At 36.1% G+C, this 104,071-nt stretch overlaps 3 protein-coding genes across 16 annotated transcripts; all 3 read left to right on the top strand.

Annotated features, from left to right (window-relative positions):
- Positions 1-28,124: 28,124 nt before the first annotated feature.
- LOC125238327 (octopamine receptor Oamb) lies at positions 28,125-39,063 on the top strand. The gene is made up of 8 exons (XM_048145631.1): positions 28,125-28,247; positions 32,626-32,833; positions 33,524-33,677; positions 34,281-34,433; positions 35,484-35,610; positions 36,026-36,243; positions 36,677-36,826; positions 37,231-39,063. Exons 1-8 carry the CDS (start codon positions 28,152-28,154, stop codon positions 37,232-37,234), a joined length of 1,110 nt encoding a protein of 369 aa, XP_048001588.1. The 5' UTR covers positions 28,125-28,151; the 3' UTR covers positions 37,235-39,063.
- A 3,700-nt stretch (positions 39,064-42,763) lies between these two features.
- LOC125238300 (serine protease HTRA2, mitochondrial-like) lies at positions 42,764-71,778 on the top strand. The gene is made up of 15 exons (XM_048145590.1): positions 42,764-42,890; positions 47,822-48,005; positions 51,298-51,460; positions 54,216-54,302; positions 54,571-54,747; positions 55,561-55,772; positions 56,280-56,464; positions 58,252-58,256; positions 59,177-59,475; positions 60,791-60,922; positions 63,162-63,258; positions 63,367-63,534; positions 66,184-66,284; positions 67,800-67,864; positions 70,474-71,778. The coding sequence occupies exons 1-15, from the start codon at positions 42,856-42,858 to the stop codon at positions 70,637-70,639; spliced, it is 2,076 nt and encodes a 691-aa protein (XP_048001547.1). The 5' UTR covers positions 42,764-42,855; the 3' UTR covers positions 70,640-71,778.
- Positions 71,779-72,701: 923 nt separating this feature from the next.
- On the top strand, positions 72,702-103,848 carry LOC125238403 (titin-like). Of its 14 annotated transcripts, none has more exons than XM_048145715.1 (40): positions 72,702-72,839; positions 73,563-73,629; positions 73,896-73,958; positions 74,402-74,455; positions 75,716-75,772; positions 76,698-76,748; positions 76,911-76,931; positions 77,181-77,201; positions 77,749-77,802; positions 79,545-79,565; positions 79,791-79,844; positions 80,438-80,458; positions 81,494-81,547; positions 82,132-82,152; positions 82,377-82,430; positions 87,950-87,970; positions 88,193-88,246; positions 88,794-88,814; positions 89,183-89,203; positions 90,898-90,918; positions 91,129-91,149; positions 91,401-91,421; positions 91,596-91,649; positions 92,109-92,129; positions 92,336-92,356; positions 92,562-92,582; positions 92,807-92,860; positions 93,453-93,497; positions 93,896-93,916; positions 94,665-94,709; positions 95,805-95,867; positions 98,915-98,971; positions 99,247-99,291; positions 99,806-99,820; positions 100,450-100,497; positions 101,056-101,154; positions 101,576-101,617; positions 102,767-102,778; positions 103,517-103,551; positions 103,761-103,848. In XM_048145715.1, the coding sequence occupies exons 1-40, from the start codon at positions 72,810-72,812 to the stop codon at positions 103,767-103,769; spliced, it is 1,530 nt and encodes a 509-aa protein (XP_048001672.1). In that variant the 5' UTR covers positions 72,702-72,809; the 3' UTR covers positions 103,770-103,848. The 14 variants fall into 14 exon arrangements, with proteins under 14 accessions (XP_048001672.1, XP_048001673.1, XP_048001674.1 ...); XM_048145716.1 differs by having other exon boundaries at positions 92,336-92,350; XM_048145717.1 differs by lacking the exon at positions 92,336-92,356.
- Positions 103,849-104,071: the final 223 nt, after the last annotated feature.

The raw sequence follows: 104,071 nt of genomic DNA on the forward strand, positions 1-104,071 counted from the left end.
CATCATTGCGTCCTTCTGGGAAGGGATGCGCCATTTCTACGTACTATCACTCTCATCAGTGTATCGTAACACTTGCTGTAATTTGTTTAGGCACTGGTTTTCTGTGTACCGAGACGGGAATGAAATAGTAGTAAGTAGTTACTATTTAAAATTGTTTAATTTTAAGTTTGTTTTAACATTAAGTATTCCTTTTGGCTAAACATTTTAAATTTTATTGATATGGGTGTACAACTACGTGTTGCCTGAAATAAAACTTTTGTTTTTCTGTAATAAGCAAATGACCTATTATATTAAGAATAAGAGTTTCAAATGATTCACGAGTTAGTTTCATTAGACTTATATTGACCGGGATACCGTGATTACCTTATTGATTTAATGATCTTGATTGGGAGTCTCGATATTTCAGACACAGTTGCATGCATCATGATCACGGGAAATCAAAAAGGTAATCACGGACTATATCCGAGTCCAATAAGCATGTAGTAAGAAATCTGTAGGTATCGTCTACTAGTTATTATTTCTCCTGGTGCTAGTAGTTATGCGCCGATATTTCGACGCAGTTTTCTGTGATCGTGATGCATGCAACTGCGTCAAAATATCAGGTGCACGACAAAAATCAAAAGGTAGGTAATCACGGTCCATATGCCCGTCAATATAAGTCTAATAATTATATAGACCGTTTTTGTAAGTACAACGAGCTCTAGCGCCTTTAAAAATTTCAAAAAAGCATAACAGTCCGACACAGATATAACATATAAATAATAATAATCTGTGCTGGTTTATCTCTAGTTTTTAAAAACCGAGTAGAAACCAGTCAGAGACCGTTTGTATGGAGAGAATTGTCCCCTATTTTTTCTTAATGTACAAAAGACCAAGTTATTTTGGACGAAAGTGCAGCTTTGGCAGGTTTTGTTGAACAGTTCAGTAACTTAATACGAAGTCTAGAATTGGCCAGACAATGTTAAGGCATTAATCTGATTAAAGCCATATAGGTCAAAGTTTTAGGCAGTGTAGATTCGAATTAAATGCGTGACTATGAGCCTATGAGTGAAAAACGAGGCCACCACACTCCGAAGAAAATTCAAATTTTGAGAGAAAAAAACCCCCGACCGCGACATAGTGGAACGATTTTTATGAAACATGGCTAAGAACACTCCCGACTAATTCAAGCTTTCAAACCACGAAAAAACTTAAATCGGTTCATCCGTTCGGGAGCTGACAGTTGACAGCCCTCTAACCCTGAGTTAAGTAGTTAGTGCAAGTGGTCCTTATAGACATTAGCTACCTTTTAAGTTTGGTCTTAGTTTCTTATATAAATATATTCATTTAAATTTAAATTATTTTACGTTAATGGTTAACTCGCGCTGAAAATGTTACAAAATATCACTAAACTCTTAAAAAGAGGGGAAAGTGTTAAGACACTTAAATAGAGCCCCCTAAATGCTCTACATTAGAGCCGAGCGCTGATAGAACGCTACATTGATTCAGGAGATTCTCTACGCGCGCACATTTGCTTGAGCCGCCGAGATTTTATTGGAATCTTAGAGGGCTTAAGTTATAACTTGATAGCGGATATTCACAACAAAGATTCTGCGGGCCTAAATGAAGTGACTATGCAAAACGTAATTGGCTTTGTCGCGTCAACAATACGAAAGAGTGATAGGAAGAGCTACGATAATAATATAAGCGTAAGCCAGTGTGACCTTATTTATTTATTGGGGGGTATTGTGGACCTTTCTGCGATGACGGCCCGTTGTGGTCAAATATCCTTACTTATTTATTTAATATCTGGGCGACCGGGCGGTTCTATTTTAATATATCCGTCATAGATAAAAAAACGCATAAATGCAAAAAAAAAAAAAACTTAATAATTTCTGGCCGGATTCGAAACCCTGACACCTACGATCTATCTGCGTACATTAGACCGACCTCGTACGACTGAGCCTAAGCGGAATCGATGCGCGCAGCGAAATTACAGACCATATTTTAAGACGGCGTTTTAGCAAACGCAGAAATAAAAACTCATGAAAAACTCGAAAAAATTCGCGTTTTTCCGGGATCTAATGGCTACGCTAGATCGACTTTTTCACTCTCGAAAACCCCAGCATAACGCAATTTCAGCTTAAATCTGTTAAGAGCGGTTTACGACAGATCACGTCAGTATATATACAATAAATAAATAAATAAATATATGAAAAATTTATCGTTTAATAGTATAAGATTTATTTATTTAAACTTATTGCACAAATTATCAATAAAAAGTACAAATGGCGGACTAACGCCTTAAGGCATTCTTTACCAGTCAACCATTGGGTAAAACAGAAATAGTTTGGTGCAGCAAGATTATAAAGCCAGTATGAGATTTTAACGATTGTTACAATACATAGTCGATACCTGATACTTATGCCCGTTGAATCCAGGATGAAGTTCTGGTTCATTGATGTACGGAACAAGCAATGACGAAGACTGTGAGGCATTTAGTGTTGTATGGTGAATCGACTTTTGCTAAATTGTCAGGAGGTTAAGAATTTTCTCCCACCATCCCTCGGTGTAGTAGGTAAGTTCAATGCGTGTTCTGTCAGCGTTTGTACATTCTGGCTACTGCACGCTGGTAACTTACAACATACATACATACATACATGGCAATCACGCCTGTATCCCATAAAGGGTGGTAGGCAGAGCACATGAAACTACACACGTTTCAGCGCTGCTTCACTAGCAAATAAGGGGTTGAAAGAAAACTGCAAACTGTGACAATGTGCAGTGACAGGTTGCCAGCCTCTCGCCTACCGCCTACAAATTTGAACCCACATCCCACAGTCACTTGTCTACGACACCCATCAGTCAAAGAAAAGGCGTGGTGAGGAAATTCTTTAACCCGTCACCACACGGGCAATTTTCCTTAGATTCGCTTAAATGTTGTAACTTGCACTACACACCCTGTATATCCTGTAAAGAACCGTGTAGCGGGCCTGACACAACAGAATACGGGTCCTAAATTGATACGGGGACTTTATCTCCTTGTTATGCCTTTTACGCTTTTCGCTTAGGGTCGGGTAATGTCTATGATTTTATGGGAATTACGGGAAAAAAAAGTGGGAAATAGTACATTACCGTGATACAAGTGCGAAAAGTTATTTTTATTTATTTTAAAGTTTTTTTAGTTATCTTTTATTTGTATCAGTTCGTTTTTTTTTCGAGTAGCTTTTGTACTTTATATAATTTCTTGAAATTAATTTCCATAGTGTTATTTTTTTTTATGAATTAATTTTGCTTTAGTTAAATTGTATCTTGTCTTTTAATGCATGTTAATTATAAGATGTAATGTTTTGAAAAGAAGTGGCCCGCCGAGTTTCTTGCCGGTCCCATAGTGGATACCCCCTCCAACTGAGGGGGGACTGAAATCTTCTCGAGGCTGAGAGCGTAGGGTTAGAGCCGGCGTAGATTTTATTTTGACGTTCATAAGCGCATTGTAATATGCCTACTTGGAAAATAAATAATTCATTAAAAAAAAAGAAAGTTCGACACTAAGTAGTGGCGATACATTAAAACACGACCGAAGCGGAGTGTTTTAAATCGACACGAGTTACAGAACTTCCTTTTCGAACGTGTATCACTACGGTTTTCAGTACAGATGGCCCTCCGAAGTTTCCCGAAAAACCTTCCTCTTTCCTTATGTGAAAAATAGTGAAATCGCAACCGAGCGCTTAATCATACCGTGTGGGATATCAAACGAAAAGAGCCTTGCGAGGTAGTTTACAAAGACATAATATATTGTTAGGGACTTTTTCTACTTGGTCTAACAAGATATGAGAAAATGTCTAGAAGTGGTAAATAATTGTGACGGTGAAGGACGTTTTCAAAAAATTGTCAAAAATATATAATAGAAATTTATAATCACTAAGGTATAAAGGCGATTTTAGTAAACGTTGCAAATAAATTTTGAATGAAAATTACTCCGATGTGATGTAGATTTTCAAAGAAATTGTCACTTAATTTTAGGTCATTTCTGAAAAAATTGAATTCGTCTTAGCCTCGTTTACTCTTTTTCAAAACCTTATAATAAAAATATAGTCTGAGAAGATTGTGAGTACAGGATATACGTATTATAAATTTACCAGTTTCAGTATTCCAAATTGTCAAATTTTACAAATAAGATCGACTAATCCAGCGCTCTACATGGCGTTTTCCTAAATGTGCATCAGAGAATAATTCATAATTAATTTAGTGAATTAGTTTTCAAAAAAATCCAGTCTGATAAGAATCAAGATAATAAGATACTCTAAATTAGAAACTTGACTTAAATATATCTATTAGATAACGGAAAGTGTAGTATTTCACCAAACTAAAACTATCAATTTTAGCATTATTTTGACGTTTTCTTGAAAACACCCTTAACTTTTCTACTATTGGTGCAATTTCCAGGCTTCATCTAATATACTGATCTTTTATCTTATCCATTAGTTTGTTACTCATAATTCAATTTTTTTATTTATTCAAATGAATTCTAATAACTTACACCATAATTTGTATAAGAATCATATTTAAGCATGTGTAGCACTAGCTTGAACAAGCTTTATGGTGTCATAAAGATTTGAGACCCAACGACCTATTCATGTCCCCATTTTTCGCGACTCAATGCCTACTCAGCTTAGGCACTAACAAAAGCCTCATAAATAATATATCATCTTATGACTAGATTATAGATTTTCATGCGCTTAGGGTTTATAAACCCTAATCGCCAACCCCTAACCCTAAGCCATATATGGCTTTTGTGTGATATTTTACTTTTATGAACATTCTGCAAGATTTTCATTGAGCTTTTAATATTATAAGCAGCTTTTTGCTATTCTAAAATTGAGGAATACTCCATACAAACTTCCACCAAACATTTTTGTAAAGTGGGAGGTTAGAAAGAGACAAAAAATAGTCTATCTTAGTCACTCTCCATCCCTTCAACTATCTCCACTTAAAAACGGTCAATTTGTCGCTCCGTTTTGCCGTGCAGCCTATGTCAGGCCGACCTTTTCGCACTATTTGTGAGTGGGATAGGGACGCACGGACGCGACAAGGTTTATCACACTATAGTGTGCTACGCCCGCTGGTCTTCTATAGTAGGGCTATCCGATGCCACGGCACATACAAAAACATTCCTATTCAGGAATTTCCCATTCAATTCCTATTCGTACATGTTCGTACAAACATTCACGTTTGGATACCTAAAAATAGACTCCAATAGTTTGCTAAATGCACTCGGCGAGGTTGCGAGTGGATGGTGACCAACGGAGTCTATCACAGAATTACATTTGGTATACACCCTGTTTTTATCGAATTCCGTTAACTTTAAGGGAAGGTTCTTTAGATCAAATACAATTAATTTATCTAAGAAACTAACATCTTAACTCTTACGGTTATCGTGTTATTAAAAAATAATGATAATTACTGAACATGTGTGTGACAGCCTTTACCAATTCCTAATGTTATTTATTTTGACATGTGCCGTCAATCAACTTGACACTAACTTGAATATTATTCTTATGGGCCTCTCACACTAATAAATTCATTTATTATGTATGAAAATGATGAAAATGTTTTTTGAGAATTTAACTAAAAGTGATATACAGGGTGGTTCCTGGTAATGGACCTAGCTACATGTTTTAAGGTACAAAGGAACTTTTAAAACTTAAATGATATTTTAGGTAAATTCTATCATTTAAGTTTTAAAGTTCCTTTGAGTACCTTAAAATGTCTTTATATGTGTTTAGTAGACTCCATACTCAACTACGCTCTTGATTGCTATGGTCTAACCTTTAAAAGTAATATTGATAAATTAGAGTTGCTTCAAATTAGATTCCTGAAACTATTAGTTAGTAAAAAGACAAGACACAAGCATAAAAATGACTATAGACAGCTATTTAAAATATGTAAAGTATTACCTTTGGGATACAAAATTAAATACACAATAGCAGTAAACAACCATAGCAATCTAGATTAACATTAGTAAATAATAGGTTCAGTACAAGAGCGATGTCCATTACAAGTACCTAGAGTGTCTAACTATTACGGGATAGAACTCTAAAAAAACGCGTACCCTATCTATTAAATTCCTTACCGGCGAACATTGTTCTTGAACGGAAAAAAACAGTGTTCAAGAATAAACTCAAAAAACATCTCTTGGATATCCTATAGGAATGGCGATGGCCATTACTTCCTACCGGATTGTCCAATAGATAATTTTGATTAATATAGCGATATTTTTGTTTTGTTGTATTAGCGAGCTCTGACTCCACAGTCAAACTATATAAATAGTTTTGTGGAGCAATATATTTAAAATAATGTTTTTGTATCCACATGTATATTAATTGAATAAATAAAAATAAATGGCAGCGTTTGTCCGTCTTACACGGCAAGACAAAAGGGTGTTTTTTTGGTTGGAGGTAGTTTAAGGGATGGAGAGTGACACAGGCTACGTTTTATCACTTTCCAACCCCCACATACCTAATACTATTAGGGGTGGAAGTTTGTAAGGAACATTCCGCAATTTTCGAATTAGACGCGAGCGAATTCGCGTGCAAAGGCTATTATTAATATGAATGTATCTAAGTATCTAGTTCTAATACTGATTGTCTATTTGCTCAACCCATTCGTATACCTAGTAACCATGGCTTCAACCTCGACATTTCAAACTAAATTAAATCTTAGAAACTTCGTCAATTTGTAGCCAAATCCTGTTACAAATATTACAATACTCGCAGTTGCTACAAAGTAAATAACGTTGGTAAGATAATAAAATCAGTTTCGAGAGTTGAAGCCGGTTCTGAATCGAGATTTGATTAAGTTATTTATAATTTGGATACGACTTTGATTTAGAGTGACAATCAGCGTCAAATTTTATTATTTCGTTCTTCTTTAAATTTCTTTATTATTCTCACATAAAAATTGTATTAACATGCTATAAATTATATTAAGTATAACTCATAGTCATGTTGTGTACATATAATTTTGGACTGTAATCTAGTTCTTAAGCATTTCTAACCTGTATCTCTTTTGTTATTTCGATTGCTGTCTGTTTTATGTACCTTATAAAAAAATAAAAAATAAAAATCCATAGTTGATGTGATGACAATGATGTTTATATTATACATAAGAGTGTGTGTCTGTTTGTTTGTCTGTCTTTCACGGTAAAACGGAGCGATGAATTGATGTGGTTTTTAAGTGGAGATAGTTGAAGGGCTGGAGAGTGGCGTAGCGTAGGCTACTTTTTTAACCGACGCAAAAACTACGGGGTGTTATAAGTTTGACGTGTCTGTCTGTCTGTCCGTCTGTCTGTCTGTTTGTCTGTCTGTGTGTGTCTGTCTGTGGCACCGTAGCTCCCGAACGGGTGAACCGATTTCGATTTAGTTTTTTTTGTTTGAAAGCTGAGTTAGTCGGGAGTGTTCTTAGCCATGTTTCATGAAAATCGGTCCACTATGTCGCGGTCGGGGGTTTTTTCAAAATTTTAATTTTGTGGTTAGGTTATTAATATTATACAGAGTGTGTGTGTCTCTGTTTGTTTGTCCGTCTTTCACGGTAAAACGGAGCGATGTGGTTTTTAAGTGGAGATAGTTGAAGGGTTGGAGAGTGGCGTAGCGTAGGCTACTTTTTTAACCGACGCAAAAACTACGGGGTGTTATAAGTTTGACGTGTCTGTCTGTCTGTCCGTTTGTCTGTTTGTCTGTCTGTGTGTGTCTGTCTGTGGCATCGTAGCTCCCGAACGGATGAACCGATTTAGATTTAGGTTTTTTGTCTGCAAGCTGAGTTAGTCGGGAGTGTTCTTGGCCATGTTTCATGAAAATCGGTCTACTATGTCGCAGTCGGGGTTTTTTCAAAATTTAGTTTTGTGGTTAGGTTATGTCTCTTTATAACCCCCCACTTTTCTAAAATGGCCGAGCGTGCATACACCCTACGCAGCGTCGACTCAGGACACTTGTATGAGCTTCAGTTGTTTGATATGCACGCCGCACGCCCGCCCCGCTGTACGCTCATATACAGCGTGTGTATTCCATACGGGCGAATATTTGAATAACGATTAGTATTGGACCTAAGGAGCCTAACTACATGGTTTTTTTATTGAATAGATGAGATATTTTTTCATACATAATAATTCAGCACGCAATGTATTATGTCCACATCAATTAGCGTACCTACCTAAACGTCATTACGACATGACGTTTATGTCATGTCAAGGTTATATAGACGGCGTACATTGCTGCTTGGTCAGATTTAAAAAATAATTACTCTTAATTAATAACACTTTTTAATAAAATGATTATACTATATGATTTGTATGATTAGATACTATAACTGGATACATTATTCGCCCGTATGGAATCCACACGCTGTATTATGGCGTCCGCTCAGAACTTACACGCTCTATTATTAACAGAGATCGGACGGATTTGCGACATTCTTAGTGCAGGACTTACGTCATTTTAATGACTTTTAGTATGAGATGACGAAAAATCCCATCTCTGATTATTAAATAAGGCATTCATAAGGGTATTTACACAATCCATTAATCACGTAAATGACTAGACATGCTGACAGATAACTGGTGTTGTGGTGTTATTAGCTAGAACTAGATCATTGACGTCATTACGACGCTTGTAGCGTAGGCTGAGAGCTGACATTTATGTCATTGACATTTTATGACATTTATTTAGAAAATTAATAGGTCAAGTGGAGTTGCATAGAATATTTTTCACCACACACGCACACTAAATGTGATTTTGCACGCAAGGAGCGTCAGTTATAGAAAAATCTTTTTCTCAAGGGAGTTATGAAATTTCTAGAACCGTATTTAACTTTATTTATCTTTTTATATATTTTTATATTGCGCGATGAAAAACATTGTGTGAACTGGGAGTATGAATATTACAAACTCGGGTCTTTAAATCGCTCAGGCAAGCCGTCGCGATTTAACTTACTCTCATTAGTAATATCCAAGCCTCCCCTTGTTGCACAATGTACTATTATTTATAATTACGATACTCTATACCCGGCACGGGTACAAGATCAAAAAAAACTACATGCAACAGGTACGTCAATATGTTATAACTGTCAATGTCAATTATAGGGGCTATTATACCTAATTAGTAACTTTAATTCTGATTTATATTACATTAGTGAATATTTTAATTATATGATTTGGCTCTTGGAGACCCTATACATCTCTAAGGAGAATTAGATTAAGTATACATTTTAGTTGTGACATTTAGAGTCATTTGCACCTAGAAAGTAATTTTAGGCTTTTTTTGTATTTGTACTTTTTATATTAAGTGTAGTTATTATTCTTAGTTGTAATTCGACATTTAGAGACCTTATACATCTCTAATTAATTGTAGTAGAGCTATACTTTAGTTAGAACTTAGAAATAGTACCTTTAGTATCAATTGTAATTTCAATTCAATTTTAAATCTTTTCTAAATATGTACATATACATGTGACGTGTAAAAGTGCCCCTGTGACTATTTGCTGAATAAATTAATTATTTTGGTGTTTGATTTTGATTTTGATGTCACTGTCAAAGTACTTTTTTGGGTTTCGCCAACCTTTTACTTAAATAGAGGTAGGCAGGTAAGAAATCCAAAAATACAAAAACATATTTTATGATTCAATTGTAAAAATATGTACACTACTGATGCCCTATTAAGTTTTTCTTAAATGTTATTCTGTCAAATTTGTTACGACGTCCGCCATGAATTAAGAATGTTGATAAATTTAAATGAATAATCAATATTGACAGACAAATATCTGCAGGCGGTGACTTTTTAACCCCCGACGCAAAAACGAAGGGGTATTATAATTGACGTGTCTGTCTGTGTGTTTGTCTGTCTGTCTGTTTATTTGTCTGTCTGTCTGTGTGTGTGTCTGACTGTGGCATCGTAGCTCCCGAACGGATGAACCGATTTAGATTTAGTTTTTTTTTATTGAAAGCTGAGTTAGTCGAGAGTGTTCTTAGCTATGTTTCATATAAATCGGTCTACTAAAATTTTAATTTTTTATATTATACCAAAATACACATGAAGTCAAGGCGGCTCTTCTCTGCTAGAGAGTCATATATCGTACTCCAAAGATAGACAACGTAAGTATCTAATCCATCATCGTCTATCGCACTAGAATTTTGTACATTTAAACTTTGGCATTCCCTTATGTATCTGATTTTGTTTCCTGTTTAAAGTCACATTCAAATGGGTTAGAGTCGATTTTACAATAACATTAAATGAAGATAATACCGTTTTATGAATACTCATAACAGAACTAACCTGTATTATTGCCTGTATGCAACTCAAACATGATTTAATATGAGATTCGGTTGTTATTTATTGAGTTTTAAGTGGAATTATCTGGTTTATTTCATGTAATATTGCAATAAACTATCGTACAATACTATATTTATTGGTACCTACTCAATCTCTCAATCTTTCTGTCTTGTTGTTATTTTGTGTTCTTTGTCTTGTCTGTGTTCACGAATAAATGTTTTCTCTATTCTATTCTATTCTATTCTATTCTATTCTATTCTATTCTATTCTATTCTATTCTATTCTATTCTATTCTATTCTATTCTATTCTATTCTATTCTATTCTATTCTATTCTATTCTATCTAGAATATGTTATCAAAGAAAATCGAGTATGTAGTTATTATAAAAAAGTGTGGTCAAAGTGTCTGTCATTCTTCGTCTCAATTCCACATTTTTTATTATATGTATGTTTTAAACATCAGTTTTGATAATATAATTTATACTCACATCCTTTACTTGATGTGTGTTACAATAATATTACATTACCGAATATTAACCAAACAGTTTTAGAAGCCAACGCCATCTGAACAATAAACAATTGATCAGTAGGTATCTAAAACCAACCAAAAACCTTGTTTAATATTTTTAAATGATACTTACCTAAAGTTATTCGCATAAGAATGTAAGCAAGTTTCCACGTATTTTCTCTCCGTGGTAGCAAGATTAAATAAACTTTGCCCAACAGTTTATCATGAATAACAAACCTTAATTTGAAATTCAGAAACAATATTTACCCTATTTTACCCATAAATCCTAATAAACAGCTTCGCAAAATGTAAATCATAGGACAATAGAGTGAGATCTATTCGAAACATAAATACATATAGCTACAGTAACGCCGTGGCTTGCGTGGGCGACGGTCGCGCGATGGCCGCGCGACGGCGGTGCGACGCATACGAAATCAAACCTTATCGATATGGAAGTATGAGACGCGACGGCGCTGGTCGCGCGACGGTCGCGCGACCGTCGCCCACGCAAGACACGGCTTTAAGGTGATATTCCCCCTTTCTTCCCTTGGGTGTTGTAGAAGTTGACTGTGGGATATGGGTTAAATTGTGCCGTAGGCGAGAGGCTTGCAACCTGTCACTGCAATGTCACAATTTCGTTTTCTTTCAAACTCATAATTGCCAAGAGTGGTGCTGATACTTGATAGGTTTCATGTGCTATGCCTACCCTTTTATGGGATGCAGGCGTGATTTTATGTAAGGTGATATTCGGATGTCAATATGGACGGATGGAGTCATAAATAAATATTGTGGGGACTTACTCAGATCAACCTAGCCCAAAATCACAGTACATATAATAAAGAGTACTATCGTATCGTTGAAAACTAAGCAGAACTTTACTGTACTATTGGTATATTGATTTAAACTAACACGATCTTCACTCATATTATTAAATTAAAACGGGACTTAATGAGTCTGAGTATGTATGTAGGTAGAGAGTGTTGTATGTAGGCAGAGTGGCAACCCTAGCGTAAAAGTGACTGATGACAATCAAGTACGGGTATTTCGAAAAACTCGTACAGCTAGAAGATGTTGATACAACTCCCAGCCAGTCTACCCGTGACCACGGACGTAATGTCATGTCCGAAACGTCGGGTTAAATATAAACGTAAGTTGTACCTGTGGTTGTACTATTGGTGCTGGGCGGCGATACATACATAGAAAACATCCCGAAAACATCCATGACTCAGAAGCAAATATCTGTGTGCCGTAACCGAGATTTCAAAAGACCGCGGCTTAGGAGGCAGGGTCACAACCGATACGCCAGACCGGTCGTCATATTACATCTTTTTTACTAATTAAAATAAAATGTATTTCAAATATTTACTGAATCCACGACGGTTGTAGGTACGTGAATATTAAATTTATGTCGCTACTGCTGCAACATGTTTCGGGCCAATTTTGGAGGCCCCTCTTCAGCCACATAGGATCAGCAGCAGAGATATAATAACGTGAGTACAACCGCAGATTCAGTAAATATTTGGATATGTCTTACGAAAGTTTAACGTTTATAAAATTTATTTTTCCCCTCACTAGCTCGGAAACACGTGTTTTGTCCTTTAATACCAGCGGGTAAAAACGCATTTTATCCACTAGTGGGTAAAGTAATTTGACCTTGAATTAAGTCAAATTAACTGCTTTAAAATTGATAAAAGTAGGTGAATCTAGTAATAAAGATGATTTACCACCTGTGGAACTACTGGAAGCAGTGATAAACGCATTTTTTGCGTTGTAGTTTCCTCGCTATAGTGAGGGGAAAAGTTTTGTGTTACACTCGGGTGCAAATGTATTTTTCCCCTCACTAGCTCGGAAACACGTGTTTTGTCCTTTAATACCAGTGGGTAAAAACGCATTTTATCCACTAGTGGGTAAAGTAATTTGACCTTGAATTAAGTCAAATTAACTGCTTTAAAATTGATAAAAGTAGGTGAATCTAGTAATAAAGATGAATTACCACCTGTGGAACTACTGGAAGCAGTGATAAACGCATTTTTTGCGTTGTAGTTTCCTCGCTATAGTGAGGGGAAAAGTTTTGTGTTACACTCGGGTGCAAATGTATTTTACTTCGTGTGTTAAAAAACGAGCAAGTTCAGGATTCTATTCTCGAACCACTCGCTTCGCTCGTGGTTCAACTATAGAATCCTTTCACTTGCTCGTTTTTCAATTCCACACTCGGCGTTAAAATACAACTTTGCCCCCTTGTATAACAAATAACTATACATAATTCATTCAGTCATTGGCGATATCACAAAACTGTCTTAACAAAGTCGAATTTCATTGCAAATGCCGATACATATTCATAGTTAAACGAGGTTATTTATTAGGGTGGGTTTAAGGTAAAAAGCACCTAATTTACATTATTTCAGGCTAGCCAGCTTTTAAACTGAATCCCATTTGCATAGTCAATTGGCAACCATTTTATAATAAGATTTATATTTTGCCGAAGTTATAGAAATTGTAGTTGGGTATTTAGAAATTAATATTTTTTTCTTAAAACAAACAGCACTTTTTATAGTTATTTAATTTTGTTATTTTCTGTATTATGGTATGCAATTACGAGTATTTATCTATACTATAGACTAATACTCGTTAAAGATGTATATAGTACAATTAGTAGGCTCTATACACCCTGTTTTTATTGAATTCCGTTAACTTTAAGGGAAGGTTCTTTAGATCAAATACAATAAATTTCTCTATGAAACTAGCGTCTTAACTCTTACGGTTACTGAGTCATTAAAAAAATTAAAATAATTACTGAACACGTGTGTGACAGCCTTTACCACTTCCTAATGTTATTTGTTTTGACATAAGCCGTCACTTGACACTAACTTGAATATTATTCTTAAGGGTCTCTCACACTAATTAATTCATTTATTATGTGGTCGTCGATATTAGCTCATGGTTTGATTGTCAGTTGCCATACGTTTTTCCACATGGAAGATCCATGATACTGGAGCTTCTGCATGCGGGTAGGTTGTTTCAAGAACACTTTAGCCACAGAAGTAGATTTATATAGAAGAAACAAGTTCATCTATTTGTATGGGGGCCGAGCGTGTCAGATTTTGCACTGAAGTTGTCACTTACCTGTGATTTTAAATATGTCTCAGGCCATTGAGTGTTCATAATTTTTGTGTAGTTGCAATTAAATGAAAATGAAAATGAAAATAAACGTATTGAGGCAAAAACATTATAACAAGGGTTAAAACAGTGGTTCCCAAACTATGCCGAGCCTGTATCTTAGGAGCCATAGAGAGGTCATGAGTAGCATTTAAATTTTAAGTTGCACTGTAGTTTCTCCAAAGAAGTTATAGAGGTAGGTAATACTAAGAACGAACATAATTTTTAGTCTTTTAAAAGGCATGCAATAATTAGAAATACTAGTAAATAATAAGTAACGCGGCATTTTTAATGTTTTTGTTGACTTTAACTTACAAAAATTGACGACCGAAAGCTGCAATCTGCGATTAAAAACGGACAACTCGGTTGATTTTACTGAGTTCATTTGACACGCTAAGTAGTAGTATCTATGGTATTTATGGCATCTGTGACTTTATCAAACACTAGACTCAAACTACTATTACAAATTAGAGCATAAAAATCCAATTTTATCCACCTGACAACAGACCCTCAGAGTGGGCAAATAGGTAAAAGCATTATGGAGACCTTTTTGCACACGTCAGTAGGTTCAGGGCTGAACTGACCTAGTATAGCTTAGACCAGAAGGATCACTGATAATAAGGGTTCCGTTTTTCCTTTCTGTGGTATGGAATCCTCAAAAACCGTAGACGAATATACATAGATTGATAAATTCTCTACTCAACCATAAAAGGTAAAAGATGAAATAAGAGACTAAAGTATTGAAAAAAACATATAATTACGAGTATATGAGTATTAATTATTAATTCTTTATAATATATCTACTTAAGAGCGATAATCATTGGCCTATGTGAAGAAATCTGTGTCTGCTAGTGCATCGTATATTTTACTTTACGACATTCAAATTGAGAAAATGTTGTTACTATATATATATATATGCCTGTGTGGTGACGGGTTAAGAATTTGTGGGTGTCGTAGAAGGCGACTATGGGATATGGGTCAAATTGTGGCGTAGGCGAGAGGCTGGCAACCTGTCACTGCAATGTCACAGTTTCGTTTTCTTTCAACCCCTTATTTGCCAAGAGTAGCACTGAAGCTTTCGTAGTTTCACGTGCTCTGCCTACCCCTTTATGGGATTTATATATATTTCCCTTTATATATATATATATATATATATATATATATATATATATATACATATATATATATATATATATATATATATATAGGTGCCCTCTTGGTAGTTAAAAGGTTGGCCATTAATTAACCATACCATATACCATATATACAGAGTGGGGCCTGTAACAAAGGCGAAGAATTGAAGTCTAGGCTATTCTCCTTATACAGATCAACATTTGTTCGGCGACTTTTAAAAATAACTTGTATTTTGATTTTTATCACCCTTGAAAGTTTTTTCTAAGAGGTAATGTATTGCGAATTCTGATAAGTCTAAAGTGTGACAGACAACGTCAATGACAACAATAATGGCGTACATTGAAGCTAATATTTATTTTGTATGAAAAATTAAAAATTTAAAGACTTCATAATTTTTAAAAGTCACTGAACAAATGTTGATCTGTATAAGGAGAATAGCCTACAGTACAATTCTTCGCCTTTGTTACAGGCCCCACTCTGTATATATGGTGACTTTTACGGGTACGTATCACAATGTCTAAAGTTAAAAAACCTAACGTTAAATGACCTACGTTCAAAATACCTAAAATCAAAATACATAATGGTGTTTCGACCGAAATTCAAAATACCTAAAGTTTAAAAAGGTGCATATTATAATGTCTAAAATAACAAAACTAACGTTAAATGACCTACGTTCAAAATACCTAAAATTAAAAAAACTAACGTTAAATGACCTACGTTCAAAATACCTAAAATCGAAATACCTAATGATTAAAATCCGAAAAGCAAAAATGTCTAATAAATGGGGCTTAAATAACCGGTTTACCCTTGAATCGTCGACAGACAATTAATCGAATATTATTTCAAAGACAACGTTTCAAATAATTTCATTTCATCGACAGTTCATATCGTAGAATGATCGATACAAGTCAAATTAAACCGTGGACTTTTACTTCGTAGGTAACTTATTCCGAGTATACTTTATATCGTGGCATTTTGTTTTGTGTTTTTTAATTTTCTTTTGTTTTACATTAAACAAAAACCCATGATATTATTTAAATTTTGTGTACCTATTTCAATTGTTAATTTTTCTAAAATTTTACAATTTGTAAATTATTTGTTTTTATGTTTTGGTCACAACTAACTTAACCTTCTTCTAACCTAACCTTTAAAGGTCGTGCGTTGATGTGTATGGTCGCAGCTCTAACCTAACCTAAACCTACTCTGTAAGCCGTTCTTTTCTGTGTGATCACAATTATAACCTAACCTAAACCTACTCTGTAAACTGTTTGTTTTTGTGTGTGGTCGCAGTACTAACCTAACCTAAACCTAATCTGTAAACTGTTTGTTTTTACGCGTGGTCACAGTTCTAACCTAACCTAAACCTAATTTAAAGGCCGTTCGTTGTTGTGTAAGGGCGGAGTTCTAACCTAACCTAAACCTACTCTAATATAGGATTTAAACCAATCGGGCAATTAAAGGTATGCTAAATAGAGGGAACTCTATTCGGCATACCTTTAATTGTCCGAAACGATTTTCGCATAACAGACTTCGCATAATTATTTTCAACGAATGTTAATTTGGCAGAAAACTTATTTGACATAATCTAAAATAATACTAATACTACTTTGTCCGAAAATAAGTTCGCATAATGCTTTTTACACCGATTGTTTTTTTATGAATAACATTGATTTGCATAATTGTATTTGGCATATTTCTTAAAATCAGAATAACCACCTATATACTAAATGCAGTAAGGAGAGTCGGTTAGGTTAGGTTAGAACTGCGACCTCAAAGAAATACAATATTTTGTTAAGAATGCACGAATGTCGGTTAGGTTAGGTTAGAACTGCAACATCAATATAGTAGTATGTATTAGCTATGATAAAAATTCTACGTGATAAATTTCGACTAAACAATGTTATGCATAAAAACCATTCGACGAAAAACCTTTATGCACAACATATAATATATTCGAACAAACAAAAATATGCCTAAATAAATTATGCGTAACTATACTATGCTTAAAATTAATACTTCAATATACCCTCTTTTACGCTCGCGTAACCTAACTACTTCGGTATTTTGATTATTTAAGTAATCATTTTTGGTATTTTGACCATAGGGTATTTCAAATGTTGGCTTATACAATTTAAGTGACATAGTTTTCGGTATTTCAAACTTTAGGTATTTAGTCCAATAGGTATTTTAAATTTCGGTAATTCGTTCGTAGGTGTAACTTGCTTAGGTATTTAAATCATTAGGTATTTTGATTTTAGGTATTTTGAACGTAGGTCATTTAACGTTAGGTTTTTTAATTTTAAACATTGTGATACGTACCCGACTTTTACTAAACCTTAAAGTCGATTTTCTGGACCAGTATAAGGTGCCCTCTTGGTGGTTAAAAGGTTGTCCATTAATTACCGGGCACCCTGTATATATATCTGTACTATTTCAGCATATTGTAGAAAGCTTATTATATGGATGTAGGTAAATAATAATATACGTTTATTATATAACCACAAAAATAAAATGTTGAAAAAACCCCCGACCGTGACACAGTGAACCGATTTTCATGAAACATGGCTAAGAACACTCCCGACTAACTCAGCTTTCAAACAAAAAAAAAACTAAATCGAAATTGGTTCATCCGTTCGGGAGCTACGATGCCACAGACAGGCACACACACAGACAGACAAACAGACAGACAGACACTTCAAACTTTTTTGCGTAGGGGTTATTAAACATTGAAAATCAATTCTCTTCTTCTTCTTCAATTTCTCATTTGATCTTGATTTTTCTAGTAGCTAACAATTATAAATAAATATCTAAACTAGTCTTTATGAATCATTTGAATTCTTTCTATCGTAAAATGACCTGTAATTTTCCCATAAACTTCACATAATATTAACGTCAAATATTCTTAGATCTATTAAATAATTCACCTTCAAAGCGAACGAAATAATATACCCATGAAATAATAATTAACATCAACATTAATTATGTGGATGGACGAGAGGACACCTTAATACTTCATCAAAGTCATATCTAATTAACAATATCAAAGACATATAACTATAGACAGGTAAAGTCTACGAAAAAAACCATACAGAAAAAGGTATGGTGGCCTAGATGGCATTACACCTTTGGGGTACGCTCAGCTAGATGGCGTTGATATTAATATTTGACATTTTAACACATATCAAGTTAAGAATATGGGCCAAATTGTCAAAACTGAGGTTCAAAAGTTTTAAGGCTGTGTCGAGAGATGGCAGTGATTACACATTTTACTTCGACGGTAACTCTCTATAATACTCGATCCTCTTTGATGATACCTACGTAAATAAAATGTGACAGAGTTTGACGAAGGTACGCTTGATATCGTTGATTTCATTTGTGAATTAAATCACAAAAAAGTAACCTAACAAAAATAAGAAGCGCTGGCTGGGGCCCATTTCTCAAAACTGAAAGTTACAAGTTACAAGCGGAATTCTCTTTCCAAGTTGTCATATTAGACATTTACTATGTACCACTTGTAAATTGTAACTTATAGCTTCGAGATATAGGCCTCTGGATGTCGTGAGAGCAGACTGGGGACATGCAAGGGAATATATTTCACACCTAAGGATGCCGAAGACCGGGCGAAGTGGAGAAGACTGAGCAGGAAAGCGGACCCTGGCGCTAGCTCGCGTTATCAATTTTCTTTTGTCTTGCACGGAGCGAGCCGAAACCTATAAATTTATACTACTATAGCATGTCATGTGTAAATTAGCTGATCAACCAAGGCAAAACCCTGGGGTAGCTGGTATTATTTTACAATAACTATGCTATGCACTATAAACTGAAATAGATACCATACACTAAAGAAGAAGCGATCAAGCCCACTGGTGGCGAAGCCGGGAATCGAACCCGGGTCTCCAGCTAACGCGACGTGATAAACCGCTACACCACCCCGACCGCCGAGGTACCCGTCGAAATTTCTCTAGTGTAGGTTATCTCTGAAGGCTAGGCGCCTTTGACCAACTCTAATTTGTGCTTGCACGAATCCTTTTGCAGGATTACGCGATATAGCGAGAGAGATGGTGCTGCCATACATGAATTACATGATGCATGTTTTTTCCCCTTTTAGAGCAAGAGATATTTCGGCGAAGCATTCATTAACTCAAATGGATTGGCATTTCGGCTACATCCTCAGCTTTACGAATGATTCCAGCTTTGTGACTCAATACGATTGTGTAGGACATGTACTAATAGTACAAAAGATACGAATCCCTGCACTGTACTAGACCGAACTACTCCTAAATGATTCTGCTCTCTAGTATATTTAGTACACTCACACACGCGCAACAGAATGGGAGCGAAAGGAGCGAAAGGTCGAGGAGTGACAATGACAGCAAAGCGATCCGTGTGATCCGACCGCAACCGAACTAAAACCGACTGACTCGGACCGAGAGCGCGCGAAAACGGCCGATCAGCTCTCGGCTAGTACGAGCGAGCGTTACTGTACGCCATATGCACAATTTGTCTTTCGCTCTCGGTGTACTACTGTACTAAATGTCCTAAAAGAACGAACTAGTACACGTCAGTTGGGAGCGATTTTTTCACTGAACGAGCAGGCACAACTCTACTCAATACCCGTTAATGACTAGCTTTGGCTTTAGCCAACGTGCCACAATAGGGACAGAGCTTTAAAGCTGTATGGAATCGATACAGCCTTTAAAGATGATTACTGCCTGTTTCCAATCGTTACACAGATATAGCATAGATTAAATATAAGAAGATCATACCATCCCCATTACACCACACATAGATGGCGCCACAAAAAATGTGTTGTAGCTTTCGATTATACTTGTAGGTGGCGTTAAGTGTCACTTTTGACATAGATTTATGGCTCGAAATTGACACTTAACGCCAATCTATAAATATACTAGAAATAATCGATGGCAACAAGGCATTTTTTTGTGGCGCCATCTATGTGTAGTGAGAGGTGATGATTGTGTGGAGACATGCACTGAAAAAATGGAGTAACTGATGACGCACTAGGTATTATAGTGGTCTCACCACGACTCGAACGAAACTGAAACTACTTTTTGTTATGTTAATAACAAAATATATTTTCTAATTTAAGTTTCAATTTTAACTTTATCAAATAAGAACTACCTACACCCTACCAGCCTTTTTTATGGGATAGGAGGCAAACGAGCAGACAGGTCGCCTGGTGGTAAGCGATCACCGCCGCCCATGGACACCCGAAACACCTACCAGAGGTGTTGGAGGTGCGTTGCCGGCCTTTAAGATGGGTGTACGCTCTTTTCTTGAAGATTTGAAGGTCGTATCGGTCCGGAAATACCACAGGCGACAATTCATTCCACAGTTTAGCTGTGCGGGGCAGGAAGTTTAGGTTTTAAACTTAAATTTAACTAACAACAACACTAATCCCAATCCATCCATTCCAACCATTCCATTAAAGCCACACTTACCAATCCATTTAAGTTTGACTGGTAGAAAATGTCAAGTTCGCATATGTCAGTTAACACTAAGCTATAAAGTAGCTGCACAGTTGACCGCAAAGTCGTTACAAAAAGGCACGTGTGAAGCGCCCTAAAATAATGGCGTGACCACTTCGTAGTAATCACGAACAAGCGTCAGGTAAGAAAGCGTCGATACAATCAATTCTAGATGTGTCAGTGTCACTAATACTGAGTGCGTTTTCACATTATCCGATCCGATATCGGATGTCGGACCGATATCCCATACATTACAGGCGCCATCTTGGATTTTTTCCACTGAAATCCTTCCGACATCCGATATCGGATCGGATAATGTGAAAACGGACTTATAGCTAGAAGTGGGAAAGGTTTAACCAAGGATTATTTATATAGGATTTGCATACTTCATACTAAGAATCGTACCTCGATTTTTAGCGCCACCTATTAAATACTATCATAACTACACTGATGATACCTACATTTTTTTTTTTTTTAAATATGTATTGACGTCTTCTTCTTATCGTGTAAAGGGATCATAAGTTATAAATTAAATAATATTTTGCCAACGTCTTGCCACCTCCAACCCTCGGGGGTAGCATTTATAAGGTCTTCTGCAGTGCACTTAGCTGGGCACAGGGAACATTGCGACGACCGGTCTGGCGCAGTCGGTAGTGACCCTGCCTGCTACGCCGCGGTCCCGGGTTCGAATCCCGGTAAGGGCATTTATTTGTGTGATGAGCACAGATATTTGTTCCTGAGTCATGGATGTTTTCTATGTATATAAGTATTTATATATATAATATATATATAGCGTTGTCTGAGTACCCACAACACAAGCCTTCTTGAGCTTACCGTGGGGCTCAGTCAATCTGTGTAAGAATGTCCTATAATATTTATAATATTTATAATTATAATTTATTTATAATTGCATCATTATGTTGCGTTGTTTGTATATCACCACATTCACATAGTGCGTCACTTTGTCCCGGGTTGATTCCCCATTTTCCCCATTTGTATTGACGTGATATCATGATTTTAAGATAAAGAAATACGTCATTTGTTTTTATAAAAAATAAAATATTTGGGGAAGATATGATTTTGGCCACTTTCAGGCTGCGAACAAGCGCACTCTAGTTTTAAGCCTGAAAAGCCCATATATTATAACATGTAAAATGGTGCAATAAAGAATATTTACTTACTTACTTATTTACTTATTACAGGGGTACGCTTTTTTGTTTTCAAACTCCGCATCTACCCCCACCATCCATCAAAACTGCGTATATTTTTAACAACCCCGAGCAATTATCGACACGCAGGGTTCTATTTTTACGGAACCCTAAAATAATTAGTAGATTACAGCGAGACGAGGGTTCCGTAATGAAATTAGTTTTACGGAATGTGAGACAAGCAAGGTGGTAAGTGGGTTCGGTTTAGTGTGAGATAGAACTTTTGTATAGTAAGTTTGGTTAGTGCTTATTGTGGCGTTTCTTACGATATGTGAAATGTGATGTTATTCGTTGATGTGATGTGTATACACTTTTTGGCACTTTTTTGTGTACGGATTTAATAGTATTAAATAATAATTAGAATGAATTATACTATCATATCTCAAAGTTATATTGTCTCAAATATCTCAAAAGTTAAAAATGAATGCCCTGGATGAGACTTGAACTCACGGCTTCTGGATCGATACTCTAGCGCTCTGCCAACTGAGCTATCAAGATCTCATCAATACACAACGAAACATTACACCATACGGATTCTTAACACGTTTAAAGTTTGCAATATGTCGAACCAGAGTTTTATAAAGCTTTTTACTATACTTTGCACATCCGATAGGTATGTAAATCAGGCATTCCAGTTTATTTGAAGTACAGACGTGGAATAATCCTTGCCTATTCGAAAATTTAAAATCTCAACCTGCCTAGTCTAGCCTGCCTGTTTAGCCTGTGTGGTGACGGGTTAAGAATTTCACCACCCCCTTTCTTCCCGTGGGTGTCGTAGAAGGCGACTATGGGATATGGGTTACACTGTGGCGTAGGCAAGAGGCTGACAACCTGTCACTGCAATGTCACAGTTTCGTTTTCTTTCAACCCCTTATTTGCCAAGAGTGGCACTGAAGCTTTAGTAGTTTCATGTGTTTTGCCTACCCTTTATGGGATACAGGCGTGATTGTATGTATGTATGTATGTAAAATCTCAACCTGATTTTATATTACAATATGGTAGTGTTTGTTACTGGCTCAGATGTCCATAAATGTCAAAGACGGCGTTGACTGGAGAAGAGAAAATTCATTCAAAGAGTGACGTTGTTGAAACTTCATCAGTTTCTTTATAATCTGCCTACCTCTTTTAGGAATTCGCATGAATTCCGAATACGTCACTTGTTCTGTGTGTGTGTGTGTGTTTCTGTCTGTGGCATCGTAGCTCCCGAACTAACGAACCTATTTAGATTTTTTTTATATACATAATTTATTTCAGAAACAAAACGTGATACCTATTTCGTTACATGAGCAAAAGAAACAAAACAATGACTTATATTATATAACTTTTTTTTCACTTTCCCATTCTAATTTTATCTTTGTCAGAGTGTTTGATGGAAATCTGTCCACTATGTTGGTTTTTTTTTAATTCTTAATTTTGTAGTTAGGTTAGTTAACCGACTTTTTTACCGAAAAAGAAGGAGGTTATATATTCGGGTTCGCATTTGTCCATTTTTTATGTATGTTCACCGATTACTCCGAGACCCGTAGTCCGATTTCAATAATGCGCACTGCCAAGGAGTGTGGAATTCCTTGCCGGCGGCTGTATTTCCGAGCTCATATAACCCGGCGACCTTCAAATCAAGAGTGAACGGGCATCTTCTGGGTGAGCTCCTCCATCGTAGGCCACGTCTTTGCCTTTGGCTAGTCTGTGGTCAAGAGTAAGGCCATCCTCCTTGCGTTATCCCGGCATTTGCCACGACTCATGAGAGCCTGGGGTCCACTTTAAGTAAGAGTAAGCCCATTCATAATAAAATAAAATAAAAAAAACTTAATTCTTCTTCATACACATATTATAGGTACCTATCCGTACCTCTATCCTGTTGGGCGTAATAAATAATATTATGCTATAAGAGTCTTGTCATATGTATACCATACCAATATCATGTCAAGTTGTAATTTCCATCTTCGAATACGCCATCTATCGGTAAACCGATTGAGTTTAGGCTCGCCGCGCATAGTAATTTGTACGTAAACGACTTTGTCATTACGGCGCACAGACTGTGCCTAACGATAGCTCGCCGTCTCTTTCTGCTGTTGCTGTCTCTTTTTAGTCGAATAGACGAGGCGTCTTCGAGAAATAGGGGAATATAATTTGAAAATTACATTTTTAACCCCCGACGCAAAAACGACGGGGTGTTATAAGTTTGACGTATCTGTCTGCCTACATGTCTGTCTATCTGTCTGTGTGTGTGTCTGTCTGTGGCATCGTTGATCCCGAACGGATGAACCGATTTAGATTTAGTCGGAGTGATCTTACTTCATGTTTGATGGAAATCAGTCCACTAGAATGTGTTTTTTTTAATTTAAATTGTATGATATTTTTCACTTTTTTACTACCCATCATCATTCATGTTTAAGATTTATTTAAATGCTTTCAAATAAATAATATAAAAGCGTTGTTTCATCCGCTATACTTAATGCTGACTGTACCCTGACCTGACACGGCACAGATTATCCAAGGAGGCGTGTGGCAATATTAATTTAACTAAATTTAATCTCGCCAACATACTGTCACCCTTTACGGGGTCGTACTATTGTAAGTCGATGATATAAATCACTAAGAATTTTTAAATATCAGTTAAAGTAACGACGTAAATTTTGAGACTTTTTCGGCCGACCGACTAACCGGTCCGGCCTACAAACCTTCAATAAAATAGCCTACACAAATTGTAAATACCGGCAATGCACCTCCAATTTAACCCTTCTGGTATTTCGGGTGTCCATGGGCAGCAGTAATAATAGATGTCTTATTGTTGCTCCAAAGATGTATGCTATACTTATTCAAATATAGAATAAGCAAAGCTATGACTAGCAAGATTGCCCCAAAGATGTATGCCATATCAAAACAAAGTATATGACATTATAATAATAACTATGTCATTTATTTAAAGTTTAGTATAGTAGTGTGACGAAAAATATCTACAAAAATAATTAAATTTGTTTTAAGAACTTTTGATAATATCATTAGTTTCCGTAGTAGCGGCAACATTTGCATATCTTTCCGGGATAAACGCCCCGGTTCCCACTGTACTGTTCGCATCAACCCTTTCCCCGCTGCGGCCTACTGTACTGATAGTTAAATTGTCTGCTCTAGTAAATATGTAGGTTACAAAGGCATTTGAGGTTTTAATATAGATTTGTTTGCCTATTAACGAAGAGTTGAAAGATAGGTTATTATATATAGGATAGGCTATTTTTAATCGGTAGAACTTGATCCTCTTTTTAGTCAACATAGAATATTTATAATTTTAGAACAAAACGGGACTTAATCGCGTAAACACTTACATTTATATTTGACATTTATTTTGCGGGTAGTTCGAAAAACTCGTGCGGCTAGAAGATGTTGATGCAATCCCTCGCCAGTCTACCCGTGACCACAAACATACTGTAATGTTCGAACGTCGGGTCAAATATAAATGTAAGTGTTTACGCGATTAAGTCCCGTTTTGTTCTAAAATTATGAGTGCAAATCGTGTTAGTTTAAATCAATATAATTATAGAAGACTAGCTTTTCCCGCTGCTTCGCTCGCCTTAGAAAGAGACGAAAAGTAGCCTTTGTTGTTTGTTTGTTTGTGTTTGTTTATCCTACCGACTGCGCCATGTTAAAGTACTCGGGGAGCGGCAATCAAACACAAGTTCCAGATCAAGACTGACTTCATTTATTCTCAGCTTACCCACATGCATCAATATAACATTAGGCAGAATACCCGACACCATCCCTTCAACTATCTCTACTTAAAAAATCACGTCAATTCGTCGCTCCGTTTTGCCGTGAAAGACGGACGAACAAACAGACACACACACTTTCCCATTTATAATATTAGTATGGATTTATACCGCTAACTAGATTTAAATATTCAATTATTTCTACTATAAATTTCATTCTCGGTAAGAATGTAGGTAAGAGCGACGTGTGGCTTTCCATTCGGAGGTAGCAGGTTCGAACCCAGGCTCGTACAAGTTTTTCGGAACATGTGCGAAATATCGTTTTATATTTTTGCCAGTCGCTTTTAGGTTGCGGAAAACATCGTGAAGAAATCTGATTAGTTTGTCAAAGTGGATCCCAGGTTCCCGTGAGCCGAAATAACGCAAGGAGGATGATTATTTCCAAAAAATACCAACAATAAATGTACCTAATAAATGGCTTCTATGAAATCTACCAATGTGCTTTAAATTGCCTTGTTTATTCATTGGCACCCACGCCGCTTTTAAAGGTTCAATGCTGTGGGATGATGCTTGGAAGTTGAAACTCCTTTGCTAATGAGTAGAAAAATCGATTAAATGGAGGACATGTGGGTGTATTTACGTCATGCGATACTTTACTTGTTATCATCATCATTCTTTTGACCTTTTGATTTCAGTAAAATCCACTGAGTTGTCCGTCTCTAATCAAAGCTTGCAGCTTTTGGACGTCAGTTTTTGTAAGTTGAAGTTAACTAAAATATTAAAAATGCCTTGTTACGTGATATTTAATTGCTACAACACAAAATTATGAACATTCAAGGGCCTGAGATATATTTGAAATCACAGGCAAGTAACAACTTCAGTACAAAATCTGACACGCTCGGCGCCTACACAAATAGGTGACCTTCATTTGACACGCTAAGATATACGTTTGCTTGATCTATGGTATTCTCTATCACCCGTCATTTCATCATTAACTTGTTTTAGTTCCATATCATGTCTCACACAGTCCATCACCTCTTCTTCGGTTTTCCTCTCCCGTTACTTCCACCACCTTCCACGTTCATTCGTAATAACTTTCTTGTCACATGTCTTTCATCAGTCACACTTTATTTGTTATATAACTTGTTTTAAATTTGCTTTCTTTGTTTACCTATAAATCGAAACGACTTATAGAAAGATGTGATCTTTTCACCGAAACCGAATTTTCATGTTGTACCCCAAAATTATTTTTGTTTTAAAATTAAAAATTATGTCCGTTTTGTTACAATCATAGAAGGCTGTATTAAAAACGATAGTAAACTGACCATTTTTTTGGAAAAAAGCGAAAAGACATTATTCTGTCAAGAAAAAGGAAAAATCTTTTTATTACAAATAATAATAAAATATTCCAATTAAAAACAGAACATTTGTTCCCAATTGCAAATAAAAATGCCCTCTGGCATGTCATTAACAAATTCACGAAAACATCTAGACTAATATCGAATTAGTCCTATTGAGAAAATTTGTTATTTAATAACTAAGTCAATTCTATGCAAAAAAATCTTTACTAAACGGTTGACCATGACTCACCTCAATAGCTATTTGCAGTGTAGGTAGTTAACTTGATGTATGAGTCGGCTAACCTTGCTATTTAAAATGGTGCAAAACGGTTGTTCGACGTATTTTCTTTTTTATTGTAGTTTTCATTGCCAATCAGTTTGTAAAGATACTAGCTACATACTGCAAAATGTATTCTCAGTGTATCTGCAGTTTGCTATTGAAATAGATTTCATTGTTCTATTAACATTTTTTTCGAAAAACCAACAGTTTGGTTTCTATAAAGTCTGTAGAACAACAAACAGGAAAAGGTATCGTATCGATTTTTCATACAAACCTTCGACGTTTCTCCAAAACGGTTCAACATTTATACTATTATAAATGTTGAACCGTTTTGGAGAAACGTCGAAGGTTTGTATGAAAAATCGAATAATCGTATCGATTTTTCATACAAACCTTCGACGTTTCTCCAAAACGGTTCAACATTTATACTATTATAAATGTTGAACCGTTTTGGAGAAACGTCGAAGGTTTGTATGAAAAATCGATACGATACCTTTTCCTGTTTGTTGTTCTACAGACTTTATAGAAACCAAACTGTTGCTATCAATATGTGTAACTAGCATATTTTAAGGCTGCAAAAACAGCATCACTTACTTTGCAAATTGTCTATTAACTAAAAGTAACTAGTCGCCATACAGATTTCAGATCCATATGTGGTGTACCGCAAGGATCCATATTGGGGCCTTTTTTATTTCATTTATACAATACACATTTTTCTGTCTTTCCAGATATGGATATTCGGCGGCGTCTGGTGCTCCGTCTGGCTAGCAGTCGACGTCTGGATGTGCACAGCCTCTATCCTCAACCTCTGCGCCATCTCTCTCGACCGCTACGTCGCGGTCACGAGACCGGTCAGCTACCCGAGCATCATGAGCAGGAAGAGAGCTAAGGCCCTGATAGCTGGGCTGTGGGTGCTATCGTTCGTCATTTGTTTCCCGCCTCTAGTCGGTTGGAAGGATAAAAAGGTCAGTCTATTTGGCAATCTCTCTCGATCGCTACGTGGCGGTCACAAGACCGGTCAGCTACCCGAGCATCATGAGCAGGAAGAGAGCTAAGGCCCTGATAGCTGGGCTGTGGGTGCTATCGTTCGTCATTTGTTTCCCGCCTCTAGTCGGTTGGAAGGATAAAAAGGTCAGTCTATTTGACAATCTCTCTCGATCGCTACGTGGCGGTCACAAGACCGGTCAGTTACCAGAGCATTATGAGTCAAAAGAGAGCTAAAGCGCTCATTGCTGGGTTATGGATGCTGTCGTTCCGTCATTTGTTTCCCGCCTTTGGTCGGTTGGAAGGATAAAAAGGTCAGTTTATTTGACAATCTGTTTTGACCACTATGTGGCGGTCACAGACCGGTCATCTACCGGAGCATCATGAGTCGAAAGAGAACTAAAGCGCTAACGAAAGCGAGAGATCTAAAATGGCACACATGTTCGGTGGATAGGAGTAGTTATATGACACGCAAGTTAAAACATGGAGATTGCCCCTTGTTGAGAGAATCAATTAGTTTAATTAATGTTACACGCGTAACGGATTTCACATTTAATTACAGAGCAAAGATAGATACATATGTATACATAAATCATCGCCATATTTGCCCTGAGGGCGTATAACTAACGATATAATACTATGTATTTGTTTTCTGATATCAATCGCTTCACGTACTTTCCTGCTATAAAAAAAAAAAAAAATAAATAAAACGTTTATTCAGAACGTAAAGCTTAACCCTATTACATATCTTCTGCCAAACCACTTTGTGGTTTGTTGGCAGACGAGGCTCCCATACACTTATCAAGCTAAAATATATGTATAATATTTATATATATATATATATATATATATATATATATATATATATATATATATATATATATATAAGTTTTTGCTATGCATACACACACACATGTACATATACGTATACGATGCATGTATGCGTAGCCAAAACCTAGCTTACCTTAACCCTTTACTTCATGCGCTTTATGAGCGATTACCTCTTAATCTAGCAATTATGCGTTTCAGCGTTTACATTACACTTACAGCGTTTACTTTACAGTTCAAACTAATATTTTCTTATCTATTATGACATGAAGTAGGGAGTTAATTCTCTTATTTAAGCGTACAGCATAAAGATACAATTTGCAGTGATTACATTTTATACAGGTCGTATTTTATCTTTTAGTTTATTTAACAGGAAGATACTTAGTTTCTTTTTAAACGTTTGTTTGTGTATAGTAAAGCCATTCAGCCATTTTGTAGACAGTTCAATTCAATGTAGTGGTTTGGTCTCCGCTTTATTTTAATCATCATCCTCCTTGCGTTATCCGTGCGACTTTCGATCCGGAGGTCGTGGGTTCGAACCCCGGCTCGTACCAATGAGTTTTTCGAAACTTATGTGCGAAATGTCATTTGATATTTGCGAGTCGCTTTTCGGCGAAGGAAAACATAGTGAGGAAACCGGACTAATTCCAGTAAGGCCTATATACCCTTCGGGTTGGAAGGTCAGATGGCAGTCGCTTTCGTAAAACTATTGCCTACGCCAAATCTTGGGATTAGTTGTCAAAGCTGACCAAGGCAAGGAGGATGATGAAGTATTGTAAATCTTTGTACGATACATGTGCGAATAAGTAATTTGCAACTCGTGTCGACTTAACACTCTCTACCTTCGTGTTTTAATTTATCGCCACTCGTTTAACATTTTTTATTAAAATATCGCACATGTATCGAAAGGCTACCTTACTGTACTTACCTTTCCTTTACTTATCTTACTGTAGGCTCACACCTCTAAATATACATTCGAGAGAATCCTTCCTTACCCATATTCACAAAATTATGGCTTAAGTACGGACTTATGTGTCAATTACGACGCCAGATGTTTCATCCGGAGTGTTGCTCTGTAAATAATTATTTATCTTGGCAATGTGTTGACATGCTTGCTAATGCAAGTATTCATAATTATTAGTGTGTGTCATGAAGATATTCACTTATTAAAGTAACATATTTTTAAATTAGATTAAAAATTGAAAAATTCACACCTCCGGCTGGACTCGAACCTGCGATCTCTGGCCTATTAGGCCTATTAGGCCAGAGGTCGCAGATTCGAGTCCTGCCGGAGGTGTGAATTTTTCTTAATTTAAAAATATGTAATATCGCTCCCAGACATTTCTGCATGATAAAAAACAAATTTATTCAAGTAAATTTTGTCAAGCTGTTCTGTATTTTCAGCGTAGAGATTTGTTTAAACTGTTTTTATTTTTTAATTATCAATATCCGCGGCTATTATAATAAAACACACACAGGTTGTCAGTAGAATGATGTGCATTTGTTTTTACTTATAAAAACGTTCTGGCAGAGTACATTTTTCCAGGTGGTTTATTTGTAATAAACTATCGTAATCTTTCTATACCAATTAAAATCGGAAAAACTTATATCGGAAAGCTCAATATTATTCTATCCTCATTAATCAATTTAATTTTTTACCAATAAGAGAAAACATTTTTTTTTAATCATCACATTTACATAGGTACTGAAAAATGACCAACAGTAACGTTTGAATGTTATATTTATGAGGACGAAAAACAATGAAACTGATATTCATAAAATATATAATTATGTAAGCCAACTCCAATTACATACACAATACCGCCCACATCAAATCGAAACAAACGACGTCACTGTCCGTTAAAATTAGCTAACTGACGTCTGCCATACATAATTAAAGATCCCATTGATGTATCACTCAAACCTTCAAACGGTAACAAACAAGAAAATCAATATGTCTTAATTCAAATAAGTTCCCAAATCTAAACCAGAACTACTTTAAAATGAAAATGAACCAAACGAAAATATACTCCAAGACGATACCATAAAGTCTCGCATAGAAGCATTTGAAATCGTTGTACTCGTAAGTGTAAATAGGTAAGCCGATAAGACAGGTGCCAGACGGAATGTCAAGTTAATAAGTAATAAGGTAAACATCAGCGTTTTAACTGAAAGAGGGCCTTATTCTGTATACGATGAGGACCGTTTGAGTTTATTATAATGCGTTTTGGTCTTGATAACTCTCCGGAGCTCGGAGCTAGTTAACTTTAAGGAACTATTTGTGTTTAATCGAAGTATTAAGTGTGAAACACAGATAGACTAGAAGCGGTATGGTGGTTACCTCTGTTCATATTTCTTTTACATAATTATTTTTAAAATCGGGACTTAATCGCGTATGACTACATATTAAACTGACCTCCAACGACAACGTCCGAGACCACGGGGACAACGCCGTCTCTGAAACATTGGAGGTCAGTTTAATATGTAGTCATACGCAATTAAGTCCCGATTTTAAAAATAATTACTTAAGTGTAATAATCGTGAAAGTTTAAATAAGAGATATTTCTTTTATTTTGTGTTTCTTCTGTGTAACAAAGAGTATTGTGTGTTTGCGTTTTTGTCACTTTTCGCCAGTTTTCGCGACATGCATCACTTTCGTACTTATGTTTCTTAAAACGTGACAGGTATGATAAATTTAATAGTCGTCCATCTTATTCATTTACCTATATTTAATCCATTATCAAATACATAAAGGTCATCCATTTTTAGTCTTACTTATTAAGTACGTGATACTCTAGGATCCTAAGTGAAAGAAAGTCCTAATCCCAAGCCGGAAATCAGAAAATAAAATACAATCGAAAAATATCAGTGGCCTACAGTATTTTTATGCATAGCCAAAATAAATTTCAAGTAGATACCTGTTTGGGTAGTCTATTTAAACACGTCTGCGATGTAAAAGTGCTAATTGACCCTCATACGGGTGACCCTTTTAGGCAGACAGATATTAAGGTACTTGATCCTGACAGTTATTTGTTCCTGAATTTGGTTGCTCTAAATATACTTTTGATATGGGTCGCCTCGGGAAAGTTGGGTTGTTAGAAGTAGATGAATAAGCTCAGTTTGAATTGGAAACTTTCGTTGAAGAGCTTTTGTTGGTAAAAGAATAAAGATATTTTTTGTGAAGTTCACAAAAATATTTATAAGAATTAATTTTGTATCAAGTAGAAATGTATCCGAATCTGTCTGTCTCATTTTTATTATTTTTTTACTTTATTCCGATAGTTTGTATTAATTAAGCCAAAAAGTTCTTCTTCTTTAACCAAGAAATCATAATTTGGCTGCTTACATCTTAGCAAAATACCATGTGACATTCTAAAAAAATGGCGAAAGCACTATAATGCTTCATGTCAGAAGATCTTTGAAATTTTGACACGAATTTGACAAAAACATTGATAGTTACAGCCCGAAATGTACAAAAAAGGCTGACCACTGGCGCACGGCTGGGCACTGATGATTTTACCCTACGTCACAGAATATAATTATAATAGTGCGAGTACCTACATACTGTAAAATAATAAATGTGCTGATGTCACGAAATGTTCTGAACTCAGCATATTACTAGTGACTTTCAGCGCTGCTTTTCTGATGTGTATGTATCAAGAAAGTGTTAAATAAAAGGTACCTTTTCCTTCCACAGCCAGAAGAAGCAGAGCTCGACGGCTGGGCACCGAACCAGCACTGCCCGTGGACGTGCGAGCTCACCAACGACGCCGGTTACGTCGTGTACTCCGCGCTCGGCTCCTTCTACATCCCCATGTTCGTGATGCTGTTCTTCTACTGGAGGATCTACAAGGCCGCTGTCAGGACCACTAAGGCCATCAACCAGGGCTTTAGGACTACCAAAGGTATTTGCGTGTTTGAAAATAACATTTCTATCCTTGAGTTCTTTAGAATCGTGACGTCCGAAATGATGCCGGTATCCACTGCAGTTCCTAAACATCATTGTCATTGTCATAGTCATTAATATCATCAGCGTCATCATTATCACAAACAACACCATTCACTCGTTTAGATCAATCTACGATGAAATTATGACGTTCATATTACTCTTGCAGAAGCAGGACAATCAAAATTATTACGCTAAGCTAAAAAAATAAATTATTAAGCTAAAAAAAATAAAAATAAAAGCTAAAAATTATTATTAAGCTAAGCTAATCTTCGAATCCAGGTAAGGGCATTTATTTGTGTGATGAACACAGATATTTGTTCCTGAATGGATGTTTTCTATGTATATATAAGTATGTATTTATCTATATAAGTAAGTATATCGTCGACTAGCACCCATAGTACAAGCTTTGCTTTGTTTGGGGCTAGATTGATCTGTGTAAAGTTGATCTGTCTTTTATGTATGATAGGTTTCGACAAAAAAATTGAAGAAAAAAGCTAACTACAGAAGAAAAGATTCCACAAGAAGAATAAATAACCAGTTTAAGAATCTCTTTCATGAGCTTCTGACGGTTTGTTCGAAGAGTACGAACATAAGTATTTAAAGTCTTTTAACCGTAGAGATATTGAACAACACCTTTTAATTCCAGGTAAAGGCTTGGGCAGCAGATTCGACGACAACAGACTAACGCTGCGCATCCACCGAGGAAGAGGGTCCACGAGACCTCACGGCTCTCCTCTGTCTACTGCTTCTAACCATTCTACCAGTACCTCGCTTAGTGCAAGTCCTGAGAGACTTAGAAGGTACGTGAGATTCCTTTTACCCATCCATTTTCTATGTTTTCGACAGTCATTTCCACTCAGAGATCTGCCGAAATTACTGGTAGTGAAACAGCTTCTTATTACTTAATGTAATATTTATGTTAAGATCTTCTTAAAGAATAATGTTAGTGTGCTCTTCTGATATACGATGGTGTCGATGGTTTAGAAGGTAAACTTTGTTCAGCTTACTCAAGTAATTGATCATGTGACAAAATATTATGTCCTCTAAATTCTTATTTTTATGCGATCACTAGGATCACTAAGTTTCTTTGTTGTAATGCATGTTTGTTATACAGTAAATAGTAGAGGGATCATTTTAGAAAGGAATGTAGGAAAAAGGGATAAAAGACAAGTCAGCTATCTCTTATTTCATATTCGAAAATGTTCTTGGCACTGAAGTTTGTAAGTAGTCATAGGTTTACTAGTAGAAATTGCAATAGTTTTACCACTCGAATCTTGCCTGCTTCTATCTTGATATTACTTTATAATTTTGGCTATCAGTAGGAAAACCTTTAGTGAATAGGTATACTTAGCCGTTGTCTTTGCAACCCAAACTTCCTTTGACTTTTTTATTGTTATTTCCAGACATTCCAGTGCCCGACGAGCGCATGAAAAAGTCAAAATCTCTGTCTCGTACCCGTCGTCAGAACAGATCTGTCAGACGCACGAGAACTCCCGGTCTCCCAGTAGATCCCCCAGCCCCTCGCTGTACGCTGTTCACTACGAGCGCGACGGCAGGTTCGCGATGATCAACATCATCATCAACTTCATCATCATCGACTTCAACTTCATCATCATCGGCCTCAACTTTATTATCATCGACTTGAACTTTATTATCATCGACTTCAAAACCATCTTCATCGGCTTCAGCATCATCTGCATTGACTTCTCTATCTACATCTTCATCAGTGTAATCATCTTCATTATGCTACTTTTTCTTTTTGTGATTTTATCGTAGCCAATTTTATACTTTTCTGATGTTAAATCATTTGTTTTCTAACTATTTTGCATAATCACTTATTTTATTTATCTTTTTTTAGCCTTTTTTCAACACAATCTTCATTGAGTTTGTCAACTACACCAGATTCATCGTCATAGTAGTACCTAATATTTATTCCTAAGCATTTAGTAAAAATCACTTTATTGTGCCCGACCTGTAAGTTCACATTTTTGACTCATTTGTTTTGAAGTATGTTGCGATGTGGCTAAGACGTATCGTTTGCCAAATCTAGCGATTATTTAATTGGTTGAATCGATTAGGCCCTATGCACAAGGAGGCGCTTAAACTAAAATGTCATTTGAATCGAAATGACAGACTCTGCCACAGCAGCACTAGTTTAAAAATAAAAATGAATTATAAATGACTTAATAAGTAAATCCTGCGTGATAAATTAATATCGTAAAATATTCACTAACGAAGATCTGCAAAAGTATAACATGTGTTAGATTATGTTTAAAGTAAGCGAAATATTGTTTTTAAGTACTTGATTTTTGTAAACATTATTAAAGGATTTTATTTGAAATTTCATTAGGTCGCGCCAGTTTACATTTTGTGGACGCTGTCATGTATCAAAAATGTGACTTGAACTTACAGAGCCAGGACAATAGTATTATTGACCTTTGTTTAGAACAGCACCTTTTATGCCGTATTAAATTGCGTTTTCCTAAGCACACGTATAGTATCCATTACACTTTCATATGTTTACATTTTGTAACAGCTGTCTTACACCTAAAATATATGTTGATGTAAAAAAAAAACTAAGCACATTCTTATTGAAATTTTGGCAGAGAATTGACTGAAAGCAGACTGAGAGTGAGACCGCCGCATCATTTGGCTCCGGGGCCGCTCTACGATGAGTTTGACGACAAACCCAGGGCCACGAGAAGAATGGGAAAGAGGAATATAAAAGCTCAAGTAAGTTTCTACATAAAATGCTACCGTCCCCTTCTTCCACTTCGTCATATGGCAAACTAAAAGACCTGACTGTTTTAAGCGACTACCGCTAATGGCCGTTCAAACTCCAGTTGCAATTTTAGTGGCGACTCGATAACAGTCGTTCAATTTATGGATATTTATCCTTTACACTACCATCACCATCGTAGGTATGCTCTTTTATCCTACCACTAGTTACTCGTATACTTTAAGAAATGTAACAATTTAGGTTCTCCGATAATGTTGTATTTTATATTTTATTAAATAAATTGATACCTACTCGTAAGATTCATAGACTTGTAATATAGTTCTCAAACATAACTAAAACTTCTGTAGTATCAAACTCATAGATCCATATTGTATTCTCTTCATCCAAACGCTATTCATCTGTTTCCAGGTGAAACGCTTCAAAATGGAGACCAAAGCCGCCAAGACCCTCGGCATCATCGTCGGCGGTTTCGTTTTCTGCTGGCTCCCATTCTTCAGCGTGTACGTGGTCCGGGCCTTCTGTGGGGATTGCGTGCCTTCCATCATCTTCTCTGTGCTCTTCTGGCTGGGTTACTGCAATTCGGCCATCAATCCGCTTATCTATGCGCTGTTTTCCAAGGACTTTAGGTGAGATGTTTGTTCATTGATTGGATTTTTTTTACTGTAAGTATCGAGAAGTTGCACTTTTAGTGAGATTAGGAAACTCCTCATTTTGTTAACCTCACAATATCACAAAAAAATATTTTAAACTTGTTTACCACGAGATTTCAAATATGTCTATCAATTGAAAATGCGTTACGGATTTGTGGGAGTAGAGAAAGTTTACAGAGACCTACAGCGGTCACCAAAATAGCTAGAAAATGTTAAATACGACATTTTTATTAACCGCAAAAACATATGCGATGTTTGCTTTACTCATTAAATTTGACACAATTTTTGTGAAGTTTTCGATAAGTTACGATGACCTAACTTACTTCACATCGAACACTACACTTTTACCGTTAGTCGACAAAGCTAAGGCGCTATGAAGAAGACTGAAGACTTTTTCAAATAATTTCAGGTTCGCCTTCAAACGTATAATCTGCAAGTGCTTCTGCGGCCGCGCGGGACCGCGTCGGCAGTCTGACGGCTCGGCTCGTCGTGCTGAGCCCAAACCTCACGAGACTTCGCTAGAGGAGCAGGATATATCCAACAGCACGAGTAATGACAGGTAATTCACAGTTAATATTTACTCTATACCTAGGGATTAGATGACATCCAGGCAGTGAGCATCTGGGAGGCCCCACTTGGCGCACAAAGTCAAACAGTAGCTTCTTAAGAGGATTTTTACTTTTGATGATTTTCTGTGATCCTGCTGAAATCGATCAGTCAACTAAGTTTTATTTTGTCCTTTTGCGCTGTCTACCTAATTCCAGATCACCAGTCCAATATAGGTTTAACTGAGCGACCAGTACAAAGTCTGCACATTTATTTCTCTAGACAGTGTAGATTTCATTTATCGTGATTGCGTAGGTACCTTTTACCATTGTAGGGTCATTTCATCCAATTACTTTCATCATGTCAAGTCTAATGAAGATGATTTCTGTTTTGCTCACTGTCATTTATTATTTCCAGGTGACGTCAGACCCCGCGACGGCAGAACCCACAATTCCAGGCTACCGTCGCGTGTGTCTAGCAGGGACAGCGAGCCGTCACCTTCCTCCGATAGCTTCTGAAAGTTAATAACGGCCTATGACAAAAAGATGATTTTTTGTAATAATCAGAAAAAAAGGAAAGGAAACACACAAAATATAAAGTAGAAGAAGAAGAATCATTTATTATCACAAAGAAAAATAAAACAAAACAAAGAGACATGAAAGAAAAGGATCATAAAATCAATCATTTAAATTATCGCGGTATAAAAACAGTGTGACAAAAGGGAAAAAAGAAATAAAGAAAGAAATACATTTTATTCGCAAGCACACATCAAACAATTCAAAACAAACAATAAAAGAAAATAAAAAACCGACCATGTTTGTGTGTTCGCAAAAAGGCTCAAGCTCAGCAAAGACTCGGTGTTTGCTGTATAACCAAGCTAGCTGTTATAGCGCTGGTTTTCAGTTTAATAAAGTAGATGGAGAAAACAGATTTTACAAATCAGGAGGGATTAGATAAAAGACGGGCAATGAAAACGAAGAACGGAATGAACGCAACCCAGCTGAACTTGCAAGCAAACTTGGTAATAAAATAACTGAAAATGGTGAAGCAAGAACAAGAAACAACTTTTCTACCTTTGTCAGAGCTTCTAGCACTATATTCGAACGGCCTACTCCACAAATGCTTGCTTTCTTAAGCAATCTCACCATGCTTGAAATGGTAAAAAAACAAAAAATAACAAAATACCCCTGAGATTTATATTGTTAAGAATTAGAAACCAAGACAGCCATGAAATATATTATAAAGGACAAAGTCGACTAAATTGGTCAGACAAAAATAAAGAACAACTTTGTTGAAAAAATAATGTTAAAACACTTAAATTCAACAATAAGTAAATTCTCTAAGGTTTCTGAAAACAAAACTATATTATTTATTTGGTAGCTAGACGTAACAAAGAACTATCAAAACGTAAAACTAGCTTTTAAAGAAGAGAAATCTAATCATATAATAAAAATAAGAATACAGAAGATACAAAATAGTTAAGGAAATGTTGAATTTGGGCTCTAATTCAACAGGGATAAAAAGAGAGAGATGCTAAGAGCTTACAATCTTCTAAAAAGGCCTTAATAAGTTTAATAACAATAGTGAATATTAGCGAAGGTGATGGACTCTTATGTGTATTTTACTAAAGACTGTTTTAGCTATAAAGATTATGTAAATATTGTGTGGTCGTCGGAGGGACGTATTGGCGTGTTAGTTTTTAATAAAAATGTGGCATCCATTTTGAAATTATCTGAAGTTACTGAGCCTGACATCCTTATTATTTTGTAGGTTAGCAAAGTATTAAACATGTAAAATCGGGTAGTTGACGTAAAATTGTCGTAGGTCGCTCGACATGTTTCGCTCCGTAACGAGGAGCATCTTCATTGAGCACGCCCGATGCCGATAGTATCCCGACGGCAGACTGCGCAGACTTACACGACAATTTTACGCGAGTTACCCGATTTTACATGTTTAATGTCAGTGCCTCACGGTAGTTTCATTATTAAAGTTAGCAAAGTATTTAATTTAGAAAGGACGCAGTTGTATTAGGTATTAGAAAACAAAAATAGGTTTTACTTCTACAAGTATTATCATTTTGCAAAATATTACAAGAATGTGTTATTACTAGGTACCCATCTACCCATTTAATTAGGGCCATTTTTTTCAAAGTTGTTCACCCCACTATTTTTGTAACATGGGTATTTTTTACGCGATTAATACTCAGAATCGCGAGGTCTTTCGATCCTGATAGGAGAAAAAATGTCCCAAGATTTCCATACATTTTTTCGAACCTTCCATTCCGTTACCGCCATACAAAATTTATGAAAAAATGGTAACGGAATGGGGAAAAAACCTTGGGACACTTTTTTCTCCTATTAGAATTGAAAGAGCTCGCAATTCTGAGTGGACACCCCACACAAGAATTTCCAAATCCAAAAAAAAGTGGGGTTGACAACTTTGAAAAAAATGGCCCATTTACAGACCAATTGTATCTAAATAAATATGTAGGTACCTTCCTACAATTTTAATAACGGCCTAATAAGTAAAACATGAAATTCGGGGCTTGTAACAAAATAAGTACGACAATGCCTGGTTCTCCTCCTTGAATGATAAACGCATGAGGCGTCACGAGCAGGCCTCTAACCCCCGCCCATCTGGGGGAGCATACACCTGCCAAGTGTGCGGACGAGGGATCCTCTCTCGAATTGGGCTATACGGCCACGAACGTAAATGTCGCAAAGATGCTGCTTGAATCATCTGTTATAGATGCAAAGGCCTGTTATTATTAACAAAATAAGAAGTTTTAGTTTTAAAACCAGCTAAGTAGGTAGTCAAAAACAAAAATGTTGCAAGAAAGTTTAAATTTCGCGTTTTTCGGATTGCGAATTTGGGAGTTTTTATTTCAATTCATTATTTTTCCACATCACCTATTCCAAAAAGGGTTTTTTCTTCAGTTTCTGTTCAAAAACACTTCTTTTCGAATATTGTTTATAAAATGTAAATGTAAGTCCACCGTCGCTAAACACGAGGGTTCCTTTTGTACCTTTTTGGTACGGAACCCTAAAAATAGGTAATTTTGCTTCCTTGTGAGAATATCTAGTTACTGTCTGAATACAATATTCTGTGTGCGTAGCCGAATGCACAAACGCTCACGATAATATCTCTTTCGTAGCTATCTATCTCTATCGCTCTTGTGTATTGGCGCGACAGAGCCAGACTGCATTTCTGCGTCGTTTCGGTGGCGTTTCGCGTCGCAGAAATGCCATTCGGCTACGGGGCCTGTATGCTCAATGAGCTAACAGATGAATCCACTCTCTAGTCCATACTTAATATTATAAATGGGAAAGTGTGTGTGTTTGTTTGTCCGTCTTTCACGGCAAAACGGAGCGACGAATTGACGTGATTTTTTAAGTGGAGATAGTTGAAGGGATAGAGAGTGGCATACGTTTTGTCTCTTTAAAGCTAGTATTATATATTATGTTCTGAGGTTAATATAATTTCTGGTAATTTCAAAATGGACGCCGCTCCCCATACACTAGTCAAAGATCTCAATGTTCCTCGTTATTCGGTGTCATGTCCTCAGTTAGAGTGTACCTGTACGTGATTGTAATATTTGTAACATTATGTAAATACAATATATGAGATGTTTGTGTACTTCTTATTTTGTTCCCATAATTAATTTTACTTAAGATGCGTTAGGGTAATTTCGAAAGTCGTAAAAATCACCATTATTTCCAAGATTCCCCTTTCGACAGTTAACCCACTATTTTATATATAATTTGACAGTTGACAGTCCACTAACCTTGAGTTAAGCAGGTGGTGCAAGTGGCCTTAAGTAAGATGAGGTCCTCAGGCACGAAAGTTAATAGGGAATCCTCAAAATGTTAGTCTTGCCCGATCTGACATTTCTTAAGTCTAACAAAATAAGTTTTTTTGCAAAAAAATCATTTTTGGCAGAAGCTTTTATCGCCGACATGTACCTTTCTTTAAACAGTCATCTACTGCTCTCCGACACGTTTCTAAAAACACCTTAATAACCCCTTACTCGATGGGATACGACGTTTCATGACATGGCCCCTGTACACACATGGCCAACGGTTCCACCAACCCCCTTGACCAAGCGTGTAGAGGGCTACTTGGCCGTAAGTTGGCAGTTGGCGCTTGCGCTTGCCGGCCAACCGATTGGTGTCGGTTTTTTGTCCACACATCAAAGGATCTTGGCGCCAATGGCCAACTGCGTTTACACGTTGGCGCTTCATTCAGTTGGTCGTCAGCCGTCAGAGAGGACGGTAGTGAAATATTTACGAAAATAATAAGTTTATCTATGTCAATAATAGTGTAGATTTTAAGAAATAAAATAACCTTGCAAATGTTTAATGTATTTCCTAAAAAAACCGGCCAAGAGCGTGTCGGGCCACGCTCAATGTAGGGTTCCGTAGTTTTTCGTATTTTTCTCAAAAACTACTGAACCTATCAAGTTCAAAACAATTTTCCTAGAAAGTCTTTACAAAGTTCTACTTTGATGATTTTTTTCATATATTTTAAACATATGGTTCAAAAGTTAGAGGGGGGGGGACGCACTTTTTTTCCCTTTAGGAGCGATTATTTCCGAAAATATTAATATTATCAAAAAACGATCTTAGTAAACCCTTATTCATTTTTAAATACCTATCCAACAATATATCACACGTTGGGGTTGGAATGAAAAAAATATCAGCCCCCACTTTGCATGTAGGGGGGGTACCCTAATAAAACATTTTTTTCCATTTTTTATTTTTGCACTTTGTTGGCGTGATTGATATACATATTGGTACCAAATTTCAGCTTTCTAGTGCTTACGGTTACTGAGATTATCCGCGGACGGACGGACGGACGGACGGACGGACGGACGGACGGACGGACGGACGGACGGACGGACGGACGGACAGACAGACATGGCGAAACTATAAGGGTTCCTAGTTGACTACGGAACCCTAAAAAGATAAATGTTCTTATCATAATATTCAAAAAATTGTTAATATTTCAAATAATTTAATTTTACTACGGGGTTATTATTTTTTAATCAAATTTTTCTGTCAACGTCTATGATCTAGAATTTCCTAGGCTTTTCCATTCCACGTCCATCTTTCATGAAGAGCCAATGCCAAGTGATTGGTTCGCCAATGTGTAAACAGCGGCTCTTATCTTGGCCAAGGGGTTTCACAAAGGGTTGGTGGAACCGTTGGCCATATGTGTACAGCGGCCGACAGAGTTAATTCCTATGAGACCACCTTTCTGCTCCATCATCAGATCAGCTCCATGATACCATAATGTTGCATTGTCACGTGATTTACATATGTCTGCAAAATTTCAGCTCAATCGGAAACCGGGAAGTGGGTCAAATTTAGCTTCTACCACGCTTCTACGTTTTGACTTGGTTTTGACGCACACTAAGGCTCCCCACAGACAGTCTTAAAAATTCATAATCTTAAAAAAAACTTGTATGCAATCTGACAGTTCAAACTGACACTGACAAGACACTGACAGATCTGAACTGTCAGATTGCATACAAGTTTTTTTTAAGATTATGAATTTTTAAGACTGTCTGTGGGGAGCCTAACAGTAAGAATTATCCGTCATTCACACACGCTCTGTGTGGTTGTATAAAATAAAGTAACCCCATTTAAAAACTTCACGTTTTTTGCGTTTTTTAAATGAAAACTCACTGCAAACATTCAGGCAAAACTTGGATTATTATAACGCCATCTTTAACTTAGAGACTGAACTTGAGCTAACTTGGATTGAGCAACTAAGTTTCCCATTTCCCAAAACCCATAACTAGATGGCGCCCTAAACCGTTACAACCATAGATAACGATACCGTTATTTTCACTAACCGAAATAACGATCGTGAAAAAACGCGCAGCACTAGCTGTGACGTACGCTGACAGCGTTCTGACAGTTGATTCGATCAGTCAACTCGCTGTATTCGTGGCGAGAGAGCGTGTCTTTGTTGAAATTATTGAACGATCGTGTTTATTTTGATTTCACACCGGAACTTAAAGTGTATTTTTAAATAAGCATGGTTAACAAATTGTACTTCGGCGGTGTCGAAGGGTGAGTAACGATTAAATAACGTTATTTTAGACTATATTTATTAGCAGTCGAAAGTAGAAAGGCTCTCCTTGGAATGCCTAGTGTTTCGAAACGTTTAAACGTACAAAGCTAATTGAATGGTTTAATTATTAAACTGGATTTTAAATATTGTTTTATATTTACTGTGACAAACGTCGTCTAAATGTCAATGCCAGTGATTATTCGTTTATAAATATTTATGTTATTTTCGGCTTATTTACTCAGGTATAGAAGTTATTTTATTTCATAACATACACATTGAAATATGTATAACATGTGAGTACTTATATTAAGTTTTTTTATTTTATAAAAATAAAGATAAAAGTCATTTATTCTAGTAGGATCAAAATAAGGTTCCGGGCGTCTCATGTTTTTAACGAAAAATTAAAAAAATAGTTACTCAATATACTTTAAGGATTTGAGAACTAATTCCGGTAATAAATAAAATAAAATTAAAAGTGATAATTGATTATTGTCATTCATATGTATAACAATGTTAAACATTGAAAGATTAATTGTTGATTACTATGTATTTACTACTATCGTTAGGGGAATACCTAACGTAACATTGTTTTCATAACACGAGAATCCAATGGTATTGTAAAATATTCACAAATCAGCCAATCAGAGTCAATAACACCGGCGGCATGGTAGACACGCCTGAAATTTCAGTACAAAGTAATATGCACTTTAAAATAAGTGCTTAAGATTTAATGTAAAATGTAGGTGGAGTGAATGGAATGTTAACAATTTTAGCCATTGAAAGTGTTGCCTTGAATTTTTATTTTAAAGGCACAAGTTACTTTACAATACCTGTCTACGATTCATGACTCTGTTTCACGATTAATATGTATACGCAATAATATTGTAATAAAACTGTTAGTAATTTGTCACAAACAAGTAATATTATACTTTAAAAGTTTAGACGTGCAGTGTAACAGCCAAGTTCAAAAATAAATAAAAGGAATAAATACACAATAAACCTAATTTATTCACATAGCAGTAAATATATTACACATTTTACACATCATTTTACATTTTTAGTTAAATCGTGGCAGTAAAAGTCAGTTTTTGACAGTTGGTAACTCTATTTTTTTTCCTCACCACGAACTCTGCAAATGGTTCCAAATTTTCCCTAATTATAAATTCGTCATTAGATAACAAATAGAGGAGATAGCTATATTTTCCTGAAATCTGGTTAATACAAACCGCTTAAGTATGCCAACCTGTTTTCGCTCCAAGTCAAATATGGATAACTAATTGCCTATCGAAAGCCGTGATATATACCCCACTGCTAGGTACAGTACGTAAATACAGTACGTAATTATGCACTGCTAACGTAGTTTGCTGTTTTATTATCCTGTAATTTGTACCTATTAAGGTATAAATAATTCAACTTTTTTATAAAAGTTGCCAACAACATTAACTAGCGCCTTACGTCCAATTGAATTCTAAGAATGATTTGTACTAATATGTATTCTGTGGAATGATGTAATAATAGTCGGTCAAAGTTTTGCCTATCAAAAAAAATATAAATACTGTCAAGTGTCAATATTATGTCATACATAACTAAAGTAATGTTGGTAACTTGATTACACACTTAAATTACGTTTACAAATATACTATTCTAATGATTTCAATGAGATAGCTTTAGTACTAGTCAGTACGCTACTTAGTCAGTTTTTACACATTTTGTAAGTGTTGTCCTTGAATTTATTTCGGACAAAATACCAAATAACTAAAATAGTTGTCTTCAAAAGGCCAAGTTCACGATCTAATCGTGTCTTATCGGCGCTATCTCTTAATCAATATGCGCACTGCTTCTGATACACGTATTTTGAATAGGTAACTGCAATAATTATTTGACAGCCCCTCATCAACTTAGTGACGTGTGCTTATTTAGGTACTGTTATCACTTATCAGCCTTCTTGTGGGTTATGATACTAATATTTAAATACTTTATTTAGGTAAATGTGATATATGTTAGTTATTTATGTATTATTTAATGTAGTTTTTAATTTACACTCCGCTGCAGATGTTTGTTATATGGGAGGATTTAGTATAATGTTTGCTTAAAACCCACATTTGTTTTGATTGTTTTGTTAAAATTAGGGATGTACCGACTATTGATTTGGCCGACTAGGCCGACTACCGACTAGTCGGCGCTTGAGTGGCCGATTAGTCGGCTGACTAGTCGGCTAGTCGGCCAAAACATAATTTTCGACTAAATTGACATTTTGAATGTCATTTTTGGTTCTACGTTCGCGCTTTTTATGATTTTTTACAGGTTCAAAGGTTCATGCTAATATTTATATACATTTCCCATTTTTAGAATAGAAATCATTTACCATTTTTAACAAGCGGCTTGGCTTAGTGGGTAGTGATCCTGCCTATGAAATCTGTAATCCTAGGTAGGAAATTTATTTCTGTGATGATTACAGAAATTTGTTGTTTTGACAAAGAAAGGAATTACGAATAGGTACATAATGGAACCATAATTTTCAGCTGATAATTTAGTTTTGTACTGTTTTTCTATCAGTAATGAAGTGCCGACTAATCGGCCTCTTTTGCCGACTAGTCGCCGACTAATCGCCGACTAGAAATGTGGCCGGATAGTCGGCTTTCCCGACTAGTCGGCGACTAGTCGGTACATCCCTAGTTAAAATAGTATCTACAACGTAGAATATCCCGTATTTAATAACTAGTAAGTAATTAGTAGGTATGTCGAAGCATAATATATATTATTATATCCCGGTTAGTTCGATTTATAATAAACATCTCTTTTTATAATCAACTAACTAAGAAAAGTGAGTAAGTATAGTATGTTTTTCTTAAAATCTGTCGCGTCGCGTCACGATTTTTGTACAACTGATACTGTAAGTGCCATCAAACAGCTAAAACTTGGTAAAGCGGCCGGGCTTGACGGAATTTATAACGAATTTCTCAAGAACATGGGTCCATTGGCTGTGAACTGGCTCACGGTCTTTTTCTCCGACATCTTGCTTAAAAATCAGCTACCTACTGAATTCAAGACGTCCAAGGTCGTGACTCTTCTGAAACCTGGGAAAAGCGCACAACTTCCGGAAAACTATCGCCCGATTGCTCTTCTGAGCTGCACATATAAGCTGTTGGAGCGGCTACTGCTCGCACGAGTTACCCCGTTCATTGAAGCTGCGACTCCTCAGGAACAGGCAGGGTTTCGACAGGGACGTAGTTGCGCCGACCAGGTGCTCGCTCTTACGACGCACATAGAAGATGGGTTCCAGAAACAACTTAAATCCACTGCGGTTTTTATCGATCTTACAGCCGCCTACGACACAGTGTGGAAACATGGACTCATCTTCAAACTCCTATCAGTTGTGCCAAGCAAAGAAATAGCAGCCCTCGTAGCTAACATGTTGAGTGAGCGACAATTTGAGGTTTACCTGGGAGATACCAAAAGCAAGCGTAGAAAATTAAACAACGGACTACCACAGGGATCAGTTCTCGCACCTCTTCTTTTCAACTTATATATTCACGACCTGCCGGATACTACAGCTAGAAAGTTCATATACGCTGACGATATCGCGCTGGTCGCTCGGAGTCGGAAATTTGAGGAAGCGGAGGATGTCCTGACGTCGGACCTGAAATTATTGTCGAACTTCTTTGCATCCTGGAGGCTCATACCAAGCACCAGTAAAACAGAGGTTGCGTGCTTTCATCTTCATAACAAACATGCTTCCTACCAACCTACTGTAAAATTTCAAGGTTCAAACCTCAAATATAACTCCCACCCAAAATACCTCGGTGTTACTTTGGACAGATCCCTGACATACAAGGAGCACATCACCAAAACGTCTCTCAAGCTAGCCACACGCAATAACATCCTGCATAAACTTAGTGGCACTTCATGGGGTGCATCTGCCGATGTGCTCCGAACTACAGCAATCAGTCTCGTGTATTCTGCAGCAGAATACTGCGCGCCTGTATGGTGTGAAAGTGCGCACACAGAAAAAGTAGACACAAGACTGAATGACGCCATGAGGTGTGTCTCCGGCACCTTAAAATCTACGCCAACTCACTGGCTACCAGTGCTTAGCCACATAGCGCCGCCTCACTTACGCAGAAAACACGCACTTTTGAGGCAAACAGAAAAAATATACTCCCGTCCCGATCTACCTACCCACCAAGAGTTTACTAACCCACCACCGCAGCGACTCAAATCGCGCCGACCTACGAGCGAAGCAGGAAGAAAACTGAGGGCTGTCGGGTTCCAGCTAGAGCAGGCATGGAAGGAAGAATGGTCGGAGATGGCAACTGGCCATTGCAAAAGTACCCAAAATCCTACTCAGAAGCCGAAGGGCTTCTCGCTGCCGAGGAAATACTGGTGCCGCCTAAATAGAATTCGCACGGGTCATGGCAGATGCAATCACATGCGATACAAATGGGGTTGGAACGAGAGTCCGTTATGTGACTGCGGCCTTGAGGATCAAACTACCCAGCACATAATCGAACGATGCCCTAAGAGACGTTTCCAAGGCAGCCCGGTGGATCTCTATACCAATTTGACACCTGACGCGATCGGTTGGTTGCGTAACCTGGATGTCGACTTATAATACTAATTGTCTGCAAATATACGCCATACGCTTAAATAAATACGATTTTTGTATAGAATAATGAATACAACTTCACCATATCTACGTGACTTTAAACTCTGAAGGATTAAGTACTTGAGGGCATTACTAATAAAATTTCAATAAATGTGTGATAACAGAGATAGTTGAAAGTTAATTCTATTTTCACATTATCGGTTGCAATTTAATGACAATTTATGATACGGGGAAGTCCCAATTACTGCAATATACTTGATTTAGCTTACATCCATCGATTGATCCAAATCTGTTTTATTTTTTCAAAACTCCAATTTTTTTCAGGGGCGCAACACATTCAAATCTGGTGATCTGCGATGAAGCCGGCAAAGTAGTTGGTACATCAAAAGGCCCTGGTACGAATCACTGGCAACTCGGTATAGAAGAATGTGCTACAAGGATTATAGAGATGGTACATGCGGCTAAGGAAGATGCTGGGTTTCCGTTGGACAAACCACTAGACTCCTTGGTAAGCAACTAAACTATAGTCTCTGTTAGCTTTGAAGTCAATGTACACAAAAGTAATAGCCTTAGATTGGTCAAGTTTTTGCAAGAAATAATTTAGTATTGCCGCTTTTAAAATACCTACTGATTACAAATCTTGACAGCGATGAAATCGAGTAACGTTTTATGAATTTAATAGACATGTCATGCCATATGACTTATTTTCCTATTGTACTGAAAGTAGAAAGAATAGAATTATTGCTCTCATGGTATATAGTTCTTTAAAAATTTAAAAATTAAATAAATAAATACACTACATTCTTTTACTTACAAACAGGAAATAGCCTGGATTTAACATGAGAGCAATAAAAATTCTATTCTATTCTACACTACACTAGGTACAAGTACGCAACAGTTTCAGAGTTATGTATGGGTATATGATTTAAAAAAGTATAAATGTATATTGTATACGTGATAATAGTCACGCGACGCGTTTCATTTCTTCTCAGAGCGTGTCATGAATACGTAATTATATAATTATTTATATAAGAAAGTCTGTTGTTGAAAATAAGCCTGTGAACTATATACTACTATTGCAATATGTGGAAAAACATAGAACAAAATAAGTAGGAATATAAAGTTCGGATAATATAAAATCACTATCCAGTTTTATTCCAGAGATAAGTAGAGATAACAAAGATCTTATTTAAATATTACAGATTTAATAGGCTTGATTTAAAGAATATAATTATAGTAATTGAATATTAATATATGAAATAATTACTAACTTTTTATTACACTAAGTACACTAAAACATAATAAATATTAAACTAAAACTAACTTAAACTATAAATATATCAAAAAAACTTATACAATAAAAAAAATACAACAACTCAATCATTAAAAAAGCACCCCAGAATAATTAGATTTCACATAACACGATTTAGAAGAACACAAAATCGATATCTCCCATGCTCTTTATATTCGCTTAGCATAGGTACTTTACATGTGGGTTAAATCGATAGTGGCTTTCGTTTGTTCTGTAGAAAACTTTTATTTGAATTTTAGAAAATGTACCCATCAAGTTAAATTTAACTAACATTTCTACAAATTTGAATTAAATACATTTCAAATTTCGTAAATATAGAAAGCGCTTTTTGTTTATTTTACTATTGTAGATAAACTAACCATAAAATTAAAATTTTGAAAAAATAATCCCGACCGCGACATAGTAAATAAATAAATATTGGTGACACCTTACACAGATCGAGTGGGCACATTTTGATGAAACATGCCTAAGAATACTCCCGAGTAACTCTGCTTTCAAATAAAAAAAAACTAAATCTAAATCGGTTCATCCGTTCGTGAGCTACGATGCCACAGACAAACACACACACAGACAGACAGACGTCGTTTTTGCGTCGGGGGTTAAAAATGAATCCGTACAAGTTAAAATTTTCCTATTAAACATCTGCAACATCGTACTTATAGTTAAAACTCTTCAATGCGTTATGTTGATTTACTTATTCATATTACCGGTTCGCACACTAACCTCTTAGATCCTCCCACGATCTAATTGCACATAGTTAAACAAAGTAAAACAGAGATTGTCAGCCCACTTGTCTTCAATGATCTAAATTAGTCAATATTATCTAATAAATGACGACATATTTCAAACTTTAATGGAACCGACCTTCAGTGTCCCCTGCGGTATCAATGGCTATCCCCAATAGATTGCAATTGAGTTGTGTACGGATATAATTTATGCGTGGAAGGGAACTGTAAATATAAATAAAAATAGAAAAACCTACGTAATAGCAGTAAGCTTAAAAACGATTATTCTGTTTAATACTTTAGATTAGACTACTTCTTCACTTTTTTTTAGAACCCGTATTTAATATCTAAATGGAGATCAGTATTTTATTATATTAAAGTTTTTTTTACATTATTCAAGACATTATGCAGAACTTGTCACGTTTTACATACGTTATCACGTGATACAGTCATACTTAATCACGAAACATTAAACCATAAAAGATAATGTTGAATGAAATTGACTTTAAGCTTAACTTTGGAATCTGTATATACACAAAGGCAGTTAATGATATAACTATTTATATAATTCTCTTTATTTCTTTCAAATCTTAGGCTAGGCTGTTTATAATATGAATATAAAAGTAAAATAACAAAACCACTTACAAAACAATATAAAACACATATAAACACATTATAAAAAACCTAACCTAGGGTGCCGCCAGCAGCGGGGCAGGGCCCAAGCTGCCGGTGGTTAGGGCTGCAGAGAGAGGAACCGTCGAACTATCCGCGCTGTGTCCAAGATCACCGCCTTCTGCATCTGGCCCTTGATCCAGCCACCTAGCGAGAGTCTCTTAAGATGTTGGTCGAGACTCTTCGCTATGAGACCGTTCGCTGAAACGACTATCGGAACAATGATCGTTGATTCAACATCCCACATGGCGGTTATCTCGTGAGCCAAGTCTAGGTACTTACTGGACTTGTCCTTCTCGGCTTTCACGAGATTCTCATCATGGGGGATGGTGATGTCAACGAGCACTGCCCGGCATTGCAGTCGATCTATTATCACAATGTCAGGCTTATTGGCTACAATAGTCCTGTCAGTGATAATAGATCGATCCCAATAGAGCATGGCACGACCATTTTCGAGAACTGGCGCAGGTAAGTACTTGTAGTACGGTACTTCGCGGTCCACAAGGCCGTATTGAAGAGCAAGTTGCTGGTGAATAATCCTGGCTACGAGATTATGTCTGTGCAAGTACTCGCCGTTAGCAAGATGAGAACAACCGGAAATAATATGCCTGAGTGACTCTCCGGGACGGCGGCATGCCCGACAAATGTCGACCGTACCGTCCTTCAGGATATTATCATTACCTTTAATTATTTATTTACATCATTATCACTTCTTAAAGTACCTAAATAAGTAAATACAATGTAATTAGATAACTTTACTTAAAATTTAAATTAAAATGTTCTCCATACAAAATAATTCTTCCTGCAATGTAATATAAAAACACTCCCGTGAAACGCTCATTGGCAGTTGTCATTAACTGTCATCGCAACCATGTTTACAGTTGGTACATTGTTGTTGAGAATATTTACAAAAAAAAACATATTATGGGATGAAAATTAAGAGTAAACTACTAAATTCTATACCTGTGGTTTAATTTATCGCCCGTATAATGCGTACACACTGTATACGCCTAATTCTTTCAACCATATTGTGCCTCTTCTTTCTTTGCTACTTCATGACCTTCATTAAACATTGACACAATTGTCCCCAGGGCCTCACCCTCTCCGGGTGCGAGCAGGAAAGCAGCAACAAGGAGCTAGCAGAGCGAGTGAGACAGAAAGACCCGGCGTGTGCTAGAAGAATCCACGTGGCTTCAGACACAGCTGGGTCATTGTTCACTGGAGCTCCTAATGGAGGCATGGTGCTTATAGCTGGTGAGTAGTAGCGTTTTGACGTTTTCCCTCTATTTGTCAAAAGTAAGTATTTATTTGAACAGAGAGTTTAACATTTTAGGATGAAAAAAGTTCAGTAGATTGCACAGAAAAATATAGGATAATAAAGACATACCTAAACTACATAAATAAGAAATATGAATTAGGTATCTGATATTTTGGATACAAAAATTTCCCAAAAATTAGTAGCGGATAGCGAAATCGTAAATGAAATTAAAATTTTTGTGTGGAACATATTTAAGTAATTTGTATTGTTATATTACTTTGTTGCCACTACAAATATACGTTGGCTAACAAACTTGGCTGTAACACTACTTTGAATATTTTTCTGTTCAATTCGTCAATACAGTCATGCGACCAATAGGTATTTTGTTATAGTTGCGTTCGTAAAATATAAACTTTTTATTACATGTACTATTCGTTAAATATTCTTTTTACATGAAGTTCATTGTCTAGAAGTAAAAGCGATGCCATAAAATGACGTCAATTCGCCCTGAATAAGCAACCCTATTGCCCCAACGAACGTATGGCTTGGCTCGCAAACAATATTGAAATAGAACTGTTTACATCGTGCCTTGCTTCAAAAAGTACGTGCTAGTTTCTGGAATATTACTTAATTGTGACTTTGATGATAATTGGAGCTTAGAAACAAGGGGCCTTCAGGCTTGTCTTGTTACCAGTTTTAAATTATGAGCTAAGTATGAAATTTTATTAGAGCTATTTTTGAGAGCTATATTTTTATAATTTATTAGTGGTGAATTTCACAAAATTTCTTAATTAGTAGGGTGACCCCTAATATGAAATACTGATATGAAATTATTAGTATGTTAGTACATAAATATTTTTATAATATAACTAACAAGGTTTTGCTTTTGTTTAGTGTTCTATACTAGTGGCCTTTTTGTGTTATCTATTTATGTCGATAAAAACAAAAACACATGATGACTTTATGTAGACACTGTTTACGATATCAACGTCACGCAAGGCAAACAAAAATAACATGGGGTAAAACATGAAAAATTTTCCTAAAAGGATAAACATATCGCGGTTTTTTTGTAGACCAATTAAAGATAGACAATTTCAACATACATTGTGTTGCTTAAATCTTTTCTTCCTCGTTCCCTCAATGCTGAGGATCGCGACCACAAGTAGCGTTTCTCCATTGAACGCGGTCATAAGCCATGTGGACTGCGCGATATAGGCACGATTAAATATTTTAGTCTGAGTAGACTATAGGCAATAAAAAAAATCACACAGGTTTTATCCAATATTACAGTGCCAAACTCATGTTAAAACTACTATGTCCTCCACATTGTAATTCAGGATATTGGTCAACAGCCAGAAATTAGGGCAGCAGAAGGTCTCTGGATAACCTCTGACATCGAATGTGGGCCAAGTATCATGTGTCAAGAGGCAGGTTCCACTGATAACGATGTTATGACGTGTGTGGCGGTCTCTTTTATACTGTGTAATTTAATGTTCGTGGAAAGTTGCATAGTTTCTCGTATATTTTCATTTTAAATTATCAAGTAGTATTATTTTATAAAATGTTACTTAGTTTTGATATGATATAAATGTACTGTGATATGAATATGACTGTACTTATGCAAACGGGGACCAAAATCTACATTGAAATATTTAATGATTAAACAATAAAGTTCGATTTTCAAAATGATTGATTCATATGTTGAACTGGATTGGTTCCTGTTTGCTAAAGTACGTGCAATTGGATCAAATATGTGAAATAAAAATGAGTCTTTTTTTTAATACTTTTCATTAAGACATAAGTTGATAACTTTCCCGATTTTGCTATTCCATACAAAATAATTTATACAATATCACGAAAATAAAGCAAGTAACCTACCTACGAGTATATGGTCGTTCCTTTTCTTCTTGTTTATACTTTCCACCAATGATTTACCAAATGGCATCATTAGCAAAACATTTGCCCCTCAAATAGGTAAAAAACCTTGTAGAAACTACCTGTTAGTTTATGGGTCAATAACCTGCTCATCAATATTATTACCACTTATTGCAGCCGTTATCTGACAGTTTTTCATTACCGACATCAAAGCTATCTCGTAATCAGTGAATTTATGCTTTGTTTTTGCACATGGGAAGTAGGTGTGAGTAATAACATAGCTGTTAACTCATACGTACCAATAGATAACAATAATATGTATGTAGTTTAATTTTTAGTTATTAAAAAAAATAACGAACTGAGTAACGTTAACGATTTTATATTTTTTAATAACGGTTTACCTTATTTAATTTATTTGTAAGCTTAGATTTATAACACATAAAAGTCGCCGTCAATAGAATTTGTGAACAATGTAAACAAACTTTGTAGTCAAAATGTCTTTAATTTCCATTCAAACTCATCAGATACTGGTTAAATCCATGTGTTATTTAATCAATTCATCTCACATTATGATCATCAACCTTTAAAATAATAAAATTGTGATAGAATATTGATATTTTGCAGAATGGTTTGTTTACATTGTATTAACGGCAATTTTACATAATATATATGATTAAATCAACGCTAGAAAATACAATTTTGCCGTTTTTGATTTGGACCTAATAATTAAGTAATTTTTTAGGTAATTTAAATGGGATTATGATTATTTTACGGAAACTCATTTGGCACATAAGTAGTTTTTGACCATTTTGACAAACATTATTAATGCACTTACAATTTTATAAATTAAATTATAATGTATTTTTTTGGTTGCAGGCACAGGATCAAACGCGTTGTTGTACAACGGAAAACAACAGTTTGGGTGCGGCGGTTGGGGCTATCTTTTAGGAGATGAAGGCGGAGGTATAGTGTTTTAAAATTAGTAATTAATCATTTACATACTGAGTTACTGACAGGCGGATATCGTCTTAATGGCGAACTACAAATCTGTGAGCACCATCTTTGACCTCAGTGCGTTTTGTATGTGATTCTGTAGCTTTTAAACAGATGAATTGAATTTGAATTTTCAATGTTGTTTTTGTAAAATCTAGTTAGAATTGAAATAGCAAAATCAGTTTATCAATTTTTGTGTTCGACGAGTTTTAAATTTTCTGTATTTTATGTTTTTCAGCGTACTGGATAGCCCATCGCGCTGTAAAGACAATATTCGACGAAGAAGACGGCCTGCGCCCATCGCCTCATCCCATACACGCCGTGTGGGAGGTTATCAAGGAACACTTCGGGACTGAGAACAGAGTGGACCTACTACCTCATGCTTATAAGGATTTTGATAAATCCAAATTCGCTGGTAAGTTTTACGAGGTCTTACACGAGGTAGAGATGCAAAGTTATAACAAGCTAAATTAGCAGCTCCGCCAGTGCAAATTATTATACTTTTAAACGAGCAATTCTTGTATATTTATTTATTTATTTATATATTTATTTATTTACACTGACGATCTCGGAAACCGCTCTAACGATTTCGCAGAAATTTGTTATGTGGGGGTTTTTGGGGGTGAAAAATCGGTCTAACTTATCCTTAGGTCCCGGAAAACGCGAATTTTCGAGTTTTCATGCGTTTTTCTTCGCGCGCCATCTCGTGTGCAGTAGTTGTACTGTTAAGACAGAATTCTTTCGGTTGATGTAAGTACTATTTATTGCAAACACTAGATGGCGACACAGGTCAAGGCTAAAACGAATAGAAAAATACACTATTTGAGTTTTTGTGGCGAAATGCGCGCCATCTCGTGTGGAGTAGTTGTGTTGTTAAGGCTGAGAATTCTTTCGCTCGATGTAGGTACTATTCATTTTTGAACTAGATGGCGACACATGTCAAGGATACGAAACAGAACCGAGCGAAGCTCGGTTGCCCAGATATTGTTATTTTAAACGTCAAACTTCTATGAAATTATGACGTTTACTTAATCCTTGCGGGATAACATGTTAATCATTATGTTTGTGTTCGTCGGAAATTGTCTCTATGATTAACTACTACAAACGTGTACGTAAAATTAAACAAATTTCAAAAAGAACTATTTTTGATAATAAAACTATCGTCTTACTATTACGTATATATAAATGATTATTTGTCTTCTAAGACATATATCTTTTCATTTTTCAGGTCTAACGCTAAAGCTGTCCCATCTTGCCCTCCGAGGTGACGCTCTTTCCCGACACCTATTCGCGGAAGCCGGCAGCGCGCTCGCGGCACACGTGGCCGCACTTGTCCCCAAGACGAATGCGAGGCATGTGCGTGTGATTTGTGTGGGGTCTGTGTGGAACAGTTGGGAGTTATTGAAATCTGGAGCGTTGAAGGAGCTTAATATTAGGAGGGTACGTATTTTTTTATTGACTGATAGAGGTAAATTCTCTTGTTATATCTTGTTTTTATTAAATGATCACAACGTAAGCATACAGCTGTGTAGATCTGAATAAAGAATATCTCAGATACATATGGATATTCCTAATTGTTAACTAACGATTGTTTAAAAATATCGCGCTACAAACTTTACCGCTAGGCCACAAACGCTCAAAAAATATAACACAAACTGGTAATTACTCTCTTGATTATTAAAAAACCAACTAGAAAGCTGGGTCTTATCAACAGGATTCAAAAGTAATTTGATACAATTTTAATTTGATGTCCAAAGCTCGCTGTCAGAATTGACCTTTAAATGATAATTTTTAAAGCTAAATGTATAAAGCTGATGGATTTGATTTAATTTTACAGTTAGTATTTTTCGCGCATTATGGTAGTGAAAAATGTTGTATATAGCGCTCAAGACTCTACTCATAGTTCAATACTGGAATCTTTTTCATAACCTAAGTCAACTTTTCCAGGTACAACCAGAGTTAGAACTGGTGAAACTCCGAGTCTCAAGCGCTTTAGGCGCCGCCTGGCTAGCAGCCAAGCAGCTCGACCACGAACTGCCCAGAGACGACGCGGCTTTCTGCGAGATATTCTACACGTACACGCCAGAACACCACATGAATGGAAACGGGAAGATGAATAATGAGAACTGCGGGTGTGAGGATTGGATGAATTGGAGCTAGTTTTAGGTCAATTGTATGTTATTTTTAGGGTTCCGTACCTCAAAAGGAAAAAACGGAACCCTTATAGGATCACTTTGTTGTCCGTCTGTCCGTCCGTCCGTCCGTCTGTCAAGACCCTTTTTCTCAGGAACGCGTGGAGGTATGAAGCTGAAATTTATATCAATTACTCAGGTCTACTGTCCCTTGAAGCTGTGAAAAAATCAAACTTCTAAGCCAACGCAATCAAAAGATACAGCCGTTTATGCCGCAAATTTTCGACACTTGCAAGGGAATCAAAACCTACAGGGTGCTTCCCGTGAACTCAGAATCTTGAAATTTGGTACGAAGCAACGTCTTATAGCATAGATAAAGGAAAAATTACGAAAACCATAAATTTTTAGTCACATCACATAATATATTTTTTTTAATAATGAACGAACTTTGTAAACCTTGCAGGTTTGTACGGAACCCTCGGTGCGCGAGTCCGACTCGCACTTGGCCGGTTTTTTTAGGAAATTCACAGCTAAAGTTACAAAAAAGCTTATAACATAGAAACAACGAAAAATTTTCACAGATAGACACTGGGCAAAGTACATGCGTGCAAAATTAGAAATACCCACAGCAATAACGAGTTCATTATTGCTGTAGGTATTTCCAATTTGGTATTGTGTCGTTTGATGGACTGCTGTAGAACTGAGAGTCAATACGGGTAAGTGTGTCTGGCCTTCACATTTGGCCTATTTAAACTATGGTCAGTGTTTATTAGGAGTACAATACGTTTACCAGCAATCGTGAGTAGCAAAGTATGAACGCGCAAAACCATCTGTGAGTAAAAAGACCAAATGTGAAGGCTAGACACACTTCCCCTTATGACATACTTATCCGTATTGATCTTACGCAAAAACTAAATGATATGACAATGAATAAACATTGTAACTATTAACTATTTAACGATGTTAACTATTTAACGATGGTGCTGTGAAATCATACTTTAATATGTTATTTTTATTTCATATCATATAAGTCTAAGGGTCCACTGAAAATCAGCGTCGTGGCACTATGTGCTCCGACACATGCTGAGTGGCATCCTTTTTGGAACAACAATCTGTACATTTACCACTTATGCAACTGCCAAGATGTAACGTGTTGTTTCGAATAAATTTTATTTCATTTCATTTCATTTCATAAAAGCCTTAGACAGTGCTCCTTGTAGGTTTAAACTTGGTACCTTGTTTTGTTTTGTTGGTTTAACCTCCTAAGGCCCAGCCATATTAATTTAAAAAAAAATGTTTGTTACTGAAATTTTAACTTTATAGTGCAGATTTTTTTATTAGAACGAAAGTGAAGAAATGCAACTGTGTTCCAATTTAATATGATTTTAATTTAATCGAAATGAATATGTTCTAAATATACGACCTTGGGACTTACGGCGATATTTGCAAAGCTATAGATGCTGTTGGCTAATAAAATTAGGTCCGGGCAGTGTTACTACCAAGTAGCTTTATTTTTATTTATTTAAGGAAATGATTGTATAGTAAATGGTATTGGATCTGAATGAATTACTAATGATCTGCCGAAATTATAAATATACATTTATTTATTTGGAATCATGGAATGACTTGATTTGTTAAGATTTTGACAAATAAATTCGCTATTTATATAATAATTTTCAATAGTATATACCAAGTACATAATGTAATACCTGTCATGGCGTGTATAAATATAATTAAATAATATTTAAGACAAAGGCCATGACATGGTTTTATCCAGAGGCCGTGAGTTCAAGTCTCACCCAAGGCAGACATTTTCCACTTTTAAATTTATTCTAAGCCTAACGGCATCGATTGCAGACGTTTCTGCTAATCAGAAGTTAATATTTAAGACGTTAGCTTAGTTCCTAAACATATCTATAGGGTACAATTGTTTTACTATACTAGCCTATACTATAGTAGCCTAAGTGAATATTTTAATATGAGTAAATAGTTTTATATAAATTTATTTTTTATTCATGCCCAATGCATACCTACAATGAAAGGACTTGAACAGGAGAATGACTACACTTTACTACACTTTTAATCCCATAGTATATTGACTTGGCGTAGTTAAAAGACGCTATACCGTACCAGGATTTTAGTTATTCTTAATAAATAGAACGTACTAATGTACTAAATATATCAGGAAGATAATGCACGAATAAGTGATACTGCACTGCAACCTCCCACTGGATCCTAATTTATATGAATCTATGAGTAGTTATATGAATTAGCTCCGTCCGTTGTAAGCGAGTGAGTATTATATTCTTCAGTTGGAAGTCCTTATTTTCATGAATAGATTATCGTGAATATTTTGTTTTATAGCACCACACTATAATAATTTATTGACAAACATCAAAGAAAACTACTGCAATCTAGTGATACATGGATAAGGACTCGTTTCTTTACATTTAACCGTTTCATAACGGTTACTTTGCCGAATTTACCGTTGCGCCATCACGTAAGCACTAGAAACGTCAAACGCTCCCAAACGTCAAGTTTGACAACTAACTTGCACAACAATGATTTCACGGAGTTTGTTTTCCAAATATATTTCAATAAAATCCCTAACCAACGCTAGTTATCGATGCTCATGTCGCGTAGTGCAATTCTCACATTATAATAAGCAAGATGAAACTAGAAATAGGTATTTTAACGGTATATTGGCGGTAGCAGCGGGCGTTGTAGGTTATGTGTGTTTGAAGGAGCGAATTTCGGCAGCTACGGTATCCAATAACGGTCTGCAAGGAAGACGGGAAAAGTTTAACTTTATTTCTGATGTGGTGGCTGTTTCGGCGCCGTCCGTAGTGTATATAGAGATAAAAGATAGTCGGCGTATGGACTTGTTTTCGGGGGAGCCAATAACGTTGTCGAACGGGTCTGGGTTCATAGTGAAGGAAGATGGATTGATACTGACGAACGCTCATGTGGTGGTGAATAAGCCGAACGCTAGTGTGAGGGTGAAGTTGTCGGTAAGTGGTGTTTTACTTTGATATGATGCAACATCTTGTGGGGATCGTTCAATGTTGAGCAACTATGGGTTTTTATTATTGAAGTGTTTGTGATGCAAGAGTGATACCACGGTCGACAGAAATTCGACTTTAACTAAACCATTTTGCTCCACAGTTCCACACATCCCCATTCTTTTGTAAAGGAACCATATAAAAACTTATTCCAGTTGAAATTCTGTGATTCCTGTAGTAGATGGTGTAGCACAATTTGCATTATCCCCAGTCCATATGTGATGGAAGGTGTTACAAGTTTATGTAATAATCTCACATATGTCACCATAGATCAAACATAGTGTGTCAAATGAACAGTAGAATCCACTGAGTTGTCCATTTCTATTTGCAGTAGCTTGAAGTCAACAAAAACATAAAAAAAATGCCTTGTTGTGATATTTAATTGCAACAACATAAAAATTATGAATACTCAAGGGCCTGAGACATATTTAAAATCACAGGCAAGTAACAACTCCTGTACAAAATCTGACATTCTTGGCCTCAGTTCTGTGAATAATCTATTGCAGCTATTGGTCATTGGCTAAAGGTTGAAAAATAAAAAGAAATTGGTCTACATCTGAACAGAATATATCTCACATGAATATTGAATAAACGGGACAAAATAATAAATATAGTTGGTTCACCCTTATCTAATAGTAGAGATGGGCCGAATATGGACTTTGCCGAATACGAATATTCGGCCGAACATTCGGTTCAGCTCTTACCGAACCGAACCTTCGGCCGAATATTCGGTTACGCCATATTTTTAAAGCGGATGTTCATTAAAACTATTAAATGATTGATAATGGTTACATATGTTACTACAACTATGTTCTTATAATTTAGTGGATAACTAAAACTTAGTTAAAACAACTCTGAACTCTTCTCAACTCTTAAACTACGGTTTTTTACATATTTTGACGTATTAATTATCTCTTTTTAGTAGTTCCTTAGAAAGCTACTAAAATAGAAGCTTATTATCCAATGGAATACATAAGATCTTCATTAGTTATTTACTTTGTTTATTCGGTAAATATTCGGCAATTCAACCGAATTATTCGGCCGAATACGAACATAGAAAAACTTGCCGAATATGCCGAATACCGAATATTTACCGAATATTCGGCCCATCTCTATTCAATAGGCTACTTGACCGTTTTTAAAATCTGTCTTATATGATTAAGTATTTACGTAATCAGGCGAAAACAACACAGTCTGTTTATCTTAGATGACAGTCTAGTAGCGTATTAGACAGACACCCCAACCTATTTCATCTACTTTCCAGGATGGCTCCGTCCACATAGGCGTAGTAGAAGACGTAGATATGAAGTCGGACCTAGCGACTCTCCGGATCCCCGTGCGAGGACTGCCAATAATGAGACTAGGGAGCTCCGCGGACCTGAAGCCTGGCGAGTGGGTTTGTACTGTGTGCTCTATGTAGATATGTTATAGTTATTTTAAATAAATAAAGGGTTTACTGGTGAAACCCGATAAGTTGAGCAAACTGGTTTTTGAAATTTGAACTATGTGAGGTGTGCAATAAAGAGTATTGTATTGTATGTGTCCACAATGTTGTTATTTCAAGGACAAATTATCTTGATTTATCGGTTTCACCAGTAAACCCTCAATAAAGTGACCTTGTTTCAAAAAAGTTTTGTATGCTGCTATTAAGCAAGGAACTTCATTTGTGAAATCCAATTAGATGACACTTGACAGCCATGAAAAATTGACAGGAAAACAAATGTGTTCCCTGCTTTACTATCCTGGGAACTGCCAATCACTGTATGATAATAATATAATAATGTTCTCTAAATAAATTAAAGTTCTCTCAATATAACATTTGGTTCAGCTGTTACCGAACCGAACATTCGGCCGGATATTTGGTTGAACCATATTTTAAATCCTGGCTTAGGGTTCAAAACCTTTCTATGATTGGTAATGGGTACACATTTATCATACTAAGGGCCGGTTGCATCAAACCGACTGTCACCGTTAAAGCGTTCGTTAAATTGTATTGTATGGGAAGTTCCATAGACGTCCCAAATGGCCAGACACACACACACACACACACACACACACACACACACACACACACACACACACACACACACACACACACACACACACACACACACACACACACACACACACACACACACACACACACACACACACACACACACACACACACACACACACACACACACACACACACACACACACACACACACACACACACACACACACACACACACACACACACACACACACACACACACACACACACACACACACACACACATATACACACACACACACACACCCCACACACACACACACCACACACACACACACACACAGAAATAATCAAACAACCATGCCTGTCTACACACATACACACACACACACTCACACATGAATATATAAAACAAACAGACAAACTATGAAAGAAACAAACTTACATACATATTCTTAATTAACTAATCGAATGAGTCAATAGCAATTTATCATAATTATTAAGTTAATACTATAATTAATCTTTAAACGTGTTTAATCGGCTAGCTTTGCATATACTACTTGTTTACTAGTTAGTTGCACCGCCGTGCCGCGCCGCGACAGAGGGTCGTATGTTATCACAATTCCTTAGTGACATGCGTCCTTCTGCCTCGTCGTGAGCCTTTCGTTACTTTTAAGTTGTTATTATTTTGTATTTAACTTTAATTTACCCACAAATTTAACAGTAAAATCAGTGTACTTTGTATTTCTATAACATTAATTAACATTAGTTAAAGAATAATGTAAACAATGACAAGGGGAATCCTGTTCCACCGTGATACAGTTTTTACTAGTACGGGGATCAGATGCCGCTTACTCAAAGTTTCATTCCAGTTACCATAAAGTTATAATTATAACTTATGTAACCGTTAAATCACGATATTTATAAGTTTACTATTAACTGTAAGCATATATGTACTACACAATGCTAAATAAAGTTATTTTATTTTATTTTATTTTTATTTTATTTTATCTACTGCGTGACGATGATGTGTCTGTCAAATGTGGTTGATGCAACTGGCCCTAAGACTCTTGTTCCTGTAATTTAGTGCATACGAAAATTTTCTTTTTTGTTTCTTAACCCTTAATAGGGCAGAATTTCGGAAATTAGTCAAATTTGAATTCTGTCAAATTGTCAAATAAAGTCTAAACTATGATGGTAAATATGTGCCCCTGCCCTATTAAGGGTTAATACACGTTATTTTTACTTTTTTACAAAATTATTCTATTTTATATTTTAACGCATTTTTAACTCCCTTTGGTAGTTCCTCAGAATGCTGAAATAGGATGTCATTATGCGATGAATTACGAAACAACTTTCGCTATTTATTTTGTTTCTTCGGTAAATATTCGGCAATGTAACCGAACTAATCGGCCGAATACGAACATTGAGAAACTTGCCGAATTTGCCGAATACCGAACATTTACCCAATATTCGGCCCATTTCTAGTATGTAATATCTTACTGTTTTATTATAAACTATTTATAGTTTTCCCATTCCTTTGCTTCTCTTGCCAAAGCCACAATCATTTGTAAATAAAAAATAACTAAATTTTAACTCGGTCTATTCTCGAAACTTAAGAAACATCATATATTTTCAGGTAGTGGCGATGGGCAGTCCACTGGCACTCAGCAACACTGTGACGGCTGGCGTAGTCAGCTCTACTCAGAGAGGTAGCGAGGAACTAGGGTTACGAGGTTAGTATTATGCACTTATAACGGCTGAAGTCCCAATGTCCTTTCTAATGTCTAAATTAATATTAAATTTTGTGCTAGTAACTGATGTTCTGACAATCATTGTTCCAGGCAAAGACATGGTGTACATACAGACCGACGCACCCATCACCTTTGGCAACAGTGGCGGGCCGCTGGTCAACCTGGATGGAGAGGCGATAGGCATCAACAGTATGAAAGTCACTTCGGGCATTTCCTTCGCTATACCTATCGATTATGTCAAGGAGTTCCTACAAAAACGTGAGTAATTTTATAATACAAACATACATAAATCCACGTGTGTACTCCCAAAAGTGGTAGGCAAGCACATGAAACTCTTCAAGTTCAGTGCTACTCTTAGAAATTAATGGGTTTGAAGGAAACTAAAATTATCATCATCGTCGTCCAAACTGGCTATGGCGACTCCCTGTTAGTCCATGGTCTGAGTTTTGGTTTTGGTGGGCTCTTAAATGACTTGCTTGGAAACTTGGTTTTAAATGTGCGATTACACGGAGCATAATATAGCTGGCCAGCTGGCTAGCTGGCTGTGTTATATGTAAGTGTAGGACAGCTTTGGTCTGGTCTTCCGGGAATGACGTTTTGCGTCAAGGATTTCTAAACGCTGTCTCAAAAGAGCATTTCTTTTTTTTTTGCCACTTTTATGAAGTGTGATATTTTTGAAAAAAAAAATGCTATTTCTACTCACAATTACTAGCCTTTTCAATCCTAGTAGTTAAAAAAATTGTTCCATACGATTTTTTTCTTATTTTGTTACCATTTTCCGTACATTTCGTATGGGGTAACAAAAGAGGAAAGTAACAAAAATGTATGGAAATTCTGGGACACTTTGTCTCCCAGTGAGATTGAAAGTACTCGTGATTCTGAGTACAATTGACCTAAAATTCCCTAACACAAAAAAAAAATTATTGGCAAAAAAAAAGAAATGCTCAAAAAGGGCAACACTTTTGTGAACCGTACGACGCCATTCCTGTCTGAGAGAAACACACTCCTCCCACTTATCTGTGGGTATATTACACGCCTTGCGGTTACGTTACTAAAATTATAATGTGGCAGTGACAGGTATATATGTAGCACCAATTCCCGTTACAATTGGAGGCTTTACAGTCGAAGTTGTAGACGATTATATATACCTAGGACAAGTTATCCAATTAGGTAGGTCCAACTTCGAGAAAGAGGTTAATCGTCGAATCCGACTAGGTTGGGCAGCGTTCGGGAAGCTACGATACGTCTTTTCGTCCAATATTCCGCAGTGTCTGAAGACGAAAGTGTTTGATCAGTGTGTGTTGCCAGTGATGACATACGGTACTGAAACGTGGTCGCTTACAATGGGCCTCATAAGAAAGCTCAAGGTCACCCAAAGGGCAATGGAGAGGGCTATGCTAGGAGTCTCTTTGCGAGATCGTATCAGAAATGAGACCATCCGCAACACAACCAAAGTAACCGATATAGCCCTCCGAATCGCTAAACTTAAGTGGCAGTGGGCGGGGCACATTGCACGTAGAACCGATGGCCGTTGGGGCGGAAAGGTTCTCGAGTGGCGACCGCGTACCGGAAGGCGAACCGCGGGTAGGCCCCTAACAAGGTGGACTGATGACCTGGTGAAGGTCGCAGGAGTCCGCTGGATGCGGGTGGCGCAGGACAGGTCATTGTGGCAATCTTTGGGGGAGGCCTATGTCCAGCAGTGGACGTCTTTCGGCTGATGTGATGATGATGATGATGAGTGACAGGTTGCTAGACCACAATTGCCTAGGCCACAATTGAACACAAATCCCATAGTCGACTTCTACGACATCCTTGGGAGGAAAGGTGGTGAAATTCTTAACCCGCCTCCACACAGGGGCAGTTTAATACCACTATTTAAACGAAACAGCTATTTTATATATTATGTTGTGTTGCCGTGCAACTCGCGCAACAAGTTGGAATTATTTTTAATAGAATCTTGTTTAAGATGAAAATCATTGACAAAAAGAAAACGCCTATAAAAACTCCTAAAAAATCATGTATGGAAACTCCAAAAATGTATTGGAAATAATGACGTATATGTGATAAAGATACTTTTTAAATTATTTCTATAACTTATTCACGACGTTTTGACGTAAGTTTTTAAAATTAAATAAAAAAAAACATGTCATACAGCACTTTACAAAATACATCCACAGCGCAGGCTTCGTCAAAGTATGTTATACTAGCTTTTTCCCGCAGCTTCGCTTGCGTTAAAAAGAGACAAAAAGTAGCCTATGTCACTCTCCTTCCCTTCAACTATCTCCACTTAAAAAATCACGTCAATTCGTCGCTCCGTTTTGCCGTGAAAGACGGACAAACAAACAGACACACACACTTTCCCATTTATAATATTAGTATGGATTATGTAATTTATAGGTCATACACGTTACTAAAACTAAAATGTTCCTCCCTGGATCGTACCTGGCTCAAAAGTCCCCATTATTTCTGCTGCATTACACCATAGATTAAATATAACAAGATCATACCATCCCATACATTAAAATGCGACCGCCTACGAACGCGCTTACACTCCACCACACATAGATGGCGCCACAAAAAAAAGGCCTTGTTGCCATCGATTATTTGTAGATTGGCATTAAGTGGCAATTCCGAGCCGTAAATCTATGTCAAAAGTGACACTTAACGCCATCTACAAGTATAATCGAAAGCTACAAGACATTTTTTTTGTGGCGCCATCTATGTGTGGTGGAGTGTAAGCGCGTTCGTAGGCAGTCGCATTTTAATGTATGGGATGGTATGATTTTGTATATTTAATCTATGATTACACTATTATTCGACGCAAGTTGCTTGTGGTCATGTCATAATGCCAAAATGTTTTGTCCAAAAGGTAGAACATCATTAGAACCATAATTTTTCATTTTTCAGGGAAAACGAAGTCCCCACAAGTTTCCCGACGGTACCTTGGTATAACGATGCTGTCACTGACTCCAAACATACTCATGGAACTGAGGATGAGGAACCCAGAGGTATGATACAAAGTAGTTTACCACTTTTTTTTTTTAGTATGAATAGGTAGACGTTTGACCACGATCACACCTGATGGTAAGTGATGATGCGGTCTACGGTGGAGCACGCTTACCTATGAGATACCTATTTACTCTTGCTTTAGAGACCTGGATTGTACTCATGCGGAAACACAGACTCAGGCAGGGCATTCCACTCCTTGGCTTGATTTACCACCTTCATCCTCCTTGCGTTATCCCGGCATTTGCCACGGCTCATGAGAGCCTGGGGTCCGCATTGACAACTAATCCCAAGATTTGGGGCACTAATTTTTACGAAAGTGACTGCCATCTGACCTTCCAACCCGAAGGCTAAACTAGACCTTATTAGGATTAGTCCGGTTTCCTCACGATGTTTTCCTTCACCGAAAAGCGACTGGCAAATCGTCACTACTTTGAAAAAATCTCGTATCTCACGCTGCTCCTCAAAGTTAAAACGCAGTAAGTCTATATGCATTGCATACATACTTATGACATTTTTCTTTTCATTGACAGAAGAAGATACAAGTTTTTTTTAAAGTAGTGACGAAATATCAAATGAATAAATTCCGAAAAACTCATTGGTGAGAACCGGGGTTCGAACCCGCGACCTCCGGAACGAAAGTCGCACGTACTTACCGCTAGGCTACCAGCGCTTCCAGTAATCTACCACCTTCATTGCTTCATTCCCCATTCTTCTCTATTTCCTTTAAGGGTCCCTCCATATATTACGTCACAGCAACAGCACAGTGTAATAAAGAATACTATCGTACAGTATGGTCACTCCCTGCCTCCCGCTGAAAGTGTTACCTCACCTCACCGTTACTACGTCGGTGGCAAACAAGCATACGGTCCGCCTGATGGAAAGCGGTCACCGTAACCTATGGACGCCTGCAACTCAAAGAGTGTCACATGCGCGCCGCCCATTAGAAACTTGAACACTCCCTTTTGCTGTGTTAAGTATAAGTACACAGCAAAAAGGAGTGTACAAGTTCCAAGGAGGGTTCGGGTTGCCGACGACTCAAAGGACAATAGACGGAACAAATTAGTTCCGTAAGTCCTCCCGCCGTCAGCACACCGCACCCTCGTTGAGCTCCGGCAGCCTTACTCACCGGCAGGAACACAACACTATGAGTAGTAGGGTCTAGTGCTATTTGGCTGCGGTCTTCTGTAAGGTGGAGGTACTTCCCCAGTTGGGCTCTGCTCTAGATTCGAGCGAGACGATATCCACTGTGCTGTGCCCTACCACACAAAGCGGAATATCATTCACGATGCCGTACCTCCTACGCCCTACCCCTACCGCCCTGTAAGGAACGCGAGCATTCGACCTGTCTCTCACTCACACAAGCATGGTACGCGTTCACCTACACGAGCTTAGACTGTGTGCGTAGGAACGCGCCTCTTTCATATATTTGATCGCCAGTGTCCGAGGTGTGGCGACAGGGACAGAGAAGTCATGCCAAGTATAATTTAATGCCTCAAATGTTTGTTTATTTCCAGATGCCGAAAGACATAGACCATGGCATCCTAGTTTGGAAAGTCATCATAGGATCACCAGCTTACAAGTAAGTACCAATTACCAATGTGAAATAATACAGCTTTTAAACCATTTTGTAGAAGCAATCGGTACTTTTCTGTAATTTACACCCCTTAAATACTTAAAAACAAATCAAAAAGTATTTAATAAAATGGGTCGGTCGCTACTCTTGAGAAAGGTCCTCGAAATTGGACCGAAACATGTCGAACGCTATATCGACTTAATACGTGAGTAACCCGCTTAAAATATTTTTAAATATGTATGAGTCTCACGGGAGTTTTATAGTTAAAATTTAATAAAATAATTTGATTTGTTCCCTACATCGATAGATAGCAGCACCATCTCTCTCGCTATATAGTAATCCTGCAAAGGGATTAATATAGGAGGTGCAAGCACAAATTGCTCGCCCTTAGACTTGGTCAAAGGCGCCTAGCCTTCAGAGATAACATACACTAGAGAAATCTCGACGGGTACCTCGGCGGTCGAGGTGGTGTAGCGGTTTATCACGTCAGCCGCGTTAGCTGGAGACCCGGGTTCGATTCCCGGCTTCGCCACCAGTGGGCTTGATCGCTTTTTCTTTAGTGTATGGTATCTATTTCAGTTTATTACTTAAAAACACTTTCACTGCCAACGCTATCCGATCGCTAGATTTGGACGAAAGTTTCGTAACGAAAACTGTATACAAAATAATGGGGTCTGCCAAGAATATAATCGTTGACGCTCTGTGGGGAAAGATAAGCAAAAGCGCAGCTAACAATCAATAATAAGTTCGGGTAGTTCGAAAAACTCGCGCGGCTAGAAGAGGTTTGTGCAATTCCTCCCCAGTCTACCCGTGACCACGAACATACTGTGATGTTCGAAACGTCGGGTCAAATATAAATGTTTTTTATTATTTTTTATTATTATAAATGGGCTTACTCTTGGCCACAGACTAGCCAAAGGCAAAGACGTGGCCTACGATGGAGTGAGCTCGCCCAGAAGATGCCTGTTCACTCTTGATTTGAAGATTGCCGGGTTATATGAGCTCGGAAATATAGCCGCCGGCAAGGAATTCCACGCGTATTTACGCGATTAAGTCCCGATTTTTCTAAAATTATGGGAAATATAAGCTACTGACTCTGTTTCACCAATACTGAAGAGCGATAGAAAGAGATAGCTACGGTTCGCTACGGTACATCAACGCAGTAAGTAGCAGAAAAACGGTTAGCGGGCCGCTGGCAGTTAAAGTCCTATAACCATCATCAAAGACATATATAACTCCGTATAGACAGATAGTCTAAGAAAAAAACGTACCTCAGTACCATACAGAAAAAGGTACGGTGGGCTAGATGGAATTGCACCCTTGGGGTACGCTCAGCTAGATGGCGCTAATATTAATATTTGACATTTTCACACATATCGAGCTAAGAATATGGACCAAATTGTCAAAACTGAGGTTCAAAAGTTTTAAGCCTGTGTCGAGAGATGGCAGTCTATGCACTGTGATTACACATTTTACTTCGACAGAAACTCTATAATACTCGATCCTCTTTGCCATCATTAACTACACCAAACATTCACTGCCAGACAAAAATGGCGCACTCCGTCAGAAACCGGCCGTAATTTATAACCTTGTATGGCGAGATCTAGGGCCCATTTCTCAAAACTGAAAGTTACAAGTTACAAGCGGAAGTCTCTTTCCAACTTGTCAATTAGACAGTGACTACCGCTTGTAAATTGTAACTTGTAGCTTCGAGAAATGGGCCCCTGAGCAAAGTTAAGCTATTCCCTCTAGTCTTACCAGTTGAACCTCTGGGAATATTCTTCCCAATAGATTTACTGACGTTCCGAAGGTCGCGGGTTCGAACCCCGGCTCGCACCAATGAGTTTTTCGGAATTTATGTGCGAAATGTCATTTGATATTTGCCAGTCGCTTTTCGGTGAAGGAAAACTTCGTGAGGAAACCGGACTGATACCAATAAGGCCTAGTTACCCTTCGGGTTGGAAGGTCGGATGGCAGTCGCTTTCGTAAAAACTAGTGCCTACGCCAAATCTTGGGATTAGTTGTTAAAGCGGACCCCAGGCTCCCATGAGCCGTGGCAAATGCCGGGATAACGCAAGGAGGATAATGAGGATGAGACTTACTGACAATAAGGACCGGGCAATAGGTAGGTTAGGTTTGGTAGGTACTTTTAGATGCCCCAAGGGCAAACAGTGTAGAAATAGGAGCCCCGCACAGCGGGGCTCCGTCGAAACACTATTATTCCGAATAATTACGATCGCTTCTGATTTCGTTCAAAAGCCTGGCTTAGAGCCTTCAAATCAAGGGTGAACAGACACCTTCTGGGCAACAAAAAAGTCTATTGGGAAGAAAATTCCCAGTGGTTCAACTGGTAAGACTAAAGGGATAGGTCCACTAGTACCCACCTGGCGGGTTCTTCAAATCAAATTATATCTATGTTTATAAATAACTAGCTTTTGCCCGCGGCTTCGCTCGCGTTAGAAAGAGACAAAAAGTAGCCTATGTCACTCTCAGTCCCTTCAACTATCTCCACCTAAAAAAATCACGTCAATTTGTCGCTCCGTTTTGCCGTGAAAGACGGACAAACAGACACACCCACTTTCCCTTTTGTAATATTAGTATGGATTTATTTTCAGTGGCGGCCTCCAACCAGGCGATATAGTGACCAACATCAACGGCAAGCCGGTGCAGACGGCGACAGATGTGTACGCCATCTTGGAGAGCAGCAGCGGCCTGCTCAAGGTCGACGTGGTTAGAGGGAGAGCGAGGATGGCGCTCACTGTCACTCCCGAACAACATTGACAGTAGCTACAGTTATGTTAGGGTTGAGATACAACGGAAAGTTACAGAAACTAGTATTATACACAGATAGTTATAATTACCGAAACCAGAATCAATTACCGAACCCATATTAGATACAGATTGTTACCGAAACTGAACGGAAACGAGGATTGATTGCAGAGACCAAATTAAAAAGGGTTATTTATGGTTATTTCGGTAAATTATTGAATAAAACCTCAATTATTATACTATTTTTTGCCTTAACCCTTAAATGCATAGTGATGTATATATGCATCATGCATTTTTGACTCTATTGACAGCACGTCAAAGTTCAAATTTGAATAAATTTTTCTCAAGGTCATGCATTTAAGAGTTAAAAGTAAAACAATGAAACGAAACCAAGAAAAATGATAAATATAAACATAGTTTCACTGACAAATTTGACTTTAATAGCGCGTGATTAAATGAGAGTTTTGTAATTTAAAGACTCAATGGTACATCATGTAATTCAATATCAAAATTAATTCCAAACAAAAATACACTAAAACTAGCTCAAACAGACCAATTGAAATACATTTTTAATTACATAACATATCTAAACTGTGTTGAAGCAGTGTAAGCGACGTTGACAGTAGCTACAGTTATGTTAGGCTTGAGATAAAACTGAAAGTTAAATAGAAACTAATATTAAACAGGTAGTTATAATTACCGAAACAGAACTGAAACCAAAATATACTATCGAAACGAAAATTTTCTATTTTCGTTTCGATAGTATATTTCTGACATTTATTTTTGGTGGTAATGGTAATTTAAAACGAAAAGTTATAGCGAAATAAATAATAATTATAATACCAAAACAGGATTTAGATACCGAAACTAGAATAAAATATTGGAACTAAAATACAAACTATTGATGTTGGTTTTGGTAATTTATTGAAACCATGATTAGGTATTACTATTAATATTAGACTATAAATAAATAACCAAATCCAGATCTTAGAAGATTAATGAAACAACGGTTTATATGACAAATTAAACTGCAATACTTAATATTAAATACGAAGTGTCCCAGGTTTCCAACGTTATTACCTATAGGTGCTATAGATTCGGAGAACGATCAAAATAGCACATAACCTGCAGGGCAATTATGGTCGCGCGATATGATATAATATAATATAATATAATATAATATATATACGATATAATATCACTTACAAATAATAGTGCTATAGGGACGGCCTGATGTTTTATCACTTATCGCGCGACCATAATTGCCTGCCTGGCCATGCGAACCTCACTGCCATACTGTTTTCACCTAATGCCTAAGTTTGATACCTATAATTATCGTTGTTTTCATTTCTTATACCACCGCATTTTGATAAACATCTGAACATCATTATGTTCTCATGAGCTCATGTTTTTGTTACTGTTTTATATATTTTTGTAAATAGTGTTTTTTATATAATGCAAGGCATATTTTTATTGTTAATTTAGTTACGTATGTGTAAGTATGGATTTAGTTGAAATTAAAAGATTTCATAAATAATTTGTTTTCTTAATAATTAACTAATTTTTATCTAAGAACCTAATTATTGAAATGTATCATAACCTAGAAATGATTTATTTCAAATAATTTCAAATAATTTACACGGCATCACAGCTTAAGCCAATGATATATGTACATAAACTACAGTGCCGGAGCTTTCAAAAGACATTTGGATTTTAGAGCGTGTTAGCCTAATAACTAAGTCTATTTTACGATTACGTACGATTTTACTCGAAAACCGAAGGCTGTTTTGAAAACTCACAGCCGTCACAGGCTTGTACATATTTACTGTGGCTTACTAACTCAGAAGCGTCCTATCTATGAAAACTTAGAATAATTGCTTATTACTTTAATGACCTAAAAATTAAATTATAATATTGATATAAGTGCGGCCGTTGTTACTAAGCTATTCAAGAAATACTATACCTAGTGGGATCTAATGAAATACGTCGACTTATATTTTATAGGTAACTTCAATATTGGAATTAAAATAACCGTGAAGAAATTAACTTTTATGACTTTTTGAGATAACGAATGTTTAAATAATGTTCATTTCTCTACGGATTTCTAAATTCGGGCTATGTAGCCATGTTATTTAATTAAATGTAATTGGTGTACAACGTTTTCTCAAAAAATCTAATCATAATGACGAGTGTGTGCTTGTGTTTAGTTACAGTAAGTTAACGAAATGTTTTAAACAGGAAGTCATACAATTTTACAATCTTTTTCTTGAGTTTTAATCAGTAGAACCCGCTTAAAACGATTCTGAGGGGACCCAGCCAAAAAAGCGTATAATACGGGAAATCGTATTAAACGTGAAAAAATTGTGTTTCATCGTAAACTTTTAATATGGTTACTTTTTCTTGGAGCGATAATGCTTTTCTTCTTATTTTGACATCACTGAACCAAAGATGGGACAAAGAATTCCCAAGAAGAAACCCAACACCGCAGCAGTGATAATGAGCGAAGTGTATGTAGGTAGGTACGAACTATCGCACTAACCGCTGAGTTAAGACGACAAATTAGAAATTTATCTTTACGGGTGTCGGTGTCGCCAGAATCGCGTAATTAGTACAGTACAATTAGTTCCGATTTTTGTCACCCGCATAAATAAAGTAGTAAAGTAATAAGTAAGGTGGGTGGTTTTAGATGGTGTATTAAGCGGGGACGCGAGTCGTATTAACCGTGAAAAAATGTCTGAAAACAAGTCTCAAATTGTAGGGACCGGCGTAAAATGGCGTAATATGCGGGAAATCGTATTAAACGTGATCGTTTTAACCGGGTTCTACTGTATTATAATTTAATTAGGTACTTAATATCAAAAGGTTTTGTTCAGCACTGCACCATTGATAGTTGAAAATAATTTGTCCTTAATTACAATATTTGATTAATTTCTAGATATTTGTAATGCTTATTGAAATAAAAGCATTACGAAGAATAAATGATTATGGAAGCTTTCAGTCAGGTAAGCTCTTTAATTTATTTTACAAAAAATATTTCTTGACTTTTCGGTAACTTCATATTTCAAGGTCGAACTTTGTATGTTACTTTAAATACTTATACGTATTTAGGCCGGCAGTGCCTGTTGTATATGTATATAACAGTAAAGGTCACACATATGTATGTGTGACCTTTTAAAGCAACGTAAACTTAAGTTTGGGTTTCTTAAATTGTCTCAATGTGCAACTAAAGGATGTAGAAACTTTGGTCAGTTTTTTTTTAATTTTACAGTTATAAGCTCCGAAGGTCGACCCATTTTGAGGGGGGGGATGAATGAACTTCAAGGTATTATGGGTAAGATATATTTATATATTGTTGTAAAATTTAAATGTAGGTATAGGCGAATACTTATGAAGATGATAATCTGTTATCCCTCATCAGGGGCATAGGGTTCTTAGAGATATTTCTTTTCCAGGCAGGCAAGTATGGTCGCGTGATAAATGATAAAACATCTGGCCGTATATCGCACTTACAAATAGTGCGATAGGGACGGCCTAATGTTTTATCATTTATCGCGCGACCATGCTTGCCTACCAGGATGCGTTATAAATTAAAAAAAAGAAAAAACAATTTGTAGAGGTTAACAATTTTCATAACTATTCGTTTCAAATCGTTAGCATGAGTAGTTTTCGAGATTATTAGTAATGTGGCAGACAGACAGACGGGCATAGTCGCACAATAGCGGTTCCTTTTGCCCAATAATGGTGTCTTCCCCTAAATGTTTCGCAATTTTACAGGAGCTGCCTTGCGACCTGCTTTACGTGTAGGGCTCGATGAATTGATACTTGAGAGTAAGCATTATCGTTTTATATTAATAAAGATTATACTTAGCACATTTTTACATAAATTGACAGCCCCACGGTAAGCTGAGACCTTGTATTGTAAGTAAAAAAAACTCTTAGACTAGTTACTCTTCCACAACATGCTTAGAAATAGAGATGGGCCGAATACGGACTTTGCCGAATACGAATATTCAGCCGAACATTCGGTTCAGCTGGTACCGAACCGAACATTCGGCCGAATATTCGGTTCCACTATATTTTACATCCTGGCTTAGAGTTAAAAACTTCAATGATTGGTAATGGGTACTAACTAAGGCTCTTAATGTTCCTATAATTTAGTGCATAAGAAAATTTAGATTTTTGTTCTTAAGCTACGTTATTTTTACTTTTTTACATAATTATTGTAGGTACTTATATTTAATGCATTTTTAACCCCCTTTGGTCCTTAGAATCCTGAAATAGGATGTCATTATCCCAAGAATTACGAAACAATTTACGCTATTTATTTACTTTGTTTATTCGGTAAATATTCGGCAATATAACCGAACTATTCGGCCGAATACGAACATTGAAAAACTTGCCGAATATGCCGAATACCGAATATTTACCGAATATTCGGCCCATCTCTACTTAGAAATAATTTTCCATTTCAGTCTAGGCGAATTCGAGTAATCGGGGAACATACATAAAAAATAAAAATAAAAGGTCCCGACAAATTGAAAACCCTGCTTTTTTTTAAGTTAAAAAGTGAAAAATAAGTACCTACTTATACCTTCGAGTCGTTATCACAGTCAAGTCACGATAGTACATATTAAGCGCTATTTACGCTATAGGCACTTAAGCCTTTTATGACAATTTTACTGGATTGACAAATTTAAATATATTGGTTAATCATGAAATCTGGCGTATAAGCATGGTAGCGTGATAAATGATAAAACATCAGGCCGTCGCTATCGCACTTACAAATAGTGCGATAGGGACGGCCTGATGTTTTATCATTTATCGCGCGACCATGCTTGCCTGCCTAGTTACGAAATTTCATGGAAATCCGTTGAGAATTGCGACCTGCAGATGAGAACATACGGACATATAAAAACCAAATCGAGTTACTTTAAACCGTAGACCTGCGCTGTTGCTGTGGTCAGCGTGGTTTTCTTCACGTCGGTGGTGGTTTTCTTACATACATTACAAAGGGGGGAAACTCAGATTTTGTTACCTTTAAATTTTTACCATTTTTTGTCAAGCTATAATAAAATAACGATTTTACAGAAGCGGGCACTGCACTGCAACCAGCTTTGCGTGGAGGACTGGACGACTTGCTTGAGAGTAAGACTTTTTTTATAGCCTACTAGCTTTTGCCCGCGGCTTCGCACGCATTAGAAAGAGATAAAAAGTAGCCTATGTCACTCGCCGTCCCTTCAACTATCTCCACTTAAAAAATCACGTCAATTCGTCGCTCCGTTTGGCCGTGAAAGACGGACAAACAAACAGACACACACACGTTCCCATTTATAATTTTAAGTATAGATGTGGTGTTCCACTGCTGGGCAAAGACCTCCCCCCTAGACTTTCAATCCTATCGATTAATTATTAGTGTTGGTTATGTATGTTTATTCCGTTAAATTCTTTACGTTAAATACATTTTATTTCTTTGAAAAAATAGTTCTAAATTCTTACTGTTATTGAGATTTAAAAAAATGAGTGAACAAGTACACGACCTTTACTACTTCCTAATGTTATTTATTTTAACACGTGCCGTCAGATACATTACACTAACTTTTAAACGAGAGAGTTTTATCCTGAAGTAAGAGACAATACTATCAGGCGAGTTGTCTGCACATTTGCCTCCTATCTTAAAAAGAAATAAATCTTTGACTTGGAAAAGTCAGGAAGTTTTTTTTTTACCTATCTGAATCATCATCCTCCTTGCGTTATATCATCCTCCCCCTTGCTCCTGGGGTCCGCTTGGACAACTAATCCCAAGATTTGGCGTAGGCACTAGTTTTACGAAAGCGACCGCCATCTGACCTTCTAATCCGAAGGGTAACTAGGCCTTATTGGAATTAGTCAGGTTTCCTCACGATGTTTTCCTTCACCGAAAAGCGACTGGCAAATATCAAATGACATTTCGCACATAAGTTCCGAAAAAGTCATTGGTACGAGCCGGGGTTCGAACCCGCGACCTCCGGATCGAAAGTCGCTAGGCCACCAGCGCTTCTACCTATCTGAATATTTCGCTTTTTTTTTACAGAAGTGGATGTTGACATTAATGTACGTCTACAGCCTAAAGGAAAACGAAAAAGTAAATAGCTACCTATTTATACATAAATTTAATGTTGTATATGGGTTCATATAAGTTTCATTAAAACTTAAGAAAATAAAATGAAAGGTTTTCTTTTCAATAAAAAAATGTTTGTGCGATTTTATTAGAAGTAAATTTAAATATTAGTATTTCTATTTTTAGGGACTAATCCCCCAATGCAAAGTAAGTCCTACTGGCACTTTTCCCATGCCTAAGTATATAAGTCAAAAAAAAAAAACATACAAACGACTTGAGAACCTCTTCCTTTGAGATTTTGGAAGGCGGTTAAAAATAAATAAGTTATTAATTTAATTTGAAAAAACATAAAAAGTAAGGACTGAGACTTATTTTCTATGACTGAATCTTCCTTATGTTCTGTTATTGATATTAAAGAAGGAAAAGTTACTAAATACTGAATTTAAAAATTTGTAGCGAATGAAAACCCAGCAAAAAGTAAGTAAATGTCAAAGTTCGTCATATTTACTTTTTTTCATTTATTATACCTACAAATTATCTGACTTTGACGAATAAGAACTCTTGTCGGCTATAAAATATTTAAAGGAAAATCTCCTTTATAAATAAATAAAAAACTTTCGAGTGGAATTTATAAAATAAATTCACATATACCTACAAATTATCCGACTTTGACGAATAAGAACTCTTGTCGGCTATAAAATATTTAAAGGAAAATCTCCTTTATAAATAAATAAAAAACTTTCGAGTGGAATTTATAAAATAGTACATTACGATACAAGTGCGTAAAAGAGGAAGTTCGAAACGAGTGGCGATAAATTAAAACACGACTGAAGGGAGTGTTTTAAATCGACCGAGTTACGAATTTCCTTTTCGCACGTGTATCGTACGACGTTTTTCAGTACAGATGGTACTCCGAAGTTTCGACCTGTCATATAATGAACCACTTCTCGAACTAGTGCGTAAAAAATACACCATCTGTACTGAAATAATATTTTCGAAATCTTCGGTATTTTTGATTTTTCAGAACATAAGGAAGCTTATCAAATGGCGATGCCAACAGATGAAAACCAAGTAAAAAGTAAGTACGAACTAGGGATGTACCGACTATAGTCGGGAAAGCCGACTATCCGGCCACATTTGTAGTCGGCGATTAGTCGGCGACTAGTCGGCAAAAAAGGCCGATTAGTCGGCACTTGATAAATGATAGGAAAATAGTACAAAAGTAAATTATCGGATGATTTATGGTCGTATTATGTACGTATTCGTTATGCCTTTGTTAGTCAAAAGAACAAACAAAAATACAAAAATACAAAATCATTTATTCAGCAAATAGGCCACGGGGGCACTTTTACATGTCAACATTACAGAGTATTCATTAAAGTTAAACAAATGAAATTAATAGAAATATTAACTAAAAATATTAATCATAAGCAAAGTAGCTATACACTGATATAGAATTAGAGATGTATAAAGTCTCTAAATGTCATATTATTACTAACTATAATCAATACATAAAGAAAGTGCAAACAGATACAAAGATAAAAGAAATCTATAATACTTCAATAGTTGTAAAAGACTGAATATTACAAGTAAAAATATTATACTTAATCAAATAATCCATGGAGATGTATAGCGTCTCCAAGAGTCAAATTTTATAAAATTAAAATATTTAAAAGTAAAAACCTTTGTCAAATAATACAAAAAAAAAATAAAAAATACAGAAAATGAACAGCTAAATTACACATTTCAAGAGATGTACAAGTCTCTAGTTGTCAATCATTAAAGAACAAATCAAGTTTACAAATAAGGGCCAATCAAGGTTACAAATTAAGTTTAAAAATATAATCAAAATCTCAGAGATGTATAAGGTCTCTAAGTGTCCAAAAAACTAACATTAACTTAATCAAACTTAACACAACAATATCTGTAATCATCACAGTAATTAATGACCTACCTAAGACTATCGGTTTCATAGGCAGGACCACTTTCTATTTTAAGCTAAAAAATGGAAAATGTGTATAACTATTATCATAGACATTTAAGCCTGAACAAAATATGAAAAGCGCGATAGAACCCAAAAAATGACATTTCAAAAATTCTGGTGATATTAGTCGATAATTATGTTCTGGCCACAGATCAAATAATACTAGTAGTTCTGGCCGACTAATCGGCCACCCAAGCGCCGACTAGTCGGTAGTCGGTCTAGTCGGCCAAATCACTAGTCGGTACATCCCTAGTACGAACCCTTAGGCCGCTACAAGTAGCGGCACATTAGTTTAGCGCTAACTGTTATTGAGCAGAATCACAGGCAGAAGTCAAAAACAGGTATCTTAGGGGATTACAGGGGGCGAAGAATATGCCTCCCAGTGCGTAGCTATCCCCTCCACATTTCAATCAGCGCTAAACTTACGTGACGCTTCTTGTAATTTGTGTGATGAGCACAGATTTTGTTCCTGAGTCACGGATGTTTTCTATGTATTTAGTAAATGATCTGGCTTCGATAAATTAATAACTCTTATGGGCGATAAAATGCTTAAAGGAAAATTTCAAATTCATGAAACTTGAAGTATATTCTCTTTTATAATTCAATACAATAAAACAGGGTTTGCGGTAAAAGCACTGATGTCTAGATAGAAGGTCTATTGTAAACCCGCAAAATCAAGAAATAAATGAATTATGATTGATTATGATTCTTCGACTGGAATTAATTAAAAAAATGTCGCAGGATAGACCTACTATTCAATATACATAATTATAATTAATTATATATATAATTGAATACTCTGCGTTCGTTTTAAAATCTGCGTTTGTATTTTATAGCGTATCAAAATCCAGTAAAAAGTAAGTTTACATTTATATTTACCTACTTTTTCTCATTTATTTGTAAATTTTCTGACTTTGACGAGTAAGAACTCTTGGGGGCCATAAAATATTTGAAGGAAAATTTCAAAATTGTGGAACTTGCAATATATTCTCCTTTATAAAAAAACAAAAACCTTTCGAGTGGAATTTATACAATGAAATTTTCGAAATCGTTAGAAATCTCCGGTATTTTTGATTTTTCAGAACATAAGGAAGCTTATCAAATGGCGATGCCAACAGATGAAAACCAAGTAAAAAGTAAGTACGAACCCTTAGGCCCTTTCAAGTAGTGGCACATTAGTTTAGCGCTAACTGTTATTGAGCAGAATCACAGGCAGAAGTCAAAAACAGGTATCTTAGGGGATTACAGGGGGCGAAGAATATGCCTCCTAATGCGCAGCTATCCCCTCCACATTTCAATCAGCGCTAAACTTACGTGCCGCTTCTTGTAATTTGGGTGATGAGCACGGATATTTGTTCCTGAGTCATGGGTGTTTTCTATGTATTTAGTAATGATCTGGCTTCGATAAATTAATAACTCTTTTATAGTAATAACTAATTATTGGGCGATAAAATGCTCAATGAAAAATTTCAAATTTATAAAAACTTGAAGTATATTCTCTTTTATAAATAAATAAAATAAAACAGACTTTGCGGTAAAAGCACTGATGTCTAGATAGAAGGTCTATTGTAAACCCGCAAAATCAAGAAATAAATGAATTATGAATTAAAATATCTTCGACTGGAATTGATTCAAATAATGTTGCAGGCAGACCTAGACATTGAAATCTCTGAAATAATAATTATTTAATGTTCTGCGTTCATTTAAAAATCTGCGTTTGTATTTTTAGCGTATCAAAATCCAATAAAAAGTAAGTTTACATTTCTATTTACCTACTTTTTCTCATTTATTTGTAAATTTTCTGACTTTGACGAGTTCTTAACTCTTGGGAGCCATAATAGTACATTTCGTTATAAGTGCGAGAAGTGAGACATTTTGCCACGAGCGGCACGCGAGTGGCAAATCTCGGGACGAGTGAAGAATGACATTCTCGCACGTGTGACGAACGACGTTTTTTAATACAGTTGCGAAAAAACACTACTACTTACAACGAAATAAAACAATCCGAACTATCAATTTTCCCATGGACATTGACGGATTATTTGACAATTCAAAGGCGTATTTTTGACGCTTTTAAACTTGCGTGCATATTTTCGAGTTTGCTATTCATCTAACATAATTTATTTCATTGGGTGCCATAAAAACATAAACATTTACGATTTGGGACGATTGTTTAATGTACAACTACATTTTAATTTAATCGATCCATTTATGCCGCGACGTATTGCAAATAACGTAAAATAATTATGACAAATCGCGTAACATATTGAGGTTTTTTGAACGTGCATTAAGTTAAAACATGGTAGACGCCTCTACTTTGACAGTAGAAGACGCATTTCGTTCCAATCATGTTCTGTTTACACGACTCATTATGACCGATTTTTCAATGTATAAACCATTTTATAAATTATGTTTAGTATGACTAAAAGTAAACAATTACATATGAAATATTAACGTTTTAAATATTAATCACTTAATAGTATGTTTATAGTTTTATTCTGTCTTAGTAAACTAGACTAATATGAAAACAGCTCGGTAAGTAGTCGTAAAATGGAACGTATATACTTTTTACGCACTAGTTCGTAAAATACAACTTCTCGCACGCTAAACAGCCAAAAAACGGGCACTTTTTGAGCAACTGTATTAAAAAATATTTAAAAGAAAATTTCAAAATTGTGGAACTTGAAATATATTCTCCTTTATAAAAAAAATAAAAACCTTTCAAGTGGAATTTATAAAAAGAAATTTTTGAGTGGTCTATTGACATCGGTATTTTTGATTTTAGAACATAGAGAAGCTTATCAAATGGCGATGCCAACCGATGAAGACCAAGTACAAAGTAAGTGCGAACCCTTAGGCCGGTACAAGTAGCGGCACGTAAGTTTAGCGCTGACTGTTATTGTGCAGAAGTTAAAAACAGGTATCTTAGGGGATTACAGGGGGCGAAGCTTGGGCGAAGGATATGCCTCCCCATGCGCAGCTATCCCCTACACATTTCAATCAGCGCTAAACTTACGTGCCGATACTTGTAACTCTTGTAAGGGTATTTATTTGTTGATGAGCACAGATATTCGTTTCTGAGTCATGAATGTTTTCTATGTATTTAGTAATTGATCTGACTTCGATAAATTAATAACTCTTATGGGCGATAAAATGCTTAATGGAAAATTTCAAATTTATGGAACTTGAAGTATATTCTCTTTTATAAATAAATAAAATAAAACAGGGTTTGCAGTAAGCACTGATGCCTAGATAGAAGGTCTATTTGTAAACCCGCAAAATCAAGAAATAAATAAATTATGAATTAAAGTATCTTCGACTGGAATTGATTCAAATAATGTTGCAGGCAGACCTAGACATTGAAATCTCTGAAATAATTTAGTGTTCTGCGTTCATTTAAAAATCTACGTTTGTATTTTATAGCTTATCAAAATCCAGTAAAAAGTAAGTTTACATTGACCTTTACCTCCTGTTTCTCATTTGTAAATTTTCTGACTTTGACGAGTAAGAACTCTTGAGGGCCATAAAATAAAATATTTAAAGGAAAATTTCAATATTGTGGAACTTGAAATATATTCTCCTTTATAAAAAAAATAAAGACCTTTCGAGTGGAATTTATAAAATGTAATTTTCGAGTGGTCTATTGACATCGGTATTTTTGATTTTAGAACATAGAGAAGCTTATCAAATGGCGATGCCAACCGATGAAGACCAAGTACAAAGTAAGTGCGAACCCTTAGGCCCGTACAAGTAGCGGCACGTAAGTTTAGCGCTGACTGTTATTGTGCAGAAGTTAAAAACAGGTATCTTAGGGGATTACAGGGGGCGAAGCTTGGGCGAAGGATATGCCTCCCCATGCGCAGCTATCCCCTACACATTTCAATCAGCGCTAAACTTACGTGCCGTTACTTGTAACTCTTGTAAGGGTATTTAGTAGTAGTAGTAGTAGTAGTAACTCTTTATTGTACAAAAACACATAAAAAAAAAAGCATACATTAAGATGTGAAGTACAAAGGCGAACTTATCCCTTTGAGGGATCTCTTCCAGTTAACCTTTGAGTAAATGAGAGAGAAAACTTGAAGAGGGTAACAAATTCCGCAATTTGTACAACATGGTACCATAAAGACAATGGGCAAATAATATATAAATAATTAATAAATAAATAAATACACATACAGTAATAGGATAAACCTAACTATATCACACAAAAAGGAATGTGAAAGATACACTAAAGAGTTGACAAGGAACACAAAATATATACAAAGCAACAAGGCAAATTAGTCAGATAACCATAGCTTCTTTAACCTCTCCTTGAGCGACGCGACCGATTGTGCCTGCCTAAACGAGACGGGCAGTTCATTCCATAGTTTCACTGCACGGACAGCAAAAGACTTGTGGTATCCACGAGATTTGTGAGGGGGAATGGCAAGAGATAAATTCGCGCTAGAACGCAGACGGTGGCCACTGCCATCAGCCAGAAAAGTAAATTTTTCAGAGAGGTATAAAGGAGAAGAAGGTGTAAAAAGAGCATTAAAGAGAAGAGAAACAGCGTGGAGATCCCTACGGCGGCGGATAGGAAGCCAGTTAAGTTTTTGACGGTAGTAAGACACATGGTCGTACTTCCGCAGACCGAAAATGTACCGTATGCAAACATTTTGCAAGCGCTCTAACTTATTTAAAAGATCTTCCGACATGTCGAGGTTCACAGCATCGCCATAGTCGAGTAACGGCAGTAACAGTGAGCGAGCTAACATAGTTTTGGTATCGAGAGGCAGGAAATTCTGTAGGCGCCTCAGTGAGTGGAGAGAACCAAAGAGCTTTTTGCTGATCTCAGATACATGAGGGGCCCAGGAAAGTGTTTGGTCCATGGTGACCCCTAGATTTTTGACGGTTGGTGAGAAAGGAATTGGAACACCATCAAAGAAAATACTAGGTGACACCAGCTCCGACAGTCTTGAGACGTAGTAGGGACTACCGAAAACGATCGCCTGCGATTTGATGGCATTAACTTTAAGTCCAAAAGATGAAGCCCACAAACAGACAGCTTCCAAGTCAGCGTTAATTTGGCTTACGAGATCTTCAAACTCATCGAGGCTAGCAGCTGAATAAATTTGGAGATCATCTGCGTAAAGGTGATAACATGATTTCAATAATTTCGTGATATTATTTATAAAGATAGAAAAAAGCAGTGGAGATAGTATACCCCCCTGGGGGACACCAGAAGAGAGTTCACACCAATCAGAGAGATTATCATCAACTCGGACTCTCTGACGCCTCCCCAAGAGGTAGCTGCGAAACCAGGACAGAGAAGTGGGTGAGATATTTAAAAGTTTTAAGAAGGCTAGGAGGATGTCAAAATCAACTGAGTTGAAAGCGCTGCTAAAGTCTAAGAGCACCAAAATAGTAACTTTCTTATTTTCTACGTTCAAACGAATATCGTCCGTGACCTTAACAAGAGCGGTGGTGGTGCTATGCCCGGGGCGGAAACCGGATTGGAGAGGATTGAAAAGATTGTGCCTATTGAGATGCGAAGAGAGACGTCGATTTGCAAAATGTTCAATGATCTTGGAAAGGACTGGTAGGATGGAAATGGGACGATAATGGGAAAATGAGGAAGGATTTGAAATTTTAGGAAGTGGGATTATATGTGCAAGTTTCCAACACGAAGGGAAAACACCAGAGGAAAAAGAAAAATTTATTATGTGCGATAGAACGTTAGCTATTGAGTCCGCTACGAGCATGAGCATATCCAGGCTCAAATTATCATCCCCGACGGCTTTAGTCTTAATAGATTTGAGAATTGAGATCACTTCTTGTGGGGAAATGGGGTCAAAATTAAAAACTGAGATATCTGGGAGTGGAGAGTTGGCTAAAAGGGACAAAGAACGTTGCTTAACTCGCGGATCAAGGCAAACAGGAGAAGTGCTCAAATATAGATTAAGCGCGTTCAGGTCTAGAGTCCCGATAGTGCCAGGCTTAGGCTTGCCAACACCAAGTGTTTTTAAAAAATTCCAGAGCTTAGTAGGGGAACATTCGTCTATAGATCGATGTATGTATTTTCGCCTAGCGTCCCTACAGGCTTTGTTACATCGATTACGAAGCGATATATAAGCTTGATTATTGCGTTCCGAGGGATCGTGCCTTAGCCTTATACGAGCCCGGTTCTTCTTATTCATAAGGTCTCTAATATCGGAAGTAAGCCACGGAGCTGGGAAATGTTTGACACGTGTGGGTTTAAGAGGAGCGTGTCTGTCAATAACCTCAAGCAAAATATTGTTGAAAGTCTCTACCTTCTGGTCTACATCAGCTGAGGAGTCCAACACTTCCATCCAACATATTTCGCTTAACTCGGTAACAAGAGCATGCTTATTGATATCGGCAAAGTTACGCCTCATGATAATTTTATGACGTCTTTTGGGGGGGCGAATTTTGAAGGAGGCGAAAATTAAGTCATGATTCGAAAAAGCAGGAGCATTAATTTGACCAAGACATGACACATGCGCAGGAGAAGAAGTAAGGATTAAGTCGAGTAAAGAAGGTGGGCCATTATGCGGAAAATGAGTGGGAGTAAGCGGTAAAATATGAATATTGAGAGAAGAAACGACAGATTGAAGCCTTTTTGAACGTTGGTCGTTTTTAACAAGGCAAGTGTTAAAATCACCCATTATTATAATATGCTCAAACTGAGGGGAAAGATTAAATAATGTATTTTCTAAAGTGTCAAAATAGTCAACATTAGAGGAAGGGCTGTAAAAAACTCCAAGAAGAACTTTAGTATGATATAATGAGACATCAAGAAATAAATACTCAGGAGAATTCGAATAAACAGTGGGAGACTGAGCTGCAATTTGGCAAGCAATCTCACCTCTCAGGTAAATGGCAACCCCACCGCCTCGCACCATGCTGTTTCCGCCATCGCTACTACCCGTTCTGTCATTTCGAATAAGACGGAAGCCGGGCAAAGGATAGAGGGTAGATGGAAGTGAAGGTTTTAACCACGACTCGGAGATCAAAATTGCGTGAATATTCTTGCTGTTAAAAGTAGCCAGGAGATCTGGATAGTGGGCCGGTACGCTCTGTGCGTTAATGTGCACGACATTAAAGTTTTTTGTGTTGGTTTGAAACGTGCTATGCAAGCGATCGGCGAGATCAGGTACATCAGACCCATCGCTCAAAGAGTCGTAAAGGCTGGAGGAAGACAAAGAGAAAAACTCGCTATCATTGCTTAAGTTAAGTTCATCTGACATGGTAAGTACTGATAATTGTTTAAGTTAAAAAGTAAACGTGTAAATAAATAAAACGGTATAAAAATATAGTAATTTGTGATGTACTTGTGTGAGTAAAATGTGCTGTTTTTAAATCCTCTCGGTTGTATGGCACCTCATTTACTCGCCAGCAGCTGTAAATACAATGAAAATATAATTAAAGTAATATATAAATTTGATGCAATAAAGTTCCGTGTAAAATTCAATCTATACACTTGATTTATAACAATTAATACCGTCCCGCGTCACACGGGAACAACTATAACCACCGACAAACGTTTAAAAAGAAAAATACACCTTTAGATTAGCAATAACAAAACGCGATCAAATTGACATATGCCAAAGTGACATTGATGATTGAATTATCAATTTGTCATTTGATTTGACTTGACTATTAATTTTCTATTGAGAATTGTTGGTGATTGTATATCAAAAGCAATCGAAAGAAAATAAAGAAATGTCGGTAGAACAGAAAATAAAAGTTAGGACATTATAGTTAAGGCGTGGTGTATAAAAGTTCATGCATTATAGGAGAGAAACACGGTAACTAAATCTAAACATAAAAACTATCGGGACCCTGTGTCAACGGCCGGTTTCCTCGCGGCCCGGTTGGGGCGAGGGAGCACTTGCGCCGACGCACCGCCGGCTGAAGCTGCGCCCGACTGCTGAGCCACACCCGGACGCTCCTGTGGCTGCTCGGACCTGGCCGACACTCCTGAAGGCAATTGCAAAGCCAGCAACTCTGCCATTGTCGAAATTTTACGCCGGGAACCATCTGGACACACCACAACAATCTTCCCTTCACTGGTCCAGCTGCCTTTGACTCCATATACTCGCCGGGCCTCGACAAAGACTGCATGCCGGGCACTAGTAAGGAACTCCGAGACTGTGTGGCCCGACCCTTTGAGCAGTTTCTTCGCTGACCACATGACACTCCGGGTGCGAGGACAGACAAATTTAATCAGAATGGCCCTGGGTTTCTTTCTGGATGTATTCTTCCCCAAACGATGACAGACTATGAAGGAAGACTCAGAGACACCCTGCATTTTGAGTTTATTTTGACAGACACTCAAAACTGTTTCGACCGCTACTTCATCCTGAGCCTCTGGGACTCCATGTAGCAGCAAGATGTTGGAACGAGACCGGGTCTCCAGGTCCTCAAGAGTGTGCAAAACAAGATCCATCTGAGTCTGCAAGCTCTCAACAGCTGTCCAAATGAATTTTTTGAACTCATTAAATTTGCTTGCCACTGAGTCCGGAGCACTCAAATCCTGCGCAGGGAGGGATTCCTCAAAACTGTCCATCCGAGATGAGAAGAGCGCCTTCAGCTCTTCCACACTGTTTTGAAGCTTTGACAAGTGATCCATTTGGCGATTGTTGCACTATGACTTGCACAAAAGAGAAATTAAGTTTTATGTTCAGTTCTTGATTTTTAAGTGTTGAAAATAACTGTGGGCGGCACTGAGGTGATTAATAACACATATGTATAGTTCTCAAGATGTAAAAAAACAATTAGGTATTTTTTATCCCAAAATAAAAAACCGTAAGTGAAATGACGTGTGCTTTCTTTGCCTACCCTTTTTTTTTTGACTTGGTATTTATTTGTTGATGAGCACAGATATTCGTTCCTGAGTCATGAATGTTTTCTATGTATTTAGTAATTGATCTGACTTCGATAAATTAATAACTCTTATGGGCGATAAAATGCTTAATGGAAAATTTCAAATTTATGGAACTTGAAGTATATTCTCTTTTATAAATAAATAAAATAAAACAGGGTTTGCGGTAAAAGCACTGATGCCTAGATAGAAGGTCTATTTGTAAACCCGCAAAATCAAGAAATAAATAAATTATGAATTAAAGTATCTTCGACTGGAATTGATTCAAATAATGTTGCAGGCAGACCTAGACATTGAAATCTCTGAAATAATTTAGTGTTCTGCGTTCATTTAAAAATCTACGTTTGTATTTTATAGCTTATCAAAATCCAGTAAAAAGTAAGTTTACATTGACCTTTACCTCCTGTTTCTCATTTGTAAATTTTCTGTCTTTGACGAGTAAGAACTCTTGAGGGCCATAAAATATTCAAAGGAAAATTTCAATATTGTGGAACTTGAAATATATTCTCCTTTATAAAAAAAAATAAAGACCTTTCGAGTGGAATTTATAAAATGTAATTTTCGAGTGGTGTATTGACATCGGTATTTTTGATTTTTCAGAACATAGGGAAGCGTATCAAATGGCGATGCCAACCGATGTAGGCCAAGTAAAAAGTAAGTGCGAACCCTTAGGCCGGTACAAGTAGCGGCACGTAAGTTTAGCGCTGACTGTTATTGTGCAGAAGCACTGAATATATAATAGTAAAAGCAGAAGTCAAAAACAGGTATCTTAGGGGATTACAGGGGGCGAAGAATATGCCTCCCCATACGCAGCTATCCCCTCCACATTTCAATCAGCGCTAAACTTACGTGCCTCTACTTGTAAGGGTATTTATTTGTGTGATGAGCACAGATATTTGTTCCTGAGTAATGGATGTTTCATATATATATAAGTAGGTATTTGTATATTATAAATATACCTATCGTTATCTCATATTTTTCCTTATTTGCTAATTATCTGACTTTAACCAATTAATAACTCTAACGGCTGGTAAAATATTTTGGTTTAATGTGAAATTAATTTGTAAAACCCATAAAAAATATGGACTGTGGCTTATGTTTTTTATATTTTCTGATTATGTGAAATTTCTCAATTTTATATCATTAAAGAAGGAAAAGTTGCTACATACTTCATTTAAAAATCTGCGTTTTTATTTTGTAGCGAATGAAGACCCAGTAGAAAGTAAGTGCGAACACTTTTTAATAAAAAAAGTAGAGACTGAGATTTATATTTTCTGATTATGTGAAATTTCCAAATCATTTATCATTGAAGTAGAAAACACCATTACATTCTTCATTCAAAAATCTGCATTTGTATTTTGTAGTGGATGAAAACCAAAACTAAGTGCTAACAACTTATATTTGTCTTTTATTTATCATATATTATTATTTATAAAAAATATAAGCACTCTTAGGTGGTAAAATATTAAAAGGAAAATTTCAAGTTTATGGAACTTGAAGTATATTTAAAAAAAATATAGTAGAAATTGAAATTTCTGAAATAATTTAATACTATGCGTTCATTTATAAATCTGCGTTTGTATTTTATAGCGTATGGAAACCCAGTAAAAAGTAAGTGAGAACGTGAACACTTATGTTTACCTTCTATCAGATTATTTATTTATTTGTAAATAACTATCACTCTTATGAGTGGTAAAATATTATGGAGAAAAGTTAAAAAAAAACAAGAAATTAATTTGTAAAACTCATACAAAATAAGGATAATAGCCTCATTTACCGATTATGTGAAATTCCCTAATTATAGGGTTTGCAAGATCCGCCGATTTTTCGGATCCGGATATTTCGGATCTTAAGATTTGCCGGATCCGGATATCCGGATATTTCGGATAAAACGGATCCATGTTGAAAAGGTCACTTTTTATAGGAGTTTCGTCAAATCAAAGCTGCTGTTACCGAAATAAAATAATTTAAACTCACAAAACGACATAAAATATAGTCTATTATTGCTTCATTAACTTTTTAGACGAACTTTTAACATACAATTGTGTCGTTTAACTTCAAACTCGCGTAAATCGATTCAGTTTTAAGGATGATTATACAAAAAAAAGCAGAATGGATTTACCCGAGTTTGAAGTTAAGCGACACAATTAATGTCACTCCCATTGTACAGGTACAGCATATAACATTAAACAGTAGCCAATATTTTTGGTTAACATACATAAGCTAATTCAGGGTAATTTAGTGTTGTTCACTAATACCTCCGTTTTACTGGGGCGTCTATCTGTAACCACAGCCAATAAATACATCCATGCAAAATTGTAGATGTAGGAAAAAAGATAAAATAATATAATTTTATTGCGTTACACGTATTAGACGTGTAAAATATGTTACACATATTTAGTTATCGTGTACCATTTTCAAATTGTTTTTCTAAAATTATGTGGAAAAGTCATTTGATATTTGCCAGTCGCTTTTCAGTGAAGCTCTAAGGCTGGCAGTGCACCTCCAATCCTTCTGGTGTTTTGGGTGTCCATAGGCGGGAGTGATCGCTTGGTAAGGCGACCTGTCTGCTAGTTTGCCTCCCATTTTATTAAATACAAAAAAATCGGATCTGGATTCAGCTTATAAAATAATTACGTATATCATATTAATTACTTCCATAATCTCTAATTCATCATTAAGCTTAAAAACATCCATGGCATACGTTTCTGCTTTATAGAAAATTAATAATTTATCGTTATTCCTGCGGGATGCATCCAGTTAGAAACGAAAGTAGTTTTAAAAACAATGGTTTACTGTTCATTTTATTTAGCTTGTTAACATATAGTTTTATGAGTTTATCGCGTGGCGTAATGTACCAAACCTAACCTAGCTTGATATTCTGGAGTATTTTAATTAAATAAATGTGAATAAACATTTTAGGCGACAAAATACAGGAAATAATTCATAAATTTCATTCGAAAATTCTTTCTGGCGTGGATAGATACCCATAATTAACGGATCCGTATTATCCGTTTTATCCGGATCCTATGAGACCTCGGATCCGGATCTCAAATTCAACGGATATCCGGATAATTCGGATATCCGGATATCCGGATCTCAAACCCTAGTTGTAAAATATTTTAGAAGAAAATTTCAAAAATGAAAATTATTTTTAATCTGTAAAATAGGTATGTAAAATCCAATAAAAAGTATTGACGGAGACTTATATTTACCGATTAGGTGAGACTTTCCAATGTTATGTCATTGAAGAAGCAAAAATTGCTACATACTTAATTAAAACTTTTTTTGTTTGTATTTTGTAGCGAATGAAAACCCGGTAGAAAGTAAGTGCAAATATTTATATTTACTTTTTCTCATATTATTTTAAATCATCTGAGTCTAACGAATTAACATCTCTTATGTGGTAAAATATTTTTGAGGACAATTTGAAAAATAAAAATAAATATCTAATTAAGGATTGAGACTTATATTTTCCGATTATGTGAAATTTCCCTATTTTATATCATTGAAGAAGAAAAATTTGTATTTTGTAGCGGATGAAAACCCAGTCCAAAGTAAGTTCTAACACTTATAAATATTTAAGTACCTTTTCTCATTTTATTTCCTTATTTATTTGTAAATGATCTGACTTTGATAAATTAATAACTCTCATGACTGAAACTTGAAGTATATTTTCTTTTATAAATAATTAGAGTATTTATCTTCACTGGAATTAATTTTAAAAATCTTGTAGGGTAGACATTAAAATCTCTGAAATAATTTCATACTCCGTGTTCATTTAAAAAATTGCGTTTGTATTTTATGGCGTATGAAAACCCAGTAAAAAGTAAGTGCACACATTTATATTTACCTTTCTCATTTATTTATACCTATAAATTATCTGACTTTGACGAGTAAGAACTCTTGTGGGCCACAAAATATTTAAAGACAAATCTCCTTTATAAATAAAATTTCGAGTGTAATTTATAAAATGACATTTTCGCGAAGTCTATTTTTTCAGACCATAGGGAAGCGTATCAAATGGCGATACCAAACGACGAAGAGCAAGTAAAAAGTAAGTGCGAACCCTTAGATCAGTACAAGTCGCAGCAAGTACGTTTAGCGCTGATCGTTATTGCGCAGAAGTCCATAACATGACTCTCAGGGGATTACAGCGCAGCTATCCCCTCCACATTTCACTCAGCGCTAAATTTACGTGCCGCTACTTGTAAGGGTGTATTTATTTGTGTGATGAGCACATATATTTGCTTATTTTATTATGTATTTATTTACTTATATTTTCTCATATCATTTCCTAATTTCTTAATTTATAAATTATCTGACTGACGAGTAAGAAATCTTATGTGTGGTAAAATATTTTAAGGACAATTTCAAAAATATAGAATTTTAAATATATTCTCTTTTATAAATAAATAAAATGCCTTCTAATGGCATTAATAAAAAAACTTGCAGAATAGAAATTTAAATCTCTGATATAATTTAATAGTCTGCGTTATTTGTTGTTATTTTGTAGCGGATGAAAACCCAGTAAAAAGTAAGTGCGATCACTTATATTTAGGTACCTACCTTGAAAATCATGAGCGATATAATATTTAAAAGAAAATTTCAAATTTATGTAACTTGAAATATAGTCTCCTTTATACCTAAATAAATAAATAAAAACTTGCAGAGTCGAAATTGGTGTCTCTGAAATGATTTGATACGTTAAGCAATATAAAAATCTGCGTTTGTATTTTATAGCGTATAGAAAACCAGGTAAAAGTTAGTGTGAAAATTTTGATTTACCTTTTCTCATTTATTTGTAAATTTCTAAACTATGTCTCTTGAAATATATTCTCCTTTATAAATAAATCAATACTGTTCAAATTCACTGGAATTAATAAAAAAAACGTACAGAGTAGAAATTGGTATCCCTGAAATAATTCGATATTCTGCGTTAATTTAAAAATCTGTGTTTGTATTTTAGCGTATGAAAAACCAGGAAAAAGTAAGTTTACATTTATATTTACCTAATTTTATTTGTAAATTGTCTGACTTTTGACGATCAAAAACTCTTGGGGGCCATAAAATATTTAACGGAAAATCTCAAAATTGTAGAACTAGAAATATATTCTCCTTTATGAGTAAATTAGAGACTGTCAAGTAGAATTCATAAAATTAAATTTAAAACGTCTATTGACAATATTGACGTCGGTATTATTGATTTTTCAGAACATAATGAAGCGTATCAAATGGCGATACCAACCGATGAACAGCAAGCAAAAAGTAAGTGGTTAGGCCACTAATTTTTCACTTTTGTCAGATTTTTTTTTTCTAGCCTATAATTGTGTCCCACTGCTGGGCAAAGGCCTCCCCTTTCTTCCGCCACTCATCACGATTTGCCGCCTGCTCCGGCCAGTGGCCGCAAAATGCGTCGAGGTCATCCCGCCATCTTTTCTTTGGCCTACCTCTGCCCCGGCTAATCTGTGGTGTCCAGTCGGTCAGTGTGGTGTCGGTTGTCATAATATATCATTCAATTATTTGTAAATTATCTGACTCTGACTAGGTATAATTGACAATGCGTTGCCATGGTTACTTAGCATAACAATGCGTTTTTGGATATAAAAGCTTACTGCGTTGGTGCGCGGGGAGCCGGCCTAGCTTTGGGGAATGTAATTTTATGACCCTGACAACCCTGTAAACAACATGACCCTGTAAATGACGAATAGAAAATTACGGGAGTAGAAAAAATACTTAAAAGAATCAAAAATTACAAAGAAGAGTAGAAATTGAAATCTATAAAATAATTGAATACTGAAGATTTTTTGCCAAGGGTCTACTTACATAGGCCATAATTATATGGATATTTCTGTTTCAGACGATCAGGAATCGTATCAAATGGCGTTACCATTACCATTGCGAGGTAAATTATAAAATATTTAATAAACTATTATCTATAAATAAGCTATAATAAACACGGTAAACACCAAAAGAAATTCACAACGTGACTGTTTCACAATGGCAATAAATTCGCGGGCCTAGTCGGAGTAAAACGCTGTCTGGCTTTGTCACACCACAGAAGAGCGATAGAGAGAACTAGCTACGATACTTTATGCAGCGAAGTGACGTTGGCGAGGCTCTCATGAATCGTGGTTACTTGGCTACAAGTCGAAAAAAATAATTATGCTGACTGAATAGAAGAATACAATCACAAGTATTTGTAAAAAAATAAATCACCTGATTTTAACTGTATTTAAAATTCTGACTTTATTTCTAGTGTGAGATTCATATTTATGAATTACCTACATATATTTTTTATAGATGATGAAAATCCGCCGAAAGGTAAGTATCATAAAATAGATGAAATATGTTGTTATAAATACATTGTAGCACTGACCTAGGGTTGCAAAAAAAAACGGTTTTTTTTCTGGCTTGAAAAAAAAAAGGACATGAAAAACAAAAAAAAATTGTTAAGTATTTTTGGAGAGCGAGTATGTTTTTTCCTAATGTACGAAATCTCAAAACTTGCAAAGCAGTTAATACTTTTATACGGTTTTTTAGACTTAATGTTCACTATTAAACGAATTTAATCAAATAACTTCAATTTCTGGTCTTATTAAAGTAACATTTACGAAATCTGTAGTTGGTAGTTATCACTATTTACTGTTAGCAACACCACCGCCTCTCCACGCTGCACGCCGCATCGGGGATTCCCCAATAAACGTTTGTAATTAAAATGTACATTATTGTTATTGAAACACGATACAACTCACGAAAAATCGTTATTGTCGAATTATTTGTTCATCTGAAAAATAACCATATTTAGAAAAAAAAACATGGTGCTCTGTTTTTTTTTCATGTTTTTTCATAATTCTAAAAAAAAAACAGTTGTTTTTTTTCTATTTGCAACCCTAGACTGACTATTGAACTTGACACCCATTTAGGATTCATTTCTTTTGTCGTTGAAGCAACCAAGGCATATATATCATAAATATCATAGAACTTGGTTCTCATTTCACACAATATGAGAATGCTGCCAACTGCCAAATTTTTAATTATAAAATTTGATGTAAAAAAACCACTTTCCCAGAAAGCGAGAAACATTTGCGCAAGAGACACAAACCCAACTCTGAGGGTAAGTAACTTTCCACATTTTTGATATTTCAATGAGAATAAGCGAATAAGCGGTGAGCGATAGAAATAAATAATAAATAAATAAATATTGGGGACACCTTACACAGATCAACTTAGCCCCAAACTAAGCAAAGCTTGTACTATGGGTGCTGTACTTAAATAGATAAATACATACTTATATACATAGAAAACATCCATGACTCAGGAACAAATATCTGTGCTCATCACACAAATATATAATAATGCTCTTACCGGGATTCGAACCCAGGACCGCGGCTTAGCAGACAGGTTCACTACCGACTGAGCCAGACCGGTGAGGAATACGGCGAAATAAGCGTATTATACAGAGTGTTTTAACTAACGTAATACAAAATAAGTGAATCCGGCTCTATTAACGACGAATAATATAAAGCACGTATCCAGGTCTTAATATTCTACCTAATTAAATTTTGCAAATTTTCTAACATAATAAATAAATCTAATTCTCTGTGTGGTCACTCATTGTGACTTTAGGGCATGTCTTGCTATAAGTCAGTTGTAGGCAAAGAATATAATACTCAGAAGAACGCCAACTTCATACAAAAAAATGCCCCCTTCCAGTCACACACATATACACAACCTTCACACGTTTATACTAGTGGCGGTCTCAATCAAATTCCAACGGACATTCATGGAACTAAAATTGACAACCGTTTTAACGCATGCGCGAATCCAGGAGGGGGGGTTATCATGTCGTGACGAGTTTTTGTCATCTTTTTCCCGACTTTTAAACAGTGATTTTCATTCCATAACCTTCATAATCATCACCAGCCTATATAATTATGTGTCCTACTGCTGGCCACGGCTAGGCAAATATTCCACAGGTTACGCGACATTCCCGACGTGACGACCCCCCCCCCTTCCCCAATAGTTCAGATACAAGTTCAACAATAAACAGATTGATCCATTGAAATCGTATCAATTAAGGGGTGTCGCCTTGCATCAAATGAGGTAGTTCTAATTTGTATTATATATTATTAGAGATGAAATAGTAATGTCATATCCAAGTTTTCCACCTCGAAAGCCCATGGGGTCATAATTGATAACGTTTTTTTAGAATCCGACGATGATAGCTTTCCGGTCATGCGAACAGTAATGCCTGACAGTTCGCCGGAAAAAAGTGAGTATCAATGATTTTTTAAATATTTTTTGCGCAATTTGAGCTCATTAAATTGAAGTGATAGGTATTTCTCCAAAGTGTCAAACGGCGTTGCTCGATACATATACCTTATCATTTTCTTTCCATGCTTATAATTCAATTTTAGTAATAATAAATAAAGTGCCCCACATGAATTTAATCTTTAATTCAGTGTGCTTCCTTATTTTATCAAATTGTCCAAAAAATTGTTCCCATCTGGACTGGTTTTAAATGACTCAAAATGAAAAATGGATTTTAATATCAGTCTAGGATGAAGCAATTGTTTCTGAACTTTATAGGTATAGGCTACTTGCCTCCTAGTCAAATCAGCTTCTTTTTAAGAACTGTCACAACGAATTTCAACGTCTTGCTAATATGGAATTTATATAAAATCGAATTGAGTGACGTCACGGTCAACTCAGTAACTATATATATTTCTACCTGACATATTAAATAGAAATTGGATTTAAAAATAACTATTGTCCATGTTTTTCTTATATTCATCTGATAAATGAAAATGAAAATGAAAATGAAATATTTATTTTTCAAGTAGGCATATTACAATGCGCATATGAACGTCAAATAAAGCTACGCCGGCTCTAACCCTACGCCTCAGCCTCGAGAAGATTTCAGTCCCCCTCAGTTGGGAGGGGGGTATCCACTATGGGACCGGCAAGAAACTCGGCGGGCAACTTCTTTTCAAAACATTACATCTTATAATTAACATGCATTAAATAACAACATACAATTTAACATGCAAAAGTATTCATCAAAGAATATGAACAGACTAGGTACTCTATGGAAATCAATTTCAATAAATTATATTATTGCTTAATAATACGTCGTTCTTCTTCAGAGAAAACATATCAAATTGTCATAGAAGAAAAAGATAATATGAATCTCAATATCATTAAATATGTAATTTACCTACACAACATAAAATATAAAATATTTGATGTGCTTTCTTATCTGAACTGTGTCCTCTATACATAATACAATTATTTTAATTGCTATTCGTTTTTTGTAGTTTCTGGTTCGGGCCATGCATGTTTGTCTGTCAAATAGTCCTCGACTCTGTAATAAGCCTTTAACATCAATGATTTTTTTAAGTAGTTCTTAAGAGCTGGGAGGGTAATCTCAAAGCAGTGTCAGGTAACTTATTATAAAAATGAATGCATTGCCCAACAAATGACTTCTGTACTATACGGACACGAAACTTCTTTATGGCAAGCTTATTTTTGTTTCTAGTGTTATAATTATGGATATCAGAATTCTTAGTGAAACAGTCTAAATTCTTAACAACATAAATTATACTATCATAAATGTATTGGGAAGCTACAGTTAAGATATTAATTTCTTTGAAGAGTTCTCTTACTGATTCACGTGTTCCTAAGTTGTAAATAGAACGAATGGCTCTCTTTTGTAATACAAAGATAGTCTGTATGTCAGCTGCTTTGCCCCAAACCAGAATACCGTATGACATTACACTGTGAAAATAACTATGATACACTAGGCGAGCTGTCTCAACATTAGTCAGTTGCCTGATTCTCCTAACGGCGTATGCGGCTGAACTTAATTTGCTTGCTAGTTTCTTTATATGAGGACTCCATTGTAGATTTTTGTCCAATGTTAAACCAAGAAACAGTGTTGTATCTACCATCTCTAAGCATTCATCATTCAAAAGTATTTTTGTACCGATTGGTTTAACATTCGGCAGAGAAAATCGAATACATTTGGTTTTCTTAGAATTAAGAAGTAAATTGTTGACAGTAAACCACTGCAGTACATCAGCTAACGTGCTATTAATTACATTGTAATCCGTAGATTTTCGGTCAACATTAAAAAGCAGTGATGTATCATCAGCAAAAAGTACTATTTCACAAAAGTTTTTCACTATACATGGCAAATCATTTATATAAACCAAAAACAGGAATGGACCTAAAATTGAGCCTTGTGGCACTCCTAATTGGACTACAGTCCCGCTAGAGCGAGTTTTGTTAACAACTACTGTTTGTGTTCTATTGCTAAGGTAAGAAGACATAAAGTTTAGGGCATTTATAGACAAACCATAGTGTTCTAATTTCAAAATGAGCGTTCCATGATCCACCTTATTTCGTGCATGGTATAATAGTACATTTCGTTATAAGTGCGAGAAGTATGTCATTACTGCACGAGTCCCGAGACATTTTGCCACGAGCGGCACGCGAGTGGCAAATCTCGGGACGAGTGAAGAATGACATTCTCGCACGTGTGACGAACGACGTTTTTTAATACAGTTGCGAAAAAACACTACTACTTACAACGAAATAAAACAATCCGAACTATCAATTTTCCCATGGACATTGACGGATTATTTGACAATTCAAAGGCGTATTTTTGAAGCTTTTAAACTTGCGTGCATATTTTCGAGTTTGCTATTCATCTCAATATAATTGATTTCATTGGGTGCCATAAAAACATAAACATTTACGATTTGGGACGATTGTTTAATGTACAACTACATTTTAATTTAATCGATCCATTTATGGCCCGACGTATTGCAAATAACGTAAAATAATTATGACAAATCGCGTAACATATTGAGGGTTTTTGAACGTGCATTAAGTTAAAACATGGTAGACGCCTCTACTTTGACAGTAGAAGACGCGTTTCGTTCCCATCATGTTCTGTTTACACGACTCATTATGACCGATTTTTCAAAGTATAAACCATTTTATAAATTATGTTTAGTATGACTAAAAGTAAACAATTACATATGAAATATTAACGTTTTAAATATTAATCACTTAATAGTATGTTTATAGTTTTATTCTGTCTTAGTAAACTAGACTAATATGAAAACAGCTCGGTAAGTAGTCGTAAAATGGAACGTATATACTTTTTACGCACTAGTTCGTAAAATACAACTTCTCGCACGCTAAACAGCCAAAAAACGGGCACTTTTTGAGCAACTGTATTAAAAAATATTTTATTTTAAGTATAGTCAAGTTCCCTAAATATTGTTCCTTACTTGTGTTTTATTATTCTAGAAGATTCTGTAGAAACCGAAGAAGCACTTACCTTTTTACAAAGTGGAGACACCAAAAGTAAGTGAATTCTATAGTCCATGGTGCAATTAGTTTTCGGTAATGCTTTAGTTTTCGTCCACTTGGCGATATTTAATTTGCGACCTGCAAGATATCCGTTATATTTAGATAGATAATAATTATATTATTTAGAAAACAAGGATTATACTGTCTTCATTTTGTTCCTTCAAGGTAGGCTAAGTTAAATAGACGAAAACTAGCAAAATGAATCTACCTACATTTTATTAAGTATTAGTTGACATTTAAGAAGGTTTATTCGTGTTTTTCTTTTGCAGATGACGATTCTAGCGGAGAAGAAACCATTTCTTTATTACGAGAAGGTAATACTAGTTTCTTAGATAAATAAATCGTATGTGACTTATATTGACCGGGATATATCCCTATAGACCGCGTATAGACATAGTCTATAGACCGTGATTACCTTTTGGATTTTTGTCGAGCTCCCGATATTTCGTCGCAGATGCGTGCGTGCATCATGATCACGGAATACTAATCACGGTCTATATCCCGGTCAATATAAGTCTAATGAAAATAACCGTGAATCATTCAAAACTCATGTGTGACCAAAAGGATCTCTTAAAGTTAACGAAAATCTTTAAAACGGATTATGGACAGCGTGCGCAGCCGAATGCACAAACGCTCACGAAACGAAACGTTCGTAGATATCTATCTCTATTCTTGCGTATTGGCGCGACAGAGCCAGACTACCTTTCTCGGCGTTTGGTTTTGGCTACTGAGTTTTTTTATTAACTTTACTATCGGAACACGCAACGTCTTAACAGCAGCTCCGATATATTTGATGGCCACTGTAGCATAACATACATTTGTTTTTAGATGAGGATAATGATGGTAAGTCATTTAAAGATTTTCAAATAATGAATGATGAAAATAAATAAGTTTTAATTAATTATGACAAATCCTGGTAAATTGACCTTCACATTTTCAAGTAAGGTTCACATTTGCTCGTTTGCGCTCGTGACTTTGGTGTGTGACATTTTTATTTTTGATTTAAAAAGTTAAAACTTATTACAAAAATATTATTGCTGATTTGATTGAAAATCCTCTCGTCGGAGATTAGTGTTTCATAACGACATTTCTCGCGAAGTGTACTAGTTAAGGCCACTTGAACCAACTGTCAAATTCCTGTTCCTGGGCTGTGAACTGTCAAATTCCATATAAAATAGAGCGTTTTCACATTATCCGATCCGATAGCAGACTTACAGCGATATCCTGTGTATTAAAAGCATTAACTTTGACATCTGCCTTTGACGTCCTTCCTACATCCGATATCGGATTAGTAAGTAAGAATTTAGAATAGCGGCATTTTGTGAACATCAAAGGAGTGAGCTTTCTGTACTAGTACTATTATATATTCTGTGGTAAGAGTGCACTTATGTGTAAAAGGTTTGAAACCAGCAAGTTATCTCTATCTTCGAAAGGTAATAGCAATTATTTATATTTTAACGTAAAATTTACAGAAGACCCTTCCAACTACGAGAGGCAGAAGTATAATAAACCAGTAACGCGTAAGTTATTGTTATGATAAGAAAACAAAATCAAAAGGCATAATTATAAGAGCGTCTATCACGAGTTTCAGACGTTTACTCGATAGCATACCTACACTTCGTGGAATATGTAATTTGGTTGAAGTAAGTAACCGATTGACAGCGCTGTTCATTTTTTGATGAAGTGAAAAATGAAATAAAAACAATTAATGTCATTTTCCGTGACGAATTAAAAAACGTCAAGAACTCAGATTTTATTTGTACTTTGTAAGTATTTATTATCTATGTTTGTTAAATGTCAAATATTTTCAATATTTACACTTTTGTCCTAATCTTTCGACCCATTTGAGGTATTTTTTGTGAAATATAATTCAAAATCCTTACGTTACGTTTAAAGTATTTCCTTTGACAGTCTTTAGACTGTCGAGTTAATGTAATTAGTCTGTGTAAAAAAAAGCCTTTGACCAAATGTAGCTTGCGATACAGCTCCTCATTATATGTAAGTAAATGTAATTATGTAGAACGAAACGTGTAAGTGTTAACTGTCCGTTTGAATATATAAAATATTTTGTTTTTTAGTGCCCGAATGGGCCAAAGACTTAAAGAAATACATAAGAATCCTGTCATCGAAGTACCCTCGGGATGCCATGCTCAGCCACCTCAGACCTGTGATCAAAGGTAAGATTTCACCAACTGCGTCCCCCTTCTACGAGTTTTTGAAAATACAAAAAAATATTTTTGTTGCTGATAAAATAGTTAACCTATTTGTTTTACACGGCGGCAAAGTTGTTGTTTAACTGAACGTGCCGATCAATATTACCCAAGCAAGCGGAAGATTCCCATAATATTTCCAATATTGAACCACGAGCGCTCATAAAACATTTTTTCCTTCTTTTTTCTTCAGAGAATCGTGGTTAAAATCTTTCGGGTTGTTACATCGTTATTTGAACATCCAAATCAGTGATTTTTTGTAATATTATTAACCCCTTTCTATCACATCAATACGGCGGAAAGGGACAAACGAACTTTATCGGATTGAACGTTTATGAATAAGGGTGTAAGTATGTTGATTTTTTTAACAATTAATGTTAATTTTCAGTTTTAGAGCGCAATCACCAAGTGAAAATTAAAGATATCGACGGTAAGTCAATGGATCACTATGTAAACATTAAATAAATGTCATATACAAAGAAAAAGTGACCAAGGTCTCCAAGTGTTCCGAGCTGGAATCTCGAACCAGCGTATTCCATTTACCGGACGGATGCCTGAACCACTCGGCCATCGGTACACGAAGGCAAGAGTTTAAATTTCCATGTATATATTACGACATTCCCGAAGGCTCAAGGCGTCTTCCTGCCATCCCTGAGGTAGAGCAGTATGGTTCGACTTCCTAACTGACTCAGGTGATTACAAGCTAGCGAAGAGAGATGGCGTGCGGAGGACGGTAGGTCTATGTGCAAGTGATAATTTGCGACCGGTCGCTTCTTGCGGTGGGTTTATCTCTATGTCAGCTACCTGTCCGGTAGTTGGCTTGATGAATGGTCTCGGGAGTAGCACGGGTTGCAGAGATCCCCGAGGCAAAACTGGTTGTGCTCCTTCCCGAGGTTACCGTCTGTTAACTGCTTGGTTCTACCGTAGAAACACCGCGCTGCCCTTATACTCCAAGAACAAATTAATTTAACGTTAATAAAATTGTTTATGGCATAAATAATATTAGTGTGACTACTTAAAAAATACAAATTCAAATGTTATTAGATTAGTTAGTTAATCACTATGTCCAAATTATTTCTATATCTAAGCCACTTCTACAGGGTTTGTTAATTCGTTATCACTGTTGATTTTTTCATTGCGATTGATATTGTGCAAATAACTTAACTATTTTGTTCTTAATATAATTTAATGTTGCACCGCCTACAATTTCTCTGTTTTGCCCGAAGGTTGACTGGTAGAGAATGCCTTATAGCATTAAGTCCGCCTTGTGTACAATGGTATTTTCTTTGTGCAATAAAGATTAAATAAATAAATATCTGTGTGCGTAGCCGAATGCACACGAATAATATCTGTTTCGTAGCTATCTATCTCTATCGCTCTTGCGTATTGGCGCGACAGAGCTAGACTGCATTTCTGTCGGCGTCTGGCGTCGACAATTACCATTCGGCCACGCCGGCTGTATAAATTGCGATATTTGCGATGTAGTGTGGTACGTTCCACAAAAAAAGGAAAATCTATAATTATGTTTATAATTAAACATTTGAATAATTATATTAATAAATGTTACTTATTTTGACAGTTGATAAGCGAGGTAAGTTTGATAGTAGAGTATTTTTAAACTAATGGAAAAATTCACAAAATCCAGTGCCTGTTAAGATTCTTACGGGTAAATGTTGCTAAACGCCACCCTAAGGCGTTTAAGAATTGAGGGAAGGCATGGATAAATTCGCACACATCCAGCAGGCCTCCGTAGCGCAGTTGGGAGCGCAGCTGGCTCCGGCAAAGCCAGAGGTCGCAGGTTCGAGTCCTGCCGGAGGTGTGAAATTTTCGATTTTTCCTCTACTTTAAAAATATGTAATAACGCTCACAGACGTTTCTGCATAATTTGATAGTAGAGTGTATCTGTTGTCAATTGTGTATTATTTTTGTAGTGTGCAATTAATTCATTTTATTATTGAGCAATTCCCGTTTAGTTTGTATATTTGGATCACGTCTCCGATTTTGATAAAAATTGGTAGGCTGATAGAGTCCGTGATGCTGAGCAAGATCCACTAGGTTTCCCAAAATGTCCTATGTAGTTTGTATGAAACCTTCCTTTTTTGTTACCAGATTTCTATACATTTTCGGTAACAAAAAAGGAAAGTTTCATACAATCAACCTAGGACATTTTGGGAAACCTAGTGGATCTTGCTCAGCATCACGGACTCTATCAGCCTACCAATTTTTATCCAAATCGGAGACGTGATCCAAATGTACAAACTAAACGGGAATTGCTGTATTACTATTAAATGTTTTAAGTGTATATACGCGTGTTTTTAACTGTTTATAGGTCAAGTGAAGGTTATAATCAAAAATGGCAGTAAAGTAAGTATAGTCAAAATATAAATAAGGCACATTTCTCTTACATTTATAGTTCATTTCAAGAACTAGCGACCCTCAAAATTAACTTATTGTTAACTTTTCCTTTTTGTAGTCGTAGATTATTCTTTAATTCGATTATTTATATTTTATATATGAAAAATGTCTTCTATTTATTATTATTTAAATTCATTCATTATTTTGGTTCTTTACAGCGTTTGTGAAGAGTCAACTTCAAACCGTAGAAACTACCATCAATAATTTGAATCTAATTTAATACAAATTAAATATATAAAGTTCAAATATTGTTGTTTTTACTTTTTGTTACCGTGAAATGGAGTAAAGTAATGGGTAAATGGCTTCACAGGTTAGGTTTTTAGTATGTTTTTATATGGTTTTGTATTGTTTTATAACTGTTTTTATATTTAATTTTTATATGATATATAAAAATCCTAACCTGGAAAACGAAAATAAAAAAAATAGTCTCTCCGCGGCGCCGCGTGGAAGAAGTGAAACTTTGTAATGA

This window comes from Leguminivora glycinivorella, chromosome 23 (genome assembly GCF_023078275.1).
Source record: "Leguminivora glycinivorella isolate SPB_JAAS2020 chromosome 23, LegGlyc_1.1, whole genome shotgun sequence".
NCBI lineage: Eukaryota > Metazoa > Arthropoda > Insecta > Lepidoptera > Tortricidae > Leguminivora > Leguminivora glycinivorella.

Excerpts from the sequence above, each read along its gene's own strand:
- LOC125238327 (XM_048145631.1), top strand. The coding sequence starts at position 28,152 with ATGAGCAGGAAGAGAGCTAAGGCCCTGATAGCTGGGCTGTGGGTGCTA. Across the intron at positions 28,248-32,625 it reads TCGGTTGGAAGGATAAAAAG|CCAGAAGAAGCAGAGCTCGA; the intron begins GTCAGTCTATTT and ends TTCCTTCCACAG. Across the intron at positions 35,611-36,025 it reads AGAGGAATATAAAAGCTCAA|GTGAAACGCTTCAAAATGGA; the intron begins GTAAGTTTCTAC and ends ATCTGTTTCCAG.
- LOC125238300 (XM_048145590.1), top strand. The coding sequence starts at position 42,856 with ATGGTTAACAAATTGTACTTCGGCGGTGTCGAAGG. Across the intron at positions 51,461-54,215 it reads AGGCATGGTGCTTATAGCTG|GCACAGGATCAAACGCGTTG; the intron begins GTGAGTAGTAGC and ends TTTTGGTTGCAG. Across the intron at positions 55,773-56,279 it reads AGGAGCTTAATATTAGGAGG|GTACAACCAGAGTTAGAACT; the intron begins GTACGTATTTTT and ends CAACTTTTCCAG.
- LOC125238403 (XM_048145715.1), top strand. The coding sequence starts at position 72,810 with ATGACGAGTGTGTGCTTGTGTTTAGTTACA. Across the intron at positions 87,971-88,192 it reads TTATCAAAATCCAGTAAAAA|AACATAGGGAAGCGTATCAA; the intron begins GTAAGTTTACAT and ends TTGATTTTTCAG. Across the intron at positions 98,972-99,246 it reads ACAAAGTGGAGACACCAAAA|ATGACGATTCTAGCGGAGAA; the intron begins GTAAGTGAATTC and ends TTTCTTTTGCAG.